This window comes from Amia ocellicauda, chromosome 9 (assembly GCF_036373705.1).
Source record: "Amia ocellicauda isolate fAmiCal2 chromosome 9, fAmiCal2.hap1, whole genome shotgun sequence".
Taxonomy (NCBI): domain Eukaryota; kingdom Metazoa; phylum Chordata; class Actinopteri; order Amiiformes; family Amiidae; genus Amia; species Amia ocellicauda.
The window spans coordinates 14,958,331-15,102,509 of NC_089858.1; the positions used below are offsets into that span (position 1 = coordinate 14,958,331).

General features: G+C 41.2%; 4 protein-coding genes across 6 annotated transcripts; all 4 read right to left on the reverse strand.

Moving 5' to 3' along the window:
- Positions 1-15,025: 15,025 nt before the first annotated feature.
- slc6a2 (solute carrier family 6 member 2) lies at positions 15,026-47,678 on the reverse strand. Of its 2 annotated transcripts, none has more exons than XM_066713402.1 (15): positions 47,529-47,678; positions 38,345-38,878; positions 36,473-36,604; positions 35,230-35,467; positions 24,964-25,102; positions 24,259-24,393; positions 23,722-23,825; positions 21,321-21,445; positions 21,092-21,204; positions 20,551-20,679; positions 19,926-20,025; positions 18,770-18,870; positions 17,459-17,626; positions 16,770-16,841; positions 15,026-16,429 (listed from the first exon to the last, which is right to left on the reverse strand). In XM_066713402.1, the coding sequence occupies exons 2-15, from the start codon at positions 38,640-38,642 to the stop codon at positions 16,406-16,408; spliced, it is 1,878 nt and encodes a 625-aa protein (XP_066569499.1). In that variant the 5' UTR covers positions 38,643-38,878; positions 47,529-47,678; the 3' UTR covers positions 15,026-16,405. The 2 variants fall into 2 exon arrangements, with proteins under 2 accessions (XP_066569499.1, XP_066569498.1); XM_066713401.1 differs by lacking the exon at positions 47,529-47,678 and adding an exon at positions 39,759-39,857.
- An 841-nt stretch (positions 47,679-48,519) lies between these two features.
- On the reverse strand, positions 48,520-58,248 carry lpcat2 (lysophosphatidylcholine acyltransferase 2). 2 transcript variants are annotated; one of them, XM_066713405.1, is made up of 14 exons: positions 58,000-58,248; positions 57,096-57,238; positions 55,382-55,536; positions 55,174-55,286; positions 54,935-54,995; positions 54,235-54,293; positions 53,330-53,364; positions 51,850-51,904; positions 50,967-51,049; positions 50,425-50,550; positions 49,845-49,998; positions 49,506-49,604; positions 49,153-49,294; positions 48,520-48,903 (listed from the first exon to the last, which is right to left on the reverse strand). In XM_066713405.1, the coding sequence occupies exons 1-14, from the start codon at positions 58,105-58,107 to the stop codon at positions 48,725-48,727; spliced, it is 1,512 nt and encodes a 503-aa protein (XP_066569502.1). In that variant the 5' UTR covers positions 58,108-58,248; the 3' UTR covers positions 48,520-48,724. The 2 variants fall into 2 exon arrangements, with proteins under 2 accessions (XP_066569502.1, XP_066569500.1); XM_066713403.1 differs by having other exon boundaries at positions 55,382-55,599; positions 58,000-58,247.
- Positions 58,249-58,439: 191 nt separating this feature from the next.
- mmp2 (matrix metallopeptidase 2) lies at positions 58,440-72,502 on the reverse strand. Its single transcript, XM_066713406.1, has 13 exons — positions 72,078-72,502; positions 71,203-71,429; positions 70,682-70,830; positions 69,530-69,658; positions 68,413-68,586; positions 66,638-66,811; positions 65,002-65,175; positions 64,466-64,621; positions 64,133-64,259; positions 61,220-61,356; positions 60,786-60,939; positions 60,396-60,511; positions 58,440-59,552 (listed from the first exon to the last, which is right to left on the reverse strand). Exons 1-13 carry the CDS (start codon positions 72,213-72,215, stop codon positions 59,449-59,451), a joined length of 1,959 nt encoding a protein of 652 aa, XP_066569503.1. The 5' UTR covers positions 72,216-72,502; the 3' UTR covers positions 58,440-59,448.
- A 54,741-nt stretch (positions 72,503-127,243) lies between these two features.
- Positions 127,244-133,566, reverse strand: irx6a (iroquois homeobox 6a). The gene is made up of 7 exons (XM_066713407.1): positions 132,940-133,566; positions 131,457-131,720; positions 130,798-130,907; positions 129,897-130,204; positions 128,859-129,518; positions 128,190-128,304; positions 127,244-127,704 (listed from the first exon to the last, which is right to left on the reverse strand). The coding sequence occupies exons 1-7, from the start codon at positions 133,003-133,005 to the stop codon at positions 127,689-127,691; spliced, it is 1,539 nt and encodes a 512-aa protein (XP_066569504.1). The 5' UTR covers positions 133,006-133,566; the 3' UTR covers positions 127,244-127,688.
- Between the last annotated feature and the right edge of the window lie 10,613 nt (positions 133,567-144,179).

Below are 144,179 nucleotides of genomic sequence, written 5' to 3' on the forward strand. Positions count from 1 at the left end.
GAAGAGGGGGCGTGCGAGGGGGCACTTTGTCAACCAAAACACATGTAAATCAAATGACTGCTGTTTTTTCTCCGTTCTTACTCTCCCACATTCACCAGTCTTGACCGTACGCTGAGCATCTGTGATGTTTAAAAACTGCAAAGATATTACGAAGAAATCCACTGTGCTGTGCTGGTTGGATAAAGAACAGTGCAGTTCAGGAAAAAGATCATCATCCCGAGTCTGTATCACTGAGCAGAGGAGACATTGCAGCACATAAGGTCCAGCAGGCAGGGCTTCTCTCCCATAGCTTTGTCCCTGAAGCGAAGGACGAGATCTAATGAAAACAGGAGATTAGTGATTTTCATTCTTTGTCACCCTCAGGGTTGGGTATACACAGCCCTTATGTGAAAATGCTATTGAAATATTTGTGTACTCTAGGCACTGGATGTATGTGTGTGTTTTAATAAATATTCATTGGAAAAAACAAGTACAAATGGAGTATCCATTGAGCAGACTTTTTATCCAAGTCTAACATCAACCCCCCCAAAAAATGCAAAGAAGAAAACAAAAGCCACAAACACCCACAGAGCCTGGTTGCTGTTGTTTGTTTTAATGCAAAATAAATCAGACTTGCTCAACTGGTATGGTGCATTGAAGGAAATGACAACATCTCAAGAAATAAGACATCCTCATTCCAGGGTTGTGGGCCATGTATCTGTGGACCTCAGCATGGGCCTGGCAGGGGGCTGGGGCTGCTCTTTAAAGGCACTTTGTCTTCTTCCGGTGTTCATAAACTAGCACTGAACTCTGGACGATGCTTTCTAGAACAAAATGTTATCTTTATTTGCCGTCTGCTTTTCTGAGCTGGGATTTATTGTTGTACTTTTAGTTCTATAAGGATTTAATAATTTGGAACAAACTCATGGTTGCAAAGATAATTTATCACCTTCAGCACCTGAAGTTAAAATAATAATTCTGCACTTCACTGCATAAGACTTTATTTCCAACTTATATGAAAGGATATTTACTTGCATGCGGACTTAAAGCGGAGCAGATTGGAATAAGATCAGACTGAAGATCCAATTACAGATTTACGTCACTGGTGCTGGACTCATGTAAGTCAACATTCAGCTACATCCAGTGCTGAATGAGAAAATGAATGATAGACTGCAACTGAACTCAGCAGGTCACACTCCCAGCATGCCTGCACAAGCAGTCCAGTCGACTTTACACTTCCTCGGGACATTGATCCCATTGAATACAGAAAAAGCCCAGTTGAAAGGTGTCTGCACTGAGACCTGTGAAAAGGCAATATTATTGAGACCAGGCTGTGTGAGTCAGGATAATGCATATGCTAATGTCCCCCCATCTGTTGTGTGCCTGTGCATTGGGTACTGTCCTCTCGTCTGCATGCTGGATATATTTCCTCAGGAAGGACTGAATCTACACTGTTGTCGTTGTCATACAGGACTCCACTGTCCAAAGACTGGAGCTGGTCCACTTGTGTATGCTGCACTGTATGAATGTAACTGCATTAGGGTACATGTGCCTCTTGCTAGTGCCGTGCTAGACATGTCCAGCCCTCACAAGTTCATTTTAAAAGCATCAAATTTTATTGGAATATTTTATAGATGTAAACTCTACTGACATGCTTGGTACTGGACAATGATACTGGAACAAAAATATCCCCTCAGTAGCCCCACCTGATTGAATGTGTAAACAAAACATTTTAAATGCACGTGCAAAGCTGCGTAACAGAAGAGGTATTTGGGGGAATCGGTCCCTGGTTGCCAGCTGGGCACTGGGGAATGGCCCAGCATGGCGCTACTGTTAATCAGCCTTGCTGTGCCACATCTGGAGCCGCGATCCGCATCCTTGATGTTCCTGTCTTATCCCTGGAACTCCTTCAGGAACCTCTCAGCATTCCAACAAAGGCTGCGGAATGCCGCCCACAAAAGAACACATTTGTCAAGTTCGTTTTAAATTTAACATTCCCCTCTTGGGATTGATGGGGGTATGGGGCCGGGGGGTGGAAGAAAATAAAAGAAAGGAAAAAAGGGAAGGAGATATCAGATCGTTGCAGTCCTTGGAGCAGAGTGAGGGTGGGGGTGAGGGTGGGGGTGGGGTGGGGGGGCGTATAGGCACTAGAGGTCAGTCTGCAGGCTCAGTTTTGGACTGAGTGTTATGTAACCGTCTGTTCCTGGTATTTGGGTTAACTCTTCCTCCACCTTCTCTACAGGGTGGTCGAGTGCACTTTGCTGTAAAATATGAGGCAATTCGGGATGGAAAAGAGATCATCTCTATGTAGACAACCCCTTTGTTCTCTGGAGTGACAGTGTCTGAAGTGTCCTATTGGAATGCATGGCCAACAAAGAAGCTAAGAAAAGAAAATTAAACTGGCGATGTTAATGATTTGGTAAGGCTTTGGCAAAGCAGTGACATCTGCTGAGTTCATGCTGAATGGTCTTAGAATCGCTTTCTCTCACCTATGGGACCCTTGTACCGCTGCTGTGAGTCCAGTCCAGTCCAGAGTAAAAACCCACAAGCCCCCAAAAAGCTTGTGCATGTAGTGACACTCAATTCTGCGTCAGTTGTGGCTGAAATTAATATGAAGAGACATCTGCCACCTTGGAGAACAGGGAGAAAGAAAACATCTGGACTGTCTCACTAACCTGCCCCACTCCAGAGTCCTTTTTGTTGTTTTAGAGATAACTGGAATTCCACTACCTCCCTGCAGTTCTGCAGGAGAAAAAAATACAACAAGGAAACATCTGGCTCCTTGACAGCACCACTATATCAGACTCCTGCAGCGCTCTGAAGATACTAATACTAATGTCACAATCACACACCAGAGACTTGAGACAGAGACAGAGAGCTGGGAAGAGTGCTATTTTCCATTCTCATATATATTTAAATATAAACATACCTCTCGATCCAACGTGTAACACTTCATAATAAAGTTAAAGCTATAGTGGTTTATAAATAAGCTATGTTTTATTAAGACAATAACTGCTTTTAAAAGCAATATGAATGCAGTCATCAACCACTATTTATTTAACCTTAATATATGTTAGTGTTATGATGTAAATACTGTCTATATGGTAGAGCTTAAATATATAAAGATATGCTGTTGTTCTGCAAGGGCGTCTTAGTTTTACATTGACCTATTCTTCTCTTCATGAGTTTAAAGGGGATATGTTTATCTTTTATCAACCCCGTAAGGAACTAATTTAACTGGAAACCACAGATAAAAATAAATGGTTTTACCATATATAATTATTTGGTTTTGTAATAAGCAACAGATTGGAAGCTCACTGAATGGAAAAACACAGAAACTTCACCCAGGCATAAGTTATTTGACCAGGTAATCTGCTGTATCAGGTCTGGAAAATAGCAGAGAATGTGTTTTGTATTGTTTTGCTTTCCTCCCACTTGCAGCAAAATAACCCCAGGTAGTGTTTACTGTACCTAAAAATATAATCGTTGCCTGGCTTCCTGTGCTGAGGCCAGACCTTGCCTGTACACCCCCAGGGTGCAGGGTCCCAAGACAGGCTGCGTCTTCTCTCCCCACATGCAGTCAGGTATTGACTGATAAAACATCACTATTTATACCAAAATGCTCACATGGACTTTTTCTCTCTGCCGGTGATGTTCCTGATATCCGTATCTGAAAATGTGGGAGAGGAGCACTTCTAAAGTAACAAAGAAATCAGGATGATTTGAACATGAATGTGTCTTTAAAGCCTGGGGTTGTGATTCAATTGTTATACCCTGTTATACACAGTCATTCAGGTGGATTGAAATGTTTGAATTTTCCATTGCTAATATATTGAAAAAGGATATCTAGCAAGTGAAAGAGCCACAGCTGGGCTCACATCTTCCACAGAGCTCCAGGTTTACCCAACTCCTTTTCTTAAACAAAACTCAAACATCCTTCAGAATTCACTCTACACCTGCTTTATTACTCTGGACATGTTGCATAAATGATTCCATTCATAGCAGTTTTCCTGCGCTCATTCCTAAATTTAGAATAAAAGGACACATAAATAAATAAATAGTTGAAACCCAATGCTGGTTAAATAAAAAACTAAAATAATCCATCTGGTGAGTTGGGCAGGCAGTAACGGGAGCCAGTACAGACAATCCCAGCAGCAGGAATCTCTCAAAGTCCGCATGAACCCTGGTCAGAAATCGGACATGTCTAATACAGGACATCAGCCACACAGACACACCATATTGAACAGTTTGCTCTGCTTTTTAATGTGATCTCCAGCTAAGGTCTGCATGGTTCTTGCTAAGTTGTAAGGAGACAGCACATGGTGAGGATCTGGGGGGAGCGGGCTGTGTTGCTCTTGGCATTTGGCTGGATTCTCATTCCAAGCCTCCAAAAGACCTCTTCTATTCAGCCTGTCAGTGTTGCTTCATCTACTGATTTACTGGCTGCTCGGCCCTGCTCTCTCGCTGCAGGGAATTACACACATCGAAACTCTGTCCTTTCCTTCATTTTCAGCAAAAGCCCAAACACTGTTAAAGTAGCAAAAGCAATATATTTTAATCAAAAGCAAACTATCCTGGCAAAACTGTGTCACTAATTTGTGATTTTTTTGTTGTTGTTTAAAACATTAGATTGTTGTTATTATTGATTGATTTTGTTTGGTAAATAAATACAACTAGTCCACCCACTGAACACAGTTAAAGAGTCTTTTAATAGTGTGACACTATCTTCTGTAGTTGGTTTGGAATCTAATGTAAAAGTCAGATTTTCAAAAATGAAAGCTTTTAGCTCTGCAGCCATACATTAATCTGTGGAAATTTGATTATGAGCAAAAAATACTTGATATGAAGAGGCTAACCAAAAACTCTTTCTCCTCTACAATCAGATTAGCATCGCATATTGGCTGTAATCAGGCTGTAATTTGTGGCTGGCCAGTTTGACTTTTATTACTTAAACAAATTTGAAGAAAGTTTGTGGTTCTGACCTTTTTGGTGCATTTAGACTCAACAGGAGACAGGATGAGCCCGAGATAGATAAGCACAATTGAAATGACAGACTGTGCCATACACCTAATCAGCAGCAAATACATTCAGAAACTCAAGATGCGGCTGGTTTAAAACACCAGCTTCCCGCACCAATGCCCCTCTTTGCCAGTTTCCTTGGCCTGGGTCTGGACTGAATTGATTCTGCCTGTCTGATATGAGTCTCAGTGCAGCCAAGAAAAGGAAAGTGGTGCTGTAACGTGAGTGTATAGACATCTTCAGCATTGCCTTTGTTATAGTCACAAGGACACGACTGACACATCAGTCATGTGTCCCAATGCTCCAGCTGTTCTAACTTCATACAGTGCTCTGAAACTTCATTTTAACCAATGAAATGGGCCAATACCAATTACATAATTCTTCTGGGACTGAGATCAATAGATTAAAAAAAACACACAAACAAACCTCACCCCACTGAAACATGGGCCAGAGAAAACCATGAACCATAAGAAAGAGTTTGGAGGTACCGGAGCCACTGAGCTGCAGAAGACAGTAAAAGGGTTTTTCACAGCTGAAATTATAAAGGAATTAAGGGTGGTAAAACACTGAGCGACTGAGCGCCTGCAAGCACACAGATCAATCTCTGCAAATTAGAGGTTTGAGGCGCTCAGGCAGAGACCTTTCGGAAGCAGATAAACAGAGTAATGGGTAATTCATCTTGTGGGGAAGAAGGAGCAGCACAGCCTGAGGGACTTGGCTGCCTGCGCCCGTTTCAATCTGATGTCAAAGTCCAATTTATCAGCGCCCCCCTCTTCTTGAAAATATACCTACAGTTCTGCCATTACAAAGCCTCGTGCGGGACAGATCTGAATCTCATCTTGCAATGGATGACCGGGAAATCCAACGGCAGCAAACAAACGGAAATCGGACGGACGGGAAACAGAGGGCTGTTACCTGTGGTGTCACTTATTGCGCCTGAACAGCACAACATACTTTGGGAAAGCACCATAACTGAAGACACTTAAAACACCAGTTGAGACAATTTAAATAAAGTGTTTTTCTTTTCTTTTTTTTTCTTCCAACTAAGCAAAAACATAAATTAACATGAACAGCTTCAGTCGATCGAGCCCCTAGGAGGCTGAGAAAAATGTAGCTGTATTTAGAAATCAATATATTTTTCGCCCTCCTCAAATTTGTATAGACTCCAATATTATTACATTGTGTTAAGCGGGGTTGATGACTATGGCTCACAAACCCCTGAATCATTCTAGGGCAACACTTCATGCTAGTACCATCGATCGCCAGCAGCACATTAAGCAGGAGACTGGACTCCTGCCCCGGTGCTGGACAGCTGTGAAAACTCCCCCAGCGCGTCTCACCCCGGCAACGGGGGCCTCTGTCCTGCTCCAGCTCTTAATTATTTAACTGAACCCTTAACTGATATAAAATCATGGCCAACTGGGGCCTTTTTCCATTATTATAAACAGTTGGGCTAACTATAACAAGGCACTCAAATTCTCAAACTTTTTAGAAACTGAACAATTTAAAAAGTCAAATTAGGGTTTCAATGAAGTGATGAGAGCTCGGCTGGAACGGGAACCACGGGAACGGGAAACGGGAACAGGGACCCTTTCCAATGAGATCCAGCCCTTCAGCTGATCAGAGTTGGAGGTTCGCTGTAAATCTGAAACAGCTCAGGAGGCTGTAAATCTAAGAGGGAGCTGCTGTTGCATGAATAATGCATTAGTTACCAGGTTAACTGTATGATCATTCAGCATAACGCGTTTTAAATGTGTATGTGTACTCACTCTGTTCAAGTGAGGTCTGCACAGTGACTCAAAGTTCCTGTGACATAAGCTCTCTCATGCCTCCTCTTCCAGATCCATTGCCTGCTGTTATTTGATGTGGGTTCATCCCAGGAGGAAAGGGTTAAACTGCTGATTGTCAAAGTACATAATTACCACCACTACCCCCCCGCCCCCCTCCCCACACATTTGAAACCAACTCAACTGCCAATGGAACAAGAAATATTGCACATCGACCTATGGGTTTCAATTTGCAGCTGAATGTCATTTAAATTACTTAACAAGGTCATTCAAGTGAACAGTCAGAAGAGTTGGCTGTCACCATGATAAACACATAGAGCAGTGAAGAATAAATCACAGCCTTTCTTCATATGTTATTAACATCTGCTCCCTCTCCCCTCAATGGGTGATCCCATGCTATGCCTGCCGAGACAGGAAGATTAGGGCATTGGGACTGGAGCTCCTGACAGGCTAACTGATACTACTCTGAACACGACCATCTCACCATGTCTCCCCAGTTCTCACTGCACTCCACTATCCTCTCTCCGTGAATGAGTTGTCATTTCTAGGATTCCATCAGATGAATTCTGTGACATCAGGTAGCCTTGGTGATAGCATATTAAGATTCAGCTTCTGAAATCTGCAATCTCCTTTAACAGACTTCAAAAGTAAAATGTCTTTCTCTTGTATCCTTTCCATTTAAATAGTGATTATTTTTAATTCAGTTAAAAATGATGAATCAGTCCATATACAGTGAGGGAAAAAAGTATTTGATCCCCTGCTGATTTTGTACGTTTGCCCACTGACAAAGAAATGATCAGTCTATAGTTTTAATGGTAGGTGTATTTTAACAGTGAGAGACAGAATAACAACAAAACAATCCAGAAAAACGCATTTCAAAAAAGTTATACATTGATTTGCATGTTAATGAGGGAAATAAGTATTTGATCCCCTATCAATCAGCAAGATTTCTGGCTCCCAGGTGTCTTTTATACAGGTAACGAGCTGAGATTAGGAGCACTCTCTTAAAGGGAGTGCTCCTAATCTCAGCTCGTTACCTGTATAAAAGACACCTGTCCACAGAAGCAATCAATCAATCAGATTCCAAACTCTCCACCATGGCCAAGACCAAAGAGCTGTCCAAGGATGTCAGGGACAAGATTGTAGACCTACACAAGGCTGGAATGGGCTACAAGACCATCGCCAAGCAGCTTGGTGAGAAGGTGACAACAGTTGGTGCGATTATTCGCAAATGGAAGAAACACAAAATAACTGTCAGTCTCCCTCGGTCTGGGGCTTCATGCAAGATCTCACCTCGTGGAGTTTCAATGATCATGAGAACAGTGAGGATTCAGCCCAGAACTACACGGGAGGATCTTGTTAATGATCTCAAGGCAGCTGGGACCATAGTCACCAAGAAAACAATTGGTAACACACTACGCCGAGAAGGACTGAAATCCTGCAGCGCCCGCAAGGTCCCCCTGCTCAAGAAAGCACATGTACAGGCCCGTCTGAAGTTTTCCAATGAACATCTGAATGATTCAGAGGAGAACTGGGTGAAAGTGTTGTGGTCAGATGAGACCAAAATCGAGCTCTTTGGCATCAACTCAACTCGCTGTGTTTGGAGGAGGAGGAATGACCCCAAGAACACCATCCCCACCGTCAAACATGGAGGTGGAAACATTATGCTTTGGGGGTGTTTTTCTGCTAAGGGGACAGGACAACTGCACCGCATCAATGGGACAATGGACGGGGCCATGTACCATCAAATCTTGGGTGAGAACCTCCTTCCCTCAGCCAGGGCATTGAAAATGGGTCGTGGATGGGTATTCCAGCATGACAATGACCCAAGACACACAGCCAAGGCAACAAAGGAGTGGCTCAAGAAGAAGCACATTAAGGTCCTGGAGTGGCCTAGCCAGTCTCCAGACTTTAATCCCATAGAAAATCTGTGGAGGGAGCTGAAGGTTCGAGTTGCCAAACGTCAGCCTCGAAACCTTAATGACTTGGAGAGGATCTGCAAAGAGGAGTGGGACAAAATCCCTCCTGAGATGTGTGCAAACCTGGTGGCCAACTACAAGAAACGTCTGACCTCTGTGATTGCCAACAAGGGTTTTTGCCACCAAGTACTAAGTCGAAGGGGTCAAATACTTACTTCCCTCATTAACATGCAAATCAATTTATAACTTTTTTGAAATGCATTTTTCTCGATTTTTGTTGTTGTTATTCTGTCTCTCACTGTTAAAATACACCTACCATTACAATTATAGACTGATCATTTCTTTGTCAGTGGGCAAATGTACAAAATCAGCAGGGGATCAAATACTTTTTTTCCCCCATTGTATATGCAGTGTATAGATTTATGGACTAGAGATGTATGTTTAAGTCTGCATCTGATATATCCTGTACTGTATTTAATTAGCCTCACTGTGTCATTTATTACATTATATTGTAATTTGTTTAAATCTTTTTTCACTGATTGTTTTAATGTTCCTTGTTCATGTATTGTAATTTGTTTTGGAATGAATGAGTCAGCCTGGATTCAGGCACCAGCCAAATAAATCATTATAATAAATTAATACCAATCTATTTATTTTATTAAATGGCATGCCATGACATAGTCTTAAACAATATAAATTACATTTAACAGTTAAATATATTATATAGTTATTAGGGGTTAAAACAAGAAACAACTGTATCTACTGACTTATTGAACTTTATTCAACCTTAAAAACATTCATGATGCAAAGATCTCCTGCCAGTCTGTTTTACTGTATTTAAATGTCACAACAGAATTATATATGAAGGATGTTTTCCTGTTTAAAGTGTGTATAGTTAGTGATATGCACTACATTAAACATTGCAGGTAAAGAACATTGAGCAGAAAATAAAAGTACTATACACATATACATATATAAATTATATTTTGCATGTAATGTACAGACAGGTGACAAATTAAAGGAAAAACCTGAATAAATGATGGAGGAACATAATGAATGGAGATGCCTCCAAACAGGTGTACTGCATGACACAATTAAGCAATTAACATCCTATCATGCTCTGTGGCATGTATAAAACTGCTGAGCAGGCCCAGCTGACCTCAATTTTGGATCAAGATGGCAAGAGGAAAGGATCTATCCTATGGTGAAAAATGTCTATGCTGATGAGGGAATATCTTTTGGAAGAATGGTGTTCCATCCCTCCAGCAGAGTTCCAGAGACTCATAGAATCTGTGGCAAGAGCATTGAAGCTGTTCTGGTGGCTCATGGTGGCCCAACACCTTACGGAGACACTTTATGTTGGCATTTCCTTTAATTTGTCACCCGTCTGTATATTTCCTGAAAAAAACCTTAAAGATTTAATGGGAGCAAATGTCACCGGGGCTCAAGACGAGGTAAAATATATAGAGGTAGCCGTACTACGCCACCTGGATTTCGGCTGTTGAGTATCAGGACTCTTAGGGCTACAATGCCCCCGAGCAACCACAAGTAACTACAATAATACCTCTTCCTAAAGGTTCTTTCATCCAGGGGTCCACACACCAGTTACAACAGAACACAAAGGGATGGGTTTCAATAATTTAATACAGATATTCCCCAAGTTTCAAACAAAGGTTAACAAAAATTTAAAACACAACAAATAAAATACTGGACTCGTCCACCAGGGCTTCCAGACCATCTTCCACTCTCCCGAGTGTGCGCCTCAAAGCCGATCGTTGCTCTGATCGCCCTCCGGTGCTGGAAACCCGGCTGGAAGTCCTGCTGCCCTCGTGTAGAAGATCCCAAAAATATTAAAAAGTCCAAAAGGTTTAAAAACAACTCACGCCACAAGGAACACAGGAGGCTACCCGAAATCACTATTACTGTCCTCCTCACTGTGTCCTTAGCTAGTTTGCGGCGTGAGAAACAAAATAAAATTATAAAAGGGCGCTCAAAGATAAAACCAAAATTTAAGGGCGTCCGATCTCTCATTCCTTCACTTATGCTACTTCTTCCCCCTAAACCGCGTCTCGGTCTCGGTCTCGGTCTCGGTCTCGGTCTCGGTCTCGGTCTCGGTCTCGGTCTCGGTCTCGGTCTCGGTCTCGGTCTCGGTCTCGGTCTCGGTCTCGGTCTCTTCCCTTTGTACTGGTAAGGCTATTTTATATGCTCCCGTTAATTGAATGCCGGTTTATTGGTGCGTTACGTTATTCGCCTCGTGAGAATGTGCGCAAAGCAGGTGTCACTCATTTGTGATTAGTGTCAAATAACGAAAGTGAATAAGTGCAATCAATTAAGAAGAAAAATAGTGAAATAATTAAGTAGTGCAAACCAAAAGAAAGTGCTCAAAACTAAATAATGAAATACAATTAATAATAACGAACAGTGCAAATGCTAAGGGTGACGCAAATGCTATCATACAATTAAATTAGAATTGTTTTACATCGAGGGGTGCATTCTTCACATTACAAGGTTGAAATGATCAGAGCATTCCTGATTGACAGACACCTTATAAACCTGTCAGAGGTCTTTCTGAGTGACAGAGCTATGCTTGCTGTCCGATACAAAACAAACATTTTTATACATGGTAGAAATGTAATATACGTTGAAAATATATGATGAGGATAATTTCTACAATGTATTTTCAACATATAAAATACATACATGGATTACGGACTAAGATATATTACAAATCTATCTATCTATCTATCTATCTATCTATCTATCTATCTATCTATCTATCTATCTATCTATCTATATATGAGAAGTAGAAGGATCCCACATTTCTACCAGATATTAAAAATATAAACTTGTTCTACATGGAGTAAGACCGCAAGCCTCTGAGAAGTATTTATAAAATGTATTTAATGATGCCGTTTAGGCTGAGGGACCAGACTCAGATAAGTTGGAACATGTGTCCTTCCATTTCCTGATTCTTACCCCCACGCAAGAGCGTAGGCTTTTGGACAACATAGGCTGGTTTCGACACTGATTCTTCAGTGCTTATGTATCTGTTCCACCACACTGATTCAGTGAAAGATGCCCAGAGATCAGCCCCAGGTTATGCTGGCTGCTGTGAACGCCCTCTCAGGTGTGTAAAGGGGTGGGTTGAAGCACAAACGAAAGAAACCCAGGAGACAAACTCTTCAATCAGTCTTGAGTGGTGACAAATGCTTTCCCCACCCTGACAGCTCTGTCAGGTCTGGGTTCAAATGGAATTTATTAGATCCTTCTCTTTTACATTTAGTACGAGCCTCCTCTTCTGGGCTGGAAAGCAACCAATGGGATATTGTTCTGAGTGCATAGATTAAATGGTTTAAAATACACAATGAAGACAAATATGCCTAATTCAGTCCTTTCAAAGTGTTTAAGAGATGTTGTATTTCTCTGGGCTGGTACAATGTGCAGTGTGTTTGCAGGTCCAGTGTGTTGTTTGCCTCAGAGATGAAGTATACCTGACAGGACTTTCATGATTCATGCACATCTCTGGATTTCCTTAATTGCATTCTTAATGTCACCAAATACATCTTCTAATATGTAAATATATCTCCCATCTGTACAGATCTGCTCAGTTTTTTACATGAATGATCTTGTGCTTTGATTTACAACGGGAACTATCTGTGTTCTTGCTTCACACTTGATCATGGCTTGCCAGGCTCCTGCAGACTCTGCAAATCTCGACGGCCTGCTGCTGGAGTCGTTAATGTTTCGTAATCCCTGTGACAATGCAGGCCAGGGCTCCCAGCGTGTCTGATGGTTCAGCTCTCCAGACTGCAGCAGAGCAGGGAAGCACAGTGGGGGGAGCTGTGTCCCAGTGCATGCCGCACTCTGTTGTCATCAGCAAATTGCAGCCAGCAGTGTATGTGTTGGGGGGGGGCAGCAGTGTGTACAGAGCATGCAAACTGAGCATATCTAATAAAATAGAGTCCCGTTGTGGGAAACATGCTAATGTAGTATTAACCATAATCTACCTGTCTCCATTTCTCCACTCTCGAGGTGGTATGCCGCTATGGATGGGCTCACTACCCTACGTGATACACCTTATTCAATGGCTTTGCAGATCGCTCCTCATATTGTGCAGGTACACAGGCTCAGGAAGAAGTTAATTTTGGCTGTGGGCTGAAAAGCCTTCAGGAGCACCAGGCGTTATTTCCTCTTAGAAAGAGCCCCTGTAAGCATTATGCAAATTAAGGGTATGGAGAACACACCAATGAGATACAGGACCCACTGCATGTGCTGACTGTAAACAATTTAGCAAGACTTAATTAAGACTCTGCAGCTTTTTTTCCCATGAACGTTTATTCACTTTCCATGTTTCGATAGCTGATAAAATAGAACATATTATTTTCTTTATTTCTGGTGTGTGGTGGTTGGGTTGGGTCAAATTCCACAGGTGTTTTTATCTTTGAATTTAGAAACAAATGTTGAGTGATAAAATACAAATATTGACCACTCAGAGGTACTACCAAAGCTATCAAAGCACCACCATTCTTGAGACTTGTTTCTCCGTCTGACCCAAATCCTTCCTTTGTTGGGAAAACATTGATTTTCTGCAAAAGATAATAAACAAAAACATCCATACCTAACGCCTGTAAAAAACAGCCAAGCAAGAAAACAACAAAAATCAGTAATCAATAAATCAGTGTCCATAATCGATTTCTAGTATATGTAGAATAAACCCTTTATTGTAATACTGTGTTTATTTATTTATTTTATACATCATTTCCACCCATTTAACAAGACTTTGTACTGTACACAATATTCTGTAAACATAGTTCCATAACCTGGGAGACGATCTGCCCACAGTCGGGAGGAGTCTCCCTGTTTTACAGTGAAGTTCACACACATGACTCTTATTTACACCAAACACCATGATATAACAACAGACAATTACATTTAAAATAGACTTTACATTCACGTTGTGTTATAAACATTTTGATAAATACAAGATTATATATAACAAAAGAATATATATTTATACTGTATATATATTTATATAACACACATACATATTTGTAGTTTTTCTTTTCTAGAAGTGTGGCTTGCTTCCTACCTGTTAAGGTATTTTAACAAAAGAGCAGTTTCCTGTTTATTTTTGTTCATTTTGAATTTTAAAAAATCTTAATAAATTATGTATAAAAAAAACTAAAAACAAATAATGTGAAGTACAGCTGTGAATGGGGAAACATTTTGGCTAATCTCACTTTTTGGTTGTAGAATTCCTCTATTTTGTTCAGAATTTTAAAAAGCAATTTAAAGACATTTTTTGATAGATTCATAATTTATAAACATAGTTACATGTCTTTGATATAACAATCTTTCCAGACTGATAATAGGCATTTTCGAATCCCTATAAATAAAGACATACCTACAGTGTCTGTCAGCTACATTAACACACACACACTCTCACACACACATATACTCACACTCTCGCTCCACACATAGCCAGGAACACTTTGGAACACTTTGGTCTTTGGATGCAAAGAAAAAATACTAATTTTGACAAAGAGCGCACAGCCCTATAGTGTCCATTAAATAATACAATAACATCAAATCCAAAATGTAAAATCCATTTAGTTTTTTTGTATATTTATAAAGGCTAATTGTTTTAGTCAGGTGTTAACTGTATAATTTGCAACTGAATCCAAAGACATTTTACTTGCTTTTTAAACTCCACAGATTTGTAACCAGTGTTTAAGATCAGTCTCAATATAAAAAGGAAACAGTCAAAATGTCAGCTGCACACTATGTGACTCAGACTGGCAGACAAATCCTTCAACAGCCCTATTCTTCACCAATGTTTAAGTCAGAAAAGCGAATTACGAAGCACATTAACTTGTGTGTATCACTACAATAAATATCCCCTTTCAACAACACACAATCCCCTTCTTGGTGGCCTTTCATGGGATTTTAATCAGATGCAAATGCCGAAATGATTACTTGCTATGGAGAACACATTTGTTTAATTACTGCTTTCTTTATGCATATCCTTGCACAGACCTGACATGGGCCCATAACCCCAGGCAATGAATTGCACTGAAGAGTTGTGTTTACTAGAGTCTGAGGCAGTCACACTAGCACAAGGACCTAGTTTATCAGTTAGGTCGTAAAAGCATTTAGAAAAAAAAAATGTTTAAGTCACGTAGGGTAGACTCCAGAGTTCTTGGCTTGACTTTAGCTGCATTGCTTTATTTTATCACTGGACTGACAGGAAAAGCCGGCATCGTGGCCACATTAACCAGCAGTCAGGATTCAACTGTAGTGTGAATGGTATAAACCCCCCCCCCCCCCCCCCCCCGTGGACACAATTACGACATATCTGCTTCTGTGCTAAAGATGACTTTCAAGTTTTAAGTTTTTAAGTTTAGAGGACATAAAAAAAGTACGCAATACAAAGACAAAATTGCAACAGCAACTTGAGAGCAAGGGACATTGGCAGGCTTTTCAGAAACAGAGTCTTGGTTGATAAGGTACCAATGCAGCCTGCCTGCTGATTCAGATACACCCTTCAGCAAATCTTTACATACATACTGCTGTGCACAAGCAATGCCGGACAGACATTAGTCGCAGTATATTGATTCAGATCGGGGTACATTGTGACTCTTGCAAAACCGCCAGTTGGAAAGGTTCGACGGCACGCCAGGTCAAAGTGTGCTGAGCGAGACAGAGAAGGAAGAACAGAGACACACACACACACACACGCAAGCACCCACACACACAGACACTTGGAGATTGCGCAACCTGTATGGATCCTGAGTTTCACACACATGAGTGCAAAGTGTAACAAACACACTGGTGTTCGTGTGATGGATCACATCAACAAACCCATAACTAGGAAACAGTCAACAGGAAATTCCTGTCACTCCTATCCCCTCTCTCAAGCTGACAGCAAAACTGCACAGTCACAGCAAATCAGCAACAGCACCCACATTACACTGACAGACACAAGCTTTCTTTTCAGACATTCCTAAGACAATCATCTCAGACAAGGTGCTATGAAGTGTAACATGGACTTAATAGGCTTAAATGATGTTTCACAAAGAGGCAGTCTGTATTAATGGGAATGATAGTGTCGCTTTTCATTTAGATTTAAAGCTTTAAAGTGTATATCAGCATGAGTCAGGAAAGGAGAAAGAAAAAGAGAAATAATATAATAAATTGTGAGCCCTTTCTCAGGTTCATGTGTCTTTGTCTCTGTCAAAAGACCAGTTCTGTTTTTGTGTTGTTTAGGATTTTGATTTTTCCTGTGCAAAAAACATGTTATCTTTAAAAACATTTGAAATATAAATATGTAAAAAATAAAAGAAAGAAGAAGAAGAATAATGGGGTGCCCAGTACAGAGAGCTTCTGTCTCTTGTCAAGTGAGGTTTGAGAAATGTTTTCACATTGTGAAAGAAAACAAATCAAAGCCATGAAAACAATAAAATAAATTATATTAAAAAAAATATACAGAAAAACATTAAGCCGTTTTGGCAGTAAAAGAAAAAAGATCAGTCCAGATACCATGTCTAGCTGAAGACACAGAAGAAGAGAATGCTGCTTCACCCAGTAGAATCTCTTCAGGGTGGTCCATTCTCCACTGGGACCAAGAGTGAACTAAACATCAGCTGCACTGCCTTCCTCCAGGGTCTGACCATTTCACACTAATAAAGAGAGGTATGTGCATCATATGGCCACCCAATGATGGAGCTGAAAGAAACAAAACAAGAACATTGAACAACTGTGGTTTATTTTATATAATTTGTCATTTTTCTGCATGACTTAAGTTATTCTTTTCATACTGAAAAGGGTTGCTTATGCTTATATTAGAAAACAACCCACTGTCAAACCACATGAAAAGGTCTATTAAAGAGGCTGAAAAAAATATATAACCTAATTCTTTAAAATGTTGCCCAAACTTTTACTTACAAATCAAATTTAACAAAAATTTCTAAACTGTTCTGTTTAAAATGAATTAAGAAAAGTTTGAAGAGCTATATTAAGCATATAACTTTTCCAAGTACAGGCTTGTTGTTGTGACCGGACTCACCTTGAACTGCCGGATGTTTCCCTCAGCTACAAGATGATGTTCATGTTCAGGGGTAATGCAGTAGGCTATTCTCTGAAATGATACACATTGCCATTTTAAACCCACTGCCTGTACATAAAGTGTATGGCTTATTTTTTTTAAAGAAAGGCCAAACTAAAATTTTTATAAGTTTGCCAATACCTCTCCACAATGTTGATTTTAGTAACAGTTCCTGTAATTGACAACAACTCTGGAGATGATGAGTTGTACACTACAATGATAAAAGCACATTCCTTTCCCAGTGTGGGTACTCTTGGTGTTGTGCCTAAACTGCCATTTTTAAGTTAGATCAAAGGGAGAATACCAGTCATGGAAAACATGAGCTTTATAACAATTATTGTGTTTGTCATCTTAACAGCTAACAAGGTCTTTTGGAAGGAGGTAAATGCATGGCTCTTAATGAGACATACTGAAGCTGGAATTTCCAAATCGTTTAGATTCGTAATTTTGAGCACTGCATTTTTTTTCTAGCTTCATGAGATTTATTTTAGATTTTAAACTTTTGTAAGAAAAGCAATGAAACCACTTTTAAAAATTCTATATGAACAATGCAATCACACAACACACAGAAGTTGTGTCTTTTGCTTTTGCTACACTACCCTTTCAAAACACTGTGATGTGCGGGTGCCAGAAGCAGAGCATCACCTGACCTCTTTCATTGTTCCTTTCAAAGTAAAGCACTTGTAGATGGCGTAGATCGGGACGAAGAGCATTGATGACATTGCAATTCCCCATCCAACCAGGTTACACCAGGGAGGGAAGACGTAGTCCTCGTATTTCAAGTTAGGGCGTGTCACAATGCTGGCGATCACCACAAACTGAAAATAAAAGGAGCCTCAAGTTACACATAAATTTACCTTAGGTAAGCATACTTAGTTTAATGTAGTTATTGTACTACTCTGAGTGACTGCTTATGCCCTAGTAGCAAACTAATGGTTTCAAACAGTAAGAAGACAATTTGTCAGATTAGTTTTAGCTGATTGTCTAACAATCTCTGTACTAGTCTGTTCTTCATTTTGGAGGATCTAGTGCAGATAGGTTTGATAAGAGGATATTTTATTGGATGAGATAATCTAGACTTGACCTTGGCCACAAGGACATTTCAGCAATAAATGGGTACAATATGCATCACTCCCCAGTTCTTTCTTAATTGAATGTCAAGGGCTGCACACAGAGTTTGGCCAAGGCAAAGTGTACCCATGAAAATGCCAATGAAGCTAAATTCAAAGAGACACATGTTAGTTTGCTTTATGATTTATTTCTGATATTCACCAGCTGTGCATCCAGGGAGCTGCCAAAAGCACATTTATATTTCCTAAAGCTAGTGTGAAATGCTCAGATCCTCCAGCAAAGGCTAGGGAAAGATTTGTTTCAATTACAGAGTGCTCTCTTTCTATCTCTCTCTTCCTATTGTTCTCAGAGCCTTCCTTATGGAGAGCATACTTGTTTCTGCTTGGCTGACGACAAAATCAAAGAACAATAGAATAACAAAAGGGAGCTCAGAGGATGACTTGAGAATGTCGTAAAAGTCCCTGACAGAGAATGTGTTTTAAATGATGTCTTCAATTTAATATGAGATAACAAACAGTTATAAAACATATAATATATATATAAGACATTTAAATATGTACAAATAAACAAAAATTGGACAGAATACAAATTTATGGTTTCAAATGGTTTGAAATTGTTGGTTACATTATACAGTTGAAAATCAACTAATTTGTAGTAACATGCTAATTATACAATTTTTGTGGGAACTGGCTGATGTAGGCTTTGCAGTTTAGTGTACACGGAGCACGCCAAGCTCCACAACGCCAGAAGGGGGTGACTGTATCCAGCATGGACTGTGGTGGGATGGTGCAACAGACAGTGGCGGCATGTGAAGGGGGATACCCAGTGCCTGCTCAAGGGGGAGATACAGGAGATGGAAGGGCGAAAGAGGAGCAGAGTCCTCGGCTTACCAGCAGAAAAGCGGGGCTGACAAATTTCCAGCACAGCCTCCAGTACAGACCTGGCTTGAAGCCCATCATGCGCTCGATATCCTCACTGAATCGGTCCACGCCTGGGGACAAACAAACACAACCACCAGCAGGTCAGCAGAGAGAGGCCATCACACTGCCCAGCCAAGCCACACGGCAGGTTAAACCCTCTGTCAGAGTTGCAGTGCTGACCACATTATTGTCAGCATACTATTGTCTGCATAATTATACAGATGAGCTTATTGCTGCATTTACTATGAGTTAATGAAATGTAATTAAATGTAATGCAATTGAATTGTTAACTGTATCCACCATATTACACATCCACAAACATACACACACACACACACACACATATGTAAACATCACTCCTGCCCTCTCACACCACTTGGTCCAGATCATGTGACTCTACAGAAATGATGAGCTATTAACAGTGTAATCACAGGCATACTAAGGTCTGAAACTATACAAATAAACAGTACACTGTATGCCTGATTTAGACAGGGCAGCTGCCATCAGCCTTTGAGATAGAGCTTCAGGCTGGAGAGAGGAGCCTGTCAGGTGTTTCTGATTACTGACAGATACTCGATGCGGAGCATTCGTGAACTTGATAATGCCACCGTGATTAACACATAGACTGAGGGGACCTAATACAAGGAGTTGCTCAAGTCAAACAAACAAACAAACTAAAACAATACAATTTTAAATTAGTTCTATGGTTCTGTTCTGAGTGAGTGTCTGAGCAAGACGGTGCAGAAGTCAGGTATTCTGTGTTGTTTCAGAACATTTGCAGAAATGTCAGACAGGCCTGGCAGGCTGCAGTGGGGAGGCCAGGGGCCCGCTGGGCTGCTGAGGGCCAGGGCAGGGGCAGGGAGGTGCCAGACACACACACAGTCAGAGGCCTTTTCACATTAGCTAATGAACTCGGGAACTAGGAAGAACTAGATCAGTGCACAGTACAGGAAAAATAACTGACTGTGTCTGATTGTCCCTCAACAGAGGGCACTTAAAGCACTGCAGTCTTCAATTGGCAATAATCTGAAAACATAAAAAGAAGCCCTTCTGAAGCAGTTAAAAGTCACTGGGAGGAAAATAAATTAAAGAAAAGAAGAAAAACTGATTTCAAACATTGACTCACCGTAGAACCAGGACACCCCAATGGCCTCTATCAGAACTCCAAATAAAATTGACGTTCCAGCGGCGTACTGATCCAGTAGTGTCAGGACATAAACCCCACCCTACAGCAAGAAAATAATATTGAATAAAATAAGGACCTGGAAATGTTGTACCACTCATATCATCACCATCCATGAGAATGAATAGATTTCTTCATGAGATTTATCTGGCCAAAGCATACACTGTATCTCTTTTGCTCTTCCAACATTTCATGAGAAGTTCTTAACTACGAATACTTACTGTTTAAGGTAACCCCTAATCGTTATCTCAGAGTGGAAGCGCATTATAATGCCGCCTATACTTGGGACCCAGGAAGTGAATGTTGAAATAACTTCCTGGTCACTGTTTTTAGTCTGTGTCCCATCTTACAGTGTGATTTGTTTTTGGTTCTGAAATCCAGCTGCTACTTTGACAACACTTTTATTATTATCACCAATGGGAATACTTGCATCAGTCTAACAAACACTACACATTTTAAGGGCCTGGCTGAGAGGAATCACAGACATTACATGGCTGCTGTTGGGCAAGAGCCTTCACACTAACTGCACAGAGAAGAACGCAAACCATGAATTGTTTTAGCAACTTACATTTGTAATGCATAACAAGGCTACCAAAAAGGTGCCGAATGCTGTGATGAAAGTGAACAGCTTCCTGTTCTTCTTGAGGATTTTGAAGTCATCAGTGAGGCCGGTGATGACAGCTTCCATGCCGCCCATCTAATAAGAGAGGAGGAAAAGGTGAGAGAAGCAACAGTCAATAAGAGAGACCTGCCCAGCAGCGCCCCCTGAGGTCAAAGGAAGTCAATTCCATGACAAAAACAGTTTTACGATTTACTTTATTTTAAAGTAGGTATATAACTTCAAGTGTGACTTATTTTTTATTTTCTGTGGATTTAAAGACATGGCATGTTCCTTACAGGTGGCGATTGCATCTGAAATGTTGTTATATCAGTTTGTGGAGGAGCTTTCCAAACAATGTATAAAAACGCAAGAGCTGTTTCACTCATATTTATAGCTAAAAACTGGAACTCAATACACAATGAGGTTCTCAGGCTGTTGAGATTAAAGCAATACTTTATATAATTGTTCTCTTTTATTTTTAAACAAGACAAATTGTGCTTGTTCTTACAGAGCTGTCAATTCCGAGCGTCAACAGCATGATGAAGAAAATGATTGCCCAGTAGGTGGAACCGGGAAGCGTTGAAATGGCTTCTGGATAGATGATGAAGACTAGACCTGCCCCTGAATTCAAACAGAGAGAAAGGAACATGGAGTGACTGTCTGCAATCTCAGCTGCGATATTTGTAATGATAATCCCAGTGCAGCCTCCCCAGGAGCAGAGACAGGCAGTACTGTACCGTCAGTGGCGACGTCCTCGATCTTCACCTTGTGCTTTTGGGCCATGTAGCCGAGGACAGAGAAGATGGCGAACCCTGAGAAGAAGCTGGTGATGCAGTTGATTGTGCTGGTGAGGAGGGCATCCCTGCACAGAGAGACAGGACAGATCCTAAGTCACCCCACCTGTCTTCCCCCACCACCCACACACCCTGGCAGGAAAACCCCTTAACCCAGTTTCCTCATCAATCTTGTCCATCACCTCACCCTGACGAAACAGCCTGTCACTTCCTCCATATTAAACACCCGGCCCCCAATCTACTGACAAGACAGCCAGCCACCCCTGTTACTGCACAGCAAACAGAAAGCCTCTGACCCTGGCTGCCCTTCCCCTGGAGGAACCCCGAGGCCAGTGAGAGGATTGCAAAGGCAGAGTGTTAATAATCAGCAACAGCCACAGTATTATTCCTATGCTGTAATGAGCTGCATGCTTGGATCAATCTCAGCAAGAATTACATTTCAATAACTTTCAACTTAAGGATTGCTAATGCCAAATAAGCCGTAATGCACAGCAGCCTTCCAGTTCGCATTACTGGTGTCAAACATCCTGTGCAGAAGCTCTTATTACCAGTCCCAGAGAAAGATAGATCATTTAATAGTTTTTGCAAAGCTACGAGCTATATATACATATATATATATATATATATATACACACATATATATATATATATATATATATATATATATACACACCGATCAGCCATAACATTATGACCACCTGCCTAATATTGTGTAGGTCCCCCTTTTGCCGCAAAACAGCCCTGATTCGTCAAGGCATGGACTCCACTAGACCTCTGAAGGTGTGCTGTGGTATCTGGCACCAAGACGTTAGCAGCAGATCCTTTAAGTCCTGTAAGTTGAGAGGTGGGGCCTCCATGGATCGGACTTGTTTGTCCAGCACATCCCACAGATGCTCGATTGGATTGAGATCTGGGCAATTTGGAGGCCAAGTCAACACCTTGAACTCATGATTCATCAGACCAGGCCACCTTCTTCCACTGCTCCGTGGTACAGTTCTGATGCTCACGTGCCCATTGTAGGCGCTTTCTGCAGTGGACAGGGGTCAGCATGGGCCTTGGACCACTTTTGATAGGTACTGACCACTGCATACCGGGAACACCCCACAAGAACTGCAGTTTTGGAGATGATCTGACCCAGTCGTCTAGCCATCACAATTTGGCCCTTGTCAAAGTCGCTCAGATCCTTACGCTTGCCCATTTTTCCTGCTTCTAACATATCAACTTTGAGGACAAAATGTTCACTTGCTGCCTAATATATCCCACACACTGACAAGTGCCATGATAACGAGATTATCAGTGTTATTCACTTCACCTGTCAGTGGTCATAATGTTATGGCTGATCGGTGTATATGTGAGTGTGTGTGTGTATGTGTGTGTGTGTGTGTGTGTGTGTGTGTGTGTGTGTGTGTGTGTGTGTGTTTCATGTAAAGATTTCCCAGACTACTGAGTTGTAGTGGTATTCTATCAGAGTAACGCTATTGTGATGCTGTTTTTGTTTAATCCTTCCTGTTGCTCTGCGCACTGGGAGGGCGTCTCTCTGCTGTCAGCCCTGCTCTCCATCACTGAGGCCACAGCGGCCCCTTCACATTGCATTACTGCACCAGACCCTTGGCATTCTCTTAAACTCAGTCAGCTGGAAGAAGAAAAAAAAAAAAAAGACAGCAGGTTTCAGCTGTCCCTGATGTGCCTGTTCAAATATTTCTCTGTCTCACACATCATCTGCAGAGGAGACAGGGTGAAGGGATTCATGCTGGTTTAGGGCCCACTTTATTTAAATCAGCAGGAGCCACTTATGACTCACTGGTCCGATTGTTCAGCTCTGGATATTAGCTTTCATTTTAAGTTCCAATCTTGAGGTCAACAGGCGGCAGAGGGGGTCAGGTTTCTGGCCAGGCACTGTTTCGTGTTAAAATAAAAAAGTAATGCTTTATTGGTGCATGAGGTGACTACACCAGGGCAATGCAAAATAATACAAACAGATTTTATAACAGCTAATCCAAACCCTCACCCTTGTGTTGGTCTTATCTGGACAGGATCATTCTGCAGCACTCCAGTAATTATACAGCAGGGCCCGGCTTGTCTTAGGAGGCCTAACAGAATTACCTGCTCCTCGGCTTAAAATCTTAGAGCAACCTGTTAGCGCTGATAAGGGCCAATAAGTGACAGAAACATGATTGAGATTTCTTGGGAGTCAGATTCCTGGAAAGAGGACAGGAAGGAGCAGGAAAGCAATGTCTGGTGACAAGAGGCAGCAATACTGGCTGTGCTTCATTTCATTAGGCAGTCTCTGGGAGCTACACTATAGATCCACATCACTAAGTGGAAATCTGAAAAGCGTTCTTACCTATAGCAGTTATTGTCAAATTTATTGTAGCTGGCGAAGGCAATCAAAACCCCAAATCCTGCTCCAAGCGAATAAAATATCTGAGTGGCTGCATCGATCCATACCTAAACAAACAGCGACAGGACAATTAAAAACATATATTGTTGATAATTCATTTCATAAGCAGAGACATAGTATTGCACAGACAATGACATGTATGACACAGATTACTTTCATATGTAATTGTAACGTGGCATTAATTGTTTTAAGTGCCATGCTAAGAGGCTTGTGCATAAAACTCCTCCACTACAGTTATACCTTTTTACCATTTACTGCCCTGTAATTGACAAGTGGAAAAAACATTTTTCTTCATAAGCTAGGTTGGATGATTTGAAAATAATAAAACACTGATCTTGAAAATGTGTTTAAAAGTAAATTAAATAAATAAAAATAAAACAAGACAGACTTAACAGATAAGTGCCTACACTGCACAGCTTAAAAAGGAATGACTTTTGATTGATGGTGTGAGAACGGCTGCGGTGACCGGCGATCTCTCACCGTGGCATCCTTGAGATATTTGAAGTCGATGTGGAGGTAAGCCCTGATGCCGTCCATGGCGCCAGGCAGGGTAATGCCCCGGATCAGCAGCACAAAAAGCATAATGTAGGGCATGGTGGCAGTGATATAGACCACCTACACAGAGACAAGGTGTGTTAAGACCAGGCACAGACCCACCAGCCTCCTGACACACCCCAGTCCAGTTGTGCTTTTCAGGTGTACAACTATGTGTGCTTTGAAAGAGCAGGACAATTAGAGGGGTTCTGTAGTCTTAGTGGGAAAATAAATATGTGCTGCTAATGAAGAGTATTCCTTCGGGCTGACATTAGTGACCGGTTTGGGTGAACTGTTGGTGTGAACAATATTAAACCGGTCTGGGAAAAGAGGTTAAGCAGGAGTCTGTCTGGGATCCCTCAGTACACCACTGCTCCCTCCCCTGCGAGCAGCATAGCTGTATACAGGAGTGTGCAGGTGTACGTGTGTGTGTTCAGGTGTGCATGCAGGCAGATGTACAGATGAGTTTGTGTGTGCAGGAGTGCGTGTGTGTGAGTGTGTGCGTGAGCGAGTGTGTGCGTGTGTGTGTATGTGTGTGCGTGTGAGTGTGTGAGCATGTGTGTGTGTGCAGGAGTGTGTGAGTGATTGTGTGAGCGAATGTATGCGTGTGCATGTGTGTGTGTGCGTGTGTGTGACCAGACTCTGCCTCACCTTGCCCGATGTCTTGACACCCTTCCACAGACTGAAATACAGGATGAAGACCACCACCACCAGGCACAGGGTGAGCTTCCAGTGCGGCAGGCCCAGGTCGTGGATGCCTTGGCTCTCATGGAGATTCAGCACACCGCGTCTGGTGGGGATGGGGGGGGACACCACAGGGCCACATTATACACCTGACAGCACCTGCTTCGCTGTCCTTTTATGCTCCAAAGCTCTGAAATGCAGTTCCTCCTGACACCAGAGAATCTGCCTGTTTCAGTGTTTTTAAATCTCCATCATAAAAATTACTTTTTTAAGCTGACATTTGTAATGTGTTATATGCCTGTTTGTTTGTGTGTGTGTGTGTATGTTTTCATTCTGTCTAATGTCGGGGAATGAAAAAGCCATCCCTGTGACTGTGGTTTTAGCATCCTCAGGGCCACACAGCACACAGACGGCTCCGCTCTGGTGTCCTGTGACAGGTTGAGTTTTCTCTCGCCTGTTCTCTGCTGTCAGTGTGGTTACCTCGGCCTTCTGCTTCTGTCAGCTGCTTTTTAGCCCACATAGCTGCCTTGGGAGAAGGTGTCAGCCACATAACTACATGAATAAGTAAAAGGTCAAGACCTAAGGCACATAATAAGACATGTACTTGCTGATTTAACAGGCTACTTGTAACTGATAGCCTACATTATAATACAAAGGAAAGATTAAAGCGGTTTTTTTGTTCATAACATTGAGATCATGTTTATGGACATGGTGAGGAAAAAATAAATAAGTAAACAACAAACAAACAACAAAACCAACAACAATAAACAGCAGATATGTAGACCCCTTAAAAGGTCTGGTCCAACCCATAAGAACTGCTGGAAATTGTTCTGTCTTTAAACCTTCAGCTTCCTTTCATCTCTGCACAGACTGTGCTGCTCCCTGTACGAGAAATGCTAAATGGTAGTCTCAGAGGAGAAAGGCCCAGTAATAGGCCATGAAAAGATCTGCTTATTAAAGTTTCCAGTGGTTCACTCCAGGGGTAATTGTGGGGAACAACAGATAATGAAACAGAAAACTGCTATAAATAAATAAGATGAAAGTCATATAGGGAGATTTATAGCGTGCTTTGAAAGTATCTACCCAGATCCCGTAAGAAACAGCAGCTTTGCTCAGTAGAAATAGTCCACCCAGCCTGACCCAGCTGAACCCCTGACGGCCACCCTGCAGAATACACTGGCACCAACATATTTAAGTTAATTACCAAGATTGTAAGAGTTAACGAGAGGTTCAATGGTTCCAATGTGATTTCTACAGAGGGCAAGTAAAAGCAGAAATGGCCACAGGTATGAGTAAATAATAGCATTTATCTCCATTCATTTAATATTTTGTTTCCGTGTCTGCAGATTCCTAGAAACACTGACATTATCCAGGTAGTTTCCTAAAGTAGGGACTGTTTGTGCTAGACTGACAGCAGTGCCTTGGCCACTAAAACGTGAACCAGTCCAGCTCTGAGGGATCATCACAGAGAAACTGGAATCTCCATCAGTTGCACTTAAGCTGTAATGTTATGAAGAAAGGAGAAAAAAAGGTTTTCCCCAAAAAAAGACAATTTATGTGTCAGTACAGCCAGATCGTGCTGAAACAATGTGGAAAGTCTAGCCAAGGAGATGTCCATCTGTCCATTATTTTCAATAACCGCTTTATCCAGTACAGGGTCACAGTGAGCCGGAGCCTAGCCCAGTGGACACAGGGCACATGGCTGGGGAAGCCCTGGATGGGACACCAGTATGTCACAAGGCAGCACTAACACACACACACACACAAACACACACAAGAACATAAGAACATAAAAAAATTAGAAAGTTTACAAACGAGAGGAGGCCATTCAACCCATCGTGCTCGTTTGTTGTCCATTAATAACTAACTGATCCAAGGATCCTATCCAGTCTATCCAAACTGGGGAGTTTGTTCCAGATTGTGACCTGGAATAAGTCTGGTTGCTCTCCTCTGAACTGCCTCTAGAGCAGCGATATCTTTCTTGAAGTGTGGAGCCCAGAACTGCACACAGTATCCAGATGAGCTCTAACTAGCGCATTGTACAGTCTGAACATCACTGCCCTTGTTCTCAATTCTACACTTTTGACAATATACCCTAACAGTCTGTTTGCCTTTTTTATTGCTTCCCCACATTGTTTGGATGGAGAAAGTGAGGAGTCCACGTAGACTCCTAGATCTCTCTCATTCATTACTTCATCTAGTTCTATTCCTCCCATAGTGTAATTATAGTGGACATTTTTGTTACCTGCATGTAATACCTTGCACGTGTCCACATTGAATTTCATCTGCCAGGTGTCGGCCCACAACTGAATATTATCCAAGTCCCTTTGAATAACCTGTGCTGCCGAGATTATATCTGCTGAGGCACCTATTTTAGTATCATCTGCAAATTTGACAAGTTTGCTAACTATCCCAGAGTATCCAGAGCAAAGGCCCTAGTACTGATCCCTGTGGAACTCCACTAACAACCTCACTCCAGTTAGAAGCGACTCCTCTAATCGACACCCTCTGTTTCCTGTACATCAACCAGTTCATAATCCATCTACTTACATTACCCTGAATGCCTACAGCTTCCAATTTGAGGACCAGTCTTTGGTGTGGAACCCTATCAAAAGCTTTTTGAAAATATAAGTATATCATATCATATGCTTTCATGTGATCTACAGCTGCAGTTGCATTTTCAAAAAAATTGAATAAATTAGTAAGACATGATCTGTCTTGTCTGTTGACTATCTCCAAGAATATGGTTTTCATTAAGATGCTCCTCTATTTTCTGTCTAATCATTTTTTCCAACATTTTACAGGTGATGCAGGTGAGACTGATTGGTCTGTAATTTCCTGGCTCAGTTTTGTCCCCTTTCTTGTGGATTGGTATGACATTTGCTGTCTTCCAGTCAGTTGGCACATCCCCTGTTCTAAGTGTCTTTTGGAATATTTAAGTTAGCGGCCTATAAATAATTTCCCTAATTTCTTTAAGTACTGTTGGAAATATACCATCTGGCCCAGGTGATTTGTTTGTTTTTAATTCTGCTAGTCCCTTTAGTACCTCCTCCTCATTTATCCTGATCTCTCTTAGGGTTTGACTAGACTGGTTGCGCTATACAACATTTTATTTCTCTTGATATTTTTTTGCATACTTCTACTAAACCATTTTGGCCAATATTTCTTGGTTCTCAATTTTCGTAGTTTTGGTATAAATTTCTCCTGAGCCTCAAGTAGTATATTCTTAAAATATAACCATCCGTTTTCAAATGAATCTGTATCCAGTGTGCTCTAGTCTAAGTGCCGCCTCATATCTTCAAGGTTTGATTTCTAAAATTGTAAACAATTGTTTTAGACTTGGTCCTTGTTTTTTGAAAGAATGCCTCAAAGCTAACAATATTGTGATCAGTTTGCCATTGGTTCTCTAACTAGTGTCCCTCTGACTCTGTCTTGGTCATTTGAAAAGATCAAGTCAATTTCAGAGAAAACTACTGTGGAGGTTCTGCTCTTTAGTTTTTTTCCTAACTCTTTAAATTTGTCTTGCAGAACCTCTGCATTGTTCCAATGTGGACCATGACCAGTGGATTCCCCCCGGCTTTGGCCAGTAGCCCGTCTACTAGTTTAGGGAGATCTGCACACCTGAGCACCAGGCAGGCAAGATACCATGCGGGTCTCCTTATCACTAGAACACACTGTGTGATCTACACCTCTAAGAATGAGTGGGCACCATGGTGCTCTGGTACTCAACTGCCCTCCCATCCCTCTCTGAACTGTCACTGTCCAACTCGGTGTCCAGCAGTTGGAACCTGTTGGGCATTTCTAGCTCATGGGATGTCTCTAAGGGTTGTGTGTGCCCTTTTCTGTGGTTACGACCTACTGTAACCCAGCAGTTCTCTACACTATCCTACTCTCCTAGTTTTGGTGTGCACACCATCTCTCTCATGGGCTGACTGACTAATTCTTACACACACACACTACAGGGCAATGTAGAGTAGATAATCAATCTAAGCAGAACGTCTTTGGTCTGTGGGAAGTAACTGAACACCAAAGAAACAATAACACACTCAATGAAAACCACTCAAACATTTGCACTGACTGTGGACTTATGGTTAGGAAATGCACTGATTTAATGCTGAGGATTTACAGTCCTGTGTCTGTAAACGGAATACAATGGCAGATTTTATTTTCTTCCAAAAACTAATATGAAAAGCATGATGAAGAACTGTGAATCACACACAATAACCACTGATAGATTCCCCTACAGGAGTGAAAAAGGTCTGATTAATCTTCTTGTTTATCACATTAGACTCAGCCCCAAGCACAGACCTTTGCCCTGCCAGAGAGTTAAATGTGTTTCTGTGTTCATGCCAAAAAGATTCTGTGATGTAAATTCCATTGAAAACCCCAGTCTGGCTGCTTCTGTTCTCCTTTGTCCTCCCTAGTGTCCCCTGCGGCGAGTGTCAGAGTCCCACCCTGATTGTGGACAGAGCCAAACACACAGACGTCTCGAATTTACAAGGTAATTGGAACTTGAAGAACAAACCCGTCCTTTCTCTGCTTTTTATTAGACTTAATGCATTTCGTACGTGACTAAGAGCTACACATAGCTGAGGAGTTCTCTCTTGCGCCATGACGGTGCTGCTCAGTGTGGACAGTGTTAGATCTGGCCCATATTCACCGTCCAGTGGCTGCTATACTGACTCTGGAATAACTCTGTCAGGGCAAGCTGGGACTCTTGACAGAGACACAAAGAAGGTGCACCAAAGGTCCTACCAAAGTGTTAACACACAGCAATTGAATAAAATCAGTTGCAAACCCTACACAGATAGATGGGGAGGGGTTGTCCTGCTCATTCTGTTTCACCCACTGGCTACAGTGCCCACTGCAGTGTCTTCACATGCCAGTGCCCCTCAGTACCACTGCTATAGTGCTCCAGGCAGGAGGGGCTGCACTATAACTTAACTAAACTCAGCTCGCACTCATCAGTAATGTAATGGTGCTGGAGTCCTTGGCGTCTGGGAGTGTTTTCAAGCTCCTCATGTTCCTCCCTGACGTACATCCGCTCCTCTGAGCCCCAGCAGCTCTAATCTCACCCACCCCCCAGATCGGAAAAACTGAGACACACAACGGGGAATGTGCATGCTTAATCCAGACCCAACTCTACTGTCCTGTATAATGACATTTTTATATATATACACAGTGCCTTATAAAAGTATTCAGACCCGTTCCTATGGTGTCCCATTTTGTGAAATTACTAAATGATGCATACACATTTTTTTTAGAGTAAAATAAGTTACAGTAAATATCAGCAAAAACTAAAGAGAAAGAAAATAAATATGTTGATTGCATGAGTATTCAGACCCCTCTCCCTTTGGCAGAAATTACATCTGCAAGTCTTTTTGGGTACATTTCTATCAACTTTGCATACTGGCTTGGTGCAATTTATGCCCGTTCTTCTTGGCAGATTTGCTCAAGCTCTTTCAAGATGCTAGGATATCGCTTCAGGACAGCAGTTTTCAAGTCTTTCCACAGATTTTCAATAAGATTCACATCAGGACATTCACTTTCTTATTCTCTTATTCTTAAGCCACACCAGCGTAGCTTTGGCCTTGTGCATTGGATAACTGTCCTGCTGAGAGGTGATTTTTTCTTTAGCAGACTGAAACAGGTTTTCCTCTAGTATTTGCCTATACTTTGCTGCCTCAATCTTTCCTTCAACCCTAGCAAACTTTCCAGACCCTATGGGGAGAAGTATCCCCATAGCATGATGCTGCCACCACCAGGCTTGACTGTAGGGATGGTGCTGACTGGGATATGTGCTATGTTTGGTCTACGGCAAACACTAAGGCTTGGGATTTAGACCAAAACTTTCCAATTTGGTCTTGTCATTTGTACATGATCACTCAGGTGCTTTGTTGCAAACTCCAGGCTTTGAGATGGCTTATTTTTACTATATTTTTGTAAAAGCTGCCTTCTTACCACAATGCCATACAATGCACCTTCCATTTCTTGATGATTGAGTAGACTATGCTAACAGGGATATTATTTTTTGTATCCTTCTCCTGACCTGTGCTTTTCAATGAGTTTATCACTGACTTGCTTTTCCATTTTAATTTCATATTAATTATCTATGCAATTCTTTCTTTTTGTTTCTGCTTAGAAAGTATGGAGTATATATAACACATATTAATTCCTACTTCAAACTGTCATGAATGCAAGCTTTAAAGTAACCAAATGTGAAAACAGGGAGAGGGTCTCAATACTTTTGTAAGGCACTGTATATAAATATATATGAGTGCTGTAAAACTCTAACTAAGGGATCTGAAATGATCATTTTTGAAGTCTAGAGATCAAGTGCTTGGGTACAACTCCGAGGTTTTGCTTACCTAGCCTCCCTACTAAGCTCACCCCCACGCAGGATGTATTGCCCAACTGTAATGCATTGCCTAAGGCAAGCCAAGGTGTTGTTAGTTAGTAAAGCATATAAAAGAACCCACATCCTCTAAATTACAAAATGCCATTAATCACAAATTCAGTAATGAGATATATCTTTGTTTTCTAAACCAGGAGACTTTCAGACTTGGCACAGGTTCAGCATGCAATACAATTACACACATTCTAGGTATCCAATGATTGTGAACGCTTTTGGTTTGTTAAAAAATATACTAGGTGAATAACACCAATATCTTAGCTTAAAGGAAATAAATAACAACATATAATAAGCAACTGGCTCTTATTTCTTACTCAATATTACAAACAAACAAACATACATACAAAAACACAAGGGCAGTATGTTTGTATGGCAAATCTTCCTTGTAAGGCACGCACTGGTGTATTTACTTAAAATCCTTACAGCAGTCAAGCATGTAAATCGCAGTTTGGTGATGTAATTCGATTGAATACACTGATAGTCACCAGATCAAAGACTGTTATTTTTGTCCATTATTCTGGTCAATCAATGGGCATCTCAGTGTGAGTGGCACCTGCTTATCGCTGTCTGCTGCCCCCCCCAGCAAGGCACATGTGCCCTTACAAAGCCCCGTAATAACACTGTGGCCCTCATGAATATGTAATTGTCTTGTTTACTATGGTGTGATTACAGGGCCGCTCCAGAGTTTAAAAAAATAACAACTGGGGATCAATGAAAGAAATAATGAGCCCCCTTCCATAGACATCCTGGGAGGAAATGAATGCTTACCACATCCTTTCACAGTATGAAGATAGCCAAGGAAATTACAGATCAAAGTCCTATTGTGTGTAGACCAGCACACGCTACAGAGAACCTGGGGTCACGGCTCAGACAGGACAGAAATGCTTTGTATAGAAAGTGCAAGTGGGGAAACAGCTGGATTAGACGCCTTCTGCAGCTCCACAGGTCCAGGGCTAGTTACTGGGTTTCCTGTGGGAAATATCTGTGCTTTTTGAACCACTGTAATGGATTTGAAAATGCATTCATGAGTCTCAAGAAAGCATGTTTGTATTTTAGGTTTAATTCATGGATTGTAGAGTAGTGGTGGCATGTTTACAAAATGTATGGGGGGGAGGTTAATTTAACTTCAAGGAAAATCAATAGTTCCCTGTTTGCCGCACCTACAACGACAGTGATTCTAGATTCTGCAGCTTTTTGATACATGGATCTTTTGTATTAAATTGTGTTTAACAAGAAAGCACTTTTTATAAGGTTTTAATGTCGAAGCAGAAGAGACAGTGTAGGTGAAGTTTGCATGTTAAACATCTGCAGGCAGATTTCTGCTCAGTATTAAATATCAGCGTGTTGCAGGTGGGCAGCAAACCCCTTTGGTATTTGCAAACCCCTCTGGAGGGAAAACCTCCCTGAGTCTCATCTGGAAGCCTGAGCAGCCATTTGCTCAGGAGTCCTGGCAATCCCTCAGCACACTGCACTATCAAACTGAAAACTCAGGCGTGTACACAGTCATAAATCCCAGTCTAAGCAAAAGAAAGTTCACATTCTGAATATAACACATCCCTCTCAAATATTTAAGGCTCAGGTTCGCAAGAGCTATTGCAAAAAAAAAAAGCTTGACTCCAGAAAAGGTCTCCTTCACAAAGAGTGGAGCTCGTTAAAATAAAAAAATAAATCACATTCCTCCCATATCACGGGACTTGCCTGGCTGGTCCTCAGCTCAGCGACAGGTATCTCCAAAACTCATCACAGGTTATCTGGAACTGTGTCTCTGCTTTGCCTGCAACCCCGGAGGTGCTGGGGGATTACAGGTACCAACTGAGGCATTGCCTGGCAATACGTGGCCTGCTTCTAAACCAGGAGTCCTTCAAATGAGACTAACCACGCTCTAATTAAAAGCCCTGTCTGAGCAGCCCTGTCTGCAGCGGCGCCTTAGTGTTTTATTATGAGTTAAGCTGATAACGGCAGACAGGTGGGCTCATTGAGGAAAATAGAATCCAACCAACCACAGAGTGCGCCCAGTCTCCCTGGGCTGCAGACCACTGCCATTCAGTTACGAAGACATCAATGAAAACTCTTTGTTTGAACAATGCATGTATTTTGGAAGTCACAGGAAACACAAAAAGCTTCCCTGTCTCCTTGTGTCCGGAGGGGTGCTTGCCAGTGTGTGTGTGGTGGAGGGGGTAGTTCTCCCTGCTCTTTCTTACACTGTCTTTAACCAAGGTCATCTGGGAACAAAGGGGCTCAGCGTAATTGCACAGGATTGAGCACTGTGGCACCAAGTTAAAATTAGTTACAAAATTAGCTCAGATTCAGAAGATGTTCTCAAAACTGCCACAGCAGCATTATTCAAATAACTGTACAAAAATGAAATCATAAAAAGAAAAAAAAACATCACAGAAAGGCAGAGAAATTAAAAAAGGCTTTCAGACCGTGCAAGAAACTGCCTCTGACGTACATTTTTACAGGTTTGTTTGTGGGATTTGGTTCTCGCTTTAGCAGAGTCAAAAGACCCTGCGTTGCCTGAGTCCCTCTCCACACGTTCTCTGGGGTGCATGACCAATCTTCACACAGGCAGGGCAACAATGGGCTGTCTTTGAAGTGCGACCGGCTCGGAAAATTGTAAATCTATCTACTTCAAACGCGGCTATCAAGCTTTTTTGATATGCTTACCAAGCCATGCATAGTTAGAGGAGGGATATTTTCAGAATACAGGGACACTCCTATAAAAAAGTTCTTATGACAGTGACCCACTTATACCTCACACTGTTTGACAAACGGGATGACTGTCAGTAACTATGCGTACCCCTCTGCAGCAGAACCCAGATGTTCAATTTTGTCAGACAAGATGGGGAAACATTATTGTTGGGGTGCTCTTAAAGCTGGACTGAAATTAAATTAAGTATCCGGATATAGAGAAATGGATGTAAACCCAAAATCACATGACTCCCTCATGTTAAACAACATATGCAATAGCCAACCTAGTGGATCATTAACACTGCTGGACCTTCAGGTTTTAAGGCGGACCTCGCACCTTCCTGTGCCTGTGACTGTCTAAATAAATAGCAGCTTCACAGTTGCTGCCAACAGTTTCCTTCCCTTGTTTTCACAGCAAACAGGAGATCAGACTTTCTAACGGATCAAAAAACCTGTCTCTGTACTTGACGGAAAACCCCAAAACCTCATCACCTGGCCCCAGTTAATGAAGAAACTGAAGATTGTGAAGATTGGACTGCATTTCTGTGACACTCCTGCCCCCTTTCCCCTGCTTAACCAGAGATTACTGAAATGGAAAACAAATTAGACAACTACACAAAGACCCTAACACTGTTGCCTAATGGCCTGGGGAGATCAGCCAGGCTTCTATTGCATGCTTGCACAGGTGCACTATGAGTTGTGCAGAGATTTCAGGTTTTAACACAACACTCCCACTGAGACTGCTGTGCCACTGACACACTAACTGTGCAGCGGTCAGTGCTTTGAATTTCCATGTCCTCAAGACAGTCTGAGTTCAATAAAAAACACAACAACAGCAAAGATACGTGTGTGACTTCAAACCTGCTGTTCAGCTGCACAGACTGAAGCGCCTGAGCTAGACTTTTAGATGTGGCTCTTGAAAGAGTATCAGATGGTATTCAATAAATAACACACAAACGAATATCTACACACAAATCATTATAATTCAATAAATTAAAGTGTTTTCAGTTAGTCAAGGCGAAATGGCAAGGAAACACGGCTGAACACCAGTTTTCTGCTCACTGTCAGGCCCTAGCGTTTCTGTGCTGTGACAGGAGGGGAACCAAAGCAGGGCTGGGTGCCATACTCACTCATAGAACTGTGCCGCGGGTGTGAGCTTGATCTTGGAGTATTTGGTGCCGTTGCTCAGGGAGGAGGCGTTGAAGATGTTGGGGTTGGTGCAGTTTTCATTGTTCCAGGGGTGTCCGCACTTCATCCAGGGCAGCTCATGAGTAAAGGAGGAGTAGAGGTAGTACAGTGACCAAGCTATGATGACGTTGTAGTAGAAGCCGACATACAGGGCTATGATGATCACAGTGTAACCCACGCCTGTGAAAGACACAACACAACAGCAACCAAGACAGAATAAAATGACTGCAAAAACGTCAGCATAGAAATATGAAAAAGCACGTTTTGATGCATGACTGGGCAGAGACTCCTGTTCCTTTTCACTGCTCTGTGCTTTATCAGAACAGTGTCACTTGCAGTGGGGTCACATCAGCATGCAGTTAATAGGTTTCAGACAAAGACACCTATACTATTCTGTGCTTTCTGCACTCACACCTCTCAGAGGAACCTAGTGCTTCACATGACGGGTCGTTTTGAATTAAACATGATAAAGGACAGAGCTGATCAGCTTTGCAGCGATTGTGCAAGAGTCTCTTTTTTTACTGGGCATTTCATTTCACACTCTTGTTCTGTTTTAATTGTGACGCTGTTCCACCTACAGTGATTGCATAAAACATTTTACAGACCACCAAATGTTGCTATTCAGAAAAAAAAAACTGTAGTTTTTATCTCAATCCCGTCAAAACATACATATTGCAGATGAAAAATAAAATCCAGAAATAAGCCTTTTACGTGTTTAAGTGCTAATGTTTATCTCACATGTATTACTCCTTGTCACTAAAGAGCAAGTTTATGACTAAAGAAATGATCCTGCCAAAACACAATCACAGACAAGAGTTCGTGTTACATTTACAAATACTGAGATGATTCAGTAGGTTTGAGAGGTAACACTATCATTCACACAAACAGAAATGCACTCATGAAACCAAGTCACATGGCATAATTCCCTAAAAGAAGAATTTACATAGCAGGGGATACACTATATATTGTACACGCTATATAGAATCCTGGGAACATTTGGTTCTCCATACGCACCAGCTCTTTAACAGTATAATGAAAATGTATTACAATCCATGCCAGTTAATGTATTGATAGTTAGATATTTATTAAATGGTAGGTGCTCATGCTGTTGGCGTGCAGTCTTCAGCACAGCCCTCCTAAAGGCCTCCGGCCAGGTGCTGTCCACGTCCCTCTGTGAGTGCTCACCTTTAAACACCGGGCAGATTTTCCAAACTGTAGCAGCCCCCTCTCGGTTGTACTGACCCAGAGCCAGCTCCATGTAGAACAGAGGCATCCCAGCGATCACCAGAAACAGGACATAAGGAATCAGAAAAGCACCTGTAACACACACAGGGACTCTTTTGGTTCAGTGTTCAGTACACAAAACACCACACAAGAGAAATACTACAAAAGCTTCTTAGTGAGAATGCATTTGATCTTATGTAGATTAAAAAAACTGACCCAAACAGTACTCACCTTTGTGTGGCCATTCCTTCACCAGAAAAGAGCTCTCGGTAGAGGCTGACAGATCTGCTGACAGATACTAGAGCAAGGTGCTCTCAGTTTCCAAAATACTGCCTCTACACAAACCGTCACTCATTTGCTAGGTTTTTCTCGCACTTCACAGGCTGCTAGCTTACAAAAATAACTCACCTAGCTCCTTTCTGTTCTTTTTATAAGACATAATGTTCTATTTTTGTAGAAATTAGCTCAGCTATTCAAACGCTTAAAAGATTAAATATTTTTCTTGCTCTAATTTTATTGTTTTCAATACTATTAAGCTGGATTTAGTGGGCTGCCACCCAGTAAGGTGTTTTTAGATTTGCCCTCCAAATATGTTTTTACCACAAGTGGGATCTTTTGTGTGTGTGTTTGTGGGGGGGTATGTTTTAATGTTCCTCCATCTAATGTCAGGGACCATCACCGTTAATTATCACCCCCCACCTATGAGGGCTGTCGCGTCATCCCCACCCAAGAGTTGATGACACAGTACCCCCCAGTTCGGCCGGAGAGGGGCCCCCACTAGAGGGAAGACCACAGCTAACAGGACCATCTAAGAACTTTCTGATCTTCTTGCTGCCTGTCTGATAGAATTACACTGCCTGGAGGGGAGGCAGCCCTCAGGCCTGGGCCTTAAGCCCACAGAGATATATTTTCTCCAAATAATGACTATAATGACTACTAAATAATCTACTACCCTAAAGGAGTTTTTGTTTTTTTCTATTTTCCATGACAAACAGTTTAATTGTTTATTTGTCTATGTGTTTATTTTCAAGCTGTGAAGGATGCTTTACTAAATAAAAATTGGTTGATGATTGATTGATTGATTAAATACAAATATGATAGTTTAAGCAGTATAAGTGCAGCAAAACTTGGAGGGAAAACCCTTAATAGATTTCCATGAAAAAGGAGGTGTGCAAATACATTTATAGGATTAGAGCTTATTACACATTTTCCCAAGGCACTACCAGTACCAATGCAACAGTTATACGCACCTTGTTTTTATTCGATTTTATTTTATTCACTTCTACACATTTTCTATAAGTTTTTCACGTTCTCTCTGATTTACATCCTTCTTTCAGCTGAAGTACAGACACAAATGGCTTGATTTCAAACAATACGCAAGCACAAAATCCCATTGACTTTCTATTGATCTACGCCTGCGTGTAGCACTTAAACTCAGCCCAGTCACATGTTAAGGCACAGCAGCCAGTGACCATCATGCCCGGATCAGGCGTCCAGGCAACATGTTGAACTAACCCACTTAAACACTTTTTATGCACTTAGGTATTTCCCCATTCTTGCCCCCAAATAAGCTCCTGGAAAATAGTGGCATTGCACACCTCAGCACTATTTCGGACTTAATGTCTTGGCAGTACAGTAGCCTACTACCCAGTTGGAAAAACAAACAGAACAGCTAAAAACAAAGTTGATCTAGGCTACTTAACTACTGTAAATATTTTGCAAACATTATTCGTTTCTTTTCAATCACTATAAAAGTGCAACTGCATTAGGACAATAACTTTCACGGACAGTGTAACCATGAAGATGAATTGTAACAATCAAACACACGCTCACCTCCCCCGTTCTTATAACACAGGTAGGGGAACCTCCACACGTTGGCCAGGTCCACCGCGAAGCCGATGACGGACAGGAGAAAGTCGATCTTCTTCCCCCAGGTCTCCCTGCCGTCGTCCTCGGTGTGGTTGGGCAGGTATGGCATGCGGGGGGAGGCGATGATTGCGGAGCTGGTGTACTGGACCCCATTCTGATCCTTCACCAGGATCAACTCCACGTCCTTTTTCTCCACGTTGATGTAGCGCTTGAAAGGGGCCACGGAGGTAAGCGTGTGGTCGGCCAGGACCTGCACGTTCATCCTCTCCAGGACCCGCAGCCCTGGCGCCTGCGCCTGCGCTCACAGCCTCGGATACGGAGAGGGTGCGAAGGGCTGGCAGGGATGGTGATGGCGCTGGGATCGATGATGGTGGTGATGGTGCTGAGGATGATGGTGGTGGTGGAGATGGAGATGATGGCACTGAGGAAGGAACACAGTCCACACGGGATAGGTTTCTTCTCTTGGAGAACTGGAGTGCTGCCTGCCGTGCTCATCAGCTGGAGAGGGGACATGGGACACAAAGTAAGAATGATAACTCTTAGGTGTGCACAAGTTAAATGCCATGCACTCCGTTTTTATCCCAGACTCATCATTATTACACAGTATTCTACATATACATACCAAATCCCATCAAAGTGTGGTCCACAAAACTATCTGCACAAGATTGTCGCTCTGAAAGTTATATTACTAGTGGTATTAATAAATCACTCAAAAGTGCTATTTTGTCTCACACACACGAATACACACACATATGAGCTACTCATTGATGTCACAGCACTGGGTAATCCCGATTAAAAACAATAATCCAGAACTGGACACAATACAACAAAGTTATTGCTAAAGTCTAAAACAACTTTGCCTCCATGACAACAGGTAATATGTCTACAAAACCTTTACTCTAAGGCACCGTACTTATAGCAAACATTTACATCCCTGACAATCACTTCCACAAGCACAGCAGTAGGACGCATCAGATTCTGTCACTTGGCAGATGAAGGAGAGAGAGAGAGAGAGAGAGAGAGAGAGAGAGAGAGAGAGAGAGAGAGAGAGAGACAAAGATAAAGCAAGAACATTGACTTTGCCAACAAAATGACAATTAACGAAGTAAGAAATGTGAATGAATTAGTTAGTTAGTGGGTTGTAAAGCGATGCTAATTGCATGAGAGAGAGACCGGACCATACTTGACCATGCGAAGGTAAAGCGCAGCAGTAATGGCATAGAGAGAGAGAGAGAGAGAGAGAGAGAGGGAGAGGGAGAGAGAGAGAGAGAGAGAGAGGGGGAGAGAGGGAGAGGGAGAGAGAGAGAGATAGAGAGAGGGAGAGGGAGAGGGAGAGAGAGAGAGAGAGGGAGAGAGGGAGAGGGAGAGAGGACCATACTTGACAAGAGCCGCGCCGCTGCTGCTGTCAGCTGCAGGAGTCTGAGGAGTTTCAGCTCCGTCTGGAGAAACTTTAAGACTCGCCCGCCGAGGAGCTGGAGGCGATGTCAATTGGGAGCTTTTAAACCGGGCTGCCTCTCTCCACGTGATATTTTATAATTGCACATTTCTTACCCCCCCTCTCCCCACCCTCCCTCTCTCTCTAGCTTAACACTGCCGCCGCTTGCCTGGACAGCGTGTTCATTTCACACCGCCGCTTATTGTGCACCTCTGCTTAGGGATTTTACTGAAAAGCGTAAATTGGAAAGTAGGTACACAGTGTCAGTGCACAGTACACAACACCCCAAACCTCCCATAGTCTCCAACAATGGCATCGCTGCATAGCCTTCCTCACGATTAAAATCGCACAAGAGCAGTGAGCAGTTCTGTATAAAAAGGGGGATCCAATCATATAGTCTGCATGCAAGTGTTCATTGTATTGTGTTTCAATGATATCCCTATAATACATATGAAAATATATGGTGAAGTTAAATTTTACAATGTAATTTCGGCATATATAATACATATATGGATTACAGACTGAAAAATATATAAAACATATCTTAAATATACAAAAAAGGGAGCAATATTAGATTATTAAAAATATAAGCATCATACATTTCTACCAGGTAACACTGTATGTTTGTTCCGTATAGGTTATTACTACTATAACACGATTATTATTATTATTATTATTATTATTATTATTATTATTATTATTATTATTATTAACTGTACAATTATATTTTTTCTTTCTCATGCAGTTCGTTTATCTAGTCTCCCCCACCACTCCAAATGCAATGAATTAAAGTTTTCCAAGAAACAGTGAAAACGTTGTGTTCCTGTGCAATTCAACTGTTCATTGGCTTGGGTCAATTGCAAGCCTCCCTTTCTCATAGCAGGGTCCTTAAGATCTTGTTATTAGATTAAATATTTATTTATTCTCTTAAGCTCTTAAGTCCTTGTACACAACCTGAACTGGTTTTGTGTGGCATACGCTGCCATACTGGCGATGATCAAATTATATTCAAAGCAGAGCACCTGGCTAACCGAGCTGCAGAGTTGTTTTTTCGTTTGTTGTTTAATTTTCTTCCTTTAATGGCACAACTTGAACAGGTCACAAACACTACTGACCTTCATAGTTTTGATTTGCATTATATTACAATAAATGCATACATATTTATAGCCTGCAAACAATTTAGTTTAGCCAAAATATTTAATAAAAATCTCGAAAGCTTGAGACAATAATTCAAATGAATAGATATGTAACACAATCAAAAGATCTGAGTGTGATGGTAACACCTCAATGTTAACAGGATGGCATGACAGCCGGGCTGCAGGCAGGGAAGCACTATGCAACTCTGATAATAATGGGCATCCCAGGACACCTTAAAGACGGTCAGGAGACTAACACTCAGGGGTCTCTCCACCCTCATGCTCCTCCTTCACACTTCATACACCAAACATGGCCACTAAAATACTAAAATAAACAAAGAAATCTGCCCCATGCCTAACTGGACAGGAGGCAGTGGTGGGTGCTGTCTTTGGAGGTGAAGACTGTGATATTGTACCAGCTCTTCTATGCACCTGACTTTCGAGCTGCCGCGCTTCTCTGTCTCTCCTATCTGTAGATACCCCCCACCCCCCAGGCCAGGGTGCAGTGTCATTAGTGCGTTTTGTCAGAGTAACCGCTGATGTCCAGCACAGAGCTGAAATGCTGATTCCTCTCAACCCGCGGGGCGTTGTTTGCATTTGGCCAGTTCTTGATCTTCCTAGATGAGCTTAATGAGACATGAAAACTCTCTGCAAGAAGAACAGCCGTTTTAGAGGGGCATGGCGTTTTATAAATCACAGAAGACCTTATGCTTTGAGTCTGCTTTGCTTTTCAGCTCACATCACTGTCAAGTTAGCATTTTCATTACCATCACACCCGCAGGGCTCACACAGTTGTCTTTAAGGTGAGACAGAGTTAGTGGTCTTTGTATGAAAACGAACCGCACGGGACAAACATGTTACTTGTTGTTGTGATTCAGTCTGCGAGGCTTCATAAGTGTCTCGAACTGTTTTTAAAAGGTCATATTAATCTTGACTGAATAATTCAATTATTTGTTCACTTGTGTAATTGAAATGTTGATCATCTCTATCCTCCTGTGTTGGAGCTTTATACCTGATACAGAGCAGTGCAGGTTTAACAACAGCAACAAGAAATGGTTAGATGGTTGGATCAGACAGCTGTGAGAAAAAGCTTAATAGATTTGCAAGAGATCCTTCCTATTTTATAGGGTAAAGAAAAAAGCTTGTATTGTTCTGAAAGGAGACGGCAAAGTTTTATAACTGTACCACAAGCTGCCGAGTGGAAACTTTAACGCAGCCTTGTGGGACCGTTTCCATGAACTGCTGGGGGCAGGTCCTTCGTGTGAAGTCCACTGAAGCCCTCCCCATTTCCCCTACGTTTAGCTGCACCTCAGTGTGGCCGTGCCGGGCCAGGGCGTTTCCACTAGGGCTCAGCTGCTCCTCCGCCTGTCCCGGACTAGTTTCAGGAGCGCAGTTTCGCACATGGTATCGGCTGAGTCCCAGACCGGTCCGGGGCACGTACTGTGACGTCACTGACGAAGCGCCACTGCATTTGGAAATTGTAACTACAGTAATGGCAGCCGCTGTCATTAGACAGATGTACTGGAAACTTTTCCAAGGAAGGAATATGTGTGTTTGCCTTGGGAAAGCCATTCACCTGGAGCAGTTATTAATGCAGGGTGGAAAAGTGCCGCACAGGATTAATTGCTTGAGCAGAAAGACATTTAAGAGTGTTTGAAAAGATCTCGAAAATCCTGCCGGAGAAAGGACCGCATCGGACTGCAATACAATGTGCCCTGACGAAATACATTAATTTTATTTATTTATTTATTTATTTATTATAAATACATGCAAATATGAAATACTCTCGTGGATTTAAATTAAATGTCCCGATGTCTTGTAAATTCTCTGAAAACGATTTAAATGGCACGTTTTTTAGCTTTTCTTTTCTATCTTACAACTATTAAAAAACAGAGGGTAATTTTTGTGATCAATCGCGTGAAGAATCGTATATTTTATTTGTAATCCCTCATTATCGCTATATAACTATATGTTAATGGTAATCCATGTATAAACGCTTTACCGACTGCAGAAATACAAACCTTACAAAACTTAGCGATTAATACAACTGATCCACTCATACGGTGTCGAAGGTGTTTTTAAAGGAGTCCCATTCCCAAAAGCTGATGCCACCCGCGATGTTATTGAGGAGGTATACAGAGAAAACATGCTGAAGATCCTGTATTATAAAGTGTTTTGTTATAACTATATAATGTTGTATATTAATGTTGAAATAGCAAATTTGATTGATTAGTAAAAGGCCGACGAGGCAGTTATTGGAGATACACCCTTTCTTAATTGCTCTCACCGCTTCTGTTTTTCTGTGATAAGAGAAACCAATGCATCGCCCATGGGTTTATCCGTTTGTGAATTTCCCGTGCATCCTCTCAAAGCTGAATATGTTTCCTCATTAGTCTGGTTGGTATGCTGTACCAGGACCACACATCTGCTGCCAGGCTGGCCTCCTCCCTTGGGAAGGGCAGCCGACGACCCTTGCATCTTCTGAAGCTTTTTGATTGGACGACCGGCCACAACAGTCCACGTCATTTTTACATAAAAAGCTACACTTGTGTCAGTAAAGTGAAGTGTCGCTGAGGGAGCCGGCCTGATGGGACGACTTTTCCAGTTATTTCCAAGAAGGGTTCAACACATGCTAACACTGCATTTGTGGAAAAGCTGTTGGAGTAAGTTATGGATCCCAGAGTGCTGTAGCCGTATTCATATACACATGTATGAGTCTGTGACTGTCATACTGTGTATTTCATGATATAGATGTGTAGTTTAAACCCAGCGCACTGTATTTAATAATGCAGCGCAGTTCATCCTCCCACAGACAAAAAATAAGGGACAATATCTGGGATACTTACATTAAGCTGTATTGTCAGTGTTATCGGATCATGATACAGGGTAGTAACACGGTTATTTACGATGCGCTGGTGAACAAAATAAACCAGATGAAATGTTAAGTGATGTCATTTGTTTTATATATTGTTTCAATGTTTCTACTTTTGAATATCTGGTATAACTTATACTATAAGACTGTGTTAGATATCGTTAACACGTTTCAGCCCAAAGTTTGCTGCACTTTAATGTTAAGAGTTTAAAACACTAAATCCCAGAGACACTTATACTGTATTGAATAAAATGCATGCATTCGTCACCGCGCACACAGTTCATTATGAATATACTTTGTATGAGTGGATACATTTTCATTCATTTTGTGGCGTATTTTTAGTTGAATACTTAAAGAACAACGACTATAGGCTATAATAATTAAATCATGCGCAAACCAACCCGGGACACGTGACTCGGGCGCTGGATTCGGCGTCACACCGCATTTGTGCCAGTGGCGGAAGAAACTGCCCAGGTAATGACCAGTTCATTGACAAACAATATTCAATTTCTGTCCAATCTGTGTCCGCATTCTCTCTCCATCATTATAATCTCGCTGTAACACGTCTTTCCTGACACGGAAGCTGCGCTCAGTCGTCTCTCATCGCTGCCATTGGCCAACAACTAACTAGTTATTGACGTGTGAGACATATTGTCACTGTAGTGTCTCTGACAGAGGGCTGTTTGCTGCTGATTTCGCTCATTTTTAAGCAAACCTCTTTCACTGGCGCGTCTCTGCTGGTATTTTAAACATGGCGGCTGCGCTCCGGCAAATCACGTTCTGTGGTGACGTCTTCACCCGCCCCGGCCCTGACGTCACGGGTTCTTTGGTTCCAGACCAGCAGGTTTTTGGGGCCAGAAAAAGCGGCTCCGTGCGGGTCTTCTGCGGGAAAAGCGCAAACAGTGTCTTGCTAGGGCAGCTGTACCTCACGACAATGAGTGCAAACGCTGCCGGGCACTGTGTAGGGGCACAGTTACAGCCCGGCCACACGGAGGTGCACCTGGACACGGCCGGTGGAAACGGGGTGTGTTGTGTGAAGGCCCTCAAACCAAGCACACATGATCTGGTTAAATTAAACCACCTTATTGCTCCTCAAAAATCAGGAAAACGGAAATAAAAAATAAATTCTTGTTACACAATCTGTCTTTTAGAATATATATATTTCCCCAGTGTCCCCCACGTTCTCTCTTTGCCTAACTAGTCTTTCATCACCTTTATAATAAATACATACATATACATATACATATAAAATACATTAATCCATAGATTGATAAATCAACAAATAAAACAATAACAATTAGATGTATTGTACAAATACAGAAGTGTGTCCCTTCAGAGCTGACCTGTGTGGACATCTATGGGCAGCATGGTGGAGTGTAAACCAAGACGGGAAAGACAACAGAATACATGCCAATTTAAGCTCTGAAAATGACCGCGGATAACGAATTGGTTGCTATGGGCTGTATCGGATCAATGGCATTACGCAGCTGTGAATCTCGTCTGCCTGCTGCCTGCAATGCAAATGAGAAAGTGTGAGAGAGGTCTGAGGAGGGGTGGGGCGGGGGGGGCTCCAGTTAATGCACATCTGTTTCGAAACTGTTTCTATTTAAGTGGCGCCAGGCCTCTCTCACCTCGCTGCAGTGCGGTCCTACTGTGGGACAACAGCACCAAACGAGGGGTGTGACCCCAGCAGAGGGCCAGAAGCACAGCTGACAATCCCCCATGTCCGAAACGCAGTGGCGGTTGGCTACAGCTCAACCACAGAATGACTATCGACAGCAGCCTTGATGGTTTACTGAGCTCTTCTAATGATTTTTGCCGTCATTCACAGCTCATGAAATGATTCCAAGCAACTTTTGATTAATTTTTATGTCAGAGTTCTTTTTAAGCATAACAAACGAATATAAAAGCATTTTGATATAAGAGTTGATGTTAAGTTACACTTCCGGGGCTGCAGTCTCAGGCTCTAGCCGAGATGGCCAACTGACCGCAGCCCAGTGAGAGGCAGAAAATGTTGCACCTCCGTGTGAGAAGGCCACTGGGTGTGAGAACCTGGGGGGAATCTTTCACACCTGGAAGTCAACTCTGCCAGCCAGCTTCCTTCAATAATATTTGTATTCGGCTGCTGTTTGAAACCATACATCCTGGAATTAGATGCATTGTTTTTGTTTGTTTTTTCTACAATGTTTTTTCGTTGTTGGTTTTGTGTGATTATTGTATTGAATGGTGTTCAAGTATTCTCCACTTTGAACTAAGAGCTATTATTGCTTTGTGTTAAGCCACTGCCATTGTGCGGGGCAGGGTCACTGTACAAATTTCTCATGAAAAGCTGGAGCAAGGAGAAAATCCTGCTTTATTTAAAAAACGACAACAAAAAACAACATTCTGGATAGCATCATAATATGTCGATTAGAGATTTAAACAGGCACTAGTGACCTTTACTTTACATGAGCTTTTTAGCTCTCTTGCTTTTTTAAGAGGGTTATAAAGCAGCAGGCAATTGGATTCGTATTGTGAGGTTGTGGTGAAATGAAACCAGATTAGCCACTGCTGATTGTCTGCAATTTGACTAGACAGGCTTTCCCCAGGCAGGGATGAAATGGATACAGCAAGATGTAGACACTAAAAACAGGCTTAATTGATTCTCTGTAACCTTATCAATTCAGATTAAGTAAAATGAAACTGATACACTGACTTTCTCTTAAAAAGGTTAGGACAAATCAAAACTAGCAATAATAGCACAGTAAATAATCAACTGCACTATTTCACAGGTTTTTGTTGATTTTGAAAGCATCGCAGCTCACTGACATGAGGATCTTTGTAGCATCCAAATACAGAACATCAGGTGTGCCACTGAAATACATCAAGAAATCACACTGCAGCTGTCCCAGCTCCGATCCATGCGTGCTTCCTGCTCTAGATATTAACGCAAAGCTTACTGCCTCTCTCATCAGTCACAGAACCACACTGCAGAGCAGTGCTCAGTTTGGTGCAATCTAGGAACATCTGGGAACAATGACTTTATAATTTATACAGTGTAAGCTATTAAAAATGAGCTGGTGATTCACTTGTTCCCATTCTGAAAGTGTTGTGATCTTTGAAATACAATTGTCTGTACAATGCATATTGTTTGAATATGTCTTGTGTTTAAATTGTTTGACATGTGTACACACACACACACACACAACCACTACCCTCCCACACCACACACACACACACACACATACACATATATACATACATACATAGTCAAGCATAAACTGGGGTTTTCTTTCGTGGTTCCGAATCAAATCTCTATGTTAAATAAATCTGCTCCTACATTTAAAACCCATAAAAACAAAATTCGTTCTTAAAAGCACAATAAAATCAGGATTATATTTTTGCCAATCTTGTAGAAAGTGCTGTTCTTTAATTTGCACAGGAAGTACATTGTGCTGAATACAAAAGAAAGTTATTGGTGATTAAAAATAAAAATAAGTCAGAAAGCAGAAAGTTGCCTGAAGTTTTGTTGCAAAAACATATTTTGTCATAGCCTCATTAGTCATTTCTACATCCAATGCTTCTGGAAAATGCCACACAAAAAGAATCAAACAAAACCTAACAGGATGCATAGGTCACATCATGCATTTCTCATATAATATATTGACTGCTTCACTTGAATGGTGTCTGGTGTGCTCCCATATTATAACACTGCAGGGTACTTACTGACTGCTCTCAGGGCTGCTGCCTGTGCAAGGTAGCCGTGTCAGGAGGTGGGTCCCCACACAGCGCCTCGGTGTTCTTGGCTGAATCCTGCAGGGCAATCCCATAGAAAGAGGTCTGAAGTGGAGCTTTGGCCCTGGTAACTCTGTGCCATTGAAACTAATTCAAGATGTGGAAGTGTGAAGGGAAAAACAGCTTCCTCATATGATACAGGCAGGCTGTTACTGCTGTGAATGTACACTGCCCTCTGGCGTTCCTGCAGGGAATGTCACAGAGACGTGATCGATGCTCTGGCTCCCCCCGGTGGACAGAGTTCTCAATACCAGCCAACACCACCATTTCAAGCTAGGCCCATATAAATCTAGTCAATTTAGTTTCTACACAAAACCAACCCCAACCTTAAGGAAAGGCTAAGTTTACTGGGGACTCTAACCCTAACAAAAATGTCACCTCAACTTTAGGTAAATTAAAATACTGCTATCTAAACAACCTAAAGGTAATGAAGACATCTACTACCTTCATCTGTATCAAATTCGCTTTTCTTTCTTTATTGTACAAATTCTCTTAAACACGTGAATCTCCAGTTAATACAAATATAGAAAATTGTGAACTTAAATTGTATTTCTTTACTAGGTTACCTGCCCCATTTTAAAGACAAAGGGCAAGACAATAGTCTGAACTCAAACACATGTCAACACCAAAATTGCAACCTAGGCTTATAAAATCTAAACCCAATTCAGTGAACTGCAATCCTGTAACAAAAGCCTAACTTTACTGGGGACTCGAATACTCACCTTAGTCCAGATCAAATGTAACCTGAATTACAACACTTTACTTTATTTAAATGTACATTTTACATTTAAACAACTTAATTTCATCTGTTAGACCATTGCTTCATCAAATTTCCTGATTGTGTATTTCCCATTGTCTAAGATACCCCTCCCCCCACCCCCTCCCCTTTTCCCTTGAACACAAAAGCACATACTCAAAAACATATATTTCAATAAGATTTATTTAATCACTGAATACAAATGCGGAAACCATTTTAAGAAAAACAAATAAAATAATTTTAAAAAACACACACAGCCCTCTATCCTTAATTGCATGATACATTTTTTATCACAGCTCAGGCTTAAATTCATTTTTTGCGCTTAGATATAAAGACACAAATAGATAATGTCAGCGGCTTCTCTCTCTGGTCAGTCGTCTTTCTTGTCCGACGCGCTGTCGTCCTGTCCGCTCTCAGGGCTCACTCTATTGGTGGGCGGCTCAGGCCCTGGCCCCCCACCCTGCAGGGCCTGGTAGCGCTGCATGTCCAGGTAGGTGGTGAAGAGCTTGGCGTACTCGGGGTGGGTCAGCGCGAACGAGCGGAACTCGGCTGGGGGGGGAATAACATGAATGAAAGAATGTACTACCATGACAATGTTTCTATATGTTACCATATTACCATGCAATGAATAGTTTGTGCTTAGAGTAACATGCTTGAACTTGTTACTATTACAACTACTACTACTGCTGCTTCTGCTGTTATTACTAAATACTTAAATGTACAATAAACTAACTGACTATTCACAGTATAGTGTGCAGGCATGTAGCATTGCTCTGCATAATCTGTATTCAGACTCACGGTAGGTGATGTGTCCTGAGCCGTCAGAGTCGATCTCCTGGAAGAGTCGCGAGACATCGAGGTCGGGGACGCCCAGCGAGGACCGCAGCAGAGAGGAGAATTCCTCCTGCGTGATGCTGTCGTCATCGTCCACATCGAACAGCTGCAGAGACACACACGTCAAACACACATTAAACATGCACACGCACCTCAAATACAGCTGCAAACACACACACACACACTTATCCAGCAGGTGCAGACAAGAACACACACCATGGGTCCAGGTGTGCACACTGCAGCGCATAATTAGATATCACAAATAATAATGGCGTTATCAGCCTAATTTAGCTGCTTCGGTGACTATTTTGTTGTACCTTGAAGGCCATCTGAATAGTTTCCTCTGTGTTGGCAGGCTGGCAGAGGACAGTGAGACCGATGACGTACTCCCTGAAGTCGATCGTACCGTCTCCATTCTGCACAGAGATCAGACTGGAGTTACAGACAGGTCGTGATTTCTCTTTTCCAGGTTATTGAATCCACTGTGTTATACTATTGTCATAACAATTACACATACTGAACTTGGTTAAATATTGCAGGTGCACATTCATAAACTGGTTAGAATTGAGAAGGGCTCTCCTCCCTGGGGGGCAGAAGTTTGGTTGGTGGTGAAAATGCACCGAGAGTGGGACTCACTGCCCTGACACCTCACCCACCCTGTCGAACAGCGCGAAGAGCTCCTGCAGGACAGGGCTGACGGGCAGCTTCAGGAACCTGGCAAACTCCTCCATCCCAATCCGGCCACCTTTGCAGGAGATCGCAATCGTTGCAAAGCCGTCCAGCTCCTTCCTGACACTTTCCCATTTTAGGCTTAAAGAATAAAATATATATACACATGTCAAGGAACCAAATTATTGAAAGCATCATAATAATGCGATGTGCTACAGGAAACAAGCAAAAGAAGTTCTGTTGAGCTCCTGATTGTCTCATAATATCAACGTCTTATCATCAACCGGCTGCAGGAGTAATAGAAGACATATTAGCATTCTGCCTGTACAGCTAGGGTTAGAGAAACGCTATTCTGCCCCATTATCTGTGTTTCCTGATTATACCATACAATAGAAATGTCTACATTGCCTTTAGTGAGGATGGAAGAATAAGACATTCAACACGAAGCTCAAACCAGTGGGGTTAAACAGGAAGTTGAATCCAGAAATGGTACAGTCAGCTATAAAAAGGCATGTGTTATGCAGTGTGTGGTGTGAGGTGTGAAAGGGTCCCAGCAGCCTCTCTCACTTGAGCTTCCTGCTGATCTTGGTGAATTCCACTAGCCCAGCCTCCATGGGCAGCGTCAGCTCCCCCGCTGACATCATCAGCCTGCAGTCCTCATAGGTGTGGTCCGTCACCGGCAGACCCAGGGCTCTGCAACAACACACACACACACATGCCCACAAGCACCCACAGACAGACACACACCCACATACACACCCAGACGCATGGACATATATGGACATACAGACACACAAATGTATACATGCGCAAATATGCAGACCCCCATACAGAGTGACACACACATACACACACACAGCGCATGCAGAGGGGCCGACAGAAAGACACACACACGCATGCATACACACACACAGTGGCACAGACAGACATTGGTGTCATGTGAAACAGTGCTCAGCCATGTCCAGGTGTCAGTGTGGTCAGTAAGGCAATGTGTGTGTGAGGCAGCCCAGTTTAAAAAGTATTAAAACGTTCTCAATTTCACAATCTAGAAAAGACAAGTGTGTGTTAGGGGTCCCTGACCAGGGGGATACAGTGTGTGGCTCTCTTACGTGGCCATGGTACTCCTGACTCTGCTGGCGAACAGCGCCGGTGCTTTCATCTCATCTTCACTCGGGATTTGTGGGGGAAGAAACTACACATGATTTTGTATTTTAGTTTTGCACTTACAAGCCCTAATCATTGCTTTAACAGACTAATGAAAAAACAACAGTGTTTAAAAGCAGAAAAACTGAACGCACAGCAGTATTGGGCAGGAAAGGAAAGCTAGGTTACAATTACATGTGGAATACAGGCAGATGTCCATTTTAATAACTGTGTAAAACAGAAGCCTAAGGTGCCAGTTAGGACAGCCCATGTATGGAAAGAATTAGGGATCCTCATCCAACTAACACCATATGACTAACCATATATTTTACTAGTGCCAAGAGGGAAACAAAGACATGCAAAAAATACCTAATGGAAACAAATATAGGAGAATATAGTATAAAAAAACAACAACAAAAAATGGCTGATTACAAAAAAGCAATACAATGAATAGGAAACAAATGGAATAGAAATTAAACAGATCACTGGAAAAAGTGACTCAGACCTGATTTGGAGCCTGCAAGTCAAGGCAGATAACATAATATATAAACAGTGCACAGTGTGCACATACTGCTCACACAGAGGGGCCTACAGAAAGAAAGCTATCATTCTCATCACATTACTAGAGGAAACACAAACAGATGAAAAAAAGATTGCTGAGCTTCTTGGGGCACAAACTGGAGTTACCTCTCATAGGTAAAAAACTAAAAGTGAAATCTCATGAACACATCCCTGGGTGGATGTAATCTGAGCCTCTGCCGCTTCTGAACAGATCAGGACAGGACAGGATGAGAGCAGACCAGTGCCAGATAATGGTTACCAGCACCTCGAGATACCGTGGCTTCTTACCTCAATCTCTATATTGGTATACAGCTGACACAGTGTCAGTAGCAGGATTGTCCTCCTGTGGAATAATTGAGAGAGAGAGACACAGTCATCACATAGAGAGCACACATTATTCGAGGCCATGCTAGCCCCCAGATTGAGTTTATCTTTTAAGGAAAACATTAAAAGGATCATCATTTAAATCTGTTAATGACAATGCGCAGATTTGTCTGGCCGTTACTGGAAATAACAGCGCAAAACAAAAGCAGCCATTAGTAATAATGTTGAAATGCAGCATTATGATGATTGTTATTGCAACAGCACCTGCAGATTAGAGATACAGTTGTACTGATGTGTATTGCTGATAAGATGCAAAGGAACATCTTTAGAGAACTTTTTAAGGGGGGTTTACAGAGAACTTCTGTGAGCTTCAACTATCCAGAATAGCTCTTGAGTATGTGTGTATGTCCGTGTGTGTCTCCGTATGTGTGCATGTCCATCTGTGTGTTTTGTTGTTTGTCCATCAGCGTGTGTGTTAGTGTGTGTCTCCGTGTTTGCCATGTGTGGTGGCCTACCTCAGTGCAGTGTAATAATACATCAGCTGACTTAACTGTCGGCTGGGAAGACAAGAACGGAGGGGACTCTCAACCCTGCTCATGTTGCATTTCACAATCCCCTGTGACACGGGTGACATATTTAACTTCATAGAGTCCCCTCTCTTGGGGCAGGAAGCCACCCCACCACACTCTCTGCTGAATCAGCTTTAGTTTTTGTTCTTAGGTCACCGCATTATCCACATTTAAGCAAACATGCATGTCTCAGCGACAGCAAGGGAAGTGCAGAGGTTTTAGAGCAAAACACAAACTGACTTCCCTTTGCCAGTGAAAGAATGAATGAAGATGTAAATAAACAGAACTCGTAGGATGACTAGGCACACCTGCACCTGAATGAGCCCGAGTGGAGAGCCGTGGGCACTGTAAGGAAGCATTATCAGTTCTTGATTGTTATACTATACTTAGTACTATGATTAAAACCACCTCTTCCTCTCCAGTATACAGGCATCCTGGCTTCACAACAGCAGCCAACATTTCGATTGTGTTGAAAACATTCATTCTCACACATACATTCACGCAGACAAACACATGCACAGAGCCATGGGCAATAAAGTTACATCTAAATATTTATGTTTGTAGAAATACAACCCTTCAGCAGCCCCCATTTTCACTTACAAAACTAGATTAATTTCAAAAACCTGCAGTAATCTTCGTTGTTTTTGATTTCGAATACTTTAATGACAGCGGTATTTCATACAGGAAAGGAACCTGTATTCGCAACACTCCCGGTCCTCAATCTTGCATTCCTTTACCAATCATCATATTCCACATGTTCTAATGAGGCTCTAATGTAGTGATAAGGGACTGCCTCCTGCTGGGAGTGCAAATCCCAAAGCAGAAGCTGCACAGATCGGACTGTTCTCCTGTGAGGTATAACTGAATGCACTCACGCTTTGCGGCCCTGCCAGGTCCAAGTCACCGTGTCCTTAAAAAACAAAAACAAAAAAACTCACATTAGGTCCACGTGCAAAAGATACCGTCCTCAAAGGCTCTGCGTCCCAGCAAACTGTCGCTGCACTGTTTTTCCTGACTGACTGAATGGCAATTGAAAAAATAAAAATAAAAATAATGTCTCTGGCCACTACATTTTTATTGGTGTGATTTTTTACACACCAATTTAATTTCCTTTCAGAAAATATTATTAAGATTAATCCAACTTTATCCTGTATAACATAATCAGTGCTCTTTCAGAATAAAACTAATAAAACACCAGTTGGTATTTTTAAACCAACTTAAGTCAGAGATCAAGTCAAAGTTCAGCTGAAAAAAAGACACATAATCAAGAACAGTAAGCAAACCCTTTTTGTTCCTTCAGACAATTAAGTGTCAATTAATTTACAGATGTTTAAAAAAAGGACCACAAAGTATGAAAGTATTCAAACAACATCTACAGTTCCAGAACTGAAAGCAATTAAAAAGCTCTAATTGGGAAACGACCCTTTGAGGTAAGGGCTCAGCTGGGTGTCAGAGAGCTCAGAGAGCAGCATTGTGATGAGAACCACAGCCTGGCAGGGCCTCAATCGCAGTGCAAAGTGCCTCCTGAAAGGTGCAAGCAGCACCTGGAGAGGTAGGGGACACACACAGCTGCACCCAACATGGCAGCCACAGGCCTGGGAAGGCATGGGTTAAACAGGTAGTGAGCCTCCTGGTGCCCTGCACCTCCTTTCCTGTCTCTCTCTGCCATGTCCCAGCACAGAAGCCTCATGTTAGCACCATGTTTACAAGAGCAAAACTGCAGCTCAATGCTGTGGCCGCCTCCCTGCTAAAGAGAGCAATTTCACACATTGCCACTGACCAGCTGGTTGGGGTATCTGAGGAGCACTGGCTGCACTGGCACTCCGGGGATGAAGGCACCTGGGGAGACAGGAAGCAAACTGCTGTTTACAAAGACAGCTCCTCACGCTGCACATGGCAGTCAGTGGTGTGCACACTCGGCTTGTATCAGACAGACATTTCACTTAGTATATAAGATCACTTTTGTTTCCTTTTTATCAGCGGGGCTCATATGCATCACAATTCTGTAAGAGTTGTTCACTGTTCCAGTAATATTGCAACATACAAGGAACACAATGTGTTCACTCTCACAGCACTCTAAACAACTGCAGCCTAGCTACTCAGAAGTGAAGGAAAAGGGAAGCTGATTACAAACAGCAGCAGACACTATGTAACTGCATGTGGTATTTTTTCATGATTTTACTTATTGTAAATCGGGATTGTAATCTGTATTAAAATCTAAGGGCCCCTGTTTCAAAACACAGCGTATTTCCACTCTCAGGTTCATAATACCGTGTAGAAACAAACATCCTGCTCCACTTCATTCACATTCAGCAACCTACCTAGTGTAAGAAAATATCATACAGATACGGTGCTTTTACAACAAAACTGTTATAGATTCCTCTTTTCCCATCGTCATTTGTATAGAAAAAAAAATGGAAATCAATAGCCGGATGGTATGATTTTCCTGTGTTTTCAACGAAAACACAAAGACCCCCCACCTTGCTTGAATGTGATTAGACAGGAGCGGTTGGTGCAGGTCCCTTCAGGAAAAATTAATACCTTCAGAAAATAAAATGAAAGAAAAAATGTGGCTCAGCTACAAAATCATGACCAGGACACGCACACAAAATATATATATAGCCCCAGGATCCTTGGGCAATTCGCCCTCAGTTGTTGATGTAATTTGGTTATATTGGGGTTTTCCTACATTGTAATAAGTCAGAGACGAGGCCCTCACCTGTGGCCACTTCCCCCCCGAGGTGGCCCTCCTCTCAATCTCCAGGATGGTGTTTTTCCGGGAATTAGGGTCCAGCCGTGACACGAGGACAGGCTGCAGGCAGCGCAGGAACCCTGGGCCACAGAGACACAGCGCTTATTTCTCCTCCCTTCTCAGTACTGTCGATCAGGCAAAAGGTGGCGGTGGAAGATAGTTTAAAAAGACTCACTGCCGAACACGGGTGTGGCCAGGTTCTCAGAGCGTGACACAGTGGAGGGCAGGCCGGCCACGATGGTCACGATGCCATCGAAGAAGCTGGAGTGCGGCGCCACAGCCAGGATGGGGGCCTCGTCACTGTGTGACCTCCGACCCTTGACCCGCACCCTGAACCCCAGGAAGAAGAAGAACGCGCGCCCCACGCAGCTCATTACCACCTGGCTCAGGAACCTGTGATAACATAAAATGACGCTCTTGTAGGCTGCCTCTCTAAGCAACAGATAAAATCAGCCCCTACCCTGCCCTATCTCTCTCCATCTCTCTCTCCGTGTGAGGGGACAGGAGGACTGCAGCTCAGTGCAGTGTAGAGCTGCTCAGAGCTGCATTGCACAGCACAGTAATATCTAAGTGGCACTGCCTGTGTGTGCCCATCACTTCCCTTAGTGGTTACAATTTTTTTTAACACACATGATGGAAGTTTTAGTACTAAGCAATCTTAGCACTGGCTACCAACTGGCTGTCTTTTTTTCCCCAGTGAGGTCTGTTGCTCATAAAACCATAAAAAGCAGAAGCAGTCATTATTAGAGCATCAAACTTTCTTGCAGGTCTTGTCACTCACAATGTTTTACTTGCTATCAGTTATCAATTAAAAATTCTATTCTGAGCTACGAGTGTGGCTGAGCTGTGCCTTATCACCTTGTGAATCGTGCATGAGATGTGAGACCCTTATCTCTATTTCTCTCGCACTTTTAGCTGTAAACAGGACTTCCAGATTAAGGCTGTGAAAAAGAGTGTAAGTGATGAGATTATTAATGTATTTTATTTTTCTTTGATTGTAATCTTGGGTTACATATTTAACTGAGTAGCCATTGCAATGTCACCTTCTGACAATTAGAAGTATACAAACACAAAGGAAAACATCTGTACAGTACTGTGCGAAAGTTTTAGGCAGGTGTAAAAAATGCTGTAAAGTAAGAATGCTTTCAAAAATAGACATGTTAATAGATTATATTTATCAATTAACTAAATGCAAAGTGAGTGAACCTGACCTGATTGTGCAAGTGTACCTAGATGAATTGATGCTGTTTTGAAGGTGAAGGGTGGTCACAACAAATATTGATTTGATTTAGATTTCTCTTGTTCACTCACCTTGCATTTTGTTAATTGATAAATATAATCTATTAACATGTCTATTTTTGAAAGCATTCTTACTTTACAGCATTTTTTCACACCTGTCTAAAACATTTGCACAGTACTGTATGTGTGTATGTATATGTACAGTATATACATCCTAGCATGATACTGTACTTTGCACAACCTGTGAAGACAGCCAGACAGTGCTTTTAATTGAATTAAATGCAGCATCTTTAGACCTTTCATTAACAAGAGTAAAGAGAGACGTGTGCAGGTTACAGTTCTTTTTAATGTATCCTAATCTGATAATCTTGTTCACCCTGAAGGAATCACCAGCTGGACTGATTATTGCATAGTATATTCCTGCAGGAGATTAACAAACACATCAGCCTTTGAGAACACCTCCAATTTCATCGATAAGAAAAAATATATATCCAGATGTTTGACCAAAGTAAAATACAACTTTTGTGGGGATATGAAGTAAATAATTCCACAGCTTCATTAAAAAGTGATATGTGAAAATGATGAGTTCAACTGCACAACAGAAACATTGCAATGGAGAGTAATGAGTACAAGAGGAAGCAGAGGTGCACCTTCTCCAGCCCGCCATGGGCTCGATGGCTCCTTTGATGGGATGCAGGAACGTGGCGATGGCAGCGACTGGCCATGACACCAGGAGCAGGACTGCCAAGCACAGCACCCGCAGAGGAAGGAGCACCACTCCCAGCAGCACACACTGTGAGGAGAACACAATGTCACACTGACACACACTGCAGGGAGATCATACTGATGCTCGGAACTCTTTGCACTATATTGCGTATATTAACCACATTTTTATGATGGGATGTTTTCCTCCCCCACACCTCTTTGATGCCTCCTTCAAGATTTCCACACCATCTTCCCCTTTTTCATAAAAAGGACATACTGAATAGATACACTACAGTGACCACATCACACAGTTGTAGTCAAAAATACCAACTGGCGACTGGTTTAGTTTATTAAAGAAACGTTGACACTTCCACTGAACCTTACTCAGTGCAATCAAGCAATCTTCACATTTTCCTCTACATCTGATACAGTGTCCAGCAAACCTGGCTGGACTGATACCCTTTAGATACAGGTAGTATAATTACATTGTTTCCACTGAAGGGGGTGAATAATCTACAGGTATCCCTGCACTGTATGTGCTCAGACAGACACCGTGGGCACGCAAACAGCAAACACGCTGCCCCACACAGGACTGGCGTCTCGCTTGTGTACCCCCACTGGACCAACCAGCAGACAATTCAGTTGTGCATCTGGACTGGCCCAGATCTGCCCAGATTTACATTACATAATAAAATCATATGACATGCTACGCTAATAGTAAACGATGGCTTTTCCCAAGCAGTGGCTGGATAAGAAATCATGAACCTGCAAAAAACTAGGTTAGTGGACGCGACCTGTATCAATAATGATGAGGACGACTACACAGCGATAATTAAAAAAAACCCTTACTTTGATTTTGTCCGTCGTTGTCAATACAGTTTCTTGCACGAAGGGATTAAGCACAGTCGGGAGGACCAGAGACCGCTGCCTGGGCAGAGCGAACACCCTGTGCTGCATGATATCTGTCGGCTCAGCACCCTCACTTCCTAGACGCGCACTGTGCTCCACAGCCGGCGCAAGCCACTGCAGGCCACATATTCAGTGAGAGACAGAGAGGAAGAGTGCAATAAGATAGAGAGACACCCAGAGAAAGTGCAATACCGCCTCCGACAGCCAGCTCAGCCCAGCCCAGCCCGGCCCAGGACCCTGAATAAAAGCACAGCTCATCCGCCGTGCAATCGCATAGATGGACAGCAGGTGTCAGCTTGGAATAAATTGTGCAATTGTGCAAGGGGGCTCAGTAATCTCTGAAGGAAAAGTAATAATAAACATGTGCTTCTTTCATCAAATAGTGATCATTCATTTTATTTCATTTTTATTTATTTTTGAACAAAGTATACTGACAAAGTGCACAAAGCAAATTACAAATCTACTTATAGTCGAGTTTAGAAATAAAACAAAACCAAGATACAACAATAAGATCAATAATACAAATGATTATTCAACAATACTTTAATGATACGTTCTTGCCATGACTCCATCATGCAACATACTACATACAACCTTTAGGCAACCCGTGCCAGTGTTCAGTCTACGCGGTCAGAGAAACAAGAGGAACGGAGTTACACAGAGCGGGTAAGGACACTTCTATGGTCACCACAATCCTTACGTATTTACTGAAGAAAAAGACAAAATCCAAAGTGCTAAAAAAATTGTCCTCATAAATCAGATAAAAGGAATAATGCCTTACATTACAACACTGTCAGGAGAAGGGAGACAGCGAGGCCATACCCAGGCCTGCAGAAATACAGGATTGGTGTGCAGTCTAATGAGCTGCACTGTACGACATTACAAACAAATCTGCAATTATTATTATCATCATTATCATTATCATTATTATAATATATTTTTTTCTCCATTCTGAGATTCTGCTGAAGTCTAAGGTTCAGTCCCAGTGTGAAATGTGCACCTTCACTTTTGGAAACAAAACAAAATGAAAGAAAACCAAAAACATGATATAAAAAATTAAATCAAAACAAAAACTGTCAATCTTACAAAACTATGGCATAAAACGACAGAATCGGTATGTTTCCGTCTGGTTGAGTAACATCACTTTGCATATATTCAGCATCTGCAAACAAGGTGCACATTGAACCTTAGACTAGGCCTGCCAGGTACAACGTGGGGAGATTATATGCAGCTGTGGAGAGGTGAGCCTGGCGCTGGGAAGTGAGAGTGAGCGGGGGTTCGTGCCAGACTGGACCACCGCGCAGGGCCGCCTCCACAATCCACACAGACAGGCACGGTGCGGGGAGAGGAGGGACAGGGAGCTGGCGTCCGCAGGCATTCCTTGGCAGCTCAGCAGCCCAGCCAGTCTGTTTTCACATCTCCTATTTTGACAATCTTGAGGTTGCTGTCATCCAGCTTCAGATAGTAGGCGTCTTTGAAGAAGTAGCTGTATCCTGAGAATGATAACAGACATGAATCACTCAATAAACGATGCGATACAAAAGTGAATACCAATTTGAGAATTTTAAACAGCCATAGTTCAGCCCAGTTCTGGTTGCATTAGTCCTACATTAACTCAGCTTTCATTACAACACTTAACTCTTCAGAACAATTGGGCAATTTCCTCTTCTGTACATTCTTTTATCACAGCCCAGACTACCTCTCAACTTTAACTAGTTCTTATGGCAATATCCTGTTATTAGGAGCAGTGTTTTGGGTGCGTTTTAAAAGGGGCTGCAGGGAAACGTACTTCCTGGGTAAAAAGATTCAGTCAGGCATTATCAAGGCCTGGGGAGCAGGCTCCTCACTGGTGAATTAGCAGAGACAGAGACATCTTTGTAAAGCAGTACAGACATGCTCTATTAAATGCTGTTTCCTAAAGATGTAAAAAAAAGAAAACTGTATGTATGTATGTATGTATGTATGTATGTATGTATGTATGCATGTGTGTGTGCATGCTTGTGTGTGTTAAATAGTGTATGTGTATGGGGGTGAGAGGAAGGGAGAGAGATCAACTAGGAACACACATTGGGAGGACTTGCTCAGTGTTTCTGAGAAGCCATTCAATTACTCCAATTTTTTATTTTTTCCCTTTTTAGCAAAGAGAACAAACACTGGAAAATGACTTCAGAGTTTCAGAGTTATCTTTGAGTTTGTGTTGTTGTTAGAGGCATGGTGCCAGGCATAATGAGGGGCTGGCTGCCTTCTCCCTGACCACGAGGAATGCGAGTCTCAAGTCAGCCAGTCTCTGAGCAGACAGCAGCGCTGCGAGCTCTGCACGCAGGCCTGGGGCTTACCATTCCCATTCATGTTGAATGCTGCATCTAAACTGTCTGGGATGCCATTCCAGGCATCTGCAATCAGCTTAGGGAAGCCTGGGTCCATTTTCTTCTTCTCTTCATTGTACCTGCGGGTGTGAAAACAAAACACAAGAAATTGGTTAATCACACTGTGGGCACCCAAGAACACATGTGACACTGACCACTAACAAGCTTGGTGTTGAAGATTGCAGTGTAGGGGAGCACACACACACACACATATATATATATATATATATATATATATATATATATATATACACATTGCTTAAAATCTCAGAGAAGACACGCATGCCTACTGCTCAAGTGAATGAATGTAAAGCGACTGTGGGAGAAGTTAAAGAAAATGTGGAGAAAACATGCCTCCAGAACTTCTCTCCTGCAAAGATATAGGTTTTCTTGTTCTTGTTGAAGGAGAAAGCAGCGTCAATGCGAGGCAGGTCTGCAGGCAGGCCCAGAGTAGAAATTTTCTTGGGGTAGCCCTTCTCCAGATCGCTGGCTTTATACACCCAGACCTCATTACCTGGGGCAGACAAAACAGACAACATTTCAGGGTGGCCCTTTCAATCATATTGACTCTGCCTAGAGTGTATGCCTTACCTTCCTTGTGCACATAGGGAAAATGATGTATAACAGCATCTAATAAAATACCAGTAAAATACCCTCACCCTGTGTCCCCTGTCCATGCTATCTGTGCCGTCTCTGTTCTGATTTTGTTTACATGTTCTGTCCCCTCCCCGATCTCTGTGACCACTGGAGGTACAACCCAAGAACGGTGCTCTACCCTAAGCGAGAGGACGCACCTGCAAAGAAGACTGACTTCTCTTCCAGGGGATTCTCATACACGGCGTCGAAGGTCTCCGGGAGCTCTGACCAGAAGGTGGCCACGAGCATAGGGCCTGTGGGCTTAGACCTGGGGTTGCTGGTTCTCCACAGGAATCTGCAGGCAGAGAGAACAGAGAAACAACAAGGAATTACAGCATGATTTACAATGGGCTGATTCACTAGCACATCTGTTTCTTGTTATGGCTGGCAGCTCGGACGCCAGCAGTGCAGGCCCGGGCCTGCCTGCTCCGAGAAATGTGCAGGACTGTGAAACAATACAGCTTCCTTTCGCTCCCTGAACATGACCAATTTTTTTGTATTTTAATCACAATACAATCCTCAGAAGAGAGTAAAAAAAGTGAACCGCAGCATTAAACTTCTGTACTGTCTTGGAATGTAAAATAATAAGCTGTACATGGTACAGACAGGCTGAGGGACTTTTCAGCTGAAAACAACTTTAAGCATAATTAAGCAAATTGTGCTTCCCTTAAGATTTCATTTAAAGAACTGAGTCCTCAGCAGAAAAAAAAAAAAAAAAAAAAAAAAAAAACAAACACAAATAAACAATTAAACAGCAGACAAAGAGGCAGTCTGGGAGCAGAGTGGGAATATGTGACACGTGACGAGGATGCCCACAATGCAGAGGGATTCATACTCCAACTTCCACAGCATTAGAAAAAAGTCACGCTTTCAAGGAGGCAGTCCTCAATCAGGCGGTCTCTGATGCCTGAGAATTGATACGCAGATCAATGGAAGCTTTCCAGTGAATGGCCTTCAGTGTGGATATTGTGAAAGCAAATGTCGAAGGGTACTCTAAAAGTGCTTCATGCAAGGTTTTCTATGCCAGCACATGCAGCACCAGGGGACAGGTCTGCTGAATCTCGACCAAACCTAAAGTGACCACACATTTAATCTGGACTCCCTTTTGCACTGATCTGTGGCTTGACCACGCAGGCCCAGTCGCTGAGCCCTGTCCCCCCATATCATTAAAACATCTGCTTCAGTCTGCAAGAAGAAGGAGCAGCTGGAAATAACTGAGAGCTGAAGTCACTCGGGTTCTGAAACTGAATATCCGAATAAATAGCTTGATTTCTTTTTTGTACAGATTTCCATACTGTATTTTTTTTTTTTTGTAAGTAAACATTTTTTATTTTATTATTTTAAGAAATACTTCTTAGAATACTTAGACTATTATATCTTATCCAGTAATTCTAGTGCTAAACTCGGGGCTGTTATGTCCCATAGATGATAGAAAAAACAACAACAATCACAGTCTTCACCCCCCTTACAGCAGGAAAATGCAGATGGAGATTATCAGATACATTGTAATAGGAGCAAAATCTGTAAGGATATGGTCTGCAGGGCTCAATACTGTCCGACTAACAGCTGTATGAGAGACCTGCTATACGTACAGCGCTACTGAAAGAAAGATCAAAATCAGGCGCATCCTGCCAGAGAGCTGCATTACAGCCTTTTATAATTATTCACAGGTATCTTTCCTTGTGGGTGAGACGCTGTCAGACCCGACCTGACAACAGCTGCTTACGATCACTGTGGAAGAAAGCATGCATGTGAAGTGAAGGAAAAATAGCTCTGATTTACAGGTCTGTCATTGATGCAGAAAAGCAGGAAATGTACAATCTGTATATGAAGCTGTACATCTCCTCAGAACCTCACCACTCAGCCCAAAAGGCTGAATGCACACTTGCACAGATAAGAGAAGAGCCATCAGAGATCAAGATGTGATACCACCACCCCAGGTATTCTGGGATTGACTACCAGACTTTTTGCAAATGAGCATAGTAAAGTGGATATGAAAATCATGATTCTGCAGATGTTCTGAGGTTGTAGTTATGTCAATTCTAGGACACCAGTTAGGGCCTCTATGTTTGTGTGCAGCGGACCCTACATAACAAAAAAGAACAACTCCAGACCAGACCACACAAATCTAACTAAACTGGAAAACAAAACAAGCAAACAAACATTTCCTCTGAGCACTGACACTTCACATCAATCTTTAACAACCACACTCTTGCTTTAATTAAAGGAGCTCATTATTTGAACAGGTGGCATTCCTAAGTGGCACAATCAGCTTCCAATCTATACAGGCCAGAGTGGGCCATGCTTGCAACTGTTGCGTTTCAGTTATGCTCCGAACGTCAGATGAAAAAAAGCTGAAATGTTGCTCTTGATTGCAAAATAGAAAAAGAACACGATGGAGGAGCAAAATAAATTAATAAATAAACATAAATATTGGAAAATGAAACAGTAGGTAATCAAGAAACAGACATGCAGGATAACCTCCCTGGGGGCTGTCTGCTGTGGGAGTGGTTCAGAAGCTGCTATGGGAATACTGAGAAGGTGTTATGAGTCATCCTGTGTTTACACTAGAGCATACTTTATTGCAGCCCCTGCCCAATCCTCAGGAGAGGAACACTCATTGCATATCAAAAGCTTTTAAAAACTTAATATGAGAACTTTGTTTTGTTTCATGTTTTATTACCATACTAGGTAGAAGTGTTTTTGTTTTTTTACAGTGATTTTAAGGGCATGGAATTTAGCATTAGGCCCCATTGTAGAGACATTTACAGTTGGGAGTGCATGCACATATAGATGTACGATTGAGAGTGGATAGAGGTGTCATAAGTCTCACAGGCAGGAGGGCTGTATGGGGAGTGTCATCCCGTGAATGCCAGATACATCTATTTTTATTATTTCAATTGATTCACCTTTTAAACTGCCATGGCCAAACCAACTGTCCCCAAAAAGACACAAAACAAACAGTAAAAAATCTCAGATTTGACTTTGTCCTTTCCCTCCACAGTCAAAGCTTCTGTGTTAGTAAGGGTTTGGCCCAGAAACATGCAGTTTGGAGACGACGGCATGTTTACCTGCCCTTGAAGAAGAAGGTCTCTCCCCTGATCTGAGAAACTGCATCGAACACTATGTCCATACTGCAGAGGTCCATGGGTGTGACAGGGCCCTGAGTTGGGGGCAGGGGCCTGTCTGTGGGCACTCCTAGAGTAGAGGACACAGGCCTTAATCCATGGAGCTCCACACACAAACTCACACACACACACGCATGAGGAAATTTATCTTGAGGAAAAAACAAATTACCCAAGTTTAAGTCTAAATCTAGAGACCAATGTCTCTATTAAATGTTCATTACAAGTCTGTAACATTAATTCCTTAACCGAGGAACTGTGTGTAACTGTAAACTGTACCGTAGAGCTCCTGGATGCCCTGGATATCATCGTTGGACAGCTTGAAGTTCCTGGTGTAGGTGTAGGTGGGGGCCATCAGTGCCCCTGGGTCCTGAGAGTGCTCCAGTCCCAGGGCATGGCCAAACTCATGGGCTGCTACCAGGAACAGACTGTAACCTAGGGACAGACAATACACACACACACAGAAACACACAGAGAGACACACACACCAGGGGTGAGAACACAGCAGCCCCTGCCATCACATAAACCACACAACTGCTACCAAAAACGACAACAAGAGGGTTTTAAAAGGACTTATAAATGCAGCTGACCTGCAGCTCTCTGGGACTGGAGTTGGACTCCCCTTAAGTGCCAGTAATTTTAAAATAAATGCTAGACAGAAACACAACAAAGCCTTCATATGCAGGCTTTATATTGTCCTTGTGAATTCTATCGACTTTGAGTGTGTGTATGACTGCCTGTATGGGCTCACAGGGAATTCATCTCCCTGGATTCATGCTTTGGGCAGCTGTGCTGTTGTAGCTGAGAAGAAGCACCTTGGTCTGGACAGAATCCCCATTTGCGGTCGTCGTCGTAGCTGCTGGTGGAGGCACACCACAGCTTGCCATCGCTGCGCCCCGAGGATGTGCAGGCCTCGTACTTGTCCCCCAGGAAGGTGAAAGGGAAAACGCACGGAGCACCCTCTGAGTTTCCCCCAACAGTGGACATGGCTGCTCGGAGACAAGGAAAAGATGACGACAGAAGCAATTGCACATTAAAGCAATTACGAAAAAACGACATGTAGTGGGTGTCGGTGGTGGTGTCGGAGCTCCCCGCTCGGGATTCGATCCATGCTGCACAGACTCTCCTCCTAAATTCATCAACAAACAATTTTAGGACAATAATTTACTAAAAATCAGCTAATGTATTCAAAATAATGCCCTAAAAACAACCAAAATATAACTAGAATACCTTTCATACCTTCCTCTATATCCCTAATTAAATTGAGCTTTGGGACATTTTCTAATATTGATTTTCACTTGGAAATATTATGTATATTTTCTTAAACATACGAATTTCTTCTGTTCATACTGGAACAACTATGCATTAGCCCTTTCCTCAGCAGTGTGAGGGGTGGCTCCACTGGCCCACTCTTTTAGCAGTCCGAGCACTGGAAAAGTAAACTAACTCCATCACATCTTATGTATATAACACAAACACCTTTCTGAACCCTGAAGAAACTATAGGAGATGTATATATCTCCACTTACCTAAACTCACACATACACACACAAACATAACATGTACAGTACATGATTATTTTTTCCTAATCCTGAGTGTATTTCCAGGGAAGCCCGGAGACTTCTGCATCTTCTTCCAGCTGAACTTAGCTTGAAGCCAAGCCTTCATGGAACTGGGACCAAAGCAGGCTGCTGGCATTTTAATGAGCCCGGTAAAATGTACACTCATCAGTTTTCAATACGTCAAACACACAGCTCGCAGACAACCACGGGGCAAAGCTGCCGTCTCCTCAATTCAAAACAGATGACAGCTTTAGCCATACAGCTCTGTTACCCAGCTCTACATATGGCCACTAAAGCCAGGCCTGCACAATGGAAAATGTCAGAAGCCAGCACACTATAAAGGTTTGGCAGTTTCAAAGTGAAGTGAGCAGAGACCTCTACAGAACCATTGTCTAGAAAAGACTCAACAGTCCTTCGAAACAACTGTAAATCAAAATCATGTGTTTAATTATGCAAATATTATGTGTATTTTAATAAGCTTATGTAAACTAAAGGTTACATAACTTAGGTGGCTAATAAATACTTTACCTGGACACAAAAGTTCAACATGTCTTCCTAATAATAATGTAACCAAAAGGAAAGCATAACACACAAACACACACACCACACACACAAGGCAGGTAGTCATCACCAAGCATATGAGTATGAACACTACTTCAGGGAACAAGGACCCATGGACACAAGTGGAAGTAAGAGACAGTCCACAGGTAATGGACACAGGAAGCAGTTTTTCACCCAGTGGGTTGCTGGGGAGGCAGGGTGATTGAAGCAGACTAGGAACCAGGCAAAGCTCACAAAATGCCCTCTGCTTGTTCCCCAGCTTCCTGGTGCTCCTCTTTGAGTGCATCTGTGTGGGGAAATGGCAGTAGGGGTGGGAGGGGACAGCTCACCTGTCTCGGGACAGAAGCCGTAACTCTTGTCCCGGTCATAGTCCTCGGTCGTAGCGCACCAACGGTAGCCGTCATCTCTGCCCTCGGTGGTGCAGCCCTGGTACTTGTTGCCCTGGAAGGTGAAGGGGAACTTGCAGGGGGCACCCTCCCCATTGCCTCCCAGTGTGAAGAGCACTGCAACACAGACACAAACACTCTCTCACCCACCGCCCTGCTGCAGCCAGTCTCACAGAGCATCACCACCTCAGTGTATCGCAGTTTACATAGGCATGCTGTACAGCCAATAAGAGGAAGGGCTAGATTCATGAGCTGCTTCTTATGATCATTATTAATAATAATATAAATAGTTGTATTATTTTGTTAAGCGGTTAAATTCTTGGTTTACAATAATTTGTATTTTGAACCGTTTCTCAGCTCTTATATCTCTATCCCCTGCCATGGTGACTCGAGAGACTTTCACTCCCAGTTAGTTCAGACACTGATCCCCACGGCACCACAGTAACAGCCGGCACCCTCAACAGCATCTGCCTGTGTAACGTTTCTTCATCTCACTGACATCTCAGTAAGATTGCCTTCCTAGAGATTGTACAGAAATCATTGCTTTTAGGTTTGATGTCTGGCTGAAACACAGTGATACATTTAGTAAATGCCGTTTTCAGGACGAGCGCGTGCATATGTATTTATGCGTTTAAATGCCTAAGCACAACATTTTCACCACTTGCAACACTGCACGATCTCACAGAGAAAGCAGCTTTAGTTTTTATGTAAACATTTCCTTTCAAACTGACAGGATTTGGGAGATGTGTGTCTGTCAGGAGACACTGCCACATTTCAGCTCTTAATCCGCAGGGGACCTAATGAACAATATTATTTCTGTCACATTAAAGTCAGGTTTCTGTGAAATATGTTGTTCAGACAGAGTGACAAGGCTCTCTTTCATCTCCCAATATTCCTACTGCGAAGACTTGCACGCTCACGTGGGCCACTCAAACCTTGTCTTTCTTCTAATTGAATTGTGAGAGAAATGTTAAAAGTGACAGATTGAGCAGCGGAGCAGGGATAGATGGGTTTTCTTTTCTACTGCAAGCTGCTGCTGCTACTCCCCCCTACTCACCATCACTACCCCAACCCCCCTACCACCACACCCTCAATTCTTTCAGGAAATGCCTTTGGTTGTGCAACCCCCCACAAAAAAATAATCACAAAATGTTCTAACTTTGTTTTCAGCAAATTTCTGCCTTTGATTGAGCCACAGAATGAAAACACAGTGTTATTCACTCCCAGTCAGGGCCAAGGCTGTATCAGCTGGGCAGTGGAGAAGCAGCAGTGTGCCTGGCAGCGATGTCTGACTTCACACAGCGGCACAGCGCCGGACACACACCCTCCGGGGGCCCAGTCGAGGTTGTCGAGATGATGCTTGTTTTTGCTATTGTTTTTTCTCTTCAATATTTACATGGATACAATTATTGTTTTTCTTTGTGTCTTTGTTTTCAAGAGGAATTTTAAAATGTGGCCCTTTTTTGGGTTATCTAAGATTAGGGCTTGCTGTGTACAAACTCTGTAATTAATACCAGTTCTAGTTTAATTAGACAGATCCAGTCTTGGCATGATCTATTACATACAGAGGCACACTGTGCTGCTGCTCACACACATAACAACAGGAGTTTATTTGTGTTATTTATTTTCCAAGATATTCACTTCCGAATGTAATGCAACCGGAGGCCCAGGGGCTCACAGCTGAGCCTGGACTCAAAACAGAGGGGGGGGGCACTCACGCTCATGGGGGCAGAAGCCGTACTTCCCGTCATCGTCGAAGTTGTAGGTGGTGGAGCACCATAGGAAGCCATCCTCCCGGCCCTCGGGGGTGCAGCTGGAGTACTCCTTCCCCATGAACTTGAAGGGGAACTTACAGAACTCCCCTTCGGCATTCCCATACTTCACTTTCACCACTGCAGAACAGATAGGGAGGAAGGAAAGAGACACGTGATAATGATCAGCACATCACAAAGTCATGACACAAAAATGTGTCTGTGTGTTTTTGTGCTTCACCGCAGGAATGTAGTGAGTTTTAATTCAGAATTTGCGTCCTTGTGTTCAATTCAGTAAACACTTCAGTTGAGCTGTAACAGACTGTGTAGAAGGAATTAAACAGAGACCAAAGTAGACTGTGACACACATGTAATAGAAGTACATGCACTCTTGTTTAACACACACTGTTTCAATCACAGGACAGTGGGCTTCCTCTTCTTTAAAGTCATTTCAAAAAGGGTTCCTGTTGTAGGACATTTCACTCAGTCCTGCAACACAGACATGACGTCAGGTCACTGCCCTTCACTGCACCTTCTCTCAGCCTATAATTATGGTGTATAAATGTTACATTTGTAGCGAAGAGAGTCTAGAACAGGTAAGCAGTTTTTTGGTGATGAAAAACAAAACACCGACTATCTAGTTTTTTAAAGTAATATATTCAAAAGCTTTGAATTGTGTCAGTGCAGCTCTTAGTGTTTAGTACAAAAGCATATATTTGTATATCTACAGATCTATTTGATATTTGTACAGCGCTATTCAAGCAAAGGTCCAACCTTTCTTCAGAGCTGGTGTTCCATGAAAGGCAACATATACAAATAAAAAACAATTGGTTGTCCGAGACCAGTCTCTATTATCTGGCCATGGCTGAAGAAAATATACTGTAGTATAGCATGGTGATGTGCCAGAAGGGAAACTGAAATCATGGTAAAGCATGCAGGTCCAGTGGAGTAAAATCATTGCAGAAACAAGCACACGCAGCACCAAATCATGAGAATACCACGGGACAGCTACAAAACTGCAGCGTGGAGTCTCCTGTGGTCAACTGTCCAATGGGTAAGAGGTGGAGAGTGAATGGTGGCATACCTTGCCCCTCTCCCAGAGTCCACTGCTCGTCATCGTCAAAGTGTGAGTCCCCCCCGATGCCTGGTCCTGGGGCGAAGGCGTGGGCTAGGAGACCATCTTTCCCGTCGAAGGGGTATCCGTCTCCGTGCTCTGGGGACAGGACAGCCAGGGACATGCATCACTCACAGGGCCCACACACAACCCACTACACTGCTCACCATGGTCGGGGAGCTCACAAACACATGACTTACACGCTATGGAGATCTGCCATGTTACAAACAAAATTAAAAACAGATAACAAAAAAACAACTATTGATTTAATCTGCCTAAACTGAATTTGTTTTATCATGCTAGCTGCCAGTAGGAACTCATACTATGGGATTAGAAAGCACTGATGTAGGACCTTTGCAGAACATTTCAGCTTTCAGTTTCTGCATCGCTTTCAGATATCGTCACCTATCATCAGGGAGACAGTTATAAACACCTGTAGCGTCTGAGTAACTTTGCAGGTTTTACAGTTAAATTCTCAGCTTTAATACGGAATTGCTCACACTCGTGTGCAATGAGGTAATTTAATTTAACAATTTGCCCAGTATTTAATTTTTTTGATAATTGTCACCAATCGGCAAAAAACAAAACTGTATTTATTGCAGAGCTGGAAACACAAGCAGCTCTTTTCCTGCCACTTCTCCCTCCTGAGCAACCAGCTGAATTAAGCTGAACTCTGCAAGAAGAGGTCACCTGAGGTCGACACGTCAGGCAAACTGGCTCATGTCATGAGTTACGGCATAAGAATTCCTCAATTAGAATTAATTATTTCTGCAATAACCACAATACACTTCAGTCTATATTTCTGACTGGAAAACATCCAGAACCCGGTCATAGCGCTGGTCTTCAGATGGTGAAAACACACTGTAGAAAAATATAGTGAGACACCCTGAAGCACAAGGTCCCCTCTGGCAATCAGCTTGCAGTGCCCAATCCCTCCTTCAGGGGCTTCACTGCAGTACCGCAATACGAGTCCAGAGAATTCACAGTTTCAGCTCATATACACGTGAGTAAAGAAATAACCCTATGCCCTAAGATGATTGCTGCATATACACATCTACCACCGCACTCATGTGTTGTCTCGCCTGCTCAATTGGTGCGAAAACAAGCCTGGCAGAACCATACCCCAGCGCCCGAAATTGATCATGATGTCGGCCTCTCCATCCATGAGGCGACTGAACTTGAGCGGCGTGACGTCACTCCACACTTTGAAGGCGCGGGCAAAAGCGTCATCTATTGTCTCCTCGTCCATGTCAGGGGTGTGGCCTAAAATCCTGGAGGGAACAACAACCTTGGGGTAAATAAAAGTATAAGGCCTTCACTGGAGGGCAACCAGGACTTGACCACAGCAGGGGCATTCATGCATACATCTCTTGTTCATAATGTTGCCTTGAATTATGGAGTTTTGTTAAACCAGGATGAGGTCAGGTTTGCCTTCAGAGTGTACTCCGCACTCCTCACACCTGGCTGGTCTGCCTTTCATGGCCAGAGCAGGTACAGGTAGCACCACTTACAGGCCTGCTGGGCTTGGGTTCACATGTACTTCTTCAGTTGAAATCGGTAGAGCTGTGATTAGAAGGTCTCACCTAGACGAAAAGGGAATGAACTCGCGAATGCATCTAAACCTGAATCCGGCGACTGCCTACCTGTACGTGACGCCGTTCTTCTCCCACTTTGGCCTCCGAGGAAAGAAGTTGTAATTGGCCACGTCTGGGACGCCACAGCGAGGCTTCTTCATCACCTCCAGGGTTTTCTGGTCGATCTCTCCGGTCTCCGGCAGCGAGAAAAACTTCTGCATTTTCTTCAGGGTGTCTTTGAGCATCATGAGGTTGCATCTGTCTTTTGGGCATCCATAGAACTTGTTCAGGTAATGCTTTGAAGAGAGATAGAGAGAGAGGAAAAAAGGTCAAGTGTGTGTGGAAGTAAATGATTGGGGGTTAAGGTGACTGACATTGGTTGAAAATAAAAACTGGAAGTAAAGAGAATAAAACAGAATCTTGGAAGTGTATAAGATTACATTTGACATTTTACAGCCCCCCCTCCCCCTCACAACCCTCCCACACAGGCTCCCACCCACAAACTCGCTGAGGCAGCCCACTGTTTATGTCTCAAGGTTGAATCCACTCAAATTATATCCCTTTGTCAGAGTTTTGAGGTTTTGCTGTCTTCACTCTGATAATTACAGTGGAAGTTTAACTCCATTGTCTGCATTACTTTTTTTTTTTTAATTACATCTATTTTTCTTCCTCATTTAAAAAAAGAAGAAAATATCCCAGCTATGATGAGTGTCAATACGAACATAAGTATCCATGGACTTCAATCAGCTCAGTTTTAACAGAATCAAAACAACATGTAGGGAATTACATTGTAATTGCGTTTTATTGTTAACACATTCGATTCTATTTTCTTTGCATGGAACAGCTATGTAATACGTTTTTAAAGGTTTAATTTGATTAACTGCTATGCTCTGGGTAGGTCACAAAGGCAGTTTTCCGTACACTTCACTCCAAGAAAAACTTACCAGCGCGACTTCTTTGTCTGTTCTTGGGCTTGAGTCATCCCCAGGGAACTTGATGATGGGCGAAGGCGCAGCAAAAGTTTGCTGAAAAGCAATGAACTGAAGGAAAAACACTTTCAGGAGAAGGTGTCCGGAGTCCATCTCTGCAGTGTCTGTCCTTCCTTCTGCTTGTCTGGGTATCCGAGTCTGGTGTTGCCGTCTGCCACTGCGGTGTCTCCGGCTATGCTATTTTTTCTTATCTGCACATCCTGCCTGCATGCGAGATTGACCCAATTCTGCTTGCATTAGCAGATTTTTTTTTTTTGCTTTAAGAAAGTATATGCACACTGCGCAGTCTCCAATTCGCAGAAAATTTTGGGAAATGAAATAGGACACGCAGCCGCCAGGGATGTGGAAAGCCGAGCGCTTTCTTCTCCAGAGCCTGTCTATCTGAGGAAAGCCAGGCTGTGTGGGATGGTGTACACTTGGAGCCCAACATAGTGCACCGGAGCAAACTTTTTGAAGTGTCTTTGTGACTGTAGAATTGCTTTAATGGCCCCATTATTTCTGCACGTATGTATTAAAGAACATGAAGGAAATGGACATACCTACGACCCCAAATAAAGTAGAAACAGTACAGTGTCATTGTATTGTTTCTGTTATTGCACAAATAGGGTCCCCCACCATCTTAATTTGAATTCCATCATTGTAAACCATTTTATTACATACACTGCGATTAAATTCATTAAATGTTCCTGCATCTGTTTACAGTTTCTATACTGTACACTTATACTGCAAAATAAATACCCCAGATGTGGTGGATCTTATTTGTTTAATACAACAGCTATGTCTGTTGTATACAACAACAGACATAATGCAACAGACATAGCTGTCTATATATATATATATATCCTACATATTTTTTATTATTGGCGCACTCACACAAGTGATACATTTCTATACAAACCGTTACGTCACCTCTTGAACAAAGTCATGCTGCATTATGGGAAGTGTAGTCCTGCACTCGAGAGATGAGCCAGGTAAGTCATGGGCCAATAGGACGCTTTCAAGATAAAATAAATGAATGAATGCATATTAACACTTTAATCCGTCTATCTGCGTTTGAAAAAAAACAATGGGAGTTATTTAATTGTCACTATGTTGGTCCTTGTTGCATGTACAATTCAAAACTACACTTTTAACTCAACGCATTTGAAAGTATGGAAGATGCTGGGTACAGACAAGACTGGACGAGGTAGCTATGAATGTGATAATGTCGTTAGTGAACATATGTTGTAAATAAGATGGACAACGTGGCCTGTTCACCACTGTGCGTCATTCTAACCACAGCAACCACGACCAGCAGCGATGCTTTCCCGGGCAACGATGCCATGCAGGGTTGTTAGCAAGTTGTATATTTAAAGTTTAATACACCATAGGGCGGAATAATGTAAAGGCCCTTGTGTGTAGGCCTGTACTAAAATGTCGTAAAGCTTCCTGACAAACAGATTGCTGTCTATTCATCATTACGTTAATTTAACAATACACTTTATTTTTCGCTCAGCATGACTTGTATGACTCAGACTCGTGAATTAGTGAATTAGGTCTCGACATCTGTAAACGTAAATACAACGTCCACCCAGAGTTGTGTATCCACGTTGTATTAAGTCAGACGAAGCAGCCCTCGGTTCCCATCATCCTTTGCACAGTGACGTCGTAGTCAAACTAACGTTCATGGCTGGCCATTTGATTTACTAGGGCCTAATCAGTTGTGTATACAAAATATAGGCCATGTTTGTATGTTTATTTGTTTATGCATCTATGTATGGATGTGTTTGTTAGGTTAAAGTGAGTATGCCTAGAATGTTTAATACCAGGTACATTCTGTTTAATTTAATTTCACTGCTTGCTTCTGTGGCATCCTGCAACAGCTGGCAGGGCAAAACAGACCTGGTCACGGCTCTGAATGAAGGTGATCTGTGTTTAACCTGTCGACATGCTCGCTGTTCCTGAATAAAGGTTTCAACAGTTGTTTGGACTCGGTAATCCGGCTTTACACAGCTCATAGTGGGTTCCCCGGTGCTTGCCAGTGAAGCGCTCTGACGGTACAGTCAGGTAGAAGAGGGTATTGAGGAGTGCCTGTCTGCCTGCCTACGTGCATGTCTGTGTGCACTATGTAGTGGATAAGTGTCAGGATCCCCCCTTCTACGCCGGATTTCAGTATTGTAGCTCTCTGTTGATGGAGAATGTGTTGCCATGGAAAGAAACTAAACACTTTACCCCCAAAAATGTGTTCCTGATTGACTCTTGGCTGTGGGGGCTCTGCTGGATCAGGTTTCAGTCTACAAGAAACAGCTTGTTTTTTTCTGTTCTGGTACTTATTTCTCTCATCCACTTCCTATTTCATGCTGTAATATTTTGTTTTAGCAGATGTGAGCTGACTAAGTGTAACAGTGTTGCCATCAGGACAGCCTCCAGTCCGAATACTAAGCACAGACAGGTATGAAGCCCATTCGCGTATCACAGTGGCACAGCTCAATGAACCTAATGGGCAGCCGGTGCTCTGTGAGAATGGCATCTCTGTTTATAGTCTGATTAAATGACCGTGGTGTGACTATAAATGACTTTTGCAGTACATTGGGTTGTGAACTATCTTTTTTTTTTTTAAGTATATCAGGGAAAAAAAGAATCAATAAGCGAACTAATATAAACAAATGCAAAAACAAAATCTCTATAATCTAAAGTTGTTTTCAAAACTTTTTCAGTTTTAAATAGTTAGCTGAAGTATTCTCACATAATTTGCAGTTGGGCTTGTTAACAAAGTATTTATTAACAGCTGTACTGAGAGAATTGTGTCTGGATGAGATCATTTTTGATGTGGTGCACATGTGCCATCTTGTGGTAGTTTGTTGCCATTACCGGGAAGCAGGAGAGCAGGGAAAGTCCCCTCTACTGTATAGTACATTTCACTATTATGTGCAACCAGCTTTACTGACATAGAAGGAAATATGAGATAAAAATCATAGCAACACGATAAGCACAGGATTGTTGAGCCCGTAGGCAGTGGTAATTTATTTGCATGTTGGTTTTTGGTATTATTTCTTTACAACGACTACTTCTTCTATTACTAATCCTTCCACAATGTACAGAAGAGTTGAGCGGTTTGTAAGCCATACAGCCGTGCTCATGCCGAGGCCCAATCCCTCAGGTTTACTGGTGTCTCCAAGTGGCTAAAGGCCATGATCTGGAGTACTTAAAGCAAGAATGCCACAGACTCGGAAACTGTCCAGGGCCAGAGAGGGAGACCCCTGTCCTAAACCCGGTCAGTAAGGAGTCATGATTATTGAAGTGTGCAGGTGCACCCATGGCATTATTATTCAGTATACAGGGCCTTGTATAAGTATTCAGAGCCTCTCACAGTTTTCACAATTTCTTATTTTGTTGCTTTAAATCACGACACTTTACAGTAGGAATTCAAACAATCAAAGCAAAAAGAAAGAAGTAAATAGATCATAGAAAATGCAAAAGTCACGATTGCTGTGGCAACCTAAATTAATTCTGATGCACAAAATGACCTTAACGATCCACACAATTAGGCCTCTATTTGTGCGCAATAATAGTGGTTCTCCTGATTTCAGATTATAAACAACGGTCTCTGTGAGGTTCCTTGGTCAAGTAGTGAATTTCAAGTAAAGACTCAACAATGGAAGACCAAGGACATTTTAAAGCAAGTCAAGGATTAAGTCATTGAAAAGCACAAAGTTCGTACAGACTTCCCCAAAATATGGATCAAATATAAATATAATAAAATATATTTAATAAAATAAAATACAAGTACAAACTGTGTTATTCAGCTGCTATCAGTAAGCCTTGTGGGGTTCCTGCCTGTACTAACGCCACTGCTATACCTGTACACAGATACAATTCATTATACAGTACTTGATTATGTATTATATTTTAAAACTCCTGAAATGAAAGCATAACCCAAATGATGACCACGTCTTTATAGGCTCACCTGCTCATGCCGCATCTGAGCAGCTGTGATGTTTCCAGGTACAACAATTAAAAACTTGAGAAATTAATGGAGCTGAAGTCCTATTCCTTGCCTGACTTGTTCTACACATGCCAGTACTGAATTGGCAAGTCTTCTACAGTGCCTCCCTGTGGTGTGTTTCGCACTAGCTGTTTTTTTATTTTTATATAGAATCCCTCTGAAAGGGAGAAAAAAGGAAATATTTAATGTATTTTTCATTACACTTAATTGCCCTCATCTTATCATTCTTTTAGCGGCTGTGGATTAATCTTAATAAAATATTGATGTGTGCTTTTAATAAGAAAGGCGAGGAAATAAGAGAGGTTTGGAAGATGAATGGCTTCACAACAAGATGCTGCACCTCTCACATGGACCCGTTTCTAGCACTGAGTTAGAGTTCCTTTATTTAATTTTTCTATAGACGTCTGTTTGCAACTTTGAAATGTAATATTTATTTGAATATAATATCCCAGGCTTGTCACTGTAGAGAGAGGCTTTATTCATGTTGTGATACATGTTGCTTTTTCCTTCAGCTGACATGGAACAATCTCTCTTGATTTCAGAGAGCCTGCTAGACTGGCTACCGATTAAATGTACATCTATACTTTCATTTAAAATTGAAAATGTTAGAATTTATAAAGTTGATTCCCTCTAAGTGAATGTCTGTGTAGATATGAATGTAAATTTACAGTACAGACATAAATAGATTGAAATGGTAAACTTTGATTTGCATGTAAATTATTCCTGTTTTCTGTTTTGCTGACTGCCTGGATTCTCTCAGGCAGCAGTGGCTTGACAGTGTGTTTGTGTGTGTCAGATAGAGAGAAAGAGAGAGACTGTGTGTCAGAGAGAGAGAGAGAGAGAGAGAGAGAGAGAGAGAGAGACAGTGTGTTTGTGTGTGTCAGATAGAGAGAAAGAGAGAGACTGTGTGTCAGAGAGAGAGAGAGAGAGAGAGAGAGACAGTGTGTTTGTGTGTGTCAGAGAGAGAGAGATACGGTGTGTGTCAGAGAAAGAGAGAGAGTGTGTTTGTGTGTCAGAGAGAGAGACAGTGTGTTTGTGTGTGTCGGAGAGACTGTGTGTGTGTGTGTGTCAGATATATATAGAGAGAGCGACTGCGTGTGTGTGTGAGTGTGTGCGTCAGATATATATATAGAGAGAGACTGTGTGTGTTGGATCGAAAGATAGAGAGATGGTGTGTGTGAGTCAGAGAGAGACAATGTGTATGTGTTTGTCAGATCGAGAGAAAGTGAGACTGTTTGTATGTGTGTGTCAGAGACAGAGTGAAAATTTGTGCATATTTAGATAAGTGTATGTGCATGTAGCTATGTGTCCGTGTGTGTGAGTGTATGTTTCAGTGAATATCAGTTATGTGTCACCCTTGTCCTGGCAGGTGATCAGGTTTAGAGGTGTGCTCTGTATTCATTGCCATTAGCTTGCTCTGCTGAGAAAAGTCCAATAAGCAACCACCAGCTACAATTAACTTCTTACTCAACATTAATTTGTCAGTCATTAATTCGACTCACCAGAAACAATTTGGCTGTTTGCAGGAACTCCACTGACATGAGCACATTTTGACCAGTCTTAATTCTGATCTGCAGCTTCAAACTGAAAGCAGTTCACACCTTGTATATTTCCTGATTTTGTTATTTACCCCACTCCTTCACTTGGGTCTGAGTCATCTCAACCTAGTTGCTGTGGCCCCAAAGGTCAGTAAGGAGGCCTGAGTGTGCCCCCCCCCCCCTCTGACCTTAGTCCTGACCTGTCCTGCATTTGATCAACCCCTTCCTGGACTGTAGCAGGCTATAGCTCTACCTGACCTCCCTTGACATGTTCACTAGAAACGATGACAATCCTGTCTTCCTCCTTCTCTTCATGTGCTGTCCGCTCTCTGTGACCCTTGAGGACATTCCCTGATTGATCAAAGCCCTGCAATTCATCTGCTAGGCCGTTTTAGAACCCCTTCATTTCAAGAAGTGTTAAGGTGTCAGGTTTTAGAGAACATCAGTTAGGAGCTGTTGGCACTGGGGCAGGAGGGGGAAACGATGAATGGGGATGAGAGGCCCAGGCAGCGTCCCCATGCCGGTGTGATTCTGTGGCTTCTCGCTCTGCCAGTGCTGGATCCCAGATGCTGTATTCCAGGCGGCAGAATGTAAATCTCAGCAGGGCTCCTATAAGAGGGCGAGGTGGCGCGGAGCACAGCAGGTGTGATTGTGTAACTGTGGAGTGACGTGCCGTGAGCTGAGCTGCCTGCGAGGGGAGATAGAGGGAGTTAGAGCCGCGACAGGGAAAGCAAACCATCATTTATGGTAATTAGCATGGATGTTGTACAGTCCTTTAATGCTAGTAGGTTTAACACGAATTGTGCAATAATGCATAACCGAAAAGACAGAACAGAAATTGCTAAATAAAGGAGGCCGCATTAACCCAACCAATAAATCATTAAAGAAAAAATTAAGTTAATTTTACTAAGTAGTTTGTTACCAGCAGACATGATGCATATTATATCACCCAACATAAATGTAATGATAAATTATTGAACGTAAATCCATTATCTTCAGCATATTTTATTTATTAGTGCATTAGGAATCCGGGGGAAAAGCAACATTAATGTAACATTGTAATCATTGTTACAGTTCTGGATTGCGTTGCAGCTGATTTCTCAGACGCGACTGCTGAAGCAAGAGAGGCAATAAAAGGTTTTAGATGTACAAGCATGAGTTCTGAGTGACATTTGCATAAGAATGTTGCCCAAAACAAGATTAGCAGAATTATTTTTTATTTATGTTTTTGGTTTTCTTTTAATGTCAGGTTGTAAACACAGATGAAATAACTAGTTCCATTATACGCTATGAATAGATGAATGTCTCCTGTGGCACTTCTCCGTTCTCTCAATAATAGGTCAACAGCTGTATTTAAAAAATTAATCACATTCTTGGCAATTGGAAAGGTTAGCTGTAGTACTTCAAAATGCAATTGGAAACTCAGATCAGCAGAAACCCTCCGAGGTAATGAAAAGAAATGCTTTTGATGAGAGGAGCATGTAAATGATTTGTGTATCTTCTCAGATGCACTTGCAGTTTGATTTACTTGCTCCACACAGTGGCGGCACTTTGGAAACGCAAGGTAAATGAGTTTTGGTAGTGAATTTGTTTAAGCATCAGTGTATCTCTCTGAGCGCACTGGGATTTTGCTGTGTGCTTTGTGTGAAGTCTAAAATAAATACATCAATAAATAAAACCCAGCAACAGCAGACAATGGATTCATTTCAAAGCTGACTGGGCCTTAGCCGTTTTTAATGTGAGACAGCAGACCCCACATTTCTCTTCTCTGAAACTGAACTAGTTTAAAATGCAGATGGAAGTTCAGCGAGTCATGCTGTGGAGTGACTTTTTTTTTTTCTTCTTCTAAAATTCAAGAAAACATTAAAATATAATATAAATAATTATATATATATATATATATATATATATATATATATATATATATATATATATATATATATATATAAAGAACTACAGTACAATTAAAATCGAATGTAAATGTAGATGATTTTTCACGCAGATGACACATATGTGCTGAGGACTTTTCAGACATCTTAAACTATTTGAAGCTCTTTCATAAAATATACATAGATATCTTAAATTGCTTTTAGTAATCTTTAAATATTGAAGCAGATCTTTATTTTGTCTGATATTTCTTCACAAGCCCAATTGCTTTGTGGGAAGCATCATCTGGAATTATAAAATATAATATATTTATTTATATAAAGATATTAGTTTTGTCTCTTAGAGTCCTGAATGTATCTGTCATTAAAATTCAAGGTCTCTGTTAACACATACATCTGGACTCATGGAAATTATTTTCTCAGACATTTGCATGGCGTATCACAGATCAATCAACCAGAGAAACTCTGGTTTAGGGCAGTGTGGTGACAGAACTACAGAAATGATGTAGACCCTCAATGGAGAAGTGAGAACTGAATCTTTTTTTATTGACTGAAGTGTTACGGCAGGACAGTGTTTTTATATGGGTAAATAACATTGTCAAAAGTGGAAAATGTTAAGTTTAAAGGTTAAAAATGTTTGTTGTGGTATACACACCCTTTAAAGACCAATATTCTTAAAAAGTTTGACCTCTGCCAATCCCACAAAGGTAACCAAGTCTGTGTGAGACATCCCAAGTTTTGAAGCAAGAAGCCTCAGTCAAATAGTGGTTTAGTAATCTGCAGTTGATGCAGGGGTTGATGTTTTGATTAAGTCCAGGCTCTGTTTGAGAATCATGCAGATAGTTTTGCTTGGCATACTCAAGATATTTCCTTTGCATATATCTGGTCTCTTTTCATCCTTTACTAGAATTAGAGTCGGTTCCTTTGCTTTCTGGGGTTGATGTCTTTCAGGATCTGCGTGAGAAACAGACCTATAAGGTCTGTCGGCTCCACCTGTGAGAGAGGATTTTTACCGTGCGTCCCCAATGAGCACAAATCCTAAGCTGAACGTGATTGAGTTTTAACACAGCATCCTGCAGCATTTGGTTGGGGGGGAAACGTGTTCCTTTGCATTGAGCAATATCACCTGTCTGGCACTAATTTATGAAAACCAGAAGCTATAGCTTAATAACATGTTGTCTCTGATAAGCTTTGGAGACATTCATCATTGTAGAATAAGTGTTTTTTTGACCTACTGCCTGCCTGTCTCTCAGGTTGTTTTACTGTCTTACAGAGTCGTGCAGCTGAGCTGGATCTGTAGGATTCAGAGATATTGTAATACATTCAGGTAAGCACTGTTAATCTGCTTTGGACGTGAACACAATGTGGGCTAAATTTGATTTGATTTGATGTGTATCTATAGGACATCCACTTTACATCAAACGCCAGATTTCACCAGCTGGGCCCAATATGAGATTGACGGTGTTTTTTTTTTTTTTTTTAAATCTCTGTACTCAATGTGAAGTGTTTAAAGAGAGCCCCTCCAGTCAAGTTATTAAACATGTTCCTGGAAAGTGGAATACTTTTAATCCTCAACATGGCAGCCCTGTCCATTCTTTCAGAGCAGATCCCATACACAGACTTATTTCCTGTTCCCAAACAATATTTTTATACTTGAAGTCAAAATACATTGCAGGATTCTGCTTTTGGAGCCAGAAGGGTTGCTCTGAATGTACAGCTAAGGAGGTCAGAGTAGAAGTGAACTGAGGTGCGATTTAAGCACATTGACTGCAGTTTCATAAGCAGAAGGTAAAAATTACATTTGCAGATGGCATTTCTGACATACACAGCAGAGCACACAATACACAAAGGGTGAAATTAAATTCAAAGTAAGTGCACAATGTCCACTTCATCTCCATTTCAAAGGATAAGCATTCAAGAAAATGCAGTTTGGAAAAGCAACACAAAGTAGCCTAATTTGTATAAAAACTTTGAACACAGCACCATTTCCCCTGGGGTATTGAGTCCCTCATGTTATTTAAAGCAGGAAATGAACACTGAAAAGCTGACGTGCAGCTGGAAAGAGAAGTTAAATCCATTAACAATGTGTATTGCTGCCATTAAGCAAAGATTTTACTGTGGAATTGCAATTTAATATATTGGTTCATTTTTGATTCACGCCTGCAGCCTGATGGTGTTCTCTGAAGGCACTATAATCTCCTTTTTTGTTTTCCTTGTCCTCTTAAAAAGCACGTTGCCTTAGGTTTGAGGTTAGGGCACAGAGAAACAGAAGGCCGAAACTCCCAATTGTAGTATTTTGCATCTGCATTTAAAATACATTGCAGTAAGTGGTGCTTCTCGGATCTGTTTCAATGCTGTGGCATCCTTGGGCCTTGGTTGTATTGTTGTGTGTGTTGGTCAGTGTGTCCTGGTCTTGTAATCGCTGTGCTGCTTGGTTGCCTCTGCTCATTTCTGTGGCCTGTGATCTGAGGCTCGCTGTGGAACAAAGTTGTTTTCCAGAGGACCTGTGTGTTTTAGCTTCTAAGTAAAACCGGATAACAGGCTATTTCTTAATACATATTTCCAGGATATTGAGAAAGACCTGTGACAGGAAACTGGGCTGCTAATGTCCCTGGAGTCTCTCCACAATTGGTGGATTAATATACTGTATCAGCTTTCCCTTTCAGGTAACTTTTAGGACACATTTAAAAATAAAATCTATTCCTACTGGTATTTCTAAGGCTTTCAAACAATAAGGACAAAGCTGTGCAGTATAGAAACGCCACTTTACTGGACCTTTTTCTGCATTGCAGTTTTTAAAAGCTTCCCTATTTTTCTTCTTTCTAAAACAAATAAAATTAAGAATTCCTAATGAGACTTAGAAGTGAAGGACTGTCGACTCTCTGATTGTGAGAGGAAGAGGAACGGTGTTTAAATCAGCCCGGTTGATAACCTATGCCATTAATATGCAAACAGAATAGGAGGCTTTAGTTTAATTTATATGGTTCTCAGAAGAAGAATTATTATTATTCCTAGGATCCTGCCAGCAACATTTGGCCTAGAAAGAAATTAACTTTGTCTCCTTGCTAAGTACAGTAATACATCAAACTATAATCTTTACAGTGGATGAATCATATTTCATATTATACAAGAAGAATGTATTAATATTTCATATTTTTCTAATTTTTCCTGTCTGACCATCTGTATGTATTAAGTCTTAGTAAGATTAATCCCTGGATCATATTAGAAAGAGAGGCAGGTGTTTTTTGTTATACACGTATGAGTAAATAACAACTAGTATCGAAATATAATCCCGCACATTATTTTTTTCTATCTCGGTAATATATCAGGGACACTTTATTTCTCAGAGGAGGAATAATGCCGGGTTTGTGATCGTGATTATGACGGTGCATGTCACGCAGAATAAGAACCGCACTGGTACTGGTGCTCTCTGGATGTCACTGATGTATGAAATTGCTTCTTGTGTCCCCAGATCAGAGTGCTAAATCATTTAAGAAGTGGTACCCATCCAAAATGCAGCTGTTGACCCATATTCAATCCCTGGTAACAAGGCGGCTGTGATTATTTTTCCAGGAACCCTGCTTTATCCACACTGCCCATGCTAACAGCAGGGCCCTGATCTGTGGTGTCATGGTGTGCAGTCGAACAGTGTGTTACACGGCTTACCTGTTTTAGCCTGTCCTCTCATCCTCCTCTTCCCTGTATCAGTGCCCCTGTATTGTTATATTATCAAATTTCCTCCCGAGTGTGGCTGATATTATTTAATTTATTGGTATTTTTCCTTTGAGAAACGTTTTTAATTTTTTTGGAAAAACATGATCTTACTCTGGTCAAGATCATTTTTTTTCAGTCAGCAATTCAAATACTCTTAAAGAAACTCTCTGTTGCCATAGGTTCTGTTTTTATTTGTTCTTCTTCCCTGTGTATGCGTGTGTGTGTGTATGTGTGTGCTTGTGTGTGTGGGTGTGTGTGTGTGTGTGTAGAAGGATAGTCCAGCTGGTGCTCACATGCCTGTATTCCTCAGTTCACATTCATTCTGTTTTCTCACAATTGCTGCTATTTTAGCCATCTTTGGTAGATGAGCTTGTGTTAGATAAGTATTGTATAATGTTTTCATCCTCTGTCTATTTTTGCTGTATAGATTTGTCACAAAATTATAATATTATAATAGTTTAATAATTTACTAAACAGCTTTTTGGACCTATTGCTTATGCTGAAATCCACTTTTGTAATTCTTACTAATAAAAATCATGTTTACGTGAATGTTATATAAATCATGAGAGATTTAATCTATGAAATACAGAATACCAAAAGCCAAGCATATTTGATACATTGCTTCTATAAAATGTCCTGATTTTTTAAGCCCATCAAATAGTTCTTATTTGCATTATGAAGAAACAAAAAAATTGCGCATTTGAAACGTGTCCTAACATGTTGTAACATGGGTAGTTTACACTGCGATTCGTAATCAGCGATTCCTGCCCGATTTGCAATTAACTTCATTTGCGTACACTGGCTATGGCAATCCCACATTTAATAGGTGTAAAGATGACATTGCGATTTGTCAAAGTTATTAATTCCCCCCTCTATAATGATAGAATTAATTTATGTAGTTCATTTTACATTTCATGTTACCAGGCTGAAGTTCCTTCTCAGAGACTGTTTCCTGATTCCTAATAGCGGTGTGTAGCGGTAACAGCAATTTGAACAGCAACAATGAACTCTTTGTCACAATGAGGCATGTTGATTAGGGGAGCTGAGTTGGAAAATGAAAATGAATTCTTCAGGCTTGAGGAAGGTGTCATCTTGGATAGTGCTGGGTCAGCCCCTGACGACAAGTGTATGCAAAGTAATTCATCTGTGGTATTATCCCAATAATGATATATTTCAGGGATTATAAATTGGGATGTTTCCTCGGATGGTGTTTAAATGTTATTTAGAAAGTGATTCAAATCACTTTGCCCTTTAGTCCTCCAGGCGGGCCCTGCCACCTGCACAGAATCCTTTATAACAGTAAAGAGCAATTTGTAACATATAATCACAAGGATTGCTATTACACAGAGAGAGCGTGGGCTTTCCAATCACATTCTGCTGCACCCAGCTATCGCAGGTTATTATTTTAACAGGAGAGACAAAAAAAATGGAATACAATTTTCGTTTGAATTAGAGAAAGGTAGTAGTGTGAATTAATTTATCCTGTGATCCTTTGAGTGTTCGTAAGTGCATTTTTGCATGTAAGGAATTCCGTGCAACATTACACAAATATACTTCCAAATGTTTGTTAGTAATCTGAGAGGGACTCTGTGTTCAATTTGTAGTTTGGTTTCCTGAAAATACACACATTTCTGTATACTACTATACCAATAGTGCTTTTGTTAACCTGTTTTGAATTTTCAAATGCTAATGCAGGAGAATGACAGTACTTAAAGCAGTGTAACCTATAGGAGATGAGTTCGGAAAATTGTTTTTATGTGATTTGAATCTGTAACCAACTAATAGGTACTAAAAACAATGTAGGTCTCATAGCTCCTACTGGCATGTCATTTTGCATAGAAACAAAATGATCTGGACTCACGTCTGAAGGCAGAAATATGGTTTCGTTTCAGCCCAATGCTGCCCGACGCGTGCCTGCCCCTGTGCAGTGTGTGTGTCTGTGCAGTCGTGCGAAAGTGGCCCATCGTGGTCTTAATTGATGATTAGCACACACATATAGGAAGCAGTTGACTGGAAAATCCATTAGAGGTTACCTGCTGGAGAGCTCCCCCTCGGCTTTGAACTGTGGGCGGGGGCGGGGCGCGTCGGCGGGGCGCTCCACACTAATTCCTGTTCTAATCTCGCCCTGCACCAGCATCCGTGGCAGCTACAAAGGCGAGAATTATCTTTAAAGAGGGGAACTAACCCTGCTGTTTTTTTTACACAAATGCATTCAGTCGTTCTCTCTGTGTGATTTCAGTTGGGAGTTAAAATGGAAGCAGTGTTATCATCTTTTTAAGTTGAAAAAACAACACACACACACTCACACACACACACACACACACACATCACCTTCCACAGCACAGCATGTCTGGACAGTTTCCGCTTTGTAACTTTAAACATGAGAAGCTTGCTCTAGCTCAGTTTTTCTGTGTGGAGGGGGTGTACACATGCACTGATAAAGTACCCTTCTCACTTTACCCTGTGGTCTGTGCTTAATTAGGCTCTCCTTATTGGTATCACATGCTCACAGAGTCGTGGTTTGTTTGCCTTCATGTGAAAGGGGGCAAGGAAATCATCAAGTCTTCATGCATGGGAAGGTAACTTCCGCTCCCCAGTCTGCACGTGTAACCTGGCGTCTACCTGCTGCGAGCAAATGCCACTCTCCTGAGACGTGTGTCTCTCTCTCGCCATCCACTCCACAGCGCAGCCTGAGACCAGCAGCACCACGGCAACGGAAAGACTCTCTGTCTGTCAGAGACGACTGTTCCAATAGATTGTCCGAAGTCATTTGAAGCTCTTGGATCCATTCTATCAATTAATTAGTACTGAAGGCATGTGATACAAAATAAATACATACAACATAACCAGATAAATAAATAGATCAAGTACATTTAATTGATGCTTTTCGATCTCCATATGTCCAGATGTCGAGTTTCAGTGGTGGATGTACCTGCCCGCAGCAAAAGGCTGGACCAGAGAAAATCATAGAAGGAGAATTAGAAGACCAGGCTTGCACTTCACTCCTGTGCAGACATGCATACATTGACAGCTTAACTTGACTGTCCAAAATTTTCACCTAAAAACGAACAAATAAATATATATGTGTATTTTAGATTAGGCAGATCATGTTCTATTATACTTAAGGAACTCTTTCCTTGAATATTGACTTAATCTACTCTTCTTCAATGAAGGTGTGAGGTGACAGTGGGAGTGTGTGTCTCTCCTTTGGCCTCTCCCATCAAGCACCTCTCAGAGGGGGGTGTGACACGCGCCCTGTGTGAAGGTTTAAAGGTTTTGGATTGTAACCTCGCGTCCCTTTGACTAATCACTTGGGAGCCCTATAATCCCCTGAGTGTGCAGATGCCATGGGGGAATATTACTGTTCGTAATATTAATCTGCACATCCGTTTCTTTCTTTCTCCAAGATCAGGCTTTCTTGTAGTGCATGTTCCTCAGGGAATTAAATGTACTACAAGGGATTCATTGAGAGGTAGATTTCTCCTACTTACAGATCAATCCTATGTCAGGATGTATCAGTACAAAAAAGAAAAAAAAAAGAAAAACATTAAAGCCCTGTCATATTTTCATAAACATTGAACATTAAAGAGCTGTAAATAGATCATTTCAGTCAGCGGTGAGAAAATCCACAACCTATTACAGTGTAATGTAACGTGTTTGAAGCTGGAGTTGGGTACTACATTTCCTGCAGAGAGACCAGGGCAGTGCGCTGATTCAGGGTTATACACTGTACAGAGCCACTGTCCCGGATCTGCAGCCGTCTTGTCAGGGTGTGCCGTACTTTGGCTGGAAGGTTCATTTAATTGTAGCTGAAAAAGATTGTAGCTGGAGGTCTACCAATAATTTGCATTTCACAAACAACCATGCACGTGTTTTTTTTCTTGTTTTTTTGGAAACAGTTGATGAACCATCAGACTTAAACATAGTCCCAATCGGTTTATTTATTTTTTCTTTCTCCCGAGTGTGTTTTTAAATGCCCCAGTTAGAGCGAGGGTGCAATAGATGTAGTGAGAGGAGTGTGGAGGAGCGGTGTCCAAAGGCATGTGGGGGACTTGGGCATATAGCCGTCTGGGTGTCCGTACACAGCCGTCTGGCTGTTCATTTCCACCATCCCTCTGCAGGAAAAACACTGCTTTCCATGACAAATGAAGATGAATAAACATATGCAGAGGCACCGGGCTTGCAAGAAGAGGATGTCAATTTGCAATTCGTGTACAGAGCAGCGAGTGTGGAACACAGCCCCGCAAATTACATGAGTGGCTTTCACTGCTGTATCTCTTTAATAGCTTGTGCATGTACTTGCATAAGATATTTGATATGGTGCTGGAATTGGATGCAGCCTCTCCTGCCGTCACACATCCTCGGTGTGTGGTGCGGAGATTGTCAAAGTCTGCAGGCGTCACTGAACTGCAAAATCTGGAATGCAAGACTGACACCAGGGTGAGAGGCAGGTGTCAAACACATCAACTGATTCTCGAGGAAAACAAGAAGAAACACAAAACAATATAAGGACACAATGAGGGAGACCTAGTGGGGGTGGAGTTTGCCTTCCTGCAGACTGTTCTCTGAAATCCATCTGAAATAATATGATTTAGAAAATGTGCATTTGAGTTGTTTGCTTAAAATGTTATGCAACTATGTGTACTTTGTTTGTGAAGATTTTAATGGTGTATTTATTATTTATGCATTTGGCAGAGGCCTTTACCCAAGGCCTGGATTAATCCTGGTTTCCAATGAGATCATGTGTTAAGACCAGGTAGGAATTTAGTTAATGAAAGCTTTGGAAAAGTATGGTTGTCCAAGGGAAGGATTTCTCCAATTGGTGGTTGCAAAATCATTTACGCAATGAGAACACATGACTTATAAAACATGCCCAATTCATTTCCATTCTCGGTTTATTGACACGCTTGGTTTGTGTGTGAACATACAGTTTCTCTCATAGTATCAAAATAATGTGAGAGGGTTTCGCAGGTAACACAACCACCAAATGAATAAACAAAGAGCACAGTTGAGCTGCACTGAGAGGGGGAAATAAAAATAAAAACTGAAAAAGTCGCATTTTGACAAGTGTGAGTGATTCTGGCATGTTTGACCTGACATTGTGAGGACACGCATTAGTTTCACTCTCCCTGCATGCAAGTGCCATGGAGCTGGGGAGTCCTGTGGCCCTGGGAACAGTCTCCTCTCTTGCCTGCAGTGCAGTGTAAAGGCTACTCAAAGCTGAGTGTCGCAACATGCAAACAACAGGGATCTGCTGCCAGTGAAGGAAATATTCAGATGTATGTGTACATTAAATTCTATAGGCTATATACAGTGTCACATAAGCTATCAGTATAAAAGCAAACTGTCGTCCATGCATTCAGTGTGTAATTACCTCATTTTGAAGATAAATTCAGTGTATAATGTCATATCCATCATGGCTGTCACCTTTAACACAAGGACAAGGGCACTAAATGGAAACCTTTTTGCTATTATGCATTTCTATACAGTCATCAGCTATGAGCAGTCTATTTGTTGTTTTATGTGACAGAGGTAAGCCAATAAGAATGATCAAATTATGTAGCTCAGAGGGAAGGATTATCCTTTATAATGCCCTGCGTTGATGTTTTATCAAAGGGCGTTGAATATTTGCATGTGTTCATTTACTGTACCTCAGGCTATGTTTCACCCAATTCTTTGGCTTCAACAAGAAATTCAAGTCTTAATCACAACATACGATGCTGCGCCGTTCAAATGCGGAAAACAACTGTCCTGTGGCAAACAAACAAATACGAAAAATATTAGCTTCCCAGGGCCTAATCCACACCAAGCACAGAAATATAGCAGATATAACAAGGAAATGACTGTTATTTCGTTTATTTTTTCATGGTTTTTTTCTCCCTGTGTAGACAATGTAGTATTCATGCATGTACCAAGTGTAACGGTCGATATTTCTGTCTTATCTGGGCAACTTACACGTAACAAACAAGTGTTAACAAAGAGAGAGTGATGCACATCAAAGCTTACATGGTGTATACACTGGAGAATTATGTGAAAGTGTCGTGTATTCTTCAGAAAATGGCGACAGAAGGTTCTTATCCTTGTCCTAGCCTTGTTAGAATGAAATAAACATCGATTTTCATCTGAACAACTACATGGCGAAAACATTCTATAAATGCTTGATAGAAAATCATTTTTCGTGTTATCTCCCTGAGCCTTGGATTGAAGATGTTGTTCTCCTGGTAAACCCCTGGAAGCGCCTGTTCTTCCAATTGAGGTCAATTGAGAGGCATTCCGGACTCTATATTTAGCCACCATTACAAAACATGCAAGTATATTGTTTAAAAGAGTTCATCTGGTAGACTTCTTCTCCTTTTATGGTTTTAAATTTTAAATATTGCATAAAAAATACATGGTTTCTAGTTGCTTTATTTAACTACACTCACATAATACAAAATAGCCAGTATTGAAAGGTGATGTGAGTTGAACTGGTTTCCTGTCAAGTGCAAATGAGTTAAGAATCCACCCTTCACATGAACTACGATCATTACTGTTTTTATCCAGCAGTTTTTGTTGCTTTCAACAGGAGTTCCAGATGAGAAACTGCATCTGATCAAATAAACCCTCTAAACCTCTGCTCCCATTCCCACTGAGTGGTGCGCAGCGGCTGCAGTTTTGAGAGAATATTCTTTCTAGGTTAGGCCAAAGCCTTGTTCTACCTGCCAGGTTTCTTAATAGACATGGGTCTCGAAGTTGGAGATGTTCTTTCAACTTTAATCACTGTATTTAATTGGGACCATCTGCTATCGGCTTTGGATCTCAGCAGTACAATGGCCGCTTATTTGCTTTCTTATTTACTATTTCTCTCAGTGTTCATTGAATGGTTGGGAATGAATGCCTGTATCTAGATGAATGCCTACTGCTGGGCATGTCAGGAATTTCGGGCTGATGACAGAAATGCCAAAGAGCACTATATAATTGCCTTTAACCATTTGCAAACATGGCTCACCATTCACATGTGAAGAAAGTGTAAAGAATACAGCTGTGTGCAGGTGGCTGTGTATTAAAAGTGCAAATGGTCGGATTTGTGAAAGCATTCAGACGTAAAAAAAAAATCTCTCGTCTCGGATGATTGTGGGAAGTGTGGTAGAGTGGCAGTCAAAAGCAGGCAAACAGGTATGTGTTGAAAGGAGGATTATTTACAGTGTTAAACACGCTGTTAGTGGAAGCTGGAGTTATCCTCTCACACTGCGCTCATAACAACAGGATTGTGTCTCGTCATGCCAAGGCAGCGTTCAGCATTTGCTAGATTACTGTTCATTTTTGGGGCAGAAGCAGTGGATTTCAGAAGCATTAATACGGATTGCAGTAAACCTACAGATGTTTATGTTCTTGTTAATAAAAACATTATATTGTTTTATGTCATTGATATGTCTTGTAATGGTAAATATACTGCTAATACTAGTACTGCTGCTGATGAGAAAATACTAATAGCAAATTTCGTGTGACCCACTCTGTGACTTAGACTGCAGCTGGTCAGCAGCTGAGTGATGTTGATTATTTCCCAGTAATTGATTCTTTTCTCTGCAGTTAATATCCAAGCTCCTCTGGCTTCGCCCCCTCTCCTGGCATGTTTAAAATATAAAGCTCACACTTCACACTCTGTTTAATTCCATAAATACACTCCTTTTCTGTAATATTATCCTGCCTTTCCACACCTTCTGAAATGATTAACTTTCAAAGTCCTGGGCCTGCCTGTTCCTGCTTTCATGGTTAATGCTTGAGCTCATGGTTTCTTTCATTTCTGATCTCCATTAATCCCCATACATACCTCCAATCTTCAAAAAAATAAAAACCCCTCCATATTCCTCTGCATTGCACATTAACATTGTATAATCAGCCCTATTACCTACTTCTACCCGATTCAATGGCTCTCTCCTTCTCTCCTGGATCGGTGCTGTGTGCCATATGGAGGGACAGATAAGGTGCACCCTTGTGTTTACTCTACGTTGTTCGCACTTGCCTTTCCATCCTAGAGCCCACGGACCCGGCTGCGGCACACTGGGCGAGATTCGGCCCACCTGAACCTGAACAGCAACTGTTTTCTGATGCCATTGCAGGCCTCTTATGTTGTAACAGCAGGAAGAACACATCCAGTCCTGCAAGGCTCAATTGGACCCTACCACGTATTGCTGAGGCCACCTGAAATAAATAAGCCCAAAGTCTCAGCACAAACCAGTCACCTGGCCTGTGGAGAATCGGATTTCATTTTGGGCGGTTACATGACCTGTCAAGCATGTCTGTTGCCTGTTAACAAGCAGCTATAGTCAAGATGTCACCGGAACTGAAGACTACAAATGTAGTAAAGAAAGAGAAATCGGAGTTAAATCTCTTAAGACAAACATGGAAAACAGGAATGGCAACTTGGACAAAATAGTGCATCGTATGTGTGAACCAGCACAATTTTTCAAGTAAAATGATTAGGTAGTTGTCGTATTCAGTACCGTCATCTTTGGTCACATGGCTACTTCATTTGCATTCATGCGAGTGGCTGATCTCTGAGTGGATTTCCTTTTAAAAAAACATTCTCAACACCATGTGGTCTTTGTTTCAAATAAACAAACAATAAGGGTGTGAAGCTGTCCCCCCACCCCCCTCCCTCCCCAAGGTCAAATGACCTACAGCAGACAGCGAATGACTTCAAGGGACATTACTCATGAACTTGGAAAAGCATACTTTCTTAATAGAAGAACAAAAAAAAGAAAAAGAAATAGCAGCTCTACTTGAGTACGGATTTCTTTAGTCTTAATTAGAAACACTATCCATCATGGCAGAAAGTTTCTATTCATTGTGGTGATTGGGGACATGACAAATGAATGTGGGAATAAATGAAGTGTCAGTGGAGAGCAGGAGATGGATGTTCTGTTCATAGGATGAGTGTAATAAGTACAGTTAACGCTGGCGAGTGGCCAGGCCCCGCTCCCTGAGCCACACACATCCCCCCCTCAGGCTGCGTCCGTGGCTATCACCTCCATACAAGTTCCAATCACCCTACATTTATTAGTAAATGAACACCTTGTCAGAGATTAGCCTCCCCCCTCTCACCCCTCTGAAACTATCCCAGTGCCTCTAGGATAGAAACTAATTGAGTATCAGTTTGTCATAGCTTTGGAAGTGTTTTAGAACTGAAAACATTTATTTCTCTCTCTCTCTCTCTCTCCCTCTCCCTCCTTTCCTTTCTTGCTTGTTTATTCTTTTTTTTAATTATTGGTTAGTTTTGTTTTTCACCCAGTGTGTCTCCAGTGCTCCTACTCTGCTAATAAATAAATAACACAATAATGCTCTTATCTTTGCACATTTCAAATGCTACATATGGGCTTTAGTTTCTGTTAGAGCTTTTGTGCAAGCAGGAACTATGCAATCCTGTTTCTTCAACTCTTAAATATCTTTCCATGCTCTGCCATTACCACATTGTAATACTGCAGACACCACTTTAACTGTATGATGCTTAAGCAGTCTAAGAATTATTTTATATAATTGTTTTTTAAATCATTACATTTATTTCATAATGGTTTTTTTTTTTAAGATGATGTATTTTGGTAACTGAAACGATCTTGTCCTAACTGATAAGGAAACATATATATATATATTTTCCATCTTTTTTTATTATTAAAGCATGGATTGTATTTTAAACACAGAGAACCCTAAACTGGCAGATACAGCATATTGTTTTAAATGTATTTTTATTATTATAATTTTTTAAGCTCTTATCGTCTGTGAGCCTGCGGTCCTCATGATTGCACAATGTTAGGACTGAAAACAAAAGAAAAATAGCTGCCGGCTGTGACTGAAAAGACTAATTTCCAATGTTCAGTAAAGTGATAACCGAGAACTATGTTGCAGCTTCTGAGGTGTGTAACTAGAGGGGTTTGTTCTTCAGCAGTGTGGACACTTGTGCGTGTACCTTGCATTGTGAGACCCTAATCATTTCCTGTTGTTTTTTTTTTTTTTAATGGAACCATACCAGTTTAAATGAATACATCGGAGGTAGTTTTAATATATGCATTACTGTGATACAACAGAGCTCGCATTTCAGTGTGGGTTTTGTGGATAATAGACTCACTGAAGTGTTGAGAAGCAGAAAGAAATCAACATGGCTGTTAAAAGGTTTTCAGATTCCAATTGAATTAGAAACCATTACAAACCTTTTGAGTGACACTCTTAAATATCCTAAAGCCTTCTATAAATGTTATTAGCTTATTAACTCAGATTCTATTATTCAGTACCAGCACTGTGTCTGTTTTCACACACGGCTCATTTTTAAATGAAAGCCTAGATTTTGGGGGATTTTTTTAAAATAATAATAATAATACAAAATTATATAAAAAAATAATAATACAAAGATTAAATTACCCTGTGCCTTATACATCGGCTTGCCTTCTTCTGAATGGAGTTTGAGCTAATAAATGTTCGGACTCGTTTTTAAATTATTGCAGGGCTTTATGTCTGTCGTGTAATAAAGAGTTTCTCAAGGACCTATTGAACAGAGTTAAATTATGCATTACTGCAATATCCACATTAATGATCAACTTTTCTTTCTTCTCCTCTTGTCTTTGTTTTCATTTAATGGCTGATTTGACTCTGCGTGCTGTCTTACAAAGATTTCGAATTTAGATCAGCTTGCAGTGGATAAAAGACCAACACATTTTTTTGTCTGCGAAACTGGAGCTGCACAGCGCGGCTCGGCAAGTGTGACGCGAGCGGTGTAGTGGGAATAGGCAGCAAGAATGGCGTTTCACATTTGGGCCAAAAGGCTCAGAAGCGTGCGTTTTTAATTGAATTTCACCAAGTGATTATTGAAAATTAGACACCTTTCAATGGCTTTCAGTGCAGCGGCAGAGTTTTTTGTTTTTAAAGCTTCTTTTTAGAAAAGAAAATGAGAAATGTCTTTATCTCTGTGAAGTGGTGTATAGCCTGTGACCTGTGGCAGCCATCAGTATGCGAGGCTCGGCCCTAGATTCTGCTCTTGGCTCTACCCCCTGTTTCCCGACCCACTCACACTTCCTGTCCACTTGTATGATGAAGAGGAGGTCAGTCGGGTGTAAGGACACTGTTTTGTAATGCCACTGTCGTGGCTGTTTAGCCCCTGGCAGGTCCGCCTGAAGTCCCGTAAACGGCGATCCTGGTTTTTGGCAATGCTTGGCATCCGCTCAGTGCGTAATTCAGGGAGAGTAAACTGGGGAACCTGCCTATTTCTTTATAGTCTTTTGTTAATAAAAGCAGCACAGACAGATGCCAATTACAAAAGACAGAATTTGTAAAAACAAATATATATATATTCTACATGAAGCTGCTGACTTAAAAACCAACTATAATTGCAAATTTTATTATGTTAAGTGAACCATCTCTACTACAATCAAACAGCTCATTGCTGCAAATATTATAATAATCCACTATGTGTAATAGGCATATGTCGTGTCAATTTTCCAGAAATAATGTGATGAATCTGCATACATAAACTACACAGCTCACCCTATCAGTGGCATTCAAATGTGTGAGTGAAAAAAAAAAAGAATAAAGAAGAGGAGAAAAAAAAGTATTGTGCGTCGTGCCCTTGAGCAGATCGGATCAAACAGCGAGCTAAAAGATAATTTTTCTTTCAATTATTGTTTCTTACTTTCAAGAAGCAATAGCAGAGACAATCTGGGTATAGATAAAACCCTGTTCATGCATGCGTTAAAATTCATCTTGTAAAGCACCTAGTGTTGCTGGAGCCAAGATAAAGGAATTGAATTTTGAAATAAGTCAGTGCTTAGAGCACCTCATTCAACACAGAGAAAGGAGAGCATTTGGCCTAAGGCAGTTATGTGCAGTGGAGACATCCCCAGATCTTTTATAAAGTGTTGAAATTTGTGCAAGCACAGATGCATTTTGTTTTCCTTTGAGGGAAAAAAAAAAAATTAAATTATCAGAAACAAAGCTTCCTGCATATTCTCGTCTGTGCTCCCCGGAGCCTAGCTTCTCCTCAAAGTGATTATCAAAAGATAGATTTTTATCTTTGTACACTTTAAGCTTAAATATCGAACACACAGCTTATTAATATGAAAGTGTAGAGCGCTTCTGTTTATAACAATGTAAAAGTGTTGAATACCACTGTTTAATATAAATCTGACATTTTAATTCCTCATAGTCCTTGGGTATGAATGATTTAAATGAATAACATTTTGCCCAGGAGTATAGCTTTCCTCTGTCTGCATTTTAAGGCATTGAAGTTTTTGAGGTAATCAGTTTTTTCAGAGGAACCAAATTGTGAAGACATCTGTTATGTTATTAATTTCACATAAATCTTAAGCTCCTCAAGGCCTGAAATGAGGCTTCATTCAAGCCGAATTAATGAAACATGACTGTAAGTCCCTCACATGGAAGGGCTGTCATACAATATTGAGTTGCTTATAATCACTGTGTAATCTTGGCGTCTGCCATGGGAGAACTAGTTTAAATCCCTCTATAAAACAATATCTTGAAAAGATCAGAATCTTAACTATATCCTGCAGGATAAAGGCATGATAAATCTTCTGTGAAATGAATCGTGGGTTTTCAGTAAAAGATACAAAATCGCTGCAAAACGCCTTTCTCCTCATAATGGTGCGGATCGCTGCTCTGGGCGGGTGTCGGCATTCAGCGATGCTTGCCTGGTTTGATGCTTTTTGTAGCAGAAAACATTTAAGGAATGATGGCTAGTCAGGTGTACTTGTGATGTATTTATTGCTGTGCAGGTATTGCTATCTGGGCTGTAATTATAGCAAGAGGATCCACTGTGAGGTGACACATTGTTCACAGAATGCTGTTCTGGGAGATGACTGAGAGAGAGAGAGAGAGAGAGAGAGAGAGAGAGAGTGAGGGAGGGAGGGATAGGAGAGAGCCTAAAGTGCAGTACTCTGAGGTGTTCCCATCGCAATTAACACTGCCTCCTGCAGGACATGTGACAAATAGCGCAGAAAGATCTCTCCTGCTGGGGTTGTGTGCTGAGTAAGTTGCAGCCGTTAAATACAGGATAAATGCAGGACAGTGAATAGGCAGTTTCAGTCACTTTGTGCACAGTACTCATGTATGCCTCTCCTGGCTGAATCTTGCTAGAAATAGCAGTTTAATTTAAATTACTCCCTCATTGAAATGTTAAGGTGTGCCTAGTTCAGCAGCTTTTCCTAGGTTGTCCACTGCAGGGCTCTACCAAAATACATACATACATGCATACATTTGCTATGACCAAACAGGATTTGTTATTGGACTAAGAATGCTGGCAAAAAATATTTGAAAACCATGTTCATCCTCTATATAATGTGTTTTTCTTTGGGACTTTCTCTCCCCCAATGGAAGAAAACACATAGATACATTGCCAGGCATCTAAAATTGGGGAAAAGCTCATAATGTGCTGGTTTAATTACAATTTTGTCAGCGCCTGCATGCTTTTATTTCCTCTTTATTGTTAGCATGGTCTTCAGAAGTAAGAAGGAGCACAAGTGAAACTCCTCTCGAGGTTTATCCTACATTGCTGGGAGACTGACAGAAATAGGTTGTCTCACATTTATATCGGTTCATTAAAGATGTGTAAAATAAGAAGTGTCGCAGCCCTGCCAACTGCTAACTTTGCACTCAAGGGGTTAATTGCCTCCCGTTGCTTCAAAGTCGGGTTTTGATCCTCGGTTTGAGCAGCGTTTTTAGCCTCGCTGGAGAGGGCACTTGAGACTCCACTCTGAGCAGCATGGTGCAGACGTCTGCAGCGTCTCCTCAGATAATCCTTGCTCTCAGCGGCATTATTGAATTTTCTTGGTTTTTTTTTGTTTTTTTTGAGGGAAGGAGTCGAACTTCTTTAGTGTCTGTTGCGGGTGCTTGATTCTCATTCACCTCTTGCAAATCCATGTCAAAATAAACCCAGACCCTTTAAGGCGCCACGCTTTGAAGTTGAGACAGACGCAAATCCATGCTCTCTGCCACGTTTGCGGGACTGAAAATTAGCAGCATCCCAGCTTCCCTTTGATGTCTCTCACTCTTCTCCTGTTTAAAAAGATAAATCAGATGAAGCATATTCAGACCCTAGATTAAGATAATGATTTACTCACTGGCAGGAGCAATACTATGAGATTATTGCACACTCCTGTTGGCTTGGTGGTTAAATATATATAAGCTATGCAGACACTATACATTTGCCTGAAGAGAAAAATTATTTGATCGATGCATACTACCAGTGCTCACTCATGGCTCTGAAAACAAATGTTAAAATGTATGTATTAAAAAATAATATATCCATAAATCATTGCCAAATGATGTTTTTATATAAATATATATTTTAAAAAATATGATTATAGATTGCTATGAATATATAAGGGCAGATTATGCTTTTGTTCAACTTTGTTTTCCTTGCTGTTGTTGCTGTTAAGAAGCACTTCAGGTATGATCTCTTGCACGGTGACAGAGGGCAGGTCAGGGGGTTGGCAGTACTGTAGGAGAGTGCATGACATCTTCGCTCCAGTGTGCCTGTAATTTCAGTGCTGGTGGCGTTAGTGGGACGGGACTGTGCTCCTTTGTGGAATTTAAATAGGTGCTCTGCTAATCTGCAGTGCTAAAAGAGAGCGTCCTTAAGGAAGAGATCAAGAGTATAAACCACCAAATGTACACAGTCAGCTCATAACACGCTGATCTGGCCTAAGCAACACGTTTCATTAAGCAGCGTCCTAAGCTCCTGTTAAATGTCCTAGGACCCCCCCGTTCCTCAGTCACAGCCTCACCACAGCCCAGTATCCCAGAGCCAGACAGAGCTTTCCGACAGCAGGAAGAAAGTTTAGGCTGCCTGTTTGCCTGCTAATCCTTCATTTTCCTTTCATATCCCAATAAATGACACTTCTCACTGGAGCGGCATATTGGAGAAACCATTGCTGTTTTTGCAGTGGTGCCCACACTGTCAGCGAAGCACAGATTCTCCGGCGTGCTGCTCAGACTGTGTCGCAGTGTTTGGAGGCAGTCTGCTCTCCTGCTGCTTTAATAAGAGTGATAAGTTGATGAAGGCAGTGGTTAAACAGCCTGTCAGTTCCCAGCGTCTTCCCTGCAGTGTTCCATTGACTCACAAGCGTCTCGGTCAAACATCTCTTTGTAGCATCGACTTCAGATCTTTAGAGCGAGGACGTCTTTCAGTTTATTTTATTTGTTTCTTTTTGTATAATTTGTCAATTTTTCTTCTCTGTTGTGCCATCATAGTCCGGACAACACAGGGCAGTGTGCCGTATGTATGTAGGTCTCACTGTGAATCTGGAGGGCATCTATTTCCCTCAGTGACGTATCTTGGGCCCAGATCCAATCTCTCCAGGTGGATCACAGAGACCTGCCTGTCCCGTGCTGTCGTCCCTGTTTACTGGGCTCCCTGTTCACTGCTCTTATACCAGTAGACAAATACTGGAGAAATTGGATTTGAATGCAGGGGTGCATACATGGAATTGCAAGTTAAGTTTTGTTTCAGACAGGCTCAGTGTAAAAGGGCATTGTACTGTCTTCTCTCCCCCAAAAAGGAAACGCAGACTCAAAACAATCAGAAAAACACATGTATAAGTAAATGTTTAGTAACATGACACATCCTGTCATATTATGGGATACGAATTGTTCTTCGGGACAGCCTTGTACACTGTTTTTTTTTTTTTTTTAAATATATGTGAAATTTGAACATCAATAGATTTACAAGAGAGAAAAAACTCTTTAACGGTGCTTGTTATTTTCAGTTAAAAACGAAGAAGCCGTTTGAGTTTTTGTTGACATTGCACCATTCTTTGCTACCTTCCCCGTGATCTCCTCCAGTAAATGCTTCTTTGTTCTTGCGTGCCTTGGGGTGTCTGTCTGCGCTGATTGCTGAGCTGTTTTCTCTCTTTTGGCATTTGACTACAATCGAGGAGATGGTTGGGGAGAGGTAGGATTTCAGTTCACAGTCAGTCTAAATTGTTGCCTTTTAGCTAAGAGCTCTGATATCCATTTTTCGGGAGAGCTCCGGGCAGCCCCCTCGCTCCCAGGTAAGATGTTATCACCACTGAGGAGAAGTGGTTCAAGGTCTGGGTGTGTCCAGTTGATGTGTCAGCAGATAAAGAAGAAAGATTAATGCCCTTTCTGAAAGGGCGGCTCTGATAGTTTAACTTGCCTTTTGGGGAGGTGTGTCTGTACTTGCCAAGTATCAAGTTAGATAAAGCAGAGTCATTTTTTAACTTTCAATTAGGTGGATGGTGTCAGGCAATTTGAAGATCAGTCGCTGATGTCACTAAGCAAACATGATGGAGAAGGGGCGGTGGGGAGGCGGTTGACAAACCAAATTTTTGTTTTTCTTTCTCTTTATCCACTTTAAAGGCTTCCTCCATTGGCCCATTCATAACTGAGTGACTTTCTTCTCTTCAGCTCCAGAATCAATTAAAAGATTAAAAGGCAATTTCTGACAAATGTCCCTCAACTCCATACAAGCACAGAGCCTCAGGCACTCAAACACTATTAGTGTAAAGAAAAAAGGTCAGTGAAAATCGCTGTGGATATTTCTGCTATTTAAGAGTGACATTTTAACAAGCTGTGTAAGATAACTTTAAAGCACTTAATTTCATTGTAATGCTCTAATAACAATATGGTTTTAATCTTAATGTGAACATTTTAACCGTGTGGTGTAAAACTTTCCAATAGGCAATCACATGGTTACTTGAATATACAATGTCAAGATATACAGTCTTAAAGGTGGATTAATTTTCACTGACCAGAATACTAATTGCATCTGATGCTTTTATCATCGAGATCTCCTTTAGTTGTTCTTCGTAACTACACTTAATTTGATTCGAGAATCTCACAGTGCGTTTGTTCTCTGAAGTGACTCGTACAGACATGGACCAATGTTTCGGACTTAATGCCACTTAATGTTCACTGTATCACAGCCCTCCTTGGCATGTTGACCGATGTATGCTGTCTCATGGCTGCAGTCCAGCCCTAAGCTGCTTTAAGTGTGAAGAAGAATAAAATCAGTCGTCTCAGAGCTGCTTTTGAAAAAGACAATGCTGAGTGGCTAGGACAGGCCTGACAGTGCCGTCCGGACTGGCTCACATGCAGTACATTCATTAGCACTCAGGGGACAGTCGTGTCTAAGGCACCCCATGTTATGCAGGAGAGTCCCTGTTGGCCCGAAGCTGTGTTGTCTGCCTGTAAGGACCCAGAACTGAGAGAATGATCCTTTTCTCCTCATCTTTTTTTTTTTGTGCTGCGACTTCCTCTAGTTCAGCAGCTCGCCTTTGTAATAATCGTCAGGCCGCAGTTATATGCCCTTGATCGTGTCAACATGTTGACAAACGCTTCTTTGTAAACTTTGTTACCAGTGACATTTATTTAATAATAAAGCAGTTACTTGAGATGCCTTCTTGGGCTTGTTTTACATTAAAATAGTAATCAGCTGTCAGGGATCCAACAGTTCCCATGGTGCAGCCCACCCATGACAGAGCCCTCATGAAGGACGTGATCTGTTATTGCAATGGAGGCGAGGTTTCCTAAAAGCATTTTTCTTCTGTCTTAATGATGTTTGCTGGCCATAATCCAGATGGAAAGATAGCCAAAATGTACAGTTTTCTTTAGTTTAAACGTTAATATGATTTGTCCTGGCTTCCATCACTTCATAAAGTGAGTTGGCAAGCAGAATTGTGGAATTACCTTGAGCTGTGAAACATAATGCTTTTTGTTCTGGGAAATGTTACTTTGACAGAGAGCGAGAGAGAGAGATGGGGACAAGAAAAAAGAAAAGAAAATATGTTATTAATACTATTGTGTGTTTTGGAAGGATTAGCTTTCAAAACCTGAATGTGAATCATTAGGGGTGTCTTTGTTGTGTTTACCCGCACCTTCTCACTCTGTAGATAGGTGAGCTATCAGCACATCCGCTGTCTGAGATGCATCAAGTCTTGCCCCTAACGGGTGCCTGAACAGAGGTCTGAGCTGAGCCATGAGGACAGTGCTCACTGCCCTGGCCCAGTGCAGCCCTTCCTGTCCCAGCATCCCATGCAGGATTGAATAGAGAAACTAAAAAGGTTGAACACATGGGAGCATTTCAGAGAGGCTGAGCAAATAACTAATAATGATAATAATAATGAAATGCAACATTAATATCGTATTATCTTTGTCCTATTTAGTGCCATGTCATGTTGTAATTTCAGATGTAGACAGATGTTGTATTTCACTGTAGTTCTGAATATCTGTGCTTTATAACAGATTGCTTGGCAAACAAATAGTATACATTTCCGGAGGTCAGGGGCTATGTAAATGTGCAGGCTTGGTGTCAGTGTGAAAAGGCTGGTGCTTTGTCTCTTATCTCGCTGCCAGGCTGTTTAGGATGGAGCCCCCCGCCCCCCCGTGCTTAAGGGAGGAGGTGGGTTTCCTTGTATGTCTCCCAGCGAAACCCTAGTCTGGCATACCTGACCAGCATTCCCACTGCTGCCTGCCAGGGATCCCAGCACAGATCTGTCTTTCATCTGAGTGATCGTGGGTCTCCAACCTGCAATAAAAGGAACATTTGATCCTCTTGAATCCAAATCGCTTTCTCTTTGATTTCCTCTTAACTCTGCTTCCTTTTCACTTTGTTCAGAAAGCAGAGTCGGATTTCCTTTTTAAATTGAAAGAATGTGTGTGTGTGTGTGTGTGTGTGTGGTGTGGGGGTGTCTCCACAGTCACCAAGTTTGTGGGTGAGCACTGGGCCGGGGGGGACAGGAGAACTGGTTGAAGTGGGTGGCGAAATTTTATTCTTGCAAAAAGAATGTAAAACTGAGAAGAAGTGTACCTCTATTTTAATTTTAACCTGTCAATACAAGAACATGTAGAAACATATATAGACAGCACACTGTTGAAAGAAAATCTACTTACTTGACTGAAGAGAAAAGTATTTGCTCATACTACCAGTGCTCATTATGGCTGTGAAACCTGGGCACTTTTCATGATACAAAATGATACAAAAAATGTGGACAACTCAAAGGAGCATGGAAAGATGTATGCTTGGAATAACAAGAAGAAAATGATAAAGCCAAAATATGTGACATAATTGAAAGAGTGAAAATGTTAAAATGGCAATGGGCCAGACACATTGCAAGAACAGATCAAAGATGGACTAACGAAGTTATTGAATGGATCACAAGAGATAAAAAGAGGAGCAACCTAGAAGACAACCTCATAGAAAATGTGGAGATTAAATCATAAACTTTCCAGGTGTGACACGGAAAAGAGAAGCTATTGGTCGAAGTAGAAACATCTTGAGTAGGCCTTCATCCTGATAGTGATGGTGATTATTTATTTACAACAAAATATCACATATACATGTTTTTGGTTTTTGAATGAACAACATTCAGAAAATGAGTCAATTTATCATTATGATTTTTTCATATCATTAACAATAGCCTTTACATTGAGAAATTAAAAACATGTATTCAGTGATTTACAGTACTTGCCCTAATCTTCATGAGAAAGAGGGTTGCCTAATGGGAACCAGAAAGCATATTTCTTGAATGACTTCACTAGTTCTTGTTTCCTCTTTCAGTAGCTATTCCCAGCTCTGCACATACCTGAGCCGAGTTTCCTGTGTGATCTGCAGACCAGCCCCCTCTGCAGGGCTGCAGCCTGGGTCCCGCCCTGCTTGTAGCACAAATTAAAAAAAAAAGCAAAAGAGAGAGAAAAATGCAGCATAGAGATTGTTAGAAGCAGCAGAAGGAAAAAAAAAAACTCTTTTAAAGAATCATCAGAAACAAGTCTGTCATATGAGTAATTACAGCTGTTCTCCAGAAGCTCTCGGCTTTTGTAAACTGGAAATAAATCAGCCCCTGTAACCCGCTGGGGAGGGAGCTGCAGCCGACACCTGTACTGGGGCAGGTGCGAGTCAGGCTGAGCTGTGTGGTGGAGGGCCGCTGACAGTCAGCCCTGCCGGTGTCAGCGCGCAGATCAAAGGCATTCCGCGGGGTCACGCTCGTTCTGCGGGGTCAGCCAGGGATGGCATGTGGGCAGGACAGCTGTACGCGCAGCCCGCGGCGCCAACTCTTGCCGGCAGGTGATCTGTTTGTTCTGTCACTCCTGCCCGGCCACGCAGAAGCAAGTGTCTTGTCTTTATAAATCTGTTTCTGCAAGATAAGTACCTTATTATTGCGCCGGGAGGTCAGTTAGCGGTGTAAGTGTGGGTGGTTCAGACTGTCAAGAGATGAAGCTAAATAATATGAATAGGCTTCCACTCGACTTCAGAGGCTGTGAAATTATAGGTTTGTTTAAGGCTGATTATTCCTCTGTGTAATGAGCAAAGTGCAGCCATAAATTTCCTGCTCCCCAGGGCCAGGGCGACTGTCACAGGATTACTTTTTTTTCCCCCAGTCTCCTTTTTAACTGTTTAAGATTATATTAAGGCAAATTATACCCCAGGTAGCAGCCACTCTGAGATCCTTCATTGTTAATTGAATACCCTTATTTTCCTAACTGCTGTCTTTCACAACAAAAGAAATCCAATATGTACACACAGAGCAGCTCCCCCACGCAGCAGCCAGGCCAGTCCCTGTGCAGCAGTAATTCTGGCTCTGCTTTTGGCTTTGACAGAAGTGCACAGAGGTTTAGCAAACTGTGGCCAGCCTTGTTCTCATCAGCAGGCAGTATTAAATCCTCAGCCAGAGACGGCTTGCTTCTTCCTCCTTCTCTTTTGATTTGGCACGAATGTTAATTAGCAGAAACTAAAAATGAAATAAAATAAAATAACAGTAAATAGTAATGTAACAAATTGAAATTGGATCAAGAAAAGGCTTTTATTTATGGCCCAAGCCCAGAGTAGATAATCACTCTGAAATGAACCATAAAGAAAAGTAATTGTTACGCTACTGTACCACTAATAATAAAACATTAACAATACAAGGGCTGTGATATAACTGAGAGGAAGTAGTGGTGCTCCATCTCACACGGGGTGAAGTGGTACGAAAGTTACCCACTCTCCTCAACCTGGTGGTTTATGAGTAAAGTGCGTAGAGGGTTGCTAGGGACTGTATTGTGTTATACTGTCTCCTATATGTTCCTTTCTTTTGTATAAATAAGGCCTGATTTCACACTGACTGGAGTGAAGGAAGAGCAGCTGAACTCACAGTGCAGATAAAACCAAGTCTTAAAGAAATACTGGATTTCAAGTACGCTGGTGTTAGATCGTCTACAGATTAATAACTAGTCTTTCAGTGAAACCGAACGCTGCTCTGTGCCCACACTCGCTCCCCATCAGGCTGCTGTTGCAAATGAGAACGTCGCCCAAGTGCCCGGCGAGTCTTTGAAGTTTGCATTGGATGAGACAGGATCCTGTTTTTACGTGGGAAGCGCCAGGGCTGTACATAGAGATTTGTAAAGGCTGTCGGTACGATCTGTGTAATGAGGAGAGATTCCCATGTCATAACACTCCTCGCCTTGGAGTCCTTTAGTCCTTGATTTCTCAGTTGGTGCTTATGAATCAGTGATGATCCCTGGCTGCCGCAGGTCTCTCGGTGCTCCTGGTGCCTTTGCAGACTGACCTGGATAGGAGTGTGCTCTCAACTTTCTGGTGCCGCGCCACCTGAACCTGCACACATTAGCATGGAACAATCAAACAAAACAAAGTGACACATTACACACCACCCCACCACTAAGCCAATCGCAGGCGCCTACGAGATAAGCGGGTGAACGGCAAACCTGTTTTCCCCTTTACGTAGAGAATCGGAAGACACAAACCTGTAGGTGTCCTTATTAACAAGAAAATGTGTGTCATCAGTGCCGCTTGAGTGTGATAAATATTTCAGGCTTTTCCTGTGGCAGGGCTCAGGCTGCCTCCTGTTTTTGTAAAGTCATTTGGATCAGTTTGCAGCGAGGACCTGGGCCCAGAGCTATCTGTTACACAAGCAGAGATCAAAGCGCTGGTATTGGCAAGCTTTGCAGGAACATGGAGCGGTCCACATGGGCCCTGCGCAGCCCTGCTTAACCAGCTGTAGGACAGGAACTGCCTTGGTTTCTATTGACCAGGCTCTGAAAGATTTATGGGCTGCATGTGTCATTAACTTGTGAATGATTGATGCCTTTGGTTGGTGTTTCCAGAAGTGAGGGATGGAAGAAAAATGTTTATTTTACTGTCATTTCCCTTTTCTTCTTCTTCTTCTGTCCTTTTCTTTCTTAACTACAATACATCTTTTTATGTTATTCATATGTGTGTGTATATCTCTCTCTGTACATATATATACACACACACACATATATATATATATATATATATATATATATATATATAAAATCATGAACTACAAAGAAAATAACTGCCAATCAGAGGAGAGCAAGAGGGAGGAACTGGGGCAGAAAGACCAAAGAGCTGAAGGGGTAAAACACACCGATGAGGTACAGCAGAAGGGGTGGGGGGGGTGGGGGGCTTCCACACACTGTCCTGCCTCCAGTATCATGGGGGACCACCCTCGGTGCAGATGAGATGATAACAGGCTCTTCCTACAGCCTTCTATCGAGCTTCAAAGGCTATTCTTTATTGCCAGACACTGACGGGCTGCTGTCGAATTCTCTGAGCCTCATTATTACCTCTCTGCTCAGGTGCTGCTGGCCACCACGAGAGCCAGTCTGCCCCCCACCTGCACCGAGCTCTCTCTCTCTCTGTTTGCCTCACACGACTCTCTCTCACAGAGGTCTCCCTCAGTCTGACCCTGGTCAGAAACTGATCAGCCATAACCGGCCACAATGGCGGCCAGCACTGGCGCCCGAGTCAGGACTGGGGGGGTGGGAAACCCGTCTAGCACGCTTCTCATCACAGCAGCTGAGGGAGCGCCCTTCTGCCTTTTGTAATTGTTTTTTTTTTTTGGGGGGGGGGGGGTGCAATTATGAAGCAGAGATGGGCTGCCCCCCTGCTGTACTACGTACACTATACTCAGAGGTGTGACTTTTTATAGTTATTAATATTTATAAATAATAATGAATGAATTGATTAATAGCAATTCATAATCACAACACACCTTTGCCACCCGGGCCTGGGAGCCATGAAGAATTTGCAACAGGACTGCTGAGCACAATAAAGCGACTGTTCACTACTCCCTCCCCTCTCACCTTTGCTTTTGCCTGTTCTCTTCATCCTCAGCCCTGTCTGTGTGGTGGTCAGAACGCTGGGCACTTTATATGAGTTCTAGAGTTACTTCACAGGTCTGTCAGGGTCGCGGGAGTCACTGCGGGAACATAACCCCACTGAAACTTCTGCACTTAATCACACCATACTGTGTAGAATGCAGTGACTTATTGCACAAGGAACTGTTATTAATAGCTGTGACAATGAGGTTCAGAGTTTCACACTGACACATTTTAATTACTCTCTAAAACACTATCCCAACAGCCTGAGGAATTAATTATCAATAAACATTGAGCTTTTATATGGGTGAATATTTAGTTGTGCAATAATCCTTTGTTTCAGATTTTTTCCTCAGCCAAGAAAGGATTGAATATTTTTCTGTGATCCTTTTGCTGTGCATCTAAGCAATTAAAAAGACACAAACACATAGCTTATTGTAAACATATGAGATCTGTTAAGTATGAATTCTTATGACTCTGCCCAGTTGATCCAATAAAAATCCTCGGGAGACTTCCTGGAGCACAGAAGTGTGCAGAGACAGACATGCGTGTGTGGGAGCCCTTCTGTGAGTGTCTACACAGTAATTAGTCAGGGGAATTTCAAGAGCTCTTGTTTTCACAGAGAGCAAAGGTAACAGATGGACACTGGGAGGGGAAAAAAGAAAAACAAAACAGACAAGAAAGGGGAAAAAAATAAACAAGCCGCAAGACCATCAGGATACTGAAATTTCCCCTAATCTCCCGTTACAAAGTAAATGAGACCAAACCAGCAAACTGTATGTTTTTTCTGAGAAAAGACCTTAATCTGCCACAAAACCACTTAGGCTGCGTCTGACCTATAAAGGGTTTTCCTCTGTGATGTTTGCCTTTAGTGGGTATAAATGCCATACTGTAAATATAATACCAAAGAGTCTTAAATAATACTAAAAGAAAAATACTTGATTCACTATAGAGTCATTTATTCTGTTAGATTGTTTCGGTTTACTGCAGTTTTGAATTAATCATTTTCACTCTTTATCATTGCTGGCTTTGCATTCTGATGAAGCACAGATCTCTGTTATGAGTATATTATTTTTAATGTTGAAATATTAAATTAATTTAAAATAATATATAACAAAATATCTACGTTATGAACTCTACTTGATTTTTATTTAATAAACCGTGTGTGAAGCCAATTGATGTCTTGATAGCTTGTTACCAGACTAGATGCACTCTAGTTTTGTGACACAACATCCCAGGAAATACCTGTGAAAATTACAGCCCTGCCAGACACAGACCAGAGTTATAGATTTTGTTTTCCTTGGCATAACTGTCTTTTTTATCAAACAGGAGCAGTGAAGTTACACTGCTGAGACACTTAACCAGCGGCTCAGCTAGGCCCTGACAACACACTGCTGGTTAGAACATAAGGCCTGTCTTTTAGCTTGCACACACAGTTCTACTGAGATTGTCCCTGCTTTGACATTTTGACACGGGTAGCACATTGACAAATAGCTAGAGTTTTCACCTCATGCCATACTGTCTGCCTGTACAGCGAGTCTACCAGTAAATCAGCACAGTTACTGTAGCAGAGTAGTGACAGATCCTCTGTCAGGCCACAGTGCTGATCGAGGTCTCTATGGGTGGCTTGTTTGAACAAAAAAAGGGCCTGGAGAGTCCAGCTCTTAGTTTCTTTTGAAAATGTTTTCTTTATATATTTATATGCTCCCAGATGAGTAACTTGTCAGTTATATGTTGGTGTGGTGTTTCTGAATTATTTCATTGTTCTGTTACAAGCACATCAGAGGAGATGTGGGGATGTGGAGTCTGAGAACCTCGTGCCACGTTGCTGTGCGGGTCCAATGCCTTTCTCCCGGTGCCTTGCCTTGCAATGAGACAGGCAGGAAGACTGGTGCGTTAAACCCACAGATGACAAAAATTATGTAAAACAGCAATGAAAATGTGGCGGTTATCTAATTCAATACAGATATCTCAATTTTCCTTCTTTCCTCTTCTTAATTAAAAAAAAAAAAAAAAACTTGTCAATTTTAAATCCCTCAACCAAATAATGCATATTGTAGCATACTATAATTATATATAAATTCTTGAAAAAGTTAAATTGTTTTAGTATTTCTCTTCTGAATTATAGGGATTATATGTATATGGTTGCTCTTGTATATTTTCTGGTCTGATGGACAGTTAAATAGCGAGACAGATAAAGAGAGAGGTCCATGTCTTGTCTTTTTCTCTCCAGTAGTGTGGTTTCTCCAGTCTAGGTGGCCTTCCAGTGTGTGTTTTATGAAACGCAGGCTTAAGCAATGGCTGTTGGATATTATATGGAACATTATTGATTAAACTCTTTGCCTGTATAACCTCCATCTCACTTTCAGCATGGTCCAATTTACCTACATTTTTACTCCGTGTAACATGTGATTAATGCTGATCTCCAGAGTCTCTGGGAGATGGAGCGGAGTGTCATGCAAGATTTGTCAGTTCAGAAGTATAGATTATTTTATGTTTCCTGAACTTTGTAGCCACGAGTGCACAGAGCTTGATTGTTAAATCTGTCTTAGTGTTCCCTTGGGCTACCAAACGCCAGCTACATTAAACAGCCCACTTAATACATCAGCCCAGACCGTATGCTTGACTATTTTGTTTTTAACTCCCCCCCTACCCTTCTTTTTCATGCTGCTAAAATTAAAATGGGATAAAAGAATGAAATAAAGAAGGAAAGAAAGAAGGAGAAAAATCTCCTCATTGGATTTTGTTAAAATATTTATAGGTCAGGGTTGACTGGCTAAATTGAATATCTATGCTGATCTCACTTGCATGTTTAACTTGTGCTTAGGAAAATATGTTTCCTAGGTGATAACCTTTAATGTACCAGTCTTACTTCATTGAAATGCATAGAGATAAAAATATGTCACACTTCACGGGCGCACTATTCTAGTGTGGCAGCACGATTATTCAAATGATAATTGACCCCCACCTGTAGGAAGCTCAAATTCTGTAGTCAATCATTCCATTTGATGTTAAAATATGTAAAAATACAATTATGTCATTTACATTACAAATCATTTGTGAATGTCAAGTACCTCAGGCAAGCTGTGGAACAAAAAAAATAGAGAGGGAGGGAAAAAAGGCTAAAATATATAGTCAATTATTCTTTCAAATCTGTTTAATAATTTAAACGCTGTTAATGTGTAAATTGCAGGCGGCGAGAAATTCTCGTTTTACTGGCCTGTTCGTTTTCAGGCCCACTTTTCAAACAAATTCGTTAAGATGCTTATTTTCATATATAATTTTCATTTCTCTCATATATTAGTTCGCAGCCGGTTGCTGTCGTAGGCTGATAAATTGACAACGAGCATCAAGGCACAGCAATCAACAAAGCGGAAATCTTTTCAGCAGAGCAGGGCCAAGACAAGTACAGTACACACAGCTCCATTCAGCGCACAGTTGTAGCATCTTCGCCATGGTGAACACAGCTGAGCGGCTGTGTCGTCCCCAAGCATGGCGGCAAGAGTTTATTTAGGGCAAGTCTTCATTAGAGATTAATCTCCTACAACCGGAAGTGGTGGGTTTCACACATTTACAGGACAACAAAATATATATATTTATTTATTTTCTCTTTCACAATCCTAATTTGCAGGACCTGACACAATAGTGACATTTACTAAAAGTAATAATATTAGAAACTCTTAATTGTATGAAAAAGGGTTGCTGCAATTTTCGGCAGCAGAAATACCACTAACAGTACTTATTTAATACTGTTGTGACTGACCGCTACTGCTGCTTTTTATTATAATAACAATAAAAGGATTTCCTTAACATATTTTTGGGGGTTTTGTTGGTGTTTAATATATCTGTCATTGTGCATTCATTGTGCCTCTGCCTTAACACATTTATTGCCAGGATAAAATAGACAAAGGCAGCGAGAGGGTGGTGGCAGTGAAGACACAGCAGCTTTAATGAGAGCTGAGCAGATCCACACACCAGTACAGATTACCTTTGAAGATACAAAAAAAAACCACCAAAAAAAAGTACTGTCTAATAACACTGTGAGGATCCTTCATCCGTAATATTTGTATTGTTGTATTGTTATGTAGATGTCCTTGTCTTGTCTTTTAGATTAAATGTAATTGGTTTAAATTATTTTAGATTTTTAAGTTAAGGTATTGTTTTTACTAATAATAATCTTCGTTGTAATTGTCATAAATCAGCAACGAACTGTAGTCACTCACTAATCCTTTGTTAGAATTGAGGGAAAATGCACAGAAACAAAAAATAACTAAATCATAATAAGATAAACACCACCTTTTTCCCCTTTGTAAATAAACAGTGTGTGGAAATGTAGTCCTTAGTGCAGCTGTGAACTTCTTCATTAAGGGCTAATTGCAAAGGGCTCCAAATGAAAAGCAGCAAACCACATTGCACTTGTGTGCCAGTTTGTTTAAAGTCTGTGAAAGCTCTATTATTAGCACTATTTAATTATGGAAATGGCAACCATGGAGAATTGTGAACACACTCCTTCCTCTGATCATTAGTTACAGGGCAAAAATGAAGCACATTTCAACAATGAAGGGTTCATATTTCAAGCTTATAGCTGCTAAAAGGGTATACTCAGAAAATCAATTTTATTAAAGTCCGTTCAGCACTAAAGGGACTTCTATGCAACTAAGCAATTTAAAAAATACGTCCACAGGCTGTGATGCTTCTGATGGATGTTTTGTAACAGTGTTACACTCCCCCTGTTTTCAATATCATCCTCAGACCAGGTCAACTGTAATTTTTGACTACCTGGTTTAAATCAAACTCTGTTTAGCACAATTCATTTTTATTATTGGTTTATAACCTTTTGCAGGATACATAAGAGGGTTTTATGAGGGATCTGCTGAGATTGTCGTCCCATTAAGCAGGCCGGATCAAAGGTAAAAGGGCTCCCCCCCGGGACTCCCTCTGCGGCTCTGGGCCGATCCACAGACGGTGCAGGGCACCACCACAGCCTCACCGCTCCCGACACTTATCATACACATTACTGGTGTGATTATTCATTTCTTTGTCTGAAACTCTTTTCCAGAGTAAATTTGTTTGTCCCAGAATATGTTGTGTAGGATTCTGTGTTCCAGAGGGTTGTCTCCCTCAATGATGCACAGGTCTTTGCAGATGATGGTGTGTGTGTGTGCGTGTGTGCACATATCTAAATTCCATTAGCGCTTCGCTACTTTGAAATTATGTTTGAGTTTTTGACCTCTGACCCAGAAAAAGGCATAAATGAGCAGTGAGAAGTTGACTCAGTTCGTTGCTTCACTGTTTCTGAATTTTGTACTTCAACCAGATTAAATGGTAGGGAGACGAATCCATATAATAGTGGCCCTGCTGAACAGAGCTTTGCAATGTTTGGCTTTTAATGTTTTTGTTGTCCTTCTGGACGGCATTAAAGTTAAATACTTTCCTGTGTGGCACCAAATCCTTTTATGTATATTTATTTTAAATAGGTTTAGCATTTGATTGGCAGAATAACAAGAAATTAAAGGTCCTGCAGCAGCCCCGTTCCTGTAGCAGGGAGATGATATTTGGTTAGTGGGGCTGGGCAGTCTTTCTCTGTCTAGGGGGAGACTGTGTTCCAGAACTGCGGTTGTAAGAGTAAACACTAAACAGACCCAGTTCTTTTTTGTGTTTTAAACTAGCTCGTTTCTTCTCCCCAAAACAAAACCAAAAAAAAGTAAGTCACTTTTTTCCTTGGTTTGTTATTTCAAGGACGCTATGGAGTCGTGTACTGCTGGCACTCTGGGCTCTGGCATCCATAAGTCCTCCACATCAAGAGGGAAATTCCACATTACTTTTTTTCTGTTTCCCCCCTGTTGGTCTTGATCAATGTGGCCCACAAATGTGCAGATTACAACCTGACACAAAAAAAATAAAAAAAATAAAGCAATTCACACATGTGATCTGAAAATTCCTGTTCTAAACCACATCACATTGGTGGATGATTGAAGCTTCCTTGCCACCCAGGGGCTGTTGCCGGAGAGATTGTGGGGCAGTGTTGAGTTGAGAAAGGGTGCAGCTGTGGGGCCCTGTGTGTTGTCTATCTGTGTTCTTTCCAAGAGACAGCAATCAGGTGCATTTATTGCTTCCCCTCTCCAGCTGTAATAAACTCTAAACTACAGAGGAACTGAATTAATACGAGAAATTAGCTTTTATGCACACTTTGATTCACATTAAATAATGTGATATATTGTAACAATTGTACCCTGGATAAGGGTGTCTGCTAAGAAATCAAATTATAATTCCCCGTGTTTGTATCTGAACAATACGTGCAATAATCTACCCAAGCCATCTGCTTTGATAGTCCAGTTTTTACGTTCGCTGTGTTTGTGGTCGTCAAACCATCCAGTGCCCTTTTTGTCCTGTGTGTCAGTGTTGGTTCCAGTGTTGATCGTTGTATTACTCTCAGGAAAGCAACACACCACTCTGGAGCGCTTGTGTATGGGAAAAAAATATTCCATTATTTCCATAGCCATAGAACAATGCAATAGGTACATACAATTGCAAAAACCAGTACCTAGACTGCCTGTGTCAGCTGTGCAGGGCCTTTTCTGTCTCTGCCACTTTGTTCAGGAAGGGCTGTATTTACTGCTGGGATCCCATGGGCCTGGTCTGTCATCTTCCATATGAGAGAAAGTGACACAGTGGCTCTACTCACGCCTCAGAGAAAACCCTTAACATCACCATGCTGCTGACTGTATAGTCCACAGCCCGGCTCCTGCTTGTGTTCAGTAAAGAGCAGTGACTGTTTACTGCTCTGAAGGAGTCACAGAGCTGGCCCTCACTTTTCAGAATCTATCCCGACTGAAATCTTCCCACCAGTGAAATCTATTAAGTAACTCCTCACCTCGTCATCTCCTGTGGTTTGCGGTTAAACAAGTTTTTCCAAGGGGCCTGTTGGTTGTTGCTCTCAAGTGATGAATGAAGAGCCATTCCACCCACCCTCACCTTAAGTGCTCTGGGATCCTCTGGAGGAAGAGGGATCCATACATGCATGGTATTCTAATGTGCATGATTGTGATTTCTGATCCCTGCGTGTCCTTCAGTGCAAGGCCTGAGTCTGCACATGGAGGAGATTGCGTGTTCACTGAAGGAGGAAACATCAGTGTGCCTGTCACCTCCACTCACTGGAGTTTGTTTCCATTCAAAATAAACACACCTTTTACATTCTGTGCAGGTTACTTGTTACAAATCCTACAACCATGACGTCCTTTTAAGCATATTGTAAATATTTGATTTGGACTTCTCATAATTGTTATTTTATAATGATTATGAAAATGATGATTGTTATTACTGTTAATAACAATAATAATAATAAAAACGTTAACTGCCTTTCACCGTTACCATATGTATCTTACAAAAGATGCTTGTTTTTCTAGAAGTCTGAAGATCAATTAGAAATATATTTTTTTCCCCTGAAAGCCCAGATTGAACTGTGCTGCACTTGATTTATTGTAGTTCTGTAGATTTGATTCTGTTGCCTATGGAAAGTCTAAGAGTCCCTTTGCCTGGGATCCCAATGTACACAATGTACCAGAGATCCAGCTCAACCTGGGTATAATTACATGTTGTCAGCCTAAGTGCAGCGTGCCAAAGCTGTCACTGAGCTCCCATATTGTATGTGGATAGATTGGTCTCTAGAGGTCAGTACAGTTCCATGTGTGACAGATGCAGTCGGGGCCAGGAGCACAAGTTTAACACATTCACTGAGACAATAGAAAAAAGGAAAAGATTGTTTCTTTGCAACACTGTCAGCGAAAATAAAAAAAACTGAATCATGAAAACAAAAACATTCAACTGACCTTGTCACCACAATAAAAATAATATTCATAAATAAACGACTGCAGTTCAATGTGGATCTGAATGATTAATCCCTACTTGTTGGGAAAGTCATTTTCTAACCCTTTGACAGTACTGGTTATTTTTTATGTTCACATCTGAACAGTTATATTAGGTAACAAAGCAACAAAGGTGAACTTTGAAAATACTTGATTACATGTATTTGTTTTATAAAACATACCATATCAGTTCCTTTAAATATTTTCTAAAGTTCACAGACATGCCCATTCCGTGCTATCCTGTCCTTAGTAGTTGAAAAGCCGAGTGCTGTGGTAAAGCATTCACGTAAATTCACGCAAAGTAAAAAACAATGACTGAACCCAGAAGCTGAACTTACTTATGTAAATTCATTTTGACCCAATACACATAGGTGCATCTGGAGTTTTTGCATGCTGTTTGAATACGAATTGAATGCTGCCACAATCATCTGCACGCTTTATACCACCTCCCTACCCCCAGCACAGACATACAGTCTCGCCACAGAGGGGACACACTGACAGACCGGTGAATGTACGCAGGGACTGTACCCCACTGAGTGTGTGGTCATTGAGCAGTACTTACACTACACTGTACCTGGAGACTGTTTGTCTGTTTATCTATATATATCGATATATATTTTATCTTGAAGTCTCTGAGCCATAAAAGGACACGTTAAGTCCCTGGACCATACATACATACCTCACACTGCACCCAGCCTGCAGTCTAGTGTCACCCTGTGTTTTAAATTATCATTTAATATTATTGAAGCACATAGATACAAAGTTTGCTGTGTTATGTAAGGTGAAGTAATAGTCCCTTTTTGTGCTGTGTCTTTTTGTGCTATATATATATATATATATATATATATACACACACACACACACACACACACAGTATATATACATATATAGTCAGTAGAAAAGTAGGAGCTACTGTTCCTTGTGCTTTGTTTGTATTGTGGTTGTGGTCAAGCCAGGGTTGAACTTAGTGCCTTCAGTAACTCTGCTGCTTACACATGCATAGCTCTGCCAAGTTTAAAATTAGTAACAAATTTAATATGTTCTGTGCTGCCATCCAATGCCACAAAGAGTGCAGAAATGCAGCGCTAGTTTGTCATGGGGTCTTTCTGGAAAACCGCAATGAGGCAGAATTTAGAAACTAAATTGAAAGACAGGAATAAGAAGGGAGTGAAATGTATAGCAGATGCAGACCGGCTCCAGGGAAGAGGGGCTGTGCAAGGACCACCAGTGCAGGGGGACCGTCTCACACAATGCATTCTTTACTGGGAGAACCGAACACACCCCTCTTTCATTTCTGTGCTGTCTCTTAAATACCCACAACTCTGCACAGAAAGAAAAAACTATTAGCATGACCTAAATGACAGAACCATGCTCTTGTTAATGCCATAATAGTTGGAAATATGATTTATGGCTTTCATTTTAAAGATGGCTATTCTCATAACTCCTAATACAGGAAAATGTGTGTTTGCAATAATGTACCCTCCCATAATGCCTTATATTCTGTTAAACCATGGAAAAGAACATATTGGTGTCATAAATCTACATTGCAAAACAGACAGCATAAAACAAGTCGTAGGATTAGAGTTAGTCAAATTCTAAATCATTCAAATGAACGAGAAGGATTAAGCATAACTCTCTTTGATATAAAATCCTGTAATTTTATTTAAATTATGTTATCTCCAGTCTCCAAATTTGTCCTCAAAGAGATATTATATGTCCCCTTATTTTAGTGAAGTGCGTTTGAGGGATTTTGTTTTATAAGTAAGAGGAAAAAAACATTCAAACATTAAAATTAAACCCTAAAGAAGACGTGTTATTTGCGTGCATACCTGGGTGTGTGTGTGTGTCTTAGAGAGAGTAATCCCACACCATACTGCATCATCTAGGGAGTGCTTCTGCTCTAAGGCTTAGCTTCTTCCTGCAACCTTGAAATGTCACTGCCAGGGTCGTGTCTTGCCCTTTGTCTTGTCTTGTCTTGGAACTCATAGTTATTCAAATTTAATAAATCTGGAAATATAGTTGGAGAGTTGGGCTGGGGGAGGGTGGGGACCATTGACCTTCTGGTAGTTTGTTGTGGAGCTGTATCCGCTGCCCACTCAGCAGCATGATGCAGAGGCCTGCCTCACCCTGGCCTGAGCAGTCAGTGACTTCATGCTGGGCCTATGGGGCTGTTGTGCGTGAGGAGCTCACAGTGAGGCATGAAACGACAGCAACGCACCTTGCAGTTAAGTAAGAATATACATCTCCTTGGCCTGTGTTTGCCACTGCCTCCTGTTTCCACTGTGGGACAGGCGACCCTCACAGGGGCTGCACAGCTGTACAGTCCTCCTCATTCAGAAACATGCCAGACTAGAGACCAAAGACAACCCCAGAGCTGAGGGGAGCTCACAACAGGATCTGCATTTTCTTTCTTTTTCTTTTTCTTTTTCTTAAATCTTGACATATTTTACGCAGGTCATTTTGTGCTGTGATACCTTTTAACTCCTGCAGAGGGCAGTATTCCTATTGGCATTTTTAATGTGTGTGGTTGTCCGAGTGTGCTCAGATTAAATGGACTGAGTAGCAGGGATAGGGTGGGAATGTGTTACAGAGTAGGAAGTACGTATAAGTAGGTTTTCAGTGATTTATGAGAAAAATTTAGATTTTTCTTTTTTTTTCATCTTTAGAACTGTAAAAAATAAATGAACAAATAAGTTATACTGGCCATTCTGATTGCAGGGCTGATGCATACTGGCACAATGATTTATACAGTTAAATACACTGCATTTTATTTGGATTTAATATGTATAGATAAATAACATAAAACATAATCTTGGCACATTGCACGAGGAGAGCTCTAAGGAACTGAGACATCATGTTCATGTGTCAGGGCAATGGAGTTTTAACCAGCGGGCAAATATTTGTCAGCCCATGTGTGGAATGCACAGAGGCAGGTTTTAACCCAGTTTCCTCGTCCAGATCGTTTGGAAATGAAATGATAAGTGTTGTGTTCCCTTGTAAATGAAATTCATCATCACTGAAATAAGACGGTTGTAAAATCTGTAATTATGATACCCTGTTATTAGACCAGGCTTAGAGATGTATTCTTATTCTACTTAAGAAACACACACAATCCCACACGTGAATGGAAGGTCTCTGTGGCAGCGGTGTTTGAGAGTGTGGAGTGACAATGTGTGGTCTGTGTTGTGCCCTCCAGCTTCTTTGTTCTGCTGTTTACCTTTCTTCTTGAGAATGTGAGCGTGTTATGACTGTCCTCCTTTGATGGCTCTTGTGTAGAATTAGATGTTTTTAAAGCAATGTCATGACTGGCATGCAACCACTAACAGATTACCTTATCTTAAGTGATAAAGAATTTGATTGTCAAGAAGATACACGTTTATATCATCTTTAGAAACTTTGTGTGTGTGTGTTTTCAAGGTACATAGACTTAATTAAAAAAAGAAAAGAAACACATGAGGTTTCAATTAGGATATTCATATAACTATAAAAATAAACGCAGTCATTTGATACAGTGTGGATTAAAGCTGTCAAATATAAATGAGCCTCAGAATTGTGTTTGGTAAAAGAAAAGAGCTGGAAGCAGAATCCTCAGAGAAAAACCCAGGGACCTCACTTCCTTCTGGGCTAGTTGAGGACTATCAGTGTGTGATAAGAATGTATCTGAAACACAGGTGACTTCTGCAAGACTGCATGTCAAATTACACTGCAGTGTTTTAACAACGGTGCACCAGTGCATTGTTTTGTAACTTTGAAAATAAGTCATTGTAGGATCTCAAAGGATTTATGAGGCGATAAGTGTACTGATATACGGGGGGATGGGAGGACAGACAACCGTGCATTGGTTTCGGCTATACGATGCATTTAATTTAATGATTGTTTTATATTGTATTATAATGATATTTGAGGATGGGAGTATGCTTTCAAGAAAACCTTAAGTGCAGATATATTTTCAAATTAATTAAAAAAAAAAACTGACAGGATTTTTGCACCAGTTCTACTAACACTAACAGATATTGAATCTATTGAAATATAGATCCCACAGGGAGAGAGCGATGTTAAATATGACAAAGCTACACAGTTATACAGGATTCAGCTTATATTATAATGTGTATGTGTGTGTCTATATACATATATATATATATATATATATATATATATATATATATATATATATATATATGTGTGTGTGTGTGTGTGTATGCATGTGTGAGATTGAGAGACAAATATTTCTGCAGTGTAATATATGTAATCCAAATGGTCTCCAGATGCTGTGGACTTCTCCAGGCTGATTATATTATCAAACGTGTAGAGAAGGTTCTTCAATACACATGACAAAGACTCTGAACAATGGAGAAATGATTCCCACAGCTCTGATACATGACCATGCATTAACTACTGTCTTCTGCTGTTTAAATCTGCCTGCTTCTGATGAACAGAGCTGAAACAAGGTCTGTAATTTGGATCAGAAAGGCTAAACATAGTAACAGTATCTGGTTGAAATACAAAAACAAATTGTTTAATGTGCAGGCTTGTTAGGTTTCCAAGAGACAGAGCACATACTTCATTTTATTTCAGGCGGAGTTGCATTTAGTATGCAAAGACCTTAGGGTGAGTTAATTTAAAACATTCTTTAGTCATGTCTGTGAATGTTTAATCACACAGCATCCTTTCATTTGTGCCGCTATCACTTACATCGCTTTATACAAAGTGGGATTAGCCCGTTTTTTTAAAGATGCTCTTGAATTCTGTTTTATAAATTATATTATAAATTGACATTTTTTTCCATCATTTTTTTTCAATTGCTCTATACAATGAGAACTTACTGTGAAAGGTGATAACCAGACATTAGTTTGTTTAACTGACTGTGAAATTATGCTTAGCCAATTAAGTTGTTTTCTCAGTATTTGAGGGGTTATTTATTTATGTATTTATTGGTGTCTGTAAAAGCTGGCTGTTGTTGTTGAATCTCTCTGTTAAATTTAAAGTGTCTGTCTGATCAAGTACATCATATTCATTGTGGTATTATCAGGCCTGTATTTACAGTATGTGTCTTACTTTAAACATTCAGTAAATGAGTGAGTTTCCAGAGAACAGTGACCACACCTGAATGTTTAGCACAGGGGGGTTGCCAAGTAACAATATGAGCTCCTTGTGAAAGTAAAACTGAAAGGAGATTTAACAGGACACATGGAGGGGGGGGCAGTGAACAGATGAGTGCTGGATCATCATATGCACACAGAAAATGGCAAGGAAGAAAAGCAGAAGGAAAGGGCAGATTAAATAAGAGATGGGAGGATTATAAATGAGTATTAAACTGACACAGAAGATTATAAAGACTTTGTCCTTGTGAGTAGAAGGTCACAGCCCAGAACCCTCAGTGAAGGGTGAACCCTCTGCTGATGTGGGCCCGGATTTTCTCTTGTGGTTTCATAACATCATTCTTCTGTGTCCTTAGGAACGTGGCCGACCCCGGCGTTTCTCACACTTGGCCACTCAGCCTGCGGCCCGGTCAATGCTCTGTGCCATGAAAAGCAAGTTTAAGTTGTGGTGTGTACTTTGTGGAGCCACAGACTGTACTGTTCAGTGCTGTATATTTCCCGTCAGTGCTCTCCCAGCTAAAGTGTCTCATTGAAAGAGTAACTCTTACACCACAGTGACTAACATGTCACTAATTTCTTCAAGGACACTACATACGTAGGGTTTGCCATGTTGGAAATGTTTTAACTTACTACTACACCGGTTTTGCTTTAATATCAGTAAATCAGGACATGTAAATGCAGTTGAGAATATTGAGATTCCTTGTTTTTTCAGATGTACATGTCTTAGATTCCTTCTTTTAATTTTTGTCCTTGGCTTAGAGTAAATGAAGACAGGAAACTCTGATGCTCTGTGGGAACCTTTGTAGAGAGGGAGTGCAGTGAAGGCAGCACTTGGCAGCTCGGTGGAGAGATTTACTCGTTGCAATCTATCAGACCGTCAGGAGAGGGCTGACACAGACAGTTTTCCAGAGATGAAAGTAAAATTATTAGGATTTGTTACAGGTTGACCCTCACCTTAATGGTGTCATTTTTTGCCCAGTGGTTGGTGTCACTCACACAATGAAGCAGTGTCTGGATGCTTCACACAGCTGAGGGATGGAGTGCGAAGTGGAGCGTCATCTAAGAGGCGTTGTTGTTTTCTGGGTCAGCACTGAGACGTTTTAGCCAAAACAGAAACCAGGCCAGCATTGCATAAGCTTGCATCTTTCAAAGAGGTTTTGAGAAATTAATACAATGTAGTTTAATTTAATATGCCCTGTATATTCAAACCATGGATGTGACGGGTAAACGTTAGTAGACCGGATCCTGTGTGTATATGTATGTGTGTGTGTGTGTGTGTGTGAGGTTGGGGGGGGGGGGCGCGCGGGCTTTCTCTTTTGACAAGACAAAAACTGACTATAAAGAGCTGGAGGTTGAAGACTGATCATTGTTTTCACTTTAATAGTTATTGCCGTTTGCTTGAAAAAAATAATAATAATAATTCGACTGAGAGTTTCATGTAGTGAGAGAGTGATTTGTGCAACAGAAGTCATTGTCATGATCTCTGCTGTTCTGTGTATCATTAGGGGATACTTCTGTGAGAGGTGCCTGAAGGTCTGAACTGAGAGAGTAGGGCTGTGTGGGTGTGTGAGGGGGGGGTGCTGCCTGGTTAGATACACTGGGATAGCACCTGTCAGTGCAGAGTGTAGCACACAGCCCGCCGCTGGCCCAGGACAGCCCAGGAATATCAGAGCAGAAAGAGCACAGGTCACAGCAAGGCCACAGGAAGCACCGGGGTCTTAACACAACACCCCCCCCGACACACAAAGCCAGCTCCTCATCAACACTCCGGCCGCTCTTTACAACTGATAATTATCTTTGACAAAATTCATTAGTGAGGACCTGTAGAGACATCAGCGACCAGAAATTCCAGGGAAAAATACACGCTCGAGAACAATGTGCTACACACATTTCATTGCGCCCTTTGACGAAATTTAATGAAGTGTATACATTGTCCCCCTCATCAACATTTGAACTCTGAGCCTTCAGCTTGAAAACTTTGTTTTAGAATCTTCCTCGCTCAGCGTGGGATACATCAGTCACGACCTTCATTACATCTAATTTGTCAATGGACAGCACAGTATCATTATTATTATTATTATTATTATTATTATTATTATAGTTTTTGTTGTTGTTGTTTTAGATAGATGTAGTCGTATGTGATATAACCCAGACTTCAGCCTTCCCTGTGAAATTATGAAATTATATTTAAGCTGGAAAGAGGTTTGGTAGTACCAGGCAGATTGTAGCTGCCACAGTACTGATGTGATTATAGTGTGAGCAGCAGTGATGTCAACATCCTGCAGTCACTGACACACTGAGAGCTGGACCAGCCTACACCTGCAGCTTTACTTTAATACACTGTATGATGCTTTTTTTTCCTGTTTAATGAGTGAAAAATAAAACCTTTACGTGTCATTTAGACCCTGTGAATTGTTTCACTAAACATCAAATCTGTTTTTAAATAAATACAAAGTTGGTGAGATTGGAAATAAAGGGAACACTGGAAACTATTTTTCTTGCATGTTAATAAGCATAAGTAAATAGTACCAATACTACTACTTCAGTAACTAATAATACTACTATAAGAAATAATATAAATATCCCAAATCGTGCAGTTATCGCCATGTGGATTATTTATTGGTCTGTCTGTTGTATTGGGTGCAGTATAAGAGGCCAGTGCTGAACAATGGCCACTCGCAGCCTGGTCCAGAAACGCTGTCTGACAGCAGGAGGTATGACTGCACACTTGTGGAGGAAGTCTATCTAATCTGGTCGTTAGAGGAGCCGCGCTACATCCGAAACATTTTCCGTCTCTTGACACCAAGAGATTAGTCTCCCAATGAGGGATTATTCCCATTCGAGGGCCCCGCTTCCGTCTCCTCGAAACACAGATAAAGCTGTCATTTCACTTAACCTATTTATAACGATTTCCTTCATGTATGTATGCATGCATGTATGTATGTATGTGTTTGTTGTTTATATTGCTTGTAGTGCCTTGCCTGATTTTTATTTTATTTTTTTGGTTCGGAATTAAATAAATTAGCTTTAATTTTGTTTAATTAGATCTTCTCGCCCTTGTACGTTGTTTTGGCAATAAAAATCGTTATATGACGTACTAGTAGACAATTATAATTAATAGCCCATTACGCTACCACTACTACTACTGTTAACAATACTAAGAAGAAGAAGGAATATTATTCATTTTACATGTTTGGTGTTGAAATCAGAAATACATAGCCTAAAAAAAAAAAAAAAAACGATTTTGATAGTTACTTGTTTGTTCCCAAACATGTCATAGTGCCTGTTTGTTGATGTTGTCTTTAACAGTTTGAATGTATCCTGATAACCTTGGTCGGTTGTTGTATTTTTGTTTGCACACACACACACACACTAGCTGTGAGGCATGAGGGCACTGTATATATCCCATATATCCCAGTATCCCATAGTTTACTGAAACGCAGCAAAACGCACGAATGCCTGCACAATAGACTTATCTAAAAATCTACTGAAAATACATGCACTTCAATCTGCAACAAATCTGTGCTGATAGATAGATCGGTAGATAGACGAATACATCGATCGGGTAATTGATTGACGCAGTGGTTTCCTTGACTGAGAAATGTCTGTGCAATGGTGTCTGTAGGGGAGGCCCGTCCGTCCCTGTTTATCTTGGCTGTGGTGCGTCAGCTCGGAGAGTCTAGCGCAGAAATTGGGTCTAATTGATCTATTATATTAGCGGCCCCAGACCTGTGCTGAGACATGGCACAATCCCACGCTTTATTCCCGGGTCCCCTCAGGTATTGTGCTTCTCTGGTAATCCTTTCGCGTATGCATCATTACCTTCAATAATGTTTGGCAGATTTGCTTTGCAGCTAGACATTTAATTAACCTTGCAGCTCTAAGCATTAAATATAGACCAAACATAGTCCTGATGACAACGTATTATGCATATATTGTTTGGTTGTTATTATTATTATTATTATTATTATTATTGTTATTAATTGGTAATTATTCGAAGTATAATAATGTTATTATTGCCACGTTATACTAACTTTACACTCCATATTGACAACAGATAGATAGCGCTAGGTTTCCCATGTTGAGGTTTAATTGAGGGGAAATTAAGTTTCGAGTGTGTTCCTGTGACGTCACGCCCCATGCAAATCTCTCTGAAACGAGAAGGACACGGGTACGAGTGCAGGTGTAAATCTTTCCAAAACTCCATGAAAGTCAGTGGAGGATTATAGGTTTAGAGAATGTACGAGGTCTTTACATTGTAAATGGACATATTTAAATAAACTGTATATTTATTTAAACTATGTTACATTAGTAATTGATTTACAGTTTATATCGCTTGGGCTGGTTAATCTCAATACCATCATCCCATATATCCTGGTCCCTATCCAGATGACCAGAGTACCTGCTCCACGATGCTCCTGTGTTAATTGTAATTACCCACTAACAGGTCAGTGCTGCAGTTTCACTAGAACCCTTGTAATCCCCGTTGTATTATTCTGGTGCTGGCGAGGACAGATAAAAGCTGCGTGTAACAAATGAGCAAGCAACTGTTAACACTGTTTCATAATATTAGATATATAATTCATAAAAAAGATCAGCCAAGCCCTAAGTCCCGTTCCCTACTCCGATTTTGCTATTTTAAATCAGGATGAACCCAATTTTTCATTAAATATTAATACCGAGCTCTTAAATTCATTTTTCATATTATTCTGCCCTCGTGCCCAGCTCTGATTTTTAATCAAAACAGTATTCAGAATATGATTCCAAAAGATTATATTTTGGGAGATTTGCGATACATATCTTGCCTGTATGACAGATTGCACAGAATTGTTGATCTGGATGGATAATCTTGAATCACGGTCGGTTGACCTTTAATAAAAGAAAACCACACAACTCTTAAAACATGCCCAGCATGTCACCTTAATTCTGTTGTTTGCTTATAAGAAAAAAGAAAGTATGATTTAATCCCTCGTTTTGAAAAAAAAAATGCTGCCCAAACAAAAAGAGCAAGATTAGCATCGATAAAGCACAATAGACAGATAGGAGTAGATGGATAGATACGCTTATTGTTGTGTTTTTGGTTAACTGGTGTATCAAACTTATATAAGAAAGAAGACATATTTTGTCATTTGGTTTTATTCTTCAGATGTAGAACTACGTTTCTCCGTGTAGCGCAAGTTACATTAGGTGTTACTTTTGAGAAGCGATTGAAACTTTGTTTAATAAGTTTACATGTTTATGATGCATACATTTGCTGTAGCTTTTAAATAGGTTTATACATTTTAATGCGCAATTTGACAATAATAACGACACATATATACATTATTATTATTTTATTATTATTGTTATTGTTCCTTTGATCCTAAAAGGAAATACAGGTGAATAAATATTTGAAACAAAATGCAATAACATCAATCTATGATGTTATTTTATTGTAGAATGAATGTCGCTGAGAGGCATTTGGAAATGCACCCCGATCTTGCGGGGGACCCTGCGGGTGGGGTGTCGCCGCGGCGGATCTATTTGAACGCCGGGCTGTGCGGGGCAGTGTGCCAACGCTGTTAACACAGGTGTGACTGAAATCCAACTTCATTACATTGGGATTGTTAAATTATGCCTGAAGCACTCTTGCGTTTAGATTATTTCAGTGCTGGTACATGTTGTTGTATCTTTATTTAATGCCAATTATATGTCTTAAATACATATTTCTTCTTTTTCTTCTTCTTCTGACTTCTCTTTAATAATAATCCTCCTCTTAAACTATGGACCCCCCTGATGTGTGCTGTACCGGTATACCGATTGACCTTCTTTAGCAGCTTTAAAATCACTGCCACTGTACAGCCGATGGGCATCCTGCAATTCACAGGAACCGCTATAGGCTGTATCTGTGTAATCAGGCAGTACAAAATGAACTTACTTTCAGTCAAAACAATTAAAAAATCGCGCTTCTATTGTTATTGTTATTATTATTATGACCGTTGTTATCACTGTTATCATCATCCCGGAGACTGTAGGGCATTATGTATACAATCAAAAGTGACTGCGTTGTAAAACGATGAGCATATCTTAGCATATTATGTTGATGTGCATCGGGTCCCCAGCGAGGAGAAAGCGCACAAGTTGCCAAGCAGAGAGCGCCTTGAATGGGCCTAATGCCCTTTATTACGAGCACTAATCCTGCAAATCCAACCTGAAATCATGTTTATCTTTTGCCAGCTTAATTTCTGTGCCTCTAAGCTGCGGGTCACTCTCAGCAGACTGTGCCATTTCTGAAATGTCACTACACGAGATTGGCTTTTCTTAGGAGGGTACAGGCGGTGAAAACTGCTTGACATAAACCCTGAGTAGACCCTACGTTGCGCAGAATAGTCTTCACCACAGGTTCCGTGGGTTTTATTTCTACATAGCCTACGCATGTGTTCAGGAGAGACACAAACCTAAACTTTACTAAGCGACAGGTTAGTGGTTGTTCTGTCTCTTTAGTTTAGCACGACCGTCCATATACCCATTTAAAGAATACGAAAAAGGGGTCACTCTCTAAGTAGCCATATCTGAACATTTGTTTGCGCAAGAAACGCAAAGATGCTGACATGCAATTGTGGAACCGTGCTGTCAAACATAGTGTTAATCTGTCTCTTGGACATTTCAAATGACAGCTCGTAAAGAAATTGTGTCACTGCAGTCAAATCATGGACTAGTATTATAGGCTACCCACTGTTCATTGCAATACACTCTGCACGAAGTAAATCATTCGAGTAACATGATGAATTATTAAATCGCGTTTTTAAAAATTGTTCTTCTTTAATTTCCAGGGAGTTTTCCTCAACGTGTTTTTATTCGGTATGATAGACTTATTTTAGACTTATTCGCTGTCTATCTTAAAGCGTTTTCAGCACATTTTCACGATCAGACGATACTTGTAAAATTAAGTAAGGCATTATTTTGTATTTTTATTATTATTATTATTTAGAATTTTACAAAAAACTACGAACTTCATGTCCAACGTATTTCACTTATATTTTACCACATGGTTTAAACTTTGTAAAATCAATTAATGGGATTGACTCACCAGCATAGATTGGTGTGTTTCAGTTTTTATTAATAATTTCAAAGTGTAGCCGAAAGCAGCTGCATTACAGTTCGGGACAAAGTAAATATTCTAGCTTTTAGTGTCTCCCATGTTGAACACGCAACTAAATTCTCCTTAGATTTACAGGCAAGGAGGATGAAACCTGTATTGCATCCGTTTGCCTCCAGTGTATGAAATCTCAGTGACAATGTATAATTCTTCCGATGAACAGAAAATGCAATATGCGTACAAATGTTTCAACATAGAGATAGATAGATAGATGCATAGATAGATTACTGGTTTGTACTAGCATAAATCATAGGAATGCACTGCCCACAAAACAGTTAAAGCAAATTGTTGACCCAAATGAATCCTGAGAATGGTTCTTATCCGTCTGATGTATAAAGTGACCTCTTAGTTACCACAGTTATTGAATTATTGCAACGGCTGCTCGACACAGGGAACAAAGCTGCATTCATTCCGTATTCCTGCCTCGTTGTTAGTCTGAACAGTAGCAAAGTGTTTGATGCCACTTCCAATTAAATAAAGACAATGAGGAGACGCTGTCCTCTTTCTTCCCGGCCTTGTAAAGTTCATTAATGCCCTTGACTGAATTATGACCTACTAATAATGCTCCGTTTTCATAAGTCGAGTCAAGAAGATAAACTTTGATCAAGTGTAGAGCTAGCAACATTTTAATTCGCTGTTTGAATGAAAATGAAACTGTAAATCATGACTCGGAAACGTACCTTTTTGTTTTTCTTTCTAATTTTTGTAAATTACACTCTTATAAAATATTGTATACATCACAGAAACTCACAAACTCTCAGATATTTACATTATATCAACACGCAGTATATTCCATGGCATTCCATTCTATATTTCGTAATAAATAAATCACCTACAAAGGTTCTACGTTTTTGTTTTTTAATCGAACATACAAATATGACCTAAAGCAACACATAAAAATTACATTTGTAACACAATACACATGATAACATTAACACATGATATACGGAACAATAAATAAATAAATAGGACTGCTACACTACGATTGCCCAGTGCATAAAGAAGAAACTAGTTCACACCGTAGCTTCTTATGAAGACTTGCGTACAGTCGTTATTACCAGGAAACAACGTTGTGCAAAAAATGTATGGCTGCATCCACAGTTTCGGGAGTCTCTTGTGGGGAGTAAAAAAATCGCATAGTTCACATCTTGGCCCTCGAATTCCCTCTGCCGCAGGTCCTTAGTGCATAATTGACGTTATATAAATTTCCCAGCGTTTATCGGCTATGTCTCGTCCAACCTAAGAAAATAAAATTATACAGGTTATACATCTACAGCGCTATATAGCTCGATGTAACTATACAATTATTGATTTAAATAATCTTATATGTATTCATATGTATTATATTTATTAAGCTTCATGAGCTAGTTTTAGGGTACAACTTAAAAATAATAATATATATTGCATGGAGCCTTTGCTTACATATCAAAATATTAATGATTGGTGTCAGTCGTCAAATTACTAGAAACAACCTCCGGTTATATTGCAAATCAGAAAGAAAAACATACAAGCATAGAAAAATACATTTGTATCTGATGATCATTACACTCATAGAAGAAGTTAAAGTACATGTAGAATGTCATATTAATATATATATAAACGCTCGGTACAGTTGATGACCCTGCACTGGATCCCCGCATTGTAAGGATTCAGACAGCGTGTTTCACACAGCTTCATCACAGTGCCCGCATGGTGAGTGCAGGTGTGCGCAGCGCAGCTCTCACCTGCCGCACCTCTTCAGCACGGGCCTGAACGACGTCATTTTGTCCTCCTGCTGACGTAAGCACGCGTCACTGAGCTCTGCGGATTCCGGCTGCGACTTCCCGCTTCTTGCAAAGCCTGAGTGCGTAAATTGCTTGGGTTAGTTTTGAAAAACAAACAAAAACAAACAAGCTCATAAGCCCAATTCATTATTTGACATCATTTAACTATTTGTGTATTCTCAATTCTCTCTGTTAATACATTCATTAATATATATATAGTATTATAATGTTTAAAATGCGCAAAACATGACAGACGTGAACAAAGTATGACGATATATTTTATGTCCATAAGGTCAGCTGGATGTTCTGTTATGGGCTGTCCTTATGGACTTTTGTATTTGAGTAGTATTACTGTGCACCCCCTTTTACTAAGCTAATTTGTTATACAGGTGTGGTACATGTGTTTATAATGTTCAACATGATTTATGATTTCAAACAATAAAACAAATCCCCAAGTTCACCAGCACAACTGCAGTGATTCAGCAGTTGCATGCTCAATAAACATGGAGCAATGTGTACATGAATACATGGCTTCAATGGAAACGCAACAGCAGCAGGGCAGACGCTTGTCCCCAGGTATGCAGTGGCATGACTGGTGACATGTGAGGCCTCGTAGGATGCTTCAGGTACCTTCGATAGCAGAGTACTGGCATGTGTCGGACAGCACAGGGTAAGAGGAGCAGTGCAGCTGCAGGGGCTTGTGGGTAAAGCTGGCAGTTCTGTAGGCCTTGCTGTGGGCCTGAGTGGCATCCTGAAAAGAGTTTTCCGAACTTGGCAGGTTTACGGTGTCCTGGAGGCACCGCAGTTCCCCACACTGGGAGCCACTCGCCATCACTGCCAGCCTCCCTGCTTGTAACTGGCAGTCCGCACTCGCAACGCTCCCAGTCCTCCCCTCACTGGTGTCGTGAGCAGGGCCCAGAATGACGCTGGTTGCCGCCGTGCGAGCCAGCGACCAAATCCTGGGCTTGTCTGTGGCTTCGAAGTGCGACAGGGCCACTCCAGAAGAGGGGGCAATGGTGGAGGTTTTGGTCACCGAGGACTCAAGGAAGTCTGAAGCCAGGGCAGCCGCACTCTTATTATTGCATGGGAAAGCGTGGCAGGTAGTGGGAATGCCGAGCGTAACACCGAAGTCTCTCTTCAGAGGCTCCCCGGCCAGGGCTCGCTGCAGGCCCAGCTCGTCTCGGGACGCCTTCTCACAGTCGCTGTCCAGTTTCTCACAGTCCTCCTCCTCCTCCATGTCCTCCAGGTCACTCAGTCGGAGGGCCTTCTCCTCCTTGCAGTCTTTGGAATCTGTATTGCAATAATAATAATAATTAGAATAATAACAAAATATTGATAAAGTCAGGTTAATCGCTTTACCAACATTTTGCAGGCCTCTGTCATCGTCCACACACTTTAAGCACCAATTTAACATTTACTTGACTAGGACAATAAACATTATTATTATTATTATTAGTAGTAGTAGTAGTAGTAGTAGTAGTAGTAGTAGTAGTAGTAGTAGTAGTATTAATAGTAATAATATAAACTACTACAAGCCTACTACTGGTGATAATACTTATTCTGCTACTTATTGTTCTTGTAGAATGAGTAGTGTTAGGTCAGCACAAGTGAACCTCTCCATCCTCCAGGTTTACAATATAAGAAGTTACAGTGAAGATGCAGCATTACCTTTGCTGATGTGGTCCAAGTCATCCTCATGGTCTCCTTTGTCCAGGTCATCCTTCCTCTCCTCTCCTGCTTTGTTCTTGGGGGACCAGGTCATCTTGTTCTCCTTTTTTAGCCTCCTCCTGGCGTTGGCGAACCAGGTGGACACTTGGGTGAGGGTCATTTTGGTGATGATGGCCAGCATGATTTTCTCCCCCTTGGTGGGGTACGGGTTTTTGCGGTGCTCGTACAACCATGTCTTGAGCGTACTTGTGGTTTCCCGAGTTGCATTCTTCCGTCTGGCAGTGCCATTGAAATCCACAGTGCCATACCTGCCAACAAATTTCCGTTTTAAACTTTCACCCAGATTCATATAAAACATTTGCGCACATATATTTCCGTCATAAGGAGAAACACACTCCTAACAAACAAAAAAGTTAATAAATGAATATGATTGAATATATCAGTTTAAAATGAGCTGACAAGACAGCACTTGACTCCAATTACTTCTGTTCCTGTTTGAACACTTTTGAAGCATATATACTCGAGACATTTTATTTTTAACGGATAAAAACGCGAATCCACATAAACATGCGATTGCATATATCACGTGACTATATAATTAATTGGTTCTTTAACGACATCTAGTGTTGACGTTTCCCCACCCCTGTAAAATATCTAACTAAACAAAACGACAGTAAAACCTTCTTCTTTCTATGACGATATAGTGTGTTTGTAACAAATTCGAACACCTTTCCAGTCTCACTCTTGCTATAGAGTATCATCAATATAGGCTACATTGTCGCATTGAATTTAGTTTTGAGTTTTACTTTGTTTTGTTCAATTAGAAAGGTCTATTAGTTATTTTCTGAAAATAAGTTTCTGTGATCAAACAGGGCTGAGAAACATCAGGGACCAGGCGTACCTGTCATACTGGTACTGCCCTAGAGAGTGGTCGTAGGGGTAATAGGCAGCAGGCTGTGTGATTCCAGAATGCAAACTCCCAGCGCCATCCTTAATATCGTACTGGGGGGTCTAGGACAAGAAGGACAAGAGTCAGGAGCGGCCCTGGGGAGAGTGCTGTCAACACCACCACCAACAACAAAAGCATCAGCAACAAACGGGTCCAGAGAATTACAAGTACAGCACACATCGGGTGGACTTCTAACTGGCTAAGTGTTGTATAAGTAACAGTTGTAAAGACCACACTGCTTTCTAAAATACCGACATATCCTTAAAATGCACATTTGTATACAATTATTTTAGATTTTAAATTGATTTCGTTTCTTTAGGATAGCCCATAAAGACATGATTGCATTTGGTAGCAGAGACAGTACTAGAATAGACATCTGCAAGCTACTCGTTTGTACTCAAGTCAACTTTAGGCTGTTTAAGTAACAATGCCGCAAAACAAACCATCAGAAGACATCCATTGCATAACAGCCCTGACGCTGCACGACACTTTCAGGAGCGTTTTGGTTTGGTCCCACTTATTACAGACGCCTTTTTGGCGCTGATAAGAATCGATCGACAGGAAGCTTGCGCTGATCGATCGGTAGGCTGCCCGGGTGAAGATGCACTCACCAGTGTGGAGTAGAGGGCGGAGGGGTCGGCGCTGTAGGGGAGGTAGTTGGCGTAGTTCTGGGACGCTGCGGCCGCGGCGGCGTAAGGAGAGCCGTACATTCCCAGCGCCGCGCTCAGCTCCGTCCGGGTGCTCGCCAGCAGCCGGTTCTCGTACGAGGGGCAGCAGAAAGCAGCAGCAGCCTGGGGAGACCCGGTGGACACGTCGGACACCGACCTGGACACTGAGTCGCAGCATGTCGTGCTGGGGTTTGTAGACACGAAAAACTGCGGGAAGAGGATGTTGGATGAGGCGTCATTCATGCGGTGCATAGGCTAGTATGTCAGGTAGCGTGTTTTTGTAGAAGAAGATGATGAAGGAGAAGAAGAAGACGCCAGGAGATAAATAAAAAGTATTGTAACGTGTGTGTGTGTGTGTGTGTGTGTGTTTAAAGGTATGTCAATGATCTGCATGCCAGTGTAATTAAGGGGGGGTTTGAACGTGGCCTTGTGTGATGTCTGTGTCTTTAGAAATAAAACAACGTTATGAGCAAGCAGGACTTCTTAGTTTTATATACATCGGTGCACACTTCAAATAAAATGAAAAGACACAGTGATTTGACATGCAAGGACTCGGGTTTGACAGGCTGTACAAATGCAGTTCATCAGACTGAAAGTGCATGTTGCTGTAGTGAAAGATTTGAACTCTGGCAAGTTGGGTGAGGAAAAAGTTTTAAAGTTAGCTTAATGTGTTATTACTGGCGCGTCTCTTTTCAAATTAATTTTGTAAATGAAACACATTCAGGTAATACGTACACGACAATTACAACAGAAGGATTTAAATAAGTGTTTTTATGCACCCTCTGTAATGGTATTTGAATTGCATTTTAAGAATATTATGATTCCATCAGGATTTATGGAATAAACAGCCTTTACAGAATATTGTGTTATTGTTCTTTTTGCAGTGGAAACAACTTGCAAGAAAAATATATTGGAAAATACGAGTTTACGCTTCTGCATTTCATAAAGTTATGCAGGTCGGTATTCCATGTTTTACAGTTTTAACCACATTATATATTGCAATATATATATAATTTTGAAATAAAATTAAAACATGTTTAAAATGTGACAGTCAAATTGACAGATTCGTTTAATACACGAAGTACATCAATATTCTGCAGAATTAAAAATTATCTACTAGATTACTTTAGAATTTTGCCAGGTTTTCAAAATAATATTTCACACATTAAACGTATACATACTTTAAATTAACAATTTGAAATCAATCATTGGAGCATGGTGACAAGAAAACACTGAAAACATTAATAATAGCCTGCAAATGAATTAAATGCAGTGTTCCTTAAATAGTTATGATTGGTTTTAAAAACTAAGTTATATATGTAAAAGAAAGCATTATATGATCTTATTTCTTGTGTGGTTGTTAAAAAAACAGAAGAGTTTTAAAAAGAAAGCTTACGAGAGAGAAATGCCAGTGACTTTTTCTTACCTGAGAAGTGGCGTTATAGGGGTATCCGAACTGAGAGAAAGACATAGCTGCTTCTTTTGTTACCATCGGCAATATTATTTCCCCCCTGATCGATTGTAACCAAATCTACTTCAAATGCACCTTCTTACACACATTTCCACATTCGGCCCTTTGCTCAATAATAGATGACTGCACTTAGGAGAGAGTCTGGCATCCAGTGTGCAGTTCACTGCTGTAATGAGTTTGTGATCCACAGAAGAAGAAAAAAAAAGGTAAAAAAAAAGAAAAAAAGAAAGAAAAGCAAACAACAACAACAACAAAAATCTGATATTGTGCTTTAGCTGAAGAGGGTTAAAGGAATAGCGTAAGTCTTGCAAGATATGGACTGCTTGTGCTATTATTTGTGCCTCTATAGTTCTTTAGCATTCATCCATGCACGAGTATCAATGTGACGTCATAGTAATCCCGGAACGGCAGGACAGAAAGGATAGAATAATGTCTTTGCCAATCATATCTAACATCACGTTTCTATAGGTGTGCTTTCCACACCCGTGTCCCGCTGTCTCGATCTGTGCCGTCTTTACATTGCAGCACAATGGCAAAGATATGTAAAAGGACTTTCATGGCCTCTTCCACATTGAAGTAATTACTGGAGCGTGGTTTGAAGCAGACAGACATATATATATATATATATGGTGTGTGTTTGTAGGTATACATAGCCTACATACATATATATTTGTCTTATATGTGTGTGTGTATATATATATATATATATATATATCAAAAGGGGTATATGTATACACACACACATAGGATTGTACTGAAATCATATTTATTTATTAATTACAGTTTGCTGTGTCATGGATCACAACAGCTCAGTGTATGTAGGTGAACAAATAATCCAGTATGTCAAATAAATAAATAAACAAATGAGCAAGAAACATACATAAACGTTACTCTCTCGCACCGCGTTGCGTGTGCTTTACGCAGTTTCTATTGATTCGGTGTTCGCAGGGGTGCTGTGTGTGCGGAGCTCCCAGTGACCCAGCAGGGGAAGCGGGACAGACCCAGGGGACCACTGGAGAGGCGTGACTGACACGTCCTGGCGGAGAGGTGTCAGTTCGGGCGGGGACAGAGGGCGCTTTATTGTCACCCGGGCTCAGTGATGAAACACTGCTAAATAACATTATTAAACACTGCAGGAGTGGGCAGCGAGGCTCCCGCCTTTAACCCCGTCTTTTCCGGTGGCGTCCTTTCCCCGGCCAAAGGTCCAGCCCCTAATTAATGTAGATGATGTACCCATTTTTCTCTATTAGAGTCAGGACTGGTCCCAACAGGAGCGAATGCGCAGGGTTTGTCAGGTCAATAGAGGGCTGATTGATGGCTGCCTCAAGACGAACGTGGCCATTATACGAGTACTGCGTAATTGCATCAATTAACAAATGGATATAGCCGTGTTTAACCAGCAGGTTACACACTACAAATTTGCCTTTGAGGTGAAACGGTGGGGGGAAAAAGAAAAAGGGGAAAAAAGACGAAAAGAAAAAAGATCGCTTGAAGCTATCTGCGTTGGTCTAATTATGTAGATGGAGAAGGAGGCGATGGGAATTAAGTTTCAATTATAGAATGCAAGTTTTAAATAAGGAGATGCTTAAGAGATTTGTTACATTGTGTGAATCAGATACATGTTGAATTGTTTGCTTAATTTTAGCATTGAAAGGTAATTTCTTTTTCCTCAAATCACCCGTTTATTCATTATGTTTTAGCTTATCTCTGGGACTTAAAACAATTGAAATAATAATAAATACATAATCATACCAAATAATAGGCCTCAGTAAAAAAAAAACAAAAAAACAATACCCCCCCATCAATGTTTATTCTTCACTACAAACACTAATGGCAACAACTACAGTATTATTATTATTATTATTATTATTATTATTATTATTATTATTATTATTATTATTATTATATCGAGGTGCTGACTGATTACATGGGCAGTCGCCACCGCCTCTGCGTGGCCAGTGGGTTAATTGGGCTAGGAGCTCAGGTTGGGGGCTCGTCATTAATAAGAATAAAATCTGCACAGTATCCCGCCTCTCTCAGGCTACGATGAGCAGCTCTGATAAACCCTGGGAGACCCATATGCGATTACAGCGAGTCTCTTAGAGTGGCGCCAGAGAGCTGCGATAAAGGACAGAAATATAATCTATAGATAAAAAAGAGATTAAAGTCATGTAGTGATAGCGTGAAGACGTATGAAGACTTCACAGACCGCGAGGGACGACAGTGCAGTCCAGGGTCTGTGACGTCAGTGTAGTCCCAGGTCTGTGACGGAGCTTTGTCCTGGGTCTATGAGGTAGTGTTGTCCTGGGTTTGTGACGTCAGTGTAGTACCTGGCCTGTGACAATAGCTTTGTCCTGGGTTTGTGACGTAGTGTTGTCCGGGGCTGTGACGGCAGAGTGCTCATAGTTATTCTGAATGCGTGGGACACTGCCGTTAATACAGTAGCTCGATGCAGAATGGGTCAGGGTGATGGACTTGGTAAAGAGAAAATAAAACCAGAAAACCGACACTACTGATTTCCGTGCAATGAACGTGTAGATGCTGCAAGCAAAGACATTGATCATTGACCAGAACATGATTTTAAAGCGGTTTTCATAACCTTTTTATTTATTTTTTCATCTCTTCTGTCTTTTTTGGAGAAATCCAGTTTAAATCACAGATATTGAAATAGTATTTTATATTATTTATTATAAACCAGGTTCTAGCTAAAGCCATTGAACCTGTTTTCAGAAAGGCCTAGAGAAGGTGGACAAGCTGTCAGTGCCTACTGCTTGTGCTGAGTGAAATAGTGATATATTTTCAAAATATAAACAGTTACAACTCCTACTCTATTTTAGTATAGTAACATTCTTCCTTCCATCTTATATATATATATATATATATATATATATATATATATATATATATATATATATAGCCTACTGTGTAAAATGTCAAGTGGATGCATCAGTGCACAAGTACATCTGGGCAAACTAATACATTATTTATGTGAAGCAGTCATTGCAGATCTAACCGCATAAACCCAAAATTAACACTAATTGTTTTGACAAACCTAACTGACCTGTTTGTAGGTTCTTTCTGAAAGGTGATATGCAGTTTGTCTACTGTGCTTCCGTTTCATACAGATTTCTGTGAAGTGTTGTTTTGCCAACGTAGTGTATCCAATTTACCTCTGCCTATGAGAAGGAGTGTTTGAAACAGAGGTGTAAAACAGAAACAAGAACACCTCTTCATTTAGTAACATTGTTGCACAATTTATTTGACTCTGTGCTTATAATAAACATTTTAAATGTGCTTTCATGAATGTGTGTATATTATTATTATTAATAATAATAAATAATACTAAGTCAATTTACTAATGTCTTTATGCAGGGTTCAGGTGTTACAATTAATTGTGATTTTAGCCTGTAGGTCTATGCAGGGAAATATTTGAAAAAGAAAAATTGAAATAATCATATATCTGAATAGAGAGAAGTTACTAACTGAATTGTGAAGCTTTGTGACACATCTGAAAAGTGCAGTTGATAAAACCCAATATTGCTAATTAAAGAGTGATGTCCATTCCAGGCAAAACAAAGATACAGAGCAACTGTATAACTCAATTATCTTATTTATAAAACTAGCAAAAAAAATAAAAATAAACAGCAAAATAGCTCTTTGGAACTCTGCATCTTGAAAATATAAAGCATTGAAGAGTCATCCTTCTGTAGGGGGTAAATATTAGAACTTCTTTGCAAGTCTTTCAAACACTTTGAATAGCCCAATGCCATCCAGTCAGCCTACTGTCTCTTTAAATGGCAAAATAACTTGTGGAATATAGCTGATATAAACAAAACCACATCTAGAGGAGATGATAGCTAAAAACTAACCTCATGACATTGCATGCAAGATGCCTACACTATAAAATGTCACCAAAGTATGTCAGAAAAACATATGGGAATAATTTTGTACATTTGAAATGTACTTTGTGATTAATAAGCACAGAGGGAAAGTTTTAATTCCAACAGCATCTCATTCTTTAAGACATAAGCTCTGGTTTACATGGGTTGTATGCATTTATTCAATCTACTGCAGAATAACATAGTATTTTCTTTTGCCTGGCAAGTGTCCATGTCACTTAACCATCACCACACAGCTCTGTGCATCCAGCAGGCTGTCTGGGTACTGTGAGCGCAGTGGGCGAGCTCTGAGAGAGAACTCGACAGCAAACAGCAAGAGCAGGGCATGGTGGAGTCATGGCAGCTATTTTAAAGAGGTTAAACTAATATGCATTATTTATTTATTTTTTACTTTTCTGCTTATGCTGTTTCACTTATCACCAGTTCTGTGCCACATTTAATGCATGCAGTTATACACAAGTTAATACTGGCACCCCCTCTCTGAACTCAGATGGATTACCTGCAGAATTGCCTTGTGTCTTACTGTGATGAATGAGTGGTCAGTAAACTCAAACATATATATTTTTATATACATATATATAGTTTAAATGAAACAGATCATAAACAGAAGTGAATATGGGTGTTTCAGATTAAGGGTAGCAATTCAATCTGCAATTGTTTTATATATTATATATATATATATATATATTCTGGCATATATATATATATATATATATATATATATATATATATATATATATATATCATTCAGTATGAAATAGTAAAGTACAGTGCCTGTAAAGCTGTAAAGGGAGGCAGCACTGGACTGATTCCTGTACAGCCCTCCATGAGTTCCCTGGTAGGAGCCCAGGGCTGTGTGCGGTGCACCTGCTAGAGTCTGCATTATGAATGGTTATTAAAACAAGTGTTTGTTTAATTTAACATTCCAGAAACTAAACTGTCGAATAAGGTCGTAATTACAGAAGGAACCAACCACTACAAATGATCAAATAAAATACTTATCCTGGCTAATTTGCATAGGTAGATAAAACTGTGTCCTCATGGAAGAAGTCCTGTCTTTCCCTGCACTGCCTGGCATAGGTGCCCCTTTCACTGCCACTCAGACTCTGACCGTCCCTCATCCCACACCCAGCCATCTTCACCTCTCCTGCCCCAGGTCCATTAGCTACTGCACATTTGTCACAATATGATGAATATTGTTGCCAAGGCATTTACATTCTAACAGTGTGTTTTTTCATGTGCTTTTTAATATCATGTAATTATAAGGTTATAATATATGTAATAACAAATGCAAAAAATATTCTGGCAGCAAATGTCAAATTTAAAATGATAAAGAATAAAAAAATAAAAGTATCACCCATTTTTGTCAAAAGGAGACCATTAAAGAATGTATCTCTCCTCTGCATCCAGAGGAAATCCTCCGGTGAGTCAGTGAGAAATACTTCACAGCAGGTATCCTGAGGGATGAAGCGGGCTGTCTTGTGAGGTTTGCACAGTACTGGGGCTCTAATGGCTGCTTCAGTTGTTTGTTTAATGGTCTTTAGGTGGATGGGAAGTATTTTCTTATGTGGAAAACATTGTGGATTGTGCTGTGCAGGATGAACTGTTATACTTGTCCTTGGGATCCCGTGTGTTGTGTCTCGGTAGGACTCGGGTGGGAGCAGGCCCTGCATTCGCTCCCGCATGGCGAGCTGTGCTGTGCGATACTGTCACATTCATATTCAGATGCTGGGGACTCAGAAAAGGTTAAATCAACATCGGTTCCTGCTTTCCTTAAAGGCCATTTGCATGAAAGCAGTGCCAAGCGCAATTTACTTATATAATACATTTTTCATGCTGATTTAATGAATTTCACAAAGGTTTGCTGGTTTTTCATAAAATAGATCAGGCCTTTTATGAAATAATAATAAAGACAGACAGAAAGAAAGAAAGGAAGAGGGGGGGCAATGTGCTGAAATGTTGAGGTGAACAATCTCATTAGTGTGGACTGATATATTCCTGTGATTGATATATTCGAGAGAATCTGCATGTGATCCAGAATTATTACAGAGGTTTCATTCTTGGAGATGTATGATGAGTAAGGATTTATCTCTGTGTTAAAATAAGAGAAATTGAACGAAAGTAATAAATATTTTAATGAAAACTCCCCTAATACCTGTATTATTATGAACACGGCCGTACTATTGCCAAATTACATTTAATACAAACTTCTGCCTGCTATGTGAATATGACCATAAAGATGAAAACATGGAATGAAGTAAATCCATGACATTTACTTGAGTAGGAAAATAAACATTATTATTATTATAATTATTTGTCTTATTATTTTAAAGCTGTTTTTCTTTTGGAAGAATTTAAATCCCCAAACATTTCGATGCTGCAGAGGCTTCTTCAGCTCACAAGACTGACACTTGTTTGGGGGAATCTTACGAGCGCCTCCAACATCTTTGAGGGCAATTCACAAGGGTGCGGCGCTGCATCCTCCCCCCCGGTGTGCACCCTTCACACTGTCGTCTTACTGCTTGACACGCTTTGAGGGATCCTTCAGCAGGTGTGCAGTAATGCGAAGACACCTGCCTGTCTAGCCTCTGCGGTGTCGCAGGGGGGAAACGATATTGTCTCCCCGAGTTCTTCAAAACAAAAGAAAACAAACAAATACAAAAACAAATGTTAACGAGTCTCTGCCTTCTGTCCTGAGCCTGCGAGAGCTCTGACAGGCAAAGTATGGGCCCTGTGGCTCTGGACTAGTGCTGGTAGTGTCTTTTTGCATGGGTGCCAGGGCTTGTTATTCATGGATGCTTTGTATTGTGTCCCTCAAGCTTGTTGGTCAGGCCCCGCTCTCTGACCTCATGTGTGCCGCAGTGGATCTCCACTTCACTGAATCACTTAGCTTTCCTCGGTTTAGACAGTTTCCAGCCATAGTGCGCCAGTGTCCTTCACATGACAGCAGGCTGTGCGGCCGTCCTCAGGTCAGAGGTCATGTACGATGCTTTACATGGTAGTCTGCCGTGCTGCAGAAGAACCTTTTTTCCTGACACATGACTGCGGTCTGATTGTGGGAATCCACCGGCTCTGTGTTGCCCTGCTTTAGCCCCAGCATTTAGGATGAGTGGACTCATGTGATGATGCCATTTCATCATTCCTGCTGATTGGATAATGCAGTATGGTCCTGTCTCATGTCAGTCCACAGTTCAACAAAATGTAAAGCCCTTCTCTCGTCCTGTCTTAGTGTTCAGATTCTGCTTAAGTTTTTTTTTTTCTTTCCTCTCTCTCATGGTTCCATTTTACTTATTAAGGGTCAAAATTAAACTCTTATTGAATGATTTGCTTTGTCTGCATGTGCAGCATGGTGTAACTACAGAGCACCCGACCCCTCGCAGTTTATGTAAATTAAAATGTCACAGCACTCAGGTGGCAGGGAGCCCCACACATCTGCTGAATCGGTGCAGGGAAAGGAAACAAAGGGCTGATATGAGAAGTTGAGTGACCAATTCATTTCAGCCCTTATTTTTGATAGGAAATATGAAATGGTCTCTGAACTTGGGAACAGGTTTATGGGGCCTGTTTAGAGGCCTTCTGTTTTTAACTTTCTTTTTTTAACACACAACAATGGAATAAACATGTTCTGGTGTGAGTTTTAAAAGAAAGTAGCAAAAACAATTATTTATCAAATTAATCAATTTTGGGACGATATGCACAAATGACTAATGTAGAGAAATATATATAAAAACCTGAATACAATTAGTGCTTTACTTAAAACCACTTTCAGTGCCTGTTTTGGTCTTTGAGTACGAGAGAACCCCAGGGGCTGGTGATGTTGTGAGCTGAAGGGGTTTGCAGTGTGGCGGGGGTGGGTGGGGGGATGCTTGCTGGTATATATGGTGTAAAGCTCGGATCGATGGAAATGGTATGGATTTGTAGCTTGTCAGAGTGGACTTGTTTGGCCCTGATTGTTAGAGGGCACTCAGTGTGTGTGTGTGTGTGTATATGTGTGTGTGTGTTGGGGGGTGGATGAATATCTGGCCTTGTCCTAAGAGTAAGGGGCCAAGTCTGCCCCCTGCAGGCTCCTCCCCGGCACTGCTGCAGGCTCCCTGACTCAGCCAGCTGGTTCCTCAGTTCATTGTTATTGGTCTTATGATTATTATTTATGTTTAATGTTAGATTTGTCTTTATCTAATCATTTAAATAAATCATTAAGAATTGAATTTGTCAGACTTACTAGTAATTATTACTAGTGGTGGTAGTAGTAGAATTAGTAGTAGTAGTAGTAGTAGTAATAACAATAATATTCTCAAAAGTACTGTTATTATTCTTGTCCTTATCACCATTAATGTTATCTTCATTGTTAGTATTGTCGCTGTTGTTGTTGTAACTGGTGTTATCATTATTATTTATATTATTGTCTCTAATCCTATCAGCAGACTTGTGAAATCGCTTGATTTCCTTGCTTGATGGGTTTCATTTGCTGTGCCGACTTGTCTTTTGTATCCTTCCTCTAGTAACCATCGCACAAACAGCAACAGCCCGTTCTTAGTGATAATTAAATTTTCTCAGGACTCAGTTTCTTTATTTATGTCCCCATTGTAAAGAAATCACATCCTTGCTTCCTACAATGACGACAGCCTCTGTCTTAAGAACAGAGCGCCTGTTCAGACAGAAAGCCTGTCCTTTATATCACTTCACTTAGAATCCTTAAATCAAATGCGGGAAGAGAGATGTGTTTCTGATGACATAAAACAAGAACATAATTAAATAAATAATCAAGGGAGAGCCTGTAATCTCCGCTAAATTGAAAGAAGTGCCTCTGATGCGCGGGTGCCTACTGTTTTTCTTTGTAGCTGTTTCCAGAACCAGGGCCATCTGTTCCTTGTTGAGGGTGGTTAAGTGCAAAGTGGTGCCAATACAAATAGCTTCACTTGATGTTTGTTTGCATAAATTGTTTTGAAAGCTTCACAACGAGTTTTTAGGGATTACTCGCAAGGGCACGAGCCAGTGGACGGAATAAACCAGAGCAAGCTGACAGCAATGTCACATGCACCCCATGTTACCAAAGCACTTTTTCTCTGTCTTTCTCTTCCTTTTTTCTTTTTATTCTGGTGTTTTTCCTCATATTGTTTGGTTTGTGCTCATATTAGCACACTCTGCATCATCAGCTGTCATGAGTAAAGGTTGCATGTCTGCTGAGAGGACTGTGAAAACCAGGTATTTTATATATATAGGAGATTGTTGATTATTATTAATGCAACCTTTCAGATCTAATAAACCCTCCTTTGTACCAGTAAGGTTTCCAGCCAGGTCAGAGCAATGCTTTAAAGCGTCCATCTCTCCACAGTTCCTGCCCCTCCTGGGTTTCCTGTGAAGGCTGAAGTGACGGCAGGGGAATGAGGGAATATTGCAGGACATGAATTAGGAATGAATTACAGTAAAGCAGAAAAGAAAACACACTGATTGATCTAACATTATCGTGCAAATGTTGCCATTTTGTTATTTTTTTCCCCCCCGAATTGAAAACCCCAAAATTAAAGCAGCCAATTGCTACTCATCATTGCTTAGCCGTGGTTATTCCACGGTTTAAGTAAATTGACCTGGGCCGCTTTCATCTGCAGGTATTTCAGCTGGCAGAGGATAATTCGGAACAGACAACCTTATGCAGATTGGGCGAGAGGCCTGGAGCCTTACATTACTCCACTGGTTAAAGCATTTATACTGATGACAGTTAAATTGTTGAGACCTCTGTTATTCATTTGCTGCACAGACACTCGGGGTCTTATGATGACCGGCTGCAAATGCAACCCAGATGGACCTAAATATATCCTTTGTGAATTTTACTTCATTTCAAACACTTCTCCCCACTCTCTACCGCAACCTTCCTCGTGCCGTGTCAAGCTACAGTATTTTAATGATATTTTATGACCATGTTTTGATGTAACCTTTAAGTTCCTTTGCTTGTCCACAGCTAATGGGCTGAATCTGCACCCATTTTGGATGACAAGATCATTTCTCCCTGATAACAGAATTGCTGTACATGTTTGTGATTTAGAGTCAGGCATTCCACATGATCTAATCACATGCTTTGTGTGTAACTCGCAAACGTAATGCAAAAGGGGTTTCATATGTCTATCATTTTTATTCAAAACAGTATAGTTGTATTACTACATTGAACAGCATGCTAGTATCCTTCAAGGTACCCCCGAAGGAAGTAGGAATCCATGCAGAATGAAAAGAAAAGTTTTAGTGTAGTTTTTAAAGCATGTCCTTTAAAGACATACATGGCAATGTGTGGTTAATTAACTTTGGTTGTCAGTGGCTCTTTATGGTCTGTTTCTCTGTTATTTGTTTTTAATACATTAAGCATTATATTAGTAGGTCTTAATCTTGATAGTATTTGGATTGAATGTACCTCAAAGCCAAACAGTAATGATATTGCTTATTTGCAAATTATTCTCTTTACAAATGCAATTATGTAATGTATGTCTTATTTATTCTCTTTGTATACCTGTCTGCAGACTACTGATTGAAAATGTGATTTGGGCAGAATGACATTTGCAAATTTGGCAAATCAAAATCAACTAAGTATAATAATAATAATAATAATAATAATAATAATAATAATAATAATAATAATACATTAAACAGTTTTGACCTGCAGAGTATTGCCAATCATTTAACATTCATGCGTGTGCGCACATACACACACATACATATATATGTATACATATAAATTTAGATCATTACCTGCTGTTAAATCTGAGAAAAGATTTTTCCCTGCCTAGAATCTGGATCTGGCTAGAATATTGCTCAATTCAACATGGCAAACTTAAAAGCAGATGTTATAGAGACCCAAACATCAAAGGTCTTGTTAAATGTATAAAAGGTGAAATCATATACCTTTGATTGCTCAAGTTACTGGTTATTGTGAAGGAGCTCTGAACATCGCTCTGCTGTGACCTTTGCCCTTATCCACAATACCAATTACATCATCAAATTTCAAAATGTGGTATTGGCTTTTATCATTTTTAGTGCTAATTTTTGATGTTAAAAAAATTGCGGCTTGTATAAAATTTCATGGTTTCTTGCATTATTTTAAAATAGCTAAATCAAAATAATTGTGTCCTCATATTTTCTTTGAAAGGTGATACCGTGCTTGACTTCAGTAAATGCCAGGCATGTGCGAGAGGTCAGCTGCGGCTGTGGCAGCCTGGAGATGGGCCTGCTGGACTATCTTTCACGCCACTAGGGCTTGTGCTGATTGACATCGTTCTATGTGCAGTTTCATGTAGTCCTTTACAATATTAT

What these genes read in the sequence shown, in the direction of transcription:
- irx6a (XM_066713407.1), bottom strand. Translation starts at nt 133,005, where the DNA reads ATGGTAACAAAAGAAGCAGCTATGTCTTTCTCTCAGTTCGGATACCCC. An exon ending in GGGCAGTACCAGTATGACAG is followed by an intron (nt 130,205 to 130,797) that starts GTACGCCTGGTC and finishes ATTTGTTGGCAG; the next exon opens with GTATGGCACTGTGGATTTCA. An exon ending in CCAGTACTCTGCTATCGAAG is followed by an intron (nt 128,305 to 128,858) that starts GTACCTGAAGCA and finishes TTACGCACTCAG; the next exon opens with GCTTTGCAAGAAGCGGGAAG.
- slc6a2 (XM_066713402.1), bottom strand. Translation starts at nt 38,642, where the DNA reads ATGAACGTGCAGGTCCTGGCCGACCACACGCTTACCTCCGTGGCCCCT. An exon ending in GTGTCAAGACATCGGGCAAG is followed by an intron (nt 24,394 to 24,963) that starts GTGAGGCAGAGT and finishes GTCTCTGTGTAG; the next exon opens with GTGGTCTATATCACTGCCAC. An exon ending in AATATCTCAAGGATGCCACG is followed by an intron (nt 23,826 to 24,258) that starts GTGAGAGATCGC and finishes CTGTTTGTTTAG; the next exon opens with GTATGGATCGATGCAGCCAC.
- mmp2 (XM_066713406.1), bottom strand. Translation starts at nt 72,215, where the DNA reads ATGGACTCCGGACACCTTCTCCTGAAAGTGTTTTTCCTTCAGTTCATT. An exon ending in CGGCTTCTGTCCCGAGACAG is followed by an intron (nt 65,176 to 66,637) that starts GTGAGCTGTCCC and finishes GTCTCCGAGCAG; the next exon opens with CCATGTCCACTGTTGGGGGA. An exon ending in GAAGTCAGTCTTCTTTGCAG is followed by an intron (nt 60,940 to 61,219) that starts GTGCGTCCTCTC and finishes TGTCTGCCCCAG; the next exon opens with GTAATGAGGTCTGGGTGTAT.
- lpcat2 (XM_066713403.1), bottom strand. Translation starts at nt 58,107, where the DNA reads ATGCAGCACAGGGTGTTCGCTCTGCCCAGGCAGCGGTCTCTGGTCCTC. An exon ending in GGCCACACCCGTGTTCGGCA is followed by an intron (nt 55,287 to 55,381) that starts GTGAGTCTTTTT and finishes TCTGTGGCCCAG; the next exon opens with GGTTCCTGCGCTGCCTGCAG. An exon ending in TCTTCGCGCTGTTCGACAGG is followed by an intron (nt 49,605 to 49,844) that starts GTGGGTGAGGTG and finishes ATCTCTGTGCAG; the next exon opens with AATGGAGACGGTACGATCGA.